Source organism: Amblyomma maculatum, chromosome 11, assembly GCF_055883805.1.
Source record: "Amblyomma maculatum isolate TAMU_Amacu chromosome 11, ASM5588380v1, whole genome shotgun sequence".
In the NCBI taxonomy this organism is placed as follows: Eukaryota; Metazoa; Arthropoda; class Arachnida; order Ixodida; family Ixodidae; genus Amblyomma; species Amblyomma maculatum.
The window spans coordinates 25,471,883-25,616,061 of NC_139354.1; the positions used below are offsets into that span (position 1 = coordinate 25,471,883).

General features: G+C 47.5%; 1 protein-coding gene across 2 annotated transcripts; it reads left to right on the forward strand.

Annotated features, from left to right (window-relative positions):
• The first annotated feature begins 13,551 nt into the window (after window positions 1-13,551).
• Window positions 13,552-103,224, forward strand: LOC146173190 (uncharacterized). 2 transcript variants are annotated; one of them, XM_084584636.1, is made up of 4 exons: window positions 13,552-14,718; window positions 34,654-34,707; window positions 40,424-40,605; window positions 98,902-103,224. In XM_084584636.1, exons 1-4 carry the CDS (start codon window positions 14,403-14,405, stop codon window positions 99,421-99,423), a joined length of 1,074 nt encoding a protein of 357 aa, XP_084440762.1. In that variant the 5' UTR covers window positions 13,552-14,402; the 3' UTR covers window positions 99,424-103,224. The 2 variants fall into 2 exon arrangements, with proteins under 2 accessions (XP_084440762.1, XP_084440763.1); XM_084584637.1 differs by lacking the exon at window positions 34,654-34,707 and having other exon boundaries at window positions 13,555-14,718.
• Window positions 103,225-144,179: the final 40,955 nt, after the last annotated feature.

A 144,179-nucleotide genomic window follows, 5' to 3' on the forward strand; every position in this document is an offset into this window, starting at 1 on the left:
TTGGGTTCGCGCCCGGATACTCTAAGTAGCCGAGCATCTTAAACACTGAGCCAGCATGGCACATATACCACTTCCTCTCCCCACTTCCTGCTAATGCCACTCATTGGCTTTCACCGATTATGATGATAATGATACTGCCAATTCCTTTGCAGTGGGAGATCAACGGTGCGCCCCGCCGGGATGCAGTGGTAAGACGCCCGACTACTGTGCCGGAGTACCCGGGTTCGAACCCGACCTCGGCGGCTGCGTTTCGATGGAGGCGAAACGAAGAGGCGTCCGTGTGCTGTGCGATATCAGCCAACACCACCTAGTCTAGGTGGTGTTGTGTCAGTGCACGTTAAAGGTCCCCAGGTGGTCGAAATTACTCCGTAGCCCTCCACTACGGCTTCTCTTTTCACTTTCACTCTCACCTTCCTCCCTTCCCTTACGGCGCGGTTGCGGTGTCCACAGAAAACAAGTGGGACAGTTACCGCGCCTTTCCCTTCCTATAAATCAATCAATCAGATAAACGGTGCGAGACTAGATCATGCCAAGATAAAAAGAAACGTAAAAACCACAAAAACAATTTCAACGGTCAAACAGGGTGTCCGTTGCGCGTGCGCCGCCAATGCTCGAGCCGTTTGTTTGACTGACGTTGATCGCCGGATTGGCGGAAACCAAGTGCCATCGCCGTTCTCTGAGGTCGTTGACGCTAGCGCCGTCCCTGGATCCGTTCGCGGGTTGCGGACTGTATGCCCTCAGACCGCAAGGTTTGAGTCTGGAGGCTGGAGACCGGCACACTCCAGTACAATGTGTCTGATGGTCTCGTCGCGCACTTCGCAAAGTCGGCACGTTATGTTCGTTCCCTTCGTGAACTTCACCCGGAGGATCGACTCGTGCGGAGCACTCTGCTCCTAGCTTAGCAAAGAAGCCCGCGGCCCATCGAGTTGTAGAGGGGATATTTTTCTATGCCGATTTTGCCGTGACGGTAATACTTCCAGGGTTGGCTTCTCGAAAGCTGTTCGTCGCTAGATGAACTGTCCTGTGAGACGTGCCTGATCCTTGATGTTTTGCTGTCCATTGGGCGAAAGTTCCCAAGTGAGTGGGGCGGCTCTTACGACCTATCCGAGAGGGATTTCGTTCGCTAGGTCCATCTTGGTGCTAACACTACTCAGACGCAAGTACTTGAACACATCGCGCACACATAGTCCCTTCTGCATCTGAAATCCTGAATGAGGGCGTTCATATTGTTACGAGGTGGCATGACAAGCGATGTAACACGGCGACACAACAGAAACAAAACGACGTGGTGACATGACGATGAAATATGCTTTAATAGCAGCACTCCGCCCCGCGCCACCGCCCGCTTCATCTTCGCAGCAATATGATAGCTTCGCTACGACTTCCCGGTCCTCAAAGGATGATCAGCCCAGGCCCCCTTGCACTGCCTCGCTTGGGACAATGCGATGGGTGCCGAGGGCCGATCGACCCCCCTCCCCTTGCCTTGTCTCCAGGGCCAGATACGTCGCCGATGACAGGTAGCTGACGGCATTCCCAAAAATCAATCGAAATACCGCCATTGACTTCCACAAGGCTCGGGTCAACTCAAATTGGCTGAACGCCGATAGAGCCCTTGAGCTCAGGAAGTTGCGCATCTATCGCCTCTGCCAGGCGCCTCTTCTCGAACTCTTTCAAGTAGTTGTGGTCTGTGTAGAGCTCTATTCACAGGTATTCGCAGGATGACCTCAACGTCACTTTCTCGCTCTGCAGCCACCTGGATAATAACCTTAAATTACCGAAAAGCACTAGCAACGAGAGACTACTCGAACTCGGAGTCCATAACACAGTACATGAACTTCGAGAGGCCCACTTACAAGCACAATACCTCAGATTGGCTGCTACAACTACGGGACGACACATACTTTGTGATTTAGGTATCACTATTCCCGCAAACAATGCGTCCCTAAAAACACTCCCTCACTGTAAAAAAACTTCGTCACTTTGACGGCCTCCCTCTACTCAGTTTTGATGGAGCGCTGACGCCAACAGACTAAACTGCGCCGAGGTGTCAAATAGCGAGAGAGAGTGAACAGACCAGGAGTCCTAAAAAACAAACACAATGCGCGCAGCGATATGGCGTGATCGTTCGCCGCCGTTTGGGTTACGTCACACAACCCATGATCCACACTTGGCCTATCGCAATGTTTTGTTCGGCGTAGGGCGAGAACCAGCCTGAAGCTGCGCTGGCTGCGTGCAAAGTCGACGTCTCCTGCGCCGTTTTCGTCGGCTTCTAGTGTTCCTTTGTGTGTGTTGCGCCATTTTATGCGAAGCATATTGCTAGAGGTAAACCACAGCCCTTCGTGACGGTTACACGCCGTGCAAAGAATGTGGAATGCTACGTCACACCACGTGATACGCTCACGTCACGACAGAGGAGAGACGGGGGTCCAGCTCGCGCCGTCGGCTGGGGTTGCACGCCGTGCGGGCCACGTGGTATGGTGACGTCCCACCACGTGATACGCTGACGTCTAGAGCTCCACACATAACTAGTGTGTGGAGCACCGGTCGTTGGTATTGTGTTGTGTTAACGAAACGTCTGGTAAACTCTTGCATGTGTACCTGGCTAAGCCTCTACATAGTATCGCTGGCCTGGGGGACGACATGTTCGTTGTGCGTGTCGGTAACACAGTTAGAACGAGTCATGCTATTACCTAGTTTTATGCGATGGGAAAACATTGTGCATTCCAAGTTTAAACCGTGTAAAATCACGTGTAACCAAGGAAAGAAAGGTTTAGCCAAGTGTAACTATGGAAAGCCGAGTTTAGCAGTCAATATGCTTCGCATCTGACCAGGCTTAACCAAGCTAAGCCTCAGCCATTTTTTGTATTGCACTTTGCAAAAGGACGGCGTGGCTCGGAGTCTACCCCGCACACGAAGGTGCAGTCTCCGACCAAGTCCGCCTGATTGTGTTTTTTATTTACTTGAAGACTTTGTGGAGCTTGTGGTGCTGGATACAAGCGCATGCGCCGAGCTTATGCGAAACATGCATCTGAAGGCAGCCGGCATGCGCTCGTATTGTGCTCCACATGACGACAGAAGGCTGCCCGCTAGCATTCGGTACGGGAAAGTTGTAGGCGCGAGGTATTTGTATAGAGAACGTGCATTTTTCGCGCGTATTTGTGCAAAGTGTGTCTGGTTTGGTTTGTGCGGATTAACGTCACAAAGCGACTTTGGATTTGGGAGATGCCGAACGTTTGGAGTGTTCGGAATAATATTGACTACCCGCTGTTGAATAATGCGGTCACTGGCATTGTGCAGAAGCACTGGCAGAAGCCCCTTGCGCGCTTTGCCCCCATCGAAGTGTGGAGCGTCCGTTGCTGCTGCGCCTGTGACATCGAGTGCGTTGCGCTCCCGATAACTTCTTGGGCGTTATTATTTCCTTTTCGTTGTTGTAAAATAATTCCTTCGTTCTGCTGAGCTGTTTTCGACAAAAGTGGGGTCTAGGCCCAAAGCTCGGAGCGGAGTACTCGCGGATTCGAGCCCGGCTGCGCCGGCTGTGTTGCGATTTGAAGAGGTGATTAGGAAGGAGTTGCTGTGGAGATGGGGTTGCTGATTATATGCATGCTAATGGCGTGGCTCACGGCCAGGGTGTTCACGACGCATTGTGCAAGTAATTTTTGAAGCGCGCATGGACCGTACGTCGACGTGACACAGGCGCATAAGTTAAATGGTACGTTGTTCTCGGTGATTGATGAGCAGCAGTCAGAGAGGGCTCTTGCGTGTTGAAAAGCACGAAACCCAACAGCGAGCTAAAATATTGTGGTGTTGACCGGAGTGATGTCATGCGGCTCATATTTTCAACGTGTGCATTCGCCTACTACAACGCTGGCTGTTTCTTTTTTTTTTTTTTTTTTTTTTTTTCTGTGCTGTTTTCTTTCTATCAAAAGGCACGGATCATTTGTTGAGTGTTTTGTTACTTTTGGTGACTGCAGACATTGAAAGGCTTAACATCCGATGCCTGGCGTGCTGCCGTCTGTTTGAAGATCGTTTTATCTCTCTTTGACGCCTAGCCGCCAGGGCAGGTTATGTGGCGTGCGCGGAACATTTGGTTGGAAGATGGCGTATTGCTGACGCTCATAGTCGAATTGCTCTAGCGGCGGGGCCTAGCGCCCGCCTGAACACCTGCGTCCTTCGGCGCTGCTCTTGGGAGCTATCATATAACTCGTCGTTGCGGGCCACAGTGCGGCCGTGGTGCCCCAGCTTGTCTTTCGTCTACCGCGTGACCACCTGCAGTCCGCAGAGAAAGGTGTTTGATAACAATACTTTCTGTCTCTTTTTTGCTTTTTGTTGGGACGATGTTCGCTGAAAGCCTCAGCCAGCTTTTCTCTGTACTTTAGGAGGTGAACGTACGCGCGGAAAAAACTGCGTGCCAAGCGTTACTCGACTCAAGTCAACATCACAGTAGAGCTGAGCTGCCCGCTGCTGCGCTTTGCCCATCGAGCCGTCTGCGTGGCAGCCCCGCCACCATGGTCGCATGCGCAGAGAAAGGTGTTTGATAACAAGGTTTTGTCTTTCTTCGGCCGCAGGGGCATCTTCTCTTGAGCCAAAACAAAGTCAAATATGGTATGAGTTCGCAGTGCAATTACTTTTAAATAGTTTTGTTTCTAGAATTGGAAGGTATTGTAAACATTTTGTTTTTTATTTAGATGGGCAAAGTTGCAGCTGTAATCCTTATTGTCTGTCAGTAGTCATTTTCCAATCTAGTCTATTTTGTGTACATGTATTATTATATTTTCTTGTTAATAGATAGCCTCATTTTGTGGAAGCAGTGCTCTTGCTAGAAAAACTTGTTCGAAATCAAGAAAGGCGGGTTGCACCATGCTGAGAGTTTTTGCTCATCTTACAACTGGACAGTTTATATTAATATAGAAACAATAGTCCTGTATGCTATTATTCTCGAGATTCATTTCATATTTGTCAGTGTACTTATGCAAAGTATGTTGCTACTCATAACTGTTTTGTGTACCCGTGATGACGTTTTATGTGAAGTAATTTGGTTTTCACATGCAGGCTCAGACATGGGGGACATCCATCGAGTTGTGCTGGCAGTAGATGAAGAAGAGTGCATTAGCATTGCAAACATGGTGAAAGCAATGGCTCTACTACTTGGAGCGTTCTTCGTGTTCAATATCTCCTATCTACCTGGCGCCCTCTTACTATGGTGTTTTCGCAGAGGTAAATGAGTTTCAAGTGATGGAAAAAAATCTTTTCATCAGGTGTTGCAATTTCTGCACTGGTTACATATTTAAGACATAAGTGTTACTATAAGGATAAAGCCTTTAATTGCTAGGAAATAAATAGAATTTCATCTCTAGTTTTTGAGCAATTTAATCATTGCTGAGGCTTTGTATATATTGGGTTCCATAGAACAACTTGCACAACTGATATTTTTTATTTTGATGACTAGGAAAGGTGAATAGACACTCTGCACTTGGATTAACCATGCCATCATGAAACTGTTTGATGGCATTTGCTGAAGGGACTTGTCTGCTGGTTCATTCTTTAGTTGTGCCTGACTATCATGCGTAAAAAAATTACTTAGCAGGTAATTAGCACGGCAAGATGGCAGTCCTAAATAATTTACACTAGTAAATATCATGCATATTAGTAATGCATTTTACATCATGTGCTTAATACATTTCTGACTTGCGTAAAAATTTCTGAAAATGTACTCTCGCACTCAATATGCACTACAATGCACAAGATGCAGTACGAGCTATGTTCTTGGCACACACTGACTATAGCCTTGCTCACAATTTATTCATTCAGTTGAAGAAATGGATAACAGAGTTCATTTATTATTGTTACAAGGTGCATGCTCTCCCTAAATGGTCACTAATTTATTGTTGCATGGATGCCAGAATTGATTCACTCGTGATGCGCTGCAACTCGTATTGAGCATGACAGTACATTCTATTTACTTTGTTGAATAGGAAGCAACCAATTTGTTAATGAGATCTAATAGCCTCCTTTACTGAACTCTAGGTGATGTCCACGTAACTACCTGAACGTTTTGAGTTCGCGTCCTGTGTTTTGGACTGATATTTAAGGCTTACACGGTATAATAATGGGAACAGGTTGTTTCATTGCTGTCGCTCATCGTCATATGTAGAGGCTGCTTCGATTTCTTTAGCTGCATCTTGATGTAAGTTAAGTCTTTTGCCCTAACTGCAACCTACTACTATTGAAGATTACCCTATTTTCCTCTTGAAGCATGTATAGTAGGAAATGATTCTGTATAGTTGAGCATATTAAGAGTGTGAACATATCTGCCATCAGGATGTCCCAAAAATGTTTCTCTTCACCACTTCAGCATACTCAGCCTCAAAGAAGATTATGCAATATAAACATTCAACGCATTCTAGACAACTATATGCCAAAATATATGTCACATTATATATGACATGAAAATGAATTTTGAGTATGTTAAGAATTATTTTCTTTACCTCCACCTTTCTAATTACTCTTGCTTCGTTAGTGTTGCAAAAATGAAATAATTGTTAAACCTAGCTTGCCATTATTTTGCAGTCATATCATGGGCACATCTTCCATATATTGTTATAAACTGAGGCAAATTCCCATATTTGTTTTTCACCTTTCCCTTGACTCTTTAGTAGCCTGTATCTATGCGTAATCAAACAATAAACACTATGCTGCTCAACAAAAATATTGATTTATTTATACCACGCATTACTTTTGATTAGGATAGCACATGTTACCTCAAATATCTCCATCACTGGCCTTGGTAGAACGAGAGGAAGAAGATGGTTTAGACGGTATAATGGAGCACTGAGCAAGGGTAAAGGGGGTAAGCCTCAGTTCGCAGGTAGAACTAGACGAATGTCGAGCAGGAGACTCTTTTTGAGGCATTGTGTACAAACATAAAGGAATATGCGATAAACTTGCTTTGGAACAGTGAACCCGACCCGCATTTTCGTTTAGGAGCGGGAGTTTCGATAACCCCATCTCCAGACGCAAAGTATCTCTCAACGCGGTTTATGGTTCGTGGTTGTTGTTGTTGTTGTGGCTGTAGGAAGAAGGAAAACATAATGCACGGGCCTGCTACTGGCTCTGTAGCTGAGCCACCTCCGCTGCCTCGTGCAGGCAGAAGAGAAAACAGAGAAGAAAGAAAAGGAAGAGAGAGAGAAAGACGCGTGCCGCAACAACAGCCGTCGTCCACCACCAAAGCGGTTGCGGGTGCAATGACGGCCTACAACAGGTAAAAGTTCGGTGGAAGGCTAGCCCCCGCCGCAAGCAGCGGTGACCGACCTGTCCAAGCCCCATCGGGGAAGTACCCGTCAGGAGGAGTTGTCCGGTGGTGCGGCGCGAAGACTTGCACCTGTCTTTATAGATGTGATATCGAAATCACCCGACTGAGGGTGCACGGAATGCACATTGAGGCAATAAACTTCGCAAAAAAAAATGTACAGAATGTACTACATGCGTATGGAATGTGTGTACGTTTCGCCTTTATCGAAAAGGACGCGACCACGGCTACCGCATTTCCATGGAGGCGAGAAGCAAGGCGCCGTACGTCTATACTGTGCGATATCGGGGCATGACAGAGAACCCCAGATGGCCGAAATTTCCCTAGCCACTCCACAACGGTGTCTCCATAGCTTTAGTGTTGCCACATCGCGGTCAGCTGGGTTTTTCAAGGCGTCAGCACAAAATTTACCCTTTTCCCATGAAATAGATTTTCGCGAAAGAATAGTTTTAAGCTTAACACCTGCAATCAAATTCATTGAAAAAATAGCACAATAAGATAAAATATAAATTTCACGCATAATATTGATCAAGGGGGTAGTTCTCTTTGGCGCCTTCTCGAAGCTGTCTGTGCAGGCTTACACCTATTGCCATACAGTTTCCAAATACGGCGTGCCTCGTGAATATGGACACTGATTTCCGCACAAATCTGTCCATAAAGTGAGTCGTCCGTAATAACGAATCGAATTTTTTTTCTGAAAACAAAAACAAAACAAAAAACGCTAAGGATAAGGTCTGCTTTAGAGCATAATGTATGCCAGCGAAGTTGGTATTAGGAGCTACAAGAATATTATGGGTGATTGTTATTGCTTCAAATACGATGCAATTGAAAGTTGAACGTATTGTGATGCAAAGCATATTGTTCTCGATGGCGTTTCATTCATAAATTACTTGACTTCTACTTTTAATCGTTGCTGAATCCAACTTTTTGCAAAGTGAAAGCTGTTGTTAGTTTTGTTTAATTAAATTGCAATACGAAAAATTGTAACATGCCTCGACTGAGCAAACTTCGCAGTGTAAAATATGAAACCACAAGCGAAAAGGGGAAATCAATCAGTCATTGGCGCTACGTTCATATGATGCCTGTCAATAAAATCTAGAAGAGAAATTCTCTTCGAAGCAGTGTAACAATTTGATATTTCTGACTGTAGATATTAACTCGACAAAAATGCATATACTCTAATGGTATCTGTGCATTTTCTCCTTGTCCATTGTCTGGACAGCTAGTTTTCATATTAACGAGGCGTAAATGCATGGGAAAAGTTTGGCCCCCAGAAAAACTGTTCATTTTGAGTCGTCGATTAACGAGGCACCTATATACAGGGTGTCCAAGCTAACTTTTGCAAAAGGTTAAAAATAAAACATTTTGGTGTAGGCCCGAGAAACCACTTGTATACAGATGCCAGTCATCTGGCGGTGCACCACAGGCATTTTTTATTTTGCAATTAACCAATTGATAAGTAAGATAATTTTTCTAATTTAATAACTATTGCATTTAGACAAAAATGTGATTTAAAAAGTTGGAGAGCACCTTCTGAAACATCCACTTCATTTATTTTTGATAAAGAAAGCCTCGCGTGTATCTTTCTTCCATTTTATAAAGAAAGCCCGCGAAATACAAAAACAAATATCACGTGATTGACGCATTTGCGCGCAACGATTGGGGTGCTATCAACCGTGGTTTGAGTGAACGAAATCATATATTTTGCCATGGCTTCATGGTGGCCGTTGCAGCGACAGGCCGATATGTCTGGTTTCTTTGTCCGCTTCAGGCAGGTCGGGTCACGTGACAGTGCATCGTTAACAAATCAGCCTAACACTAGAACTGGGTTGTCTAGTCAAGGCCACAGCTGATATTGTTCACTTAAACCATGGTTCAGGGCAACACAATCATGGCGCGCGAATGCGCCAGTCACGGGATATATATTTTTCTTTTTTGTATTTCGCGCGTTTTCTCTAGAGCTTGGAAAAAAGGATACACGTAATGCCTTGTTTATCGAAAACAAATGGAATGGAGGTTTCAGAAGGTGCTCTCCAACTTTGCGAATCACGTTTATTTTCTAAAGGCAATAGCTGGTAAATTAGAAAAATTACCTTCATTATACTAATTCGTTAATTGCAAAAAAAAAAAAGCAAAAAACAAAATCATGTGGTGTGTCAGATAGCTGGCAGCTGTATAACAAGTGGTTTCCTTATTCCACCTAGCGACTTCACATTTTTTCTACAACTTTATAACCCCCTTCTCCTCTCTGCACCCTTGTTCCGAGGCCAGATCGTGTCCACGGCACAAGGATAAAACTAACTCTGTCTCCTCCCTGGCCTTGGCTGCAGAGCCGCACAAAGTTGTTCTGAATGTATCTGAATGCGTTCTGGGAATCAGTGTGCATGTGGAAAGATGTCACACGCTTGACTGTGAGAAAATAAAGCTGCCCACTTCCGGCCTTCCTGAAAGTGAATACGGGAATCCGGAATGCCACATTCTGACGCTTGTTCGACGGGTCGACATTATGCTCCCCACAAAAGGTCATCTTGGCGTTCTCACTGTGTCTGTGCACATTTGCTCAAAGAAACACATGTACAAAAGCAGTTTCCTGCTACAGCAGAAATTTCCCACCATTTTCAATCAGTTGAAAATAAATTTCCCCGTTCCATTGGTAGCTTGCATTTACCACGAAATGGCAAATTTCACACGAATCGGCGACACTGCATAGCTTGAGTTCGCTTTGGGAAGTTCAATGCCTCAAATCAAACCCTCTTTCACGGCGCAGTTCAGCTGTCCACTGAGAGTGAGAAAGATACTGCGCATTTTTTAAATATATGTGCAGATTGTGTCCGCAGTGGCTGTGTAGCACATTCCGAGTATAATAGGTATAAAGTTGGTATATGGTTGGATAGCTTATGACGGGTATAAACAGCTCAGGAGTAACGTTCTGGCTGAAATAAATATCAATATTTAGGTTTTTGTGAATAACCAAAATTTATGGTGGATCAACACATGCGTGCCCAAGCTAACTTTAGCAAAGCGTTAAAAACTAAAAACTTTCAGGTGGGACAGAGAAACCACTTGTATACAGCTTGCAGCCATCTGGCGCATCGCAGGAAATTTTTTGTTTTGCTATTAACTAATCAGCAATTAAAATAATTTTTCTAATTTACTGACTATTGTATTTAGACAATAAATTAATTTGTAGAGTTGAAAATCACCTTCTGAAATCCCCGTTCCATTTATTTCCGCTAAAGAAAACCTCACGTGTATCGTTTTTCCAAGCTCTAAAGAAATCCCACGAAATAAATAAAAAAAAAAAAAAAACACACACACATTACTAACACCATTGTGATGCTCTCAACTTATAGGTTTCAGTGAAAGAAATCATGCTCCGGCCTTGGTTCCACGACCCCGTTGCAGCGGCAGGCCGATATGTCTGCAGTTGTTTCTTCGTTCGCGCTTCAAATGCAACAGAAAGAGTTCCCGCGTTAAAAATGTAGAGCTGAAAATTCCATGGCACGCGAAAGTTAATGCCAAGACACCGAAATTCGGCTTTCAGTGGTTAGAATGGTAGAAAGGGCGTTTGAGGCTTGCTAACCAGAGACCTATAGACCTTTGCAATACGAGGGCCTCCTAGGCGTCACCATATTGCTCGCTGGGCTGTTGTGTGCGCCTGACGTCAACACGGCAGAGGCGGCAGCGGAACCGGTTTGCAATAGTCCAGAGAGGAGGCGTTTCGACAATCCTTCGCCCGATGCAAAAAAAAAAAAAAAAAAAATCTTTTAACTATCCTCCATCACGTATTTTGGGGCACGCATACTTGTGCCAGAAATATAAAGGCGAAGGGCTTGCAGACTGTACAGCTCGTCGACGACTGTACTTGTCAACCTGGGTGAGCAGTCCTGGAAATGGTGGTGGTTTCTTAGAATAATAATCAAAAAATGAAATAGGAGCGTTGCTGGCCACGTGGTAACTGCTCAGCCGAGCTGCGGCCACCGGGAAAGAAAAGGGATAGGGAGAGGATAGCAAGCCAAGTATACAAAGGGAAGCCATAGCAAGAAAAGAATAAAGGGGGGGGGGGGGGGGGGCTCTTTATATTATTTACTGAACACAAAAGTGAACCATGCATCCTCGCGTGGCTGGCATGCAAGTGTTCGAGCATTGCCCTCAAGCAACTGCGCGCGAGCGGCCACTGCGCCCTCCAACAGGTCCCTGAAGCCACACGCTCGCCTCTGCTCATTTTTGGTGGGCCCCCTTCTATGTTGGCTATGTGCCCCCTTGTCTGCCTTCCCCCTTCTGCTGTCCCTACAAGTGGTGGAGCATGTGTCAGTCAGAGGCAGTGTTTCCAGATATAATGCACCTGAAAGGCACATTTTTCTTGACTTTTCTTTATTCCCAAAACTTTCCTGGAACGGGGGAGTGTGCTGCGCGCAACGCAGGAAATCTAATATGGCTGTCCTCGAAATGATCAGGCAGGCACACGTGTTAACACTTATGCTGCGCTGGGCTACGCTTCCTGAAACGTTCCTGCACTGTCACGTGGCCGCTAATAAAAAAAGAAAAGAAAGAAAAATGTCCTCCAGTGGCTAACAGCTGACGTCAGCCTATATGTGTATCCCTTCTCGCAGCACAAAATAAACACAAGACGTCATGGCCATGTCACATGAGTTCCAATGCGAACTTGCGCCTTTTTAAAAGAAAGCGAAAAAAAAAAATATTCACGAAAAAATCGCAGTAACAAGACAACCGCGCAGCGCTTGCATTGTCGTTTCTGTTATTCGTCCTCGTTTTATCGCCGTGTTTTACGTTCTCAAGCTGAGTAACCAATGTACATTTTGTTAAGCGACTGTAAACGTAGCCTGCGCACTTCAATCCTGCATTCGGCCGCATAGTTTGAATGCTGCGGATGAAAATAAAAAAAAAATTGATTGATTTCATGGTATCTGCCCATATGGTGCTCTGAAAGTAGTGACAGTGTTGTAGCTTGAAGCGGATGACCCTGTACACATGTCGTTAGTTCGAATCATCGTCGCGAGTTAACCTGCCGCTTGACTAACAGTTGTAGGCTGTATGCAACGATAAATTGTGTGGCACCACCCGGAACGCTGTGTGACAAATGGTTGCATCGCAGTGTTTATACCGATGTCGGGAAAACTGCCGGATCATGGATGTCGCCAGGGGCAAATAAATTTATACGAACGAAATGTGTACGGTTGTTATGACGTAGCGGTGGCCTCAGTAGTGGATAGTGCTGGATGCATAACTGTGTTGCGTCGTCAATGCTGGGCTAAATGATTCATAATGGGACAAGTTATGCTTATTCATAATAGGCAGCCAAATGACAATATAAAAGGAACTCAAAAAGGGGAGTGATATGGATTACATGGCTTGCACTGAGGGCTCTAGACGCCGCGCGAACTGCAGTTCGTAATATGGACCGCACCACAGTGGACGATAAGGATTTTTCTATGTTGCTGAGAGTTTGCTCGCGAAATTTAAAAACTGGATTCCTCTCCCTGTGTCTGGCTATCCCTTTCTTCTCGGTGCACAATTCAGGTGATTCTTTAGCAGATACCGGGGTTGGCAAAACATCTTTTTACTTCCGTTTTTGCTTTATTTAGTCAATAAAGAACCACATACTACTTTGTTGCCTTCAGGTATCTCTGGGGGTAGGGGTTGTTCGATAGATCTAGCGTGCGTATCGTGTGAACACTACCACGCTGCACAGGATGCATCCAAAGGCGCAACTGCCCTCCCCTCCTCCATATAGAAACAGTGGCAACTGAAGAACGATATGGCTAGCCAAACGGAGGAAAAAATCATATAGACCGCGGCATCATGAAAATTTGTCGGTACAATTGTCTGAACGGTCTCGTGTAATAGGTGTCTGCTGGTTCATTCCCGAGTTGCATCTGACCGTCATTGCATCCAAGACCCAGCGAGCGGCTGCGTGACTGCGGCGCAATACTGCAAACGAACAACCTCGCTTCCCACCTAAAAAAATAGAGCCTTATTCCACTTATTCCCACCGTGCTTCTGGCGACATCGTCTATGCCGAGAGCTCCGAGCTGTAGTGTTGTGGGGGTCGAGAAGGGGTGGGGGGAGAGAAAAAAGGCGGGAAGGCCGCGCGCTAGGGCATCTCTAGTTCTCTCCCAGCGCCGGAGTGGAGGCGGCGCCTGGCGTCCACCTGAGCGACCGGTGGCGTCGCCCGGCGTCAGCTCTGTGCCGCGGACGAGCCACTCGAATCGCGCTGCAGAACCCGCTGAGCGCCGGCCCTTTGCGCAGAGGGCGAGGGTGAGACGCCAGAGAAGGCGAGGGTGAAAGCAGGCTTGCTCTGCAGCCTTCAGAGCAAACGCATTCGCTTCGCAGTCGCGTCGCGAGAGCGGCCCGTGTACACGCGTGTTGCCGCCGGCTGTGCCGCTTGTTCGAGTGAGTGGCTGCGTGGTGTATATTTTTTTTTTGTTTTCCCCTCATTGTTTCTCGTGACCGACGGTGTGACAGCGGCGGTGACGAGAGCGCCATTCATCTTGAAAACGTTCGGAACCGTCATGGCTGCTGCCGATGTGATAGTCGCCCGTACGTTCTTCTGCACGTCGTCGTCACCGGTGACGCGGTGACTAGACGCACGACTTCGTGCCAGAGAAGGACGTCCAGGTGTGCGGGCCCCGGCGGTCGCGGCTCCGGTGTTGTTTGGAACACCCAGGACTCAACCGCTTGGCGAACATCGTCTTGTTCGATTGTGTGAGTGCGTTTCGTCACGACCTTGAGTGTAGGTGCAGGCGGATCGGAGTTCGGGTCTGTTTGGCCCACGCAACCTCACCGACGTTGATCGAGGCATCTCCACGTCGTGGCCCTCGGAGGGCGGGACTGTACCAGATGTCCTAAGTAGAGAAGCATCGAAAGAACCGCTGCGTCATCGTCGCCCGGACAGTCCTGGGCTGACGACTTCAGAGAGACACAGACCCACCGCCTCGTCATCAAGTCGGCGCCTCAGAGGCCGACGTTCGTGGCCACGACGCCATCAGCTCAGGATTACCTTGACCGCGGCGATCGCGGCAGCTGCTTCACCACGCTGAACTTCACGGACTTCTCGGCCACCTACCCGACATCCATGTCGGGGGTGGTGGCCGACCCGCTGGACCCGGACAAGTCGGCCTTCATGGAGCTCCAGGGCCAAGCTGCGCCAGCCCCGCACCAGCCGTACCCGCTGCGTGCGCAGGGATACCAGCCTCCCGGCGCCCAGGGACACGACGGCCCGCCGGGTTTCCAGGCGCAGGGCCCGCCCAGGGCTCCGCTGGGTGCCTACCCGTTCGCGCCCATCAACAACGGACCGCTGCACAACTCCTACGGCGCGCACCCGACCCACCCGTACCTCGGCGCGTACCCCGGCGGACCATGTGGACCGTGTCCATCGCCACCTAGGGATGGTAAGTGACCGTTTGTTCTCAGACTGCTTTCGCGGTGTTTGTGTCGACGAGAGGCTGGTTCTCCCATGTTTAAATGAAGTACTTACTGGGCGATATAGTCTGAATCTCTTGTTTGTGTTAAGATGACGTTTCTGGACTGTTGCTTACGGCTACATCTATTTAATAGCACTGTATAGAGGCTCTGCAAGTTCGTTCGTATATAATTTCCAGTTGCATAGCGGGGAGAATTTCGGACAAATGCCGCGAGCACCGGTTCCCTTGGCCCTGCCGGTTATCATGGTGCCGTATATAAGCCTGAAGTTGGCCCATCTGCTTCGGCTCTGGAAGCGCCAGTCATCGCGTATGTCAACGGTGCGCAAGAGTGACGTTCGACCAGCAGTGTATTACAGCGTCTTTACATTCTGCATTTCACGATAACGTGGGACTGTGCAGCTTTTGGGCAAAGTGTTAGGTGTAGAGAGCACCAGCACCGTTCGCGATCACGGTATCACTAATAGCCAGTGCCGCATCGCCGATTTCGATGATCGTCCTAAACCAACAGTTTATCTCAGGAAAGCTTTTGTACGTTTCAAGCATCCTTTTTTTTCTACGTTTGTTTTTCTCCTTGCCTGTACTTCTGATCCTCCAAAACTATTAGGCATGCATGGTTCGAACTGCATATATTTAGGGCGCGTGCCGTCGTTTCGTCTAGTCGCATCCCATGAAACGCGAATAGGGCAACTCAAAATTCCAACATTTGCCTATTAGCTTCTGGGCAGAAAAATAGCTCATTTGATCAACCTTTACTGCACAGCCTTCGCGCCTTCCAATGAAAGCTAACCTTCGCTGCTGTTCAGCTTCCCCGTGGCTAAGGCCTGAAATTGATGTTCGTCTTCCACTTAATTGTCATGTTCGCGTTTCATTTCTTTTTGATAGTGCTTATTGTATACTATTTCTAAACATCGACGCGTTGATTTCGTGGTTAAAAACTGTCTCCATAAAAGTTGGCTTCACTACCGCTGTTAGACATGCACAAGTGGTAATAGACATCCGATGGACATATTTGATATACCGTTAATATCGACACCGGTTCTCAATCTTCATTCGAGCTCGCATTAAAGATACCCAGATTCCTCAAATCAGGGTTTGCACGACAAAAACTCGCCCCTATAGGCTTCCTTCCATGCGTCTCACTGGCACTGTGTTTCTTTCGAAAAGGCAAGGAAAGCTTGCAGAAAGGAACGAAAATCGCCGCAATGAAAGCGGCGCGCTAACCTCAACTTCACGCATGCCATGCAAATAGCGCGCTATAGCGTTTGTGCACGGTCGCAGGCGAGTCTTGAGCCATGAATGGCGCTGACCTCCCGACAAGATGATTATATCCACAGAGGGCCCCAATTACGCCTAAATGGCTTGTTTGCTTAGGGGAGGAGGGGGAGGCAAAGAAGGCGCTAGATAATGAGATCATTGATCGAAACGCTTGTTGACTGCAGCCGCAACGAGGCGTGCGTCATTGTGGCTTTCACCGACAGCCGTATACTTATTACGATTCACTTCGTTTTGTTTTTATTACTATTCACTTATCGCATAAGTTACACGCGTGAAGTGGATGCTTATCCTGTCCCAATTTGCTTTTGCGGGCATCAGCCAGGATTATACCCTTTTCTCTGCCTTCATGTGTCTGCATATGCTTAGAAGTCGGCAAGTCCGGTAAAGCATCCATATCTCCGCCGGTCTGTGAAACAATATACACTTTTCTTTCTTTTTTTTTAGCCACAAGCACGCATATGCTTGTGACTTTCATTGGTCGACTTTGAACCAAACCCGCGAAGCCATCGCACCTTCCACCCCTTGGCTTTTGTTATTTACCTTTTCGTCCAGCTGTGATGGTCCCCTTCGGATACGGGCTTCTTGCGTTTGCCCTTCATCATAAAGCGGTCGCGATTGACTCAACAGCCTGCCGCACTATAACTGAGCCGTCGCGGTCCGCTTTGAAAATGACTATTCGATTTCTGCATTTCTTTTTTTTTCTGTTTTTTTTTTTTTTTTTTTTTTTTTTTTTTAGAACAGGCTCAAGGCTGGGAACACATTCATTTCGATCGGTTAAAGTGGTCGAAACAAATAAGAATTCGGTTTATGGCCCAATTTCTTCATATTGCGGTGAACAACAGCTGTAACGGGTGCTCCTATATACATACTGTTGCTGGCGACACGCATCTCGGTTTCTATCGTGCACGCAAGCAGACCGAGGGAAAGGAGGGATATATGCCGTCTGTCGAGCAGCAGCTGCGGTCCCGGCGAATGAACATCAGAGCATTTTGTATACTTAGGTCCAAAACACGAACTGTTGTAACACCTACGCTGCACACGGCAGGAAATGGGTGACGTTCAGTGACGCCAGAAAAGCGTGTCGGAAGCACCTTCGGGCTTTCCGACCCCGATTTGCACGAAACGTGGCCGAAAAATTTCAAGCGTTGCCTGATATTTTCTACATTTCTAGTGTGTGAAACATTCGGATATGTAGCGATAAGGCGCGCAGCGAATAAAAACCGGTGTAAATTACTTGAGTGTAAATAGTGGAACTTATTCCTTCTGTTAGCAGTTATATAGCATGCTTTCATTACATGAATTTACGATTCGGGAATGCTATATGTCACAGATAACAATCCATGCATCCGAAAGCGCTGTGCCAACTCTCGAAAGTGTACTGCGCGATAAAGAAAAGCGAAACTGAGGTGAAGTAGTACCGAACTTCTGATAGCTTTCCGTGATATGCCTGCCTCAGTCATGCGGCTCTTTTTCCCCGCTCAAGAATTTTCACTTGGTCATCGTCCGTCCATTCATTACTAACATTCCCTGCTTTTCAGCGCATCGTTTACAAACCCTTGATAGCTTTTATTTTTTTCTCTATCATCGTCAGCCGCCGTAATATATTGTCGTCACCGCGCAGGTTTCGGTCGGAGATTGACAGGTCTTCATGTATTACACGAGTCAAAATAACTATCTGCAACATGGCGCAATTTAATGACAGTCGAGTTCTATATGGCCGCATGATGTCGCGAGCGCTTCAATTTGTTCATGCTGTAAAGTTCATCATTTCAGACTCGTTACAGAATCACGCAAGTTTGATTCTATGGGATGCGAACGTCTTTTCGTGAACGCTGAAGTATTTCTTCGTGACGGCAGTTTACACAGAAACGCAGTTCCTTGCAGAAAGCCGATTTTGTTTGCCGACGAGCGTCGGTGTTGGTGTGATAAAGTTGACCGACCACAGCAATGCCTTGAATCGGCGAATTTTTATCGCATTCACATGCACTGGTCGAGGCGCGCTTTCTCGCTCCACTGCAGGTCCATATAGGCCTTGAACAGTGCCGTTGGCGAAGCTGCCTGTAACAAGTTATAATGAAGCCGCTCCTTGCCGCCCGTAAACAATCAGCGGTATCATGTTTCTTTGGCACGAGGCAACGGACACTCTCGTATACATAGGCGCAGCTATAGCGCGCGGTCACATGCCGTTCCCGAGAAACTGTTGAGAAACGGCCATGGTGGGCATCCTCCGGCGGATGTGGACATACCTCTCTGCTTGCTGCTGGCTCCGGCGTAGTTTTCATATTGTTCTCTAACTTTTCTCTTCGGCCTTTATTTTTCCTTTTGCCTAAACGGACTCCCTCTCACATTCTCGATCTCATCGACACATAGCTCGGGAACGCCACAGAGCGCCTCACCACCGCCGCTGTAGGAGGTGTAGCGGTGGCGGCCCCGTGGCGAACGCGTTCGTCATTTGCGGCGGCGTCGCCGTCCATAGCAGCAAGCAGCGTCTGTCGGCAAAAGGCGCGACAACGGCTTCTGAGAAACGGCTCCATTAGGGGCGGCACGGGCAGGGCTCGTTAGGGAGTGCTCGGTTTACCTGACGCCGCGGCGGTCGGTCGGTAGGCCTGAGGAGCGGGAGTGTCGGAGCCAGCGCGGGCCGCCACCAGTCCACCTTGAGCCATCAGCGCCGGCCGCTTTGCGTCGTGCCATCGTACATCTATCACGCGCGCGTCCCTGTCGGCCCGCATGTGTGCCTGTGTGTGTTTGTACCTGTGTGTGTGTGTGTGTGTGCGCGCGCATATCGTGTACTCTTCAGCGGCGCAGGTACACACCCGGGTGTTTGTGAGCTGTAACGACTAGATTTTTGACCTGATGCCGTGCTGAGTGTGAAAGGTTCGGTTGTCCATGAGGGCACATAGGAAGGGGTGTGAAGTTTGTAATAGCGCAGAACTATTAAAAGGGAGATAACTGTGCTTATACCAACATTGCGAATCAATTTCAGTGGCTAGTGCATTACACAAGTTGTGTAGGAAACGCACTAACAAATCGTGCCAATTAGGGGATGAAATGAAAGGAATGATTAAAAGAACATTAGTCAGAAACCCATTCGTGTAGTCGCGTGTTGGTGATCATGTGTGTCGATGCCAATACAAATTCGTGGAATACAGGAGCTATAAAAATAATTTCAACGTCTTCCCTGCCTGCATGTGTAACCTGATCTGCAATGAAAGCTGTTGTACGGCAGACCACTTAATTGCTGAACTATATACAGGGCACGCCGCTCAGTCCCTATATAGTGTCTTGTTTAATACTGCCAAAAAACATCATTTTCGCGCTTTCTGTGATTCCAAAGCTGGTTCTTATTTGTGCGCGATCGTCTCATTGTTTCGCGATGGCCTCTCATGTGAAACCCTCATTATATAGTAATACATGGCATAGGAATGGCCACTGTCTCATCAGGCCGTGATCGGCGTGCGTGCAGACCTTGCGTGCAAAACTCCGCAAGGGGCAGCGGCTGCAGGAGTCAACCTTCCAAAGTCACCGGCGTACTCTCGCATATAGCCGTCGTCCTTCCCGCGACTTGGTAGGCACGGTCCACCTTGGGACAGCGGCGCAATGAATGCTTCCCGTCCGGCCCCCTCCATGCCATAGAGCACACGGGCTCTTCGACGATGGATTGCGCCTCGTGGCGTCGTGCGCCATCGATCACGTGCAGCGTGCACGGAAACGAGTGTTAGTGCGTGTTCCACTTCGTGCGACGTGCTTGAGGCCAATCAGGTCGGTCTGGTTTTTGCTGCTCGTTCCATGTAGGCCGAAGCTTCAATGGATGGTTGCAGTGTGCACCTCGGGAGGTTTTGCTCTTTGATGCTGCTCCTGCAGCTGGCAATTCAGTTGACTCTCCTCGGTGGATCGTTGCGTGTACACTTCTCCTTGCCTTAACAGGGAACACTTCGTTACAGCGCGCAATTAAGCTTGAGCCTATAGTAACTAAATTCTAGTAAAACGTCGTCCACCGCGTGTGTGTGTCCACGACTCTACATCATACATAACGTTAAATGCTAACAGCATAGTCTCAAGAAATGATGCACTGTTGAATGAAGGTGTTGTCGTGTATGCACGAGACTTCGGCGATGCGAACCGGAGCCGCAACTTATAAGCTCAGGCACGAGCACAGCTTCTCTGCATGCGCCGTGGACGTCAAGATGGCGGCATATGTAACAGCGGTGAATGATCCGTATATCCTATAATTAAAAGTAATATGTTCAAATTTCTGTTTACAGCTCGGGGCTGATAGATTTGAGGTCCGACGAGAGGGACATCTAAGGCAGGTGGTGATTGCAGTGAGGCCAGATGAGGAGTTAAAATCAAACTGTTTAATAATACTTAAAAAGAGATTCGGTTGATCTGCAGAGGGTCGCCTAGCTGGATGTGGTGCGCCTTCTTGCGCGTCTGTGCTTCGTCTCGTCTCCGAATGCTTTCTCCCCGAGACGTCGAGTCCTCGCATATTCTTCTCCGAAGTTCGAGGGGAGACATAACTCAGGCGGGGTGCGCGGGCCGCGAAGTCTCTGCGCGGTCGTAATGGAGGTGTGAATAGATAACAGACTGACAGAGCGAACGTGCTCTTCGCGGTATCCGCGCGGTCGTAACGGAGGTGTGGATAGATGAACAGACCGACCGAGCGAACGTGCTCTTCGCTGGGTTCCGCGTGGCGTAAGCATGCCCCCTCGGGTCGCCGCGGAGAGTTGGGTCGTCTCGTGCGTGGTCTCAAGTGATGAACTCTGTGCTGACACAGGTAACCACATACTGAGTAATTTTAAAGCCACCAGTGTATTTAGAATACATGACTTTCCTCTGAAATTGTCATACAGCGACGCGAACAAAGAATGAAGCGTTTAGAACGAGGAAGCGTCAAACCGTCCCGTTTCTTTCGACTCACCGAGGTGCGCATGTGCTATGCGGCGAGTTTATCATAGACTGCACGTGAGACGGGTGCCGAGAACTAACTGCATGCTCCTTAAGTTGGCATACTGGCACGTTAAGCATCCTCAACGCCACGCGTGGCACTCAAGAATAACGGCACTTCGCGCCCGACGCGTATACCGCACACACTGCGTGTCAAGTCACGTCGACTGATAACGTTCTCGGAAAGCAACTATGCTGCCGTCACTGAAAGGCCGCTTGTATGCAGAAAATTCACGGCAGCCCCATGGTTCCTTCATGGTGTCCGGTGCTGTCACACCGTAATTGGTGGCGCACATTTGAACGTCGCCGGTGTGCAATTAACGCGCTCGCCTGCCGTTCCTATTCGTCAAGGAGGCACGCACGTGCTCTGGTGCTTAGAGAAAGAGTGCCTTGTGGATCTAGTCGGCGGTGAAGAAGCGGGCGCTGTTGGGAAAGGGGTATAGGTAAAGGGTTGATGGGCAGAGGGCCCAAGTGGGGAAGGTATGCCGACAAGTCGTTTACGGCGTGCGCGTGAATGTGATGCCGTCTTGGCGCTCAGCGGGGGTTTTGACAGGACCTGCTTGTGGGCCCAGCGGGGAGCTGGTTCGCCCAAGGTGTATACTTCGCTGTTGAGGGTCTACAGCTCCTTAATTGGACATCAGTCACGTCTTGTTTATTGTTACCTACACCGAACCGTGTCGAGAAATTGTTGAGAGGGAAGGTGTGGTGGAGGGGGGCATACATTGTGTACAAGCCTTTCTCAGTACATAATGGCCGTACACAAGGGGGGCTTAAACTGGATAATTCAGACATTTAGAATAGCTTATGAACGCTTGCGTGCTCTAAATGCAAACATTTCGCGGAACGTTAGGCTAGTTATTCGGATTCGGATTAGAAGTGCAGGCTTAGACCATGTGGAAAACGAGAACGTCGCATACGCTGCAGCCCCTCCATCACACTCTGTCTTGAAGTGTTTCAATACTGTCAAGCCCAGCATTGTATTTGTAAAAAAATTGAGAAGGAGCCGTTTGTCCGCTCTCCGGAGATCCTTGCACTGTTGCAGAAAGCGACGGTGACCTTCCTAATATTGTGTAGGGATGTCTTTCAATGTAATTAAATATTGGGTGGGCTAGGAGTATAGATACCAGATCAAGTTTGAGTACCCGGGGAGAGAGCGCGCGGACCCCATTGATTGGCCTGGAGTCGTAGCCAAGGCGTATAGCGCAAATATGCGTTAAGGCTCGATTTTTAATTAAGTTTAGAGCATGCGCACTCAGCAGCACGCTATTTTTCTGCGTACGCTGCACCTGCCTGCGTAATCTGAAACTGCGTACATAATATCCATACAGCGCCCGCTAAGCGCGATAGCGCCTGTCCTGAGGGGGAAAAAAAGAAGCCTGGCCAATCGTTATACTAAAAATAAGCAAAATGAAACCTACATGGCCAGTTGGCTTTAATGAAAAGACTTGATGCGTCTCGCAGTGGCTTGATCCCTAACGTTTTCCATGCATAACAGCTGTTATCTCTCTATGGGCGATAACCTTTCTGTAGTTGAGCAGTACATGTGCGGAAGTGCCTAATCATCATTAAGAAGACGTAAGAAAAATATTTCAGTTGTTTATCTTATGTGTTAGTCATGTAGTCTGAAGACAGACTAGATTTTGAGCTGTACTTGTTGGAGTATACCTTTACCACCAGAATAGACGAAACGGCACACCGGGAGGAGGAAGCTTTCCAGGTGTTGCTACCTTCGCGCCCAAGTGGGGAAAAGCGGAGGAAAATGAAAAGCCGAAAACTAACCTAACTCGCTCGCTGTTGCACTTTACAGCCAAGCCATGGGCAAAACCATCATCTCGTCCTCTGAGCGTCCTTGCCCGTGCAGCTGAGAAACCCGGGTGGAGATCAGGGCATGGAGGAAGTTATGTATTAGAGCCAGCTTAAATCGTCGACTCTGCGGGGATTTGAGAACAATGAGCGTTTGTTATTGTCGTGAGAGCTTCTCAGGCGCCTGTCGCTGGGTGGGGAAAAAAAAAAATAGAAAAAACAAAAAGCGACGTTACGTGCTTCGCATACGCGGATATGGAGAACGTGAATTTCCGCGCTGTTGATGTGAAAGGCGGTATGAGCTGAGATGAAGATGCATATCGCCGGACGCGACTGCCGCCCGAGCTCACACGCAAGAGCGGGCAGAATATAACCCTCTGAAGTGCATGTGCGAGCCTTGCGCGTTCTTTAATATGCATATATATATCATAACCCGTGAAATATTTATTTTTTTCTTTGCCGCGTTCAGACTTCATTGTTTTTCGTGTTGACTTGGCCGTGACTTAGAAACTTTTCCTTTTCTTTCTCTTTCGAGAAGCCCATGAGGAAACGAATATGCTACATGAAAAAAAAAAAAGAAAAAAAAAAGAAGAAAAAGAAAATGCACGAGTTTACAGCACCTTCAAAAGTCGCTAATTTTGGAGGCTTCGCTTTAGCGTCAAAGATGCGACTTGTGCTAAGGATTGTAGGATCGGGCGCATGCAGTAAGGGCATGTTAACTTCGCACGCGGTAACCTTTACACTCCTTATACAACAACGTGAACACTTGCGTAATCGGACCGTAGTATAAGGTATGCTTAAGGCCGTAAGAAATAAATGTATGTGGTTCGCGTAATGCACGGATCAAGGGTATGTATGTTGAGGAGAGCATGTTGCCGGGGTAGTTGGTGATCCATTAAGTAAAAATTTAGCGCAAAAATAGAGCACAATGGACATAGAAGAACACACAGCGATAGCGCTCGTCAAACGTCTTATGTTTTATGCTCTGTCCACTGTGTTCTTTCTTTGCACTATATTTTTGTACCTAATGGTGTATGCATGTATTTATGTATAACCTTCAGTCAGCAGTCCAAGATTGCCGAACATAATTTATGTTGTGTGCAAATAAAAATTCTTCTTGAAGCATATAACCCTAACTATAAATTATGTTGCAAATAAAATGTGCAAACATTCGGCAGTTGAAGATGGACCTTTTTCAAGTAACGCTACTGCGCATGCGCGGAGCTTCCTCGGCAGCCATTTTCGACGGCATGCCACGCGAAGAAGGGGGAGGAGCTCGCGGCACCTGCGTTTACATGAAACAACGTCCCTCGCTTCACCGACGCCACGAGCTGCTGCAAAATAATAGTGTGCAGTGCTGGCATCTTCTGTAGGCCTTTGGAATGCACGCGTTGCATTTTCTTGCCTCCCCTAGCTGGTTTCAAGCGAAAAAACAAGAGCCCTGTTTGCATGGACCCGACAGTCCAGTTGAAGGATAAGTCAACTAGTCAACTGAACCAGCATTTGTGGTTCCATGTAAACGGCGGTCAGGTTCTCCAGCGTCCTATTCTGAGGTGGGAAGTGTGTGTGAGGGGGGGGGGGGGCGGGGTATGCGTGTCTTGCGCTCAACTGGTTCTTGGACACGAATTTCTGCGCAATTTCTGGGTAACCGGTCCTGTCAAACATACAGCCTTTGTCAAAAGTTAGGACCCCAGAGGGTTTGTTTTTAAACCATATATTAGGACTTCTTTAACAATTGTGGAAGTCCTTGCTATTGTAGAGGGTAGGAGGAAAAATCTTGCCTTCAGCAAGTTTGGAAGTCTATATTGCATTACCAGCCACATTATATGGCTCAGACGTTGATCCCCTGGGCTCAACCTTTTGACAAAGGGTGTACTTTGCCTGGCTTCCGAGAAGGGGGCATATCACTGAAAAAAGCGTTTTACGTGGAAAACAAAACTCCGTTTTTGCCGGGAAAGGCTCAAGCAAACCACGTTTCTATAAATAAGCCAAGTGGGGAAGGCGCCTGTACCTGCCCTTGATAGATTGTCTCTTTCTATTTGTATGTTGTTATTGTCAAAAATGTATGGAGTTTAACATCGCAAAGAGATGTCCGCCCTATGAGGAACGCTTTTGCGGGAAGTCCATGGTATCTGGGGGTTCGTTTACGCCACCTTAACGTCTCAAAGCGAATCGGGCTTCCACGCACCTGTGGAGAATTTCCACCACCTAGGTTCTTCAGCCTAAATGGCATACCACAGTACACAGGAGGCTTGCTTTTCGCCTCCATCGAAACGGGTCCGCCGTGGCCGGTATTTCTAGGTATTTCACCGGGCATCTCCGGGATCAACTGTAGAGTGCCATTAACACTGAGACACCTTGGTGTCTAATCAGGGAACAATTAACAATAAAGTCGCTTACGTCTCACATCAATATCAATAAGCTTTCTGCTATACTATCTGTGACATTTATCTGCACTTGGAGTCAATCTTGTGTAAATCCGCGATTTCTTTTTGTTGGTCTTCCTAACATGATCTTAGGTATTAGACATTTATCTTCTGGTTTAATAGTTTCATACTTTGTCGCGTGCTGTTCAGGACTCTTGCGCCACTATTTCTTCTCCTGTTGTGGGAAAAGCTCTGTCTGCGCACACACCAACGGCGCTTAGTGCATTTGTCATATAGCCGGATAGGGCGTGTTCTTCAATATTATCTCAAAATTAAGTTCTAGCGGATGATTTTGCGCAGGCGCAGTAACAGTCTTGCTTCTCAATGGACATCTCAACCGCGCCTGGAAATAATGGATGCAGATGCACAGGAGAGAATGATGAATGAGAAGAGGATCCATAGTGGATGACCCGGGAATATTTCTTACCAACCCTTTTACGTTTAACTTTCCAAATCGCACGGCGCATGAGCGACTTTTTGTTCATCGAATCAATTGATATGCGGCCGCTTTCGCCAGGTTCGATCGACCCAGCACAGTAAGTATTTAGGTAAAGTCACCGACGCCCATTTGTGGCGCAGAACATAGCTTCTGAAGTGCAAGCCCGGAGGAGGCGAAGATAAGGCGATCAGATTGCGATAAGCCTTGAGCTTCGATACGTGCACCGCAATGTGGCGGCATTGTGCGGGTGCGTTCTCCTGAGCTCTCTATCCACTCAGCCGCCGTGGTGGGTGAACAATGCGGGAAATGAATTAAAGAAGGGTTTAAGAGGGCAGACATTGACAAATCTTACATTCGCGGCCGATGCGTTTGGGAACTCACGCGTGTGGCTTGTAGAAAAAAATGGCATTCAGCACTTGTTGACTTGTACTAGCTGAATATGCCGAGAGTAATGACAGAGTGCAGAAGAACGTATACTAAGGGGGGGGGGGGGGGGGGGGGGTGTTGAAACGAGATCATTGGTGTACACGACCGCCGTTTGCAAACAATGGGTTTCTTTACGAGGCGTTTGATTTACTTCTTTGCACGTTGCATGGCCCTTCGCAACCTCGCCTTTGTGAAGGCGGGCGTATGGAGGAGGGAGAAGGCCACAGGGGAGAGGAGGTGCACCTCGATTGTTGCGGGCGATTAATTGCGGCTCGATTGGTCGCTCTGTAATTACTAGATTACGGGGCGTTCTTTATTATTAGCGATAGCACCATGGTTACGCTGCCTAGGGCGTCCGCGCCTGCTTTATATATGTTTATAAATACACGTAGTCGTCCCTGCATGGATACAGCCGGCTCGTCAGCTTCGCGCGGTAGAAGCGCTGTATTTGTGATGAAAGCCTTAGCTATATAAACAAAGGTGGTACTTGTATAATTATACCCTTGACCAATTGAATTGCAAAATCATTTTTAAGAGTGTGACATTGTAGATACAGGGAGAAATTGTGGCTAAATGTTTCTTGTTACATGTTGTCGTGGGCAGCACGCCAGTTAGTAAGGCAATCTAATAATAAATTTTACTCTTCAGTATATTTGTTCTGTTTTTAGGCGAAAGCCTTTATAAGGCTCAGGGTGAATATCTCGCGTTTGCGAAATTTGTCATCGAGATTATGCGAGATTCCGGGAGATGTATCAGCGATACGGCGCCATAGCTTCTGACATATACGCGAACACTTTGGTGGAAACGGTCTTATACACTTATACAATGACACGCGTCAGCCTTTCCATTAGTGTATCATGGGTCTCGCAGTCTGACACATCAGCAAGAATTAACGAACCTATATGGGGATTTGAAGGCAGCCTCACGTCAACTGGCGTTGAGCGTATACATATGTATGAATCATTCACCATATAAAAATATGACTATTAATTTGTGAAGCGAGAAATAGCAGGGTGTCGGGGAAGAAATCAGGTGAAACTGCTTGAAAATGAAACCACGCGTATACCGTTCCCTCATTCCATCATCACACTAAAATATATATCCTAATCGACTTCATATGTTATAACATGCATGAACGACATAATTTCATGTTTTTGTTTTACTGCCTCTCTATATACGTGCAAGTAACTCAGTTGATACTCTGTCCATATATTTTTCCCCCTTTTTATCGATACTTTTTACTTAGCGTTGCTCTTGACACGCTGCTTCCCATTGTTTAAAGATTTGCTATACTCATTTAACGATACCTTTCGATAGTTGTGTACTATGAGACCTTTTTCGGTGCAAACATTGCTGAAGCCACCTTTGCTGCGTACATTAAATATTAAACGCGAATTAAATGAAGCGGACACGTAAAAGAGAACGCTCTTTACCCGTTTAATATGGGGGCGTCGGCAGGCGTCGTTAGGTTTGTAACGCACGCCATCTAGCAAATCGGGGACGCGCGCCGCATCATCAAACGTGTGCAGCAGGGTTAATGGCGTGTTTATCGCGGATTGCAAATAAAGAAAGCGCACAAAGAAGCGCGGAACTTATTTTCTGCCGAAGAGCCACAGATTCGAAAGCGCTCGCTCTGTTCTTGTATTGCAGTTTTATCCGGACACTTAAAGCGCGACACATGCATTATCGCCCTTTTTTTTTCATGTTTCCGCGCCCTTGAACACGAATCCTAGCGCTTAGTCTCTCGTGTGTCGGCCATCTTGTTTCTCTCTTTCTTTGCTATCTTTCTTTGAACGGCTATATACTGGCTCGCCTCGGCTCGTTGCGTATTCCGGTCGAGTCGCGGTGCTCTCGCCACGGCCGATTGAGCCGTCGTCCGCGCGGGGATATCTCGCCTTCGACAGGCGCGTGTTCTCACCACACGTTATCGCTTCGGATTGAGATAAGGCGACGGCTGTGCCATGGTGGCTCCCGTTGACGCCGGAGGTGTGTCGCGTGCCTTCCGCGCATGCGCCGTTCGAGATGCGTGCTAGCGCTTTTCCACTGACTTGCTGACTGTACCTATTTAGCAAGTGCTTAAAATACTGCGTCGTGACCTATGCGAAAAGGGGAAAACACCGAAAGTATAAGCGTCTAGCGTTCGGCTCACTATATTCATTTACGCTCGCTAGTCTCATCGAAAAGAACGAGACAGTTGCGACGACATGAATATGAATGTAGGTTTCTTACTCTGTGTGCGTGTTTGCTATGCGGGGGTTAGTGTCGTGAAGCCGCACGCGGGATAGGAAGCCAGCCGTATATATAGTTGAAGGCTCTATATATAAGTGTGGATCACCTGTGATTCTTTAACGTGCGTTGAAGACGTTGCACAACAACAGGTGGTAGGGCGTGTTTGCATTTTGTCTCCATAGCAAAATGGCCGCCGCTATAGCACCGAATTCGTACACCTGGTCACGAGCTCCCAATCAGTGAGACGGATTGGAGATATGCTTTGAATCTTTGAGTCCCGACCGTGCTCCATTCAGTTCAGTCTGCCTTTCTTTCAAGCAGACTTCCGCGTATGTCTGCACTGTGAGAATCAGATATCTGAATACTCTGCTAATAAGTACTAACCGAATTTTAATTGACGGCTTTCTCCGTAGGCAGCGTACGACCCAGCTTTCTCTGTATAAGGTCCGCGAAGCCGTGCAGTCAGGCGAGAAGCTTACCAAAAGCCAAGTCGCCGCGTGCTTGCGGTCTGGCTAGTCGCAGCCGTATGCGCCGGTTTCTGAGTAACGGTGTGCATTGTGCTCCGCATGTCCCAAAGCGAGACTCCACACGTCCGCCATTTCCGTGCAAATCTCGCACTTTCGCGTTCGCCGCCACGAGACGATTAGCGACGCTTGGTAAGCGCCCGCTGCATCATAACCGTGCCCAGAACGTCCGCCGGGGCCATCCTCCTCTTTCCGTCCTCCTCTGTCTGTCTGTTCACATAATACTCCGCCTCACTTTCTACTTCGTGCTCGGGTCGTCCGACCGTCCAAGAGGCGACCCTGACTTTGTGGAAAACGGCGTTGTATAACGCAGAGCTCGCTTCCTTTGTGTCTCTTTCCCTCTTTCGTCTTTTTATGGCGGTGCCTCTTCCGAAGCCAGTGGGTCTCTGTGTCTCCGTGCTCCTATTCTGCCTGGTTTCCCAGTCGTGATGGCCGGCTGCATTCCTGCACTGGAGGATGGGCAAGGTTGGGGTGGGGGAGGCGTTCACGGTCCGAGTGGCCCGCTTTTCCCCGCTGCCGCTGTTGCATGAAGTTGTTGCTTCGGGCTTTCTCTCACCCTCGTTCTGCTCAGGTCTGGCGTCACTGTCGCCATGACAACATGGCAGTGTAAAGGGGGAGGGAAAGGGGGTTCCCCAGTGTCTCTCTGTGCGTGCATCCCCTGTCTGCAATATGCGTTCGCCGAAGCGATGCCATTGTTCTTTGACGGCGCAAAGCCTTACGTCAGAAGGTTCGCGACACCACGTGTTGAGAGAAGACAGACTATAGCTCGCATGTTGCCTGATAACGTGCTCGCCGGTGCATACGGAAGACGCGCCACATTCTCATTTGCATATATGCTTGCGGTAATTTCCCAACAGGCCATGCACGTGAATTCTTACGAATTGCTCCGAAGCTGCCACGAAACGTGCAACCTCGCAATCCTCGCGGACGCGACTCGAACTTTCGGAAACATGCTCTCGCTTCGTTATCAATCCTCTTGGTACTATCAGTGGAGAACAATTCACACGTGAGCCCGTAATTGAACGCCAACTTTCCTCTATTCGAAAGTTCCTTCTTTTCTCGATAACGCAGCCACCGGTATAGGAAAGCACGCGTACATGCATGTTGGATCAATATAAATGCGTTTGAACTGCCCTCATGAATGAAGAGCAGCGCAGGTGTAGTTTCTGTATCTGTGCTTCTTGTTCACTCCTATCGTCGATCCATCTGCGGATGTAGAAAGCCCCCTCCGCAGACCAGGCCTGTTTGTTCTGAAGCCTTGCCCGGCGAAGGACTCGAAGCCAAGGACTCACACTCTGCTAGTCGTATACGAGGCTATGGCAGTGGCTATGGCAGTGGCTATGGCTGTGCGTGTATACGATCTCACCGTCTTCCACGACGCACCCCACACAAGGTGCCTTCAGATATACGATCGCAAACACGCGCGCACAGAGAAAGAGCTTGCCTGCAAGGTGGGCTTGGCAGTGCCTTGCGGAGACCCGCGCCTGGATCCTCCTGTTTACCATTAGCGGCCGCGGGGAGGGCAGGGTCGGTCGGCGGTGCTGGCTTTCGCGCCGCGTGATGCTGCTGACCCGGCGGCGGATCCACGCACCCACGATATTGCCCGCGTCGTCTCCGAGGGGCGAGAGGGATGAGGGTTTGCGGGGCAGACGTCGGAAACCATTAGGATCGTCCCAATACCTGCAGGCGTCTCCCGTTTGGCGATTGTTTATTTCTTTGGTTTCATTCTTAGATCCTCCCCGTTGCGTCTCATGCCATGATCCTTCTCATCCTTGTGTGTGTGTAGCGAGCGCCTGGTCAGCTTGACTGTGTCCAAGGCTACGGCGCCGTCCGGGTATGCTCAGTGGAAACGGTTCTACGAAAACAGGCTTCATCGTGAGTTCCGAGAGGACATGCCTGTTGCACTGAAGATAGGATGTCCCTTCAGGCTTTTGTCTGCGGTTGCACGGTTGTTGCCAGACTGGCGGCTGTTTTGGGTTCACATGGTGTGCCGGGCATGTGCCTAGCGTTCATATCTTTTCTTTTACTTGCGCCTGTCTGATGCCTAGCTCTTTAACGTGGCTATGATTTGGAGGCGAAAGAGGAGATTTGGCTTTCGGCTTCACTCTAATTTGCTAGAGCGCGCTTATATATTCTGTGGTATTTGATGGTTTTGCACATGTACATATGGTCGTAACATAGCCACGTTGTGTAACCACAGTTCGTCTGACACGTTAAAACATAGGGGAAGGCGCCGAGAAAGATCTGGTGTCAAATATGAACAAAGAACAGCGCTGTTGAACGCTTTGTCAGCGTTACTATACTTTATAGTGACATTGACCAAGATGATTTCAAATTTCGCGTCGAAAGTATGCAAAATCTCATTTCAAAATTTGTACCCCTTCTTTCTCTCTCTGATTTTTCAACGCATGATAATATAATAATTTACTGCAGAGATCTGGAGAAGTGCAGGCCTACGGCTTTGCTTCATTGGGGTATACAGCAGTGTAAATTTGTTGCGTTGGCTATAGTGGCGCATGAGCAACTGATGCTATTATGCACTTGAGAACCGGCCATACTGACCTGCCTTGTGCTCCTGTCCTTCACCAGCCTCATCGCGACGTGTAGGTAAAATACGCTCCACTCTCGGACAGAATCTTTCAGGGTGGAATGCTCCGGATGCAAGTCTTAAGGCTCATTGAAGTAAAGACCTTCGGGAGTTGTATAGCGAATCAAAAGTGAAAGAAAATTGTCCGAGATTCCACGGTGAATAGAATGAAGGAAAACTGCACCGGAGACAATAAAAGAATCAAGAGTGATACGCGCTCCTCCCACATTACATCTGACAGCACCGCGCTACACTTCTCCGAGCATAGTTTGCTTCTTGTTTGTTGTGCGTCACCGAAGGTGAAGAAGCCTCGAACGAAGGCACAGGAAAGGAGGCGCGTGGAAACATCTAAAAAAGAACTAACGAAGTACAAAACAAAGACAAGGCAGGTGCCTCAGGAAAGAAACCGAAAGCTGGTTCTCTGTGGGGAACAATGGTCACGAGCTTTTTGTTTTTCTTAGTACACCTGGCAAGAGGAAGCTCCGAGAAGGGAGGGAGGACGTTTGGAGGGGTCACCGGAGGGGTGAGGTTGAGGTGGGTGGGGGTTTTCTGGGCGCCACAACGTGACGAGCGCGCGTTGTTTCTGTTCGGCATCACTGCTCGGAGTGTGCCTGCCGCAACCACCTCGTCGTCATCGGAAGAGGCAGCACGGGAGGTGCGGCGGCGGTGGCGGCATGGAAGAACGTCTGGGCGGCTTGCCCTTCTGGCAGCGTTGCACCTTTGGGAGATCCGAGCAGCGCCAGCGCGGAAAGCTCCCCCTTTTTCTCTCTCTCTGGTGAAGGTCTTCTCCTTCTCTCATATACTTCTCAGACCGTTCCGGTGCCGAGGCGTGGTTGAGGCGTCGACGCGTGATGATGTGCCCAGGCCGTCTCATGGTGGAATCCCTTTGGAATCTCGTCTTAGTTTCGTCTTGAACCTTGCGCGGATTCTTTGGTTGGTTTTTTTATACACCGTGTTACTCGCTCTGTGTTTTAGCTAGCGTATCCCCTGGCTGCCTGCTAGGTCGCATTGCTTGCTGGTTTGGTGGGGGCTTTAGATTGTCGATGGGCGCCTGTGTTACCAGTTCAACAAAGGAAGAACCCCAATGGCATAGCAGTGGGAGAGGTTGTGAATTTGTTTCCAGAAAAATTCACGGGTGCTTGTTTAGTTCTGACGGTCGCCGCTTGTTTTGCCTGGAAGGTGTAGCTAAGAAGGCAGACCTTGGCATATTTAAAATCATGTTGACATGGACGTTAACCCATCACCTTCGAACTTCTTTCCATTGCCAGGTTGTCGTGTGGCAGCGCTACCCAATACCGTATCATCGTTACACAATGCTTCCTGTTATGTCATTATTTTAGTATCACCGTTAGACAATGCTTTTTGCTATATCATTATCTTAGTATACTTCTACCGAATTTACTCTACAGGCTCTCGGTAACTGTAACAACCGTGCACTTTATGGCGATGAATGTCGATTCTTTCGGCTTCCATTGTTTTGTCTAAGTTTCCGGGGCTGCGCAGATGCACGCATTTATGGCACTTACATCGTGGAATAGTAGCATTTGGGCACGGCATTTGCTCAACGATCAATCACAAGAGCCCGCCGCGGTGCCTCAGTTGTGGCGCTCTACTGTTGATCCCGATGACGCAGGTCCGATCCTGATCCTGGCTGCCGCGCTTCGGTGGGGGCGAAACGCATGCGTGGCGCCTGTGAACTGTACGATGTCAATGTACTTAAAGAACCCCAGGTCGTCGAAATTTCCGGAGCCCTCCACTATACGACATTCCTTACAGGCATTTACACTGTCGGACGGTGGAACCGTGTAAGTCAAACTTTGCAACGCCTTGAAAGCGCTCGCAAAAACGTTTTCAAGACGTTGCAAGGTGCGGCAGATGTGGCGCTCTCCGCTAACGCGCGCGAGGCTCTCGACTTCGCGGCCTTCTCAGCAAACTTGCTTTCGGCGGCGACGGCGATGTTGCGTCCGCGCAGCCGGACAGGGCGAGCGAAGGGTGAGTGTGGGTCTTTCCGTCAGCTCCGTCAAGCCAAGTGAAGGGCGCGTCGCGCCCCACTCGCCCCGGGGCATACAAAAGAGAGGGTGAGCGAGAGACAGTCCTCGGAGGAGCCACGCAACATCGAGTACACGCAACAACCTAGACGGAACGCTACGCTGAGCCCCATGGCTGCACCCACGCGAATCACTCGCTGCTCCAGACACCGCGGCTCACGCGACACTCTTGGAAAGAGTCGAAGTCGCCTCTCGTGCAGGGAGTGGGTAAGGCATGACAGCGCTGAAGGAGATGGAGCGGGGGAGGGTACAGTGGGCGACTTGACGCCAGGTGTCTAGCCGCGCTTGTTTTACGGTCTTTGTTACAAATGCCGCCCGGTTTCTTCGTGCGGATATGTGCACTTTCCCGAACGTGCGTGCGAACAAGGTATGCGTGTTCAGATTGTATTAATGTATGCAGGATGTCTCTTGCAAACATACGGATCACACTGTCGAAGTGACTGTCCGGCGGCGGCGACGCTTTTGGCTCGCGATCCTCCGGGGTCTCCCTTCCCTATACACATACACACTCATCAATCTACACCTGGGCGGTGTGCAAAGAGGGCTCGTTACGTGATTGAGTGGCGGAGACGATATACCTGGGCGCGCTTCTCCCACTTCGTCGGCCTTCGCCAGTCTTGCGCTGTAGACTACGCGTGTTCTTTTTTCTTCATTTAATTTCTCTAAATGTTTTGCCGAGCGAGCGCTTAACGACAAGGGCGGACGTCCTCGAACGATTATGTAAGTGTCGCGAGAGTGAAACACTCATAAACAGGCGGGAAGCGGTAGAGACCTTTGTTTGTGCGCGAAGTGTGGGCGCCGACGAACTTGCAGACTGGCGAGACTGGCGACACGATTGTCTGGCGAGCCGGACATCGGTACTATTGGGTTGTGTCAACGACACCCTCGTCTTGTGTTTTGTCTGAGCGATAGCTCTACAGAAAGTTACTGTCTGTATGTGCTGCGCTGTCGAATACGCTGCTGCGAACATTTTGTTGCGAGCTTGTTCTGAGAAACCTTCTCTTGAGGGCGTGTTCTTTTCCAGCGACATTGACTGATGTATCCGTATGCTGTGGTTGTGCCTCGGCATTTTGCATTGTAAGCAGTCATTTTGTTATGTGATCGATATGGCATCTTGCGGCCGAATAATTTTTTTTTCTAAGTGATGTAAATTTGCACTGTATAGCCATTTTACGCAGTGTAGCCATTTTTCGTTCCGCAGAGTCTGATGTCAAGTGGTGGTCGGCTACGCAGTGGCATCTAAGGCTCCAGAAAGGTACATAAATACCCGTGCTCTACTTACAAAAACTAAACGATTAAGCTGGAGGGCTAACTCGGCGGTGCTTTTCCTTCCGTATTTGGGCGTAGCCGCTTACTGAGCCTCGTTTTAATAAGCAAAAGAAATACGACAGTTCCCGCATTCACCCTCTCGTGTTGCAGTTAAAATTGAACGCGACTGTATACTGCCTACCAAACTGGCTTTCACGCTGAGCTGTTTTCTTTTGGCTGCGTTTTTGATCGCTGTGTAGCTCTCTACTAAAAGGGTATAGGGTAGTTCAAGGATACAAGGCATAACTCTGTCAACACCGATCAGGTCAGAGACAGGCGAAGGAGTGAACAACGCAAAAAAGAAAAATTCTCCGTCACCAGAAGCCGTTCTCCCCTTTCATCAGGACATTAGTCAGCTGATACACTCGATATTGATCCATACGTGCATTACACTAGCATCTAGCAGTCACCTTCAAGCCCAGTCTCGCGGTATGCCGCTCACGGCGTCTTCGACGCCTCACGTGGCTTAGGCGCCCACGGCAACGTCGGGCAAGCATGCATCCTCGAGCGGGCGCGCCGTCGCGGAACTTCGTGCCGGTGAAGAAAGGCTGGGCAGCCCGTCCGTCCATCCGTCGGATATAGCGACAAGGACGGTCCGGCGCGTAGTACGCCCGCGGGGAACCGCCGCTCCGAGCGACGGGAGAGGGCCTTCAAGGTGGCGGGCCTCTCTTGGCTGGCAACGTACGCTAGCTCGCCTGCCTTGCCTTGCTCCAAGCTTGCGCGGTGTGCCTGGTCGGCTTCTCCTGTTTCGAAGCTTCTCTTTTTGCTTCTGTGTTAACTTTCATTGTCCTTCTGTTGCGTTTGCGGCGCACACGGCTTGCCTTGTCGCTTCTTTTTTGACGCGGACGTCACCATTGTCTTAGGCACTGCGCGAAGCTTGTCTGCTGGCGCGATACGCGGGTCTTGACGTCGCTGTGAGGAGGAATAGTGTTGTCGAGGAAAACGCACGTGTCTTGAACTCGATGAAAAAGAAGAGAAATACTATGAGTGTGAAGCAGTGTCGGTCAAACGAATGCTACAAAAATATTAACAGAGAATGAACTTTTAAAACACATATGAAAAGTCTCTGGAGGAACCCCTGTCAAGAGAGTTGAGACGTGTGACAGCGCATTGCATGCCGGTTGCGAAAGTAGCGAATGGAGTGAATGACTCTTCGACGGCCGACGAGCATGATGTAGTTAGAGGCGCGTGTTGCATACGGGGCAAATGAAAGAAAGAACGTAGAAGTGCAGTAGCCTTTATTATATTTGAAGTCATGTCGATGGCTCGAATGACATATAATGAGGATCGTTACATGGCGTATACATCGTATGTACACTTGAGTAGATTTCTGTCTAAATACTCGAATATAGGTCTGCAATAATAAACGCACAGAGGCTACTTCGGTTGCAGCGAAGCGGTGAGTGCTTGTCAAAGAAGGCCTATGACCAATGGCATCAGGCTCTATGACAGTGTTTAATTCGTGGTTGAGCTTGAGTTGGAGGGGAGACGAGCGATAAACTGGGATGTCATTGAAATCGGCCAACGTCGTTTGTTGTTAGGACCTTTTAAAAAAAGCGTTTGGTGCTTAATTTCCTGCTGGTCCACCAACGTTCCGATGCCTAGCATTTGTTTGAGAAAACAGCTCGCATTTGGGCCGCTCCGATTCTCCCAGAATAGCATCAGTGCAACAGGAAAGCTTGTTCGTACCTGTCTGTTACCTGTCTGAGATTTCAGAGCTAATTTAATTTTAATTCGCTATCGGCTCAGGTACGGCTCGCCTTCGCTTGACTTATTCGAATCTCTGACTTTATACCTCAGATGAACCTTGTCTTCCATAGATGGGCGCAAGAGAGCATCTGCTTTTCCCAAAGCTTTCCATCAGTTTACTCTCCTCTGTTATCTATAGAGGCAGCTCATATTATGTAATCTCTTTGTAGTCGTCATTATTATAGTGGTTCTCGTTATCAGGAAACTATCATCGGTCGTACATATAGTGAGTGTATATGTATAGGACCAGGATTTATACTGCCGATGATACTCAGTGAAACAGAGCAAAAGAACAGCGATACATTATAACGACCTACTCGTAGTTAATAGTTGTTCACGTAAGAATTGGTAGCTGACACATCACTTGCAAATGAGTTTCTTTTTCACGCCCCTGTCTCCATGGTACGTCTCCGCGCCGCGGCGTGCGTGTGGGATTGCCCGCGACGGCTTCTGTCCGGCTCTTTGCTGCTGCTGTCGGTCCAGCGGCGGCCGAGAAGGGAAGGAGTCCTTGAACGTATTTCCTGTTTCCACGTAGGTCTCCCTGGGTGCGCGCGGCTCATAGCTGCTGCACATGCGCTCGTGCTGGGGCCTCCACTGACGAATACGGGCATACGTAGCATTTCTGTTATCTTTATTTAATTTCCTTTTATTTCCTGTATTTATTCAACTCTTCGTTCATTATTTTATTTTCTTGTTTCGTCACCGCTCTATCGTTAAATTTCTCATGTTCTGCTTGTTTCATTACGGGCATTTTTGTGTGCCTTTATATATCTACCTTCTTTCGACCTCTTTCTTTGATCGCAGCTACCATATATTTTATTAATTCTTCACTTGTTCTCTTCATTGCTGCTTCTTTCATTCTCTTGTATATATATATATATCTCGTCATGGCTTTTTCAATACTTAATTCATTCATTTTTTCTGAATCTTTGTTCTCTTTTCTACTTCCTCCTATCTATTGTGCCCTGTCTTGGTACTTTCTCTTTTTCCGCTGCCATTTTTATTCTCACTGTGGGCATTTCTCCACTTGGCTCGCTCATGGCGTTATGACTGCGTCTGTTTTGCGTCACTTCTTTTCGCCTCCTTCGTTAGTTTCCGGCATGGCCTCTCGTCCGGCGGGGTCTGGCCGGCTGCGTGTTCGTGTGCGCGGTCATGCGTGTCGCGGCTTGCGAGCCGAGAGGCGCCGCGAAGAAGCCCGCCGGCAAGGAAGAAAAGACGTGGCCTGAGAAAACAGGGCCAGTTGCATGTGCAAACGATTGCGAAATCCGAAGGAAATTTGAACCCACATTAGGCGTCTGTTTGCCCGCGCAGGCGTCCTCCTATTAGATATAGATATACGCACATGATTCGCTTAATTGGACATTGTTATTTATTTCGATGAATATTAATTACGTCATGAATAAATAAATTAGTTTTCAGGGAAGGCCTCGAAACTGCCTGCCTTCATTCAGCGGTAAAAGCGATTTGTGGGAATCAGGCAGGTTACATATGGAGCAAAAAAGTAGTAACGAAGCTTTGATGAGCACTGCTCACCATTGTCGATGGCTAGAAATTCGCACGCAGTCAGAGTATTTCTAGATCATATATGGAGACAGTTTTGTGTGCGTATGAAGGGGGGGGGGGGGGGGGCAAGGAATGCCATGAACTTATCGCGAGGTTTGGCTGCTATGAGGCGGCGATAATTGCGTTCACGGAAGCGATAATTATGTTTACAGATGCGCCCCATGAAATGTCTGTCAAATAAGTTTTAGTTGTGACCCCGTTCCATGAATGATTTGTGTTTATTTATATACGCCACCGTCGTATATGTAAGGCTTAATGCGACTGTCGCCTTCATATAGTGAGACATTTTCTTTACGCATAATCTTGATGCCGCCCTCCAGGACACCAGCCTATACCTGTGTATGTTTCGAAATGAAGCGTTGAGCCTTTAGGCTGCAATGCGTTTGAATGATTGTCCAGCAAAGATGTAAGCAGCCCTCGCATATTACGAATTTCCTAACACTACGAAGTATACAAGCTTTGATCCTTGGACCCTACTACATATGCTTCCACATTCGCTATTTACGACTTCCACGCACCTTCATTCCGATTCGTCATCTTTGCTTTTCTGTCCTCTTTCCCTATTGTGGTCTTTTCAGCCGGTAATTTGGCGATTTCACTTCTCCCGAACACTAAGCCCTGTATTATACAGCAGTACCGCCTAATACGAGCCATTTAAAGACAAGGTAGTTATTTATACCAATCTGACCCGTAAGTGCGTTTGGGTAAATGTACGTGCCCATTTTCTGCACCGCAAAGATATATTCTATTCGTGATGAAAGTTTAATGAGCAGGCACACAGTCCCGCACGTCATATTTGTTAATACTGACCAATCTTTAAGCCATTATCATAGAACAGTAAACTGTTCCTCGGGCTTGTACTTGAGCACAGCCTTGAGCCTGGCACCCATATAGTGCAATTTTTAGGCTTCCTAGCCGTAAGCGTTGGGGGCTCCCTTATTGTGACGAAACGTATAGTTCGTCCCAGTTATCACTGGGCCTGCCCACCTCGTGCTGGGACGTCTACGTGCATACACTCTCGGTCCTTGCACCTGTCTCCGCGTTGCCGTCTGTCTCCGTTTACCTGCACCTGACTGAAAATTAGTGTGCAGAGCTCAGAAGGCTAACCAACAGTACCGTAATTCACGGTACACAGTAGGCACCCGGTGCAAACTCTGCAAAACTGAATTTCCACTGAAATTTCTCTTCGTTATAATACCACATGGCCTTTATTCTTGGCCGCGATCCGATAATCGCATTGGGCATTTTATGCTGTATTTGCCGACATTCAAAACAGTGCGAAATGCTGTACAGTTTCCTTCTATAGAGTTATCCCGCAAAGCCCCAAATTTTTCCTTTAACCCGCGTGCTGCATACCGGAATTTGAAGTGATAACTTTCCTGACGCATTATTTATTGATACTCGATGGACGTTAGCTGATTATGTAAAATAAGCGTCACTTGTACGCTTACCGATAAATGTAATACAGACCTTTGCGTTTTCACTATGCAACACGAGAGGGGAGCTGAAGCGTGGAACTGTGGTCTCTATTATTTTGCCCGCTACTGTGTTTTGTTCTGGGATCACTTTGGTAGTTTATTTGTCTCGGTGGTTTTACCAAGTTGCGATCTCCTGTAGAGAATGTCGACGCGTATACAGGTGTGCATATTCCTTCGGTGAGCACGGAGCTTTAGAGGGTTGTGGGTGCTTTGTGTTTTTTGGGCCAGCTTCGGTATCTGCAACGCTTTGCATCATCTAATCAAATGTAAATCAAGCATAGTTCATTCTTTTTTCCCACATACTTACCACTTCTTTGGGACTAGTTGTACCGAATGGGTGCTTACAAGCACACAAATTGTTATTTAAATTTGTTATAGGTTTATTATAAGTGTGTATAGTTATATATCTCGGCGCCAAGCTATTCTCAATGAAGCGATAAAAGGGGTCAATAAATAGATATACACGTAGTCCTGAAATATCTGTGCTGAGGCTATATTCGAAACTCAGTCCCATTAATCATTGTGTTGCATGCTTTCTTCACGGAAATTTGGTAGATCCCAGCAGGTTCAGTGTGCTCAGACGTCATTTCGAGAGTGCCATGATTTGACACCGACCCAGGTCGATGTGTCCGTCTCTCCGTGTTACGTCGAATGATAATGCTCCCGAGACGATGTAATACGGAACACCCGACCTGTTATATTTTCTACAGGAGCTATTTCACTTAAACTTAAGCAGCTAGATTTGTACTCAGCAACTATAGGGTCGCAATTAGTGTTTTTATACAGTTAGAGTAACTATAGTCCAACTACGTAGTGGGCGTATATATGCACACATAACTTAGGCCTTGTGCGTGTACTGCCTGTTTGTCGCAGACAAGTCCCAGCTGGAGGACACCCTGCGGGTGAACGGCAAGGGCAAGAAGATGCGAAAGCCCCGCACCATCTACTCTAGCCTCCAGCTGCAGCAGCTCAACAGGAGGTTCCAGCGGACGCAGTACCTCGCACTGCCAGAGCGCGCCGAGCTCGCCGCCTCTCTCGGACTCACCCAGACGCAGGTCAGCCGTCTGCTCTCATTCTACTCTCCTTTTACTCCCAACTTACTCCACCGTGTGCAGGTCAGCCGTACACTGCTTTTTATTCCCCTTTTGCACCCAATTTACTTCATTTGCCTCCCTATTTACAGCCGGTCCGACACACTCGCGTGATACGTTTGTTATGAGAACGTCCTTGACCAAACGCTAAACGCTACTTGCGTTCACCTGACGTAACACTGCACATTCAGCTGCGATCTGACTGCGCTAGTTTGTGATTGTAGGTCACAAAGCAAGCGACATGGATAGTGACAATATGTTGAAGGCTGTTCCAGTTTCTAATATAAGGAGAGGCGTTCACGAGGTGACAATTGCTAACAAGTATTTCCGTTTAGGTTATTCATAAAATCGGTTTCCAGTAACTATATTAGGACGGGAGGGTCGACAAGTGCCTGTTGTACGGCGGTGAAAAAACACTCCTTCGGTCACACGGATGAACAAAGCCAAAGCACGTGAAGCCGATTTCTATGCTCACGCACCGAAGATGCATCGACCAAAACTGAAAATCAAAACATTGAAGTATATTTTCCTCCGTGTGTGTCATCATTTAGTCCCAATAGTTGTGAATGGTACGGTTCCGCTCGTGAAAAGAGAAACCGCGGCCCTATGCACTTCATAAGTTCAGTGGGAACGGAAGCCGCGAAAATCCATCCGATGCGCTCGGCGTCCGGGTTGGCTCTTTGAAATATACATCCATGCAGACGACGGAGAAAGAGAAACGGCTCAGAAGTCAGGAGAAGGGTTTCGACTGGACATAAACCAGTGCACATGGCTGCTGGAGAGAAGGATACCCCTTTGAACTCGCACCGTCCACGTACAAGTACCAGCGCCCCACAAAATGTGGGTTTAGCGGAGGGACCCCCTCCTGGGCGCGCGCCCGCGGGTCGTCATCGTCTGCAACGGTCACGGAACAGACGACGATGATGATGGTAGTAGTGATGACGATGACGGTGATGATACTTCGCGACCCCACGCACGCGCACTCTCTCCTCGCATTAGCCGAAAAACGAGTGAAAAAAGGAGAAATAGAAGCACGCCGGGTAGGTGTGCGGGGACTGTAGGGGAGAAGGGGGAGGGGCAGAGCTCTTCTTCAGGAACAGGCTGCCGCACTTCGCGTTGAAAGCGAAATGGCTTCGTTGCGCCCGCTTTGTCTCGGATCGCGCCGCGGTCTTTTTCGGCGCGTTTTGCGATTGTTATGGGAAGCGCATAGAAAAACCCCCTTGTGTCGGCCTTGCAGCAAGAACGCCGGGCAAAAAGGTATACTGTTTGGCGGGCTGTTGCCAGAAGAGCTGGTAGGAGGGGTTGGACAGGTATATAGTAGGAGCTAGCCGTGGCGGCGGCATCTTCGGTGAGTATTTTTTTTTTCCAAGACTGAGTAATGACTCTTGTTTCTGGGTAGAGCGCAGCCTTTAGTCGTCCGACTTCTTTCTTCGGCGGCACGTCCGTCGACAGCGCCCTGCCTCCTCACCGATGACGCCTACGGCGGGGTGCGTACAACCGGAGCGGAAAGGACTTCCTAATGTAGGACCGCCGCGTGTGGTGCCGCTCCTGTTGCTTACGACTGGCTCCGTTCTTGAATGCTTTGCTTTTCGCAAGCCGGTGGAGTGGTAGTGTTCTTCTTGTTTTCTATAGTTTTTATTTGTTGTACCTTCTGCGTTGCGCGAACGATGCGCGGAACTGTGGCACTCCTTAAAGCCGCGATGTTTGATGACGATAACACGGCTATTGCGAACAGAAGCGATAAAACAGATTTCCTCCTTGTGTGTGTGTGTGTGTGTGTGTGTGTGTGTGTGTGTGTGTGTGTGTGTGTGTGTGTGTGTGTGTGTGTGTGTGTGTGTGTGTGTGTGTGTGTGTGTGTGTGTGTGTGTGTGTGTGTGTGTGTGTGTGTGTCACTTTTTTAAATATAAGCGCGGGAAAGGGTGAGGGGTGCATAAGGAGTATGAGATTCCCTTCTTTTGTGTGTGTCCATTTTTTAAGTATATTCGTAGGGAAGGGGGAAAGGGGTGCATAAGGGGTATAGGTTTTTGGGGGTGTACATATAGAAGGTATATATATAATAGCTGGTATAAGTATAAGAATGAGAGAGCGTATATGCTAAGGGGGTATAGGCAGGGATCCGGTACTATTATTGTCTTTTGTCCAGGACCCTCAGTTTTTTTTTTTTTATGTAAAGACAAAACTGACAAGTTTTAGTATATACAAGCTCAAAATCAAATGCACGGAAGCCTGTCTGTAGGACTGATTGTTTGATGGTTGAGGTACCTTGTTGGATGCATCCACCGTTCCGAGCAAAGAGTGGCTATATCATAGCGTTATCTTGATCGCAGCAAAGTGATCATGGCAGGCCCACGTTTTTGCACCTTAACGATGCGGGTGTCTGCTTCTTTAGAAGCAATTTTGTCGTCTTCTGGTTCTTCTTTCTTCCCATTCTTTGCGTTTGTCACGCCATCTGTGCGGCGGAACTATAGCCGTAAAAGCGTCGCTTCTTGGAGTCGCTTGACACGACAAGGGGTAGCTTACTCAGTTCAGGCTGTATACCCTTCAGACTCTTTAGGTTATGCCATTCGTTCCCGTCTCCCGAAACCCATGATATCAATTTAAATTGGTGCATATTTGCTCTCTGCAGCTTTTATTCCCGCCTGTCGTTGCGCATGGTCCGGCAAAGGGCGCCATGTATACATTCGGACACAGAGTTTTTCTTCCTATTGATGATAATTTTACGGTGCACACGCTGTGAAGCGGGAGCTTCATTGCGTTGGCTGAGTAGCTGGGGCGATAGACTGCTGAACCCAAGGATGCGGGATCGAATCTGTGCTGCGGCGGCCGCCGCCTTTAGATGGAGGCCAAAGGCAAGGCGCCCGTGTGCTGTGCGATACCAGCGCATTTTAAAGATCCCTAAGTATTTGAAATTTTAGGATCCCTTCACTACGGCATCTCTCGTATCCTGAATCCCTAAACAATCGAAACCTTGACGCAGGAGTCCAACGGCATTATCCGGATCAAACGTCTTCGCCACAAGAACTGTTGACATCCAAAATCTTCAGTTCAATTAATCTTCAGTTGTCATGGAAACGTCTAAATAGATGACTATGCTTCCTACAGGTAGTGTTCGCGCAGACATTTTTCAGTAACAGGAATTCAAACACGGTCGCAAGACATCGGTTCGCGGCGGAAGACAGCGATCCGTGCGCATGCTCTGTACCTCTCAGGCCTCGATCCTTGGTTCGAACAACTAGCCACCGGCGTATATGTATCTCGTACCGACATCTCGGAACCCGATGCCTTCTTCGGTCACACAGCGTCGGTGCTCTTTTCGACTCCGCGCAGCCCCGTCACGTGAAAACGGCAAACCCCTCTTCATCTAGGCTTCCTTTCTCGCCCATCGGCAGACTGCGCTTCGATCGGTGCGACGGCTCCCTTGACGTCCACGCTCGCAGTTCTTGCGTATCCGCCTCCAGACTTGTCCGCGCGCACACAAGCCCGCACAGCGGCGGCGCGTCAAGAGTGACGAATAAAGAAATGAACAAGTGAGCGGAACGATAAGAAAGAAACAAAAGGATCGAGCGAGAGTACCATGCGGGGCTCGGCTGATCCTGGAGCGCTTCCAAACACGCCCCTGACGTCGCCGGCCGAGACAGGAGAATTCACGGACGCGTGCGCGCGCTCCGCCGCCGCCTCCTCGGCATGGCGGCGGCGGATCACGCTTCGGCTGTGGCGGCGGCCCGCGCCAGCCAAACCGCCCAGGGCCAGCGGAATGCTCGCGAAGGCTGCGCCAGGCAGGCCGGCCTGATGTGTGTTGTACCCACGGGCATCCGCATGCTTATATATACGCGGCCAGTTCAGCTATAGGGTTGCCAGATGATCGCACGCAGAACTGGCACGGCTGTGAGGGCCACGAGGGCATGTGCTGTCGAAGTTCGGGGCGCCTTTGGCGCACTTGACTTCCGTTCGACGAGCTTGCATAGCACGGAGTAAGGGTCCGTCGTTCCCACAGCCCTCATGTATAGAACATCGGGGATCTGGTGGCTTGGCGTATGAACATCGGGGATCTGGTGGCTTGGCGTCTTGAGCGGTGGCACAGTACACGATGGACTATAGCCTGCGTCTACAACGGCTTGCATCTGGGAGAGGCCGAAGCCATAAAGTGCATGAATATGGTGGAATACAGAACTCCAACTATAATCGTGTACTGAAACTGGCCCCCACGGTTATCAATCGTATAAACAGAAGTCGTACCGCGCGATGCCGGCGTTCTAAAGATTGAATACACACGAAAAAATTAATGAAGAGCCAGACTTGTGACGAATTTGCAATTGAGGATCTTTCCTCTCGGCTTCCTCGCTTTTCTATCGAGTGATAGGCCGACGCGCTGGGGCGTTTCTTTTTGTGCCGGGTTGACCAGCCCTTCAGCGCAGCCAATAACAATCAGTACCATCGTTCTGTTGAACGCCTGTACTCATTAACTACACCGAAACGTGCAGGACAATACCCAGATGCGCCCAATCCAAAGCATTTTGGCTGAACACTTGCAAACGTGCAATAACTTCATCTTGCATTTTACATTAAAACCATAATTTGTAGGGACTTTCACTGTACTCTCTTTGAAGCTCAAGGAAGGATACACAATGGCCCTCTGTATCCATTCTCGAAAAGAGCCCGGTGTCGACCGAGCGCTCAGAGAGGGGAAAGGATGGTGGCTGGTGGGAGGCGTCGCCGCCTTGTCCTGGACCGGAAGGGCCTCTCCGATGGTCCGATGGCCGGCGTTTCCGCCTGGCACTCTCGCCGATGACGACGTCGAACATCCGTCGCCCCAGGCACTCGCGTGAGTCCTGCTGCGGCGGGAGTCCTGCAGACGTGGCCTACATAAGAGCCACTGCCTCCTCCTGAGGCAAAACGCTTATATTCCGGCCTGCCTCCTTCGCCCCCAACCGACAGTCTCCCAAAGTTGGAGCGACGTCAAGGGCTCGCGTTCGCTGATGGACGGGTCGGTCGTATTGGGGACGCCTTTCTTACGAACTGGCGGCAAATCATGGCGGGGTTGTCGGGGAATTGAGAGGATCGCCGGCGGAGTCAAGAAGAAAAGGGAACGCGAGACAACGGTCTGGTCAGATTGCAAGCGAAAAACCCTTTGACTGCACGCCACTCCGCCCATCCAATCTCTCGCCTCCTTTCCATCACAGCCGCGTGAAATCTCAGCATTTACTTCTGGAGCGTTAGATTCGCGTGGCACACCGGGAGACATCATGCAATTATTTTATTTATATCAAGGTACCTTAGGACATCACTGAAACTATTATATAGCTGGGAGGAGGGGTGGGGGGGGGGGGGAGGCGGGAGGGTAGGATGGGGTGGTTAGGGTTATAGTTAAGGACAAAAGGTTACGGGGTACGCCAGTTCGTAGAAAAACATTTATTTCTGTGCGGTCGGGCAAATATGAAGAATGAAATGAGCTGAATCATGAGGGGACATGCACGCCCCATTCAGGCAAAAAATATCATGCGGTAGACTAGTGAGGCAACGAAGAAATAAACGTTTTTCCAGAAATTCGCGTCCCACAAAATTTTGTCCCTGACTGTACGGTGACATATTGTAAACAAGAACATTAACAGGTACACTTGAAAGGTTTGTTATAACATCATAGCAAAATTTAAATATCCAACAATAGGAATAAAAACAAAACGAGAGATAAAAACATTACACAATATTATAATAGAAATACTATAGGCAGGCATAAATTCTGGAGGCTTATATCTACTCGAATAACAGAGAGAGCAGAGGTTGACTGCGAAGAATGAAAAAGGCACGACCTCGTGGCACTTTTTGCCACGGTTGTGAATTTGCTAGTTAAGAACAACTATGCATGTGCCAAGGAGAGCGCAACGCATAAAGCCGATCGAACAAGGGTGCTTGAAGGCGCCACCTTGTTCAATCTATTGATATATTCCTCGAGAGACTAAACAAAAACACATCAGCGGATTACATCCAATGTAGGGATAAGTACAGTTAGTATGAGTGGATAAGTTTGTGTATAGTAAAGGCGTTGCTGTGTATATTGATGCCCTGCGTGTTGCGTGTCTCGACGTCCAACCGGCGTAACGAAAACACGCTCAAAACTATATAAGGCGCTGAGAACAGAGGCGGCCTCGTGTTGTCGTCGGCGAATGTGTTCATCAGATTAGCGCGAGCCGCTTGTACACATGTCCACACACAGAGGCCTCCTCCTCATACGAGATTATAGCAGGCGCCTTATACATGCACCACTCGGCTAAGAGGTTCGGCAGCCGCGAACTCGCCCACTTCATCAGCGCGTGAGCCATTAATCTCGCCCGGCCCGCTTTGCCTTCCATGTATCGTCATCGTCGGTTTCATCGCCGGCGTGTCTTGATCTTGTTTGGCCTCGGGCGTCTTCCTGTGGTTGCGAATACCTCGAAACTCGCCGGAGGATTTTGTTCCGTCCCACTTCGAAGGATATGTAATGCCATTAAAAAATAACACTGCCGGTTGGCTGTGACGCACGCAAGAAAATAGCGAACGTCTGGAAAGGGAAAAAGATTCAGGTAGACACGTCAAGTGTTGGGTCAAAAGGTGCATATAGGCACTAAATTCAGCTGCTGCACTATATAAACTATGCTTTATTGTGTGGAAGCGGTACCTACCGCTGTTCTACGGTCACATGGAAGACAGCACACGCACACACACACGCACACACACAACACTCACTTGCGCACGTACACTCGCCTACATACACACAACACGCACACGCGCACACATATGTGGGTAGGCATACTGTATATGTGACTGTATGCACATACAGGCTTATGAGGTCATTCAGTTTTCTGCTATGAGAGACAAATCCCGAAAACGTCCTTAAAACGTCCCTAGTAATGATACCGATATGATACCGCGTTTGGAGTGATTGCGACTGTGCTGCCCATTATGATGCATGGGTATACAGGCGCCGGTAAAGTGACTGCCAAAAGAGGCGACAGCCATTAAATGGATACCTCTATCGTAAACGCTCACTTTGTGCACAGGGGTATGCATGTGCCTTTCCATGAGTTGTGAAGGAGCCCCAAAGGAACTTTCTTTCTCAAGCTCAATCTTCTCACAATAGCATCCGTCACCAACTATTATTTTTTCGACTATATACAGTTCCTAACTATATGCCGCGTCAACGTAATTCGGACTACCAAGAAGTTACTCGACCACCCATTTCTCCCTGAAGCGGCGGAATTCCCTGTCAGCAAAGCAGATTGTTGTCATCATTCCACGAATTGGTGTGGTCGCGTTTTCTTTGAAATGAACTGTCGAAGTGAATGATATTACGCAATTGCAAACTAATTTGAAAAGAAAAATAGACATAATGTGCGTATGTGGTGGGACAGAGTTCGGTCCTTTTGAAGAGGGGAAAATATCTGCTCATGTTTTTTGCATACCTGATGTATAGGCGGTTAATTCACAGCCCCGACAACGCGCACTTCAGAAAACTCGCACTTAGCCACTTTAAATTTTCCTACGGAGCTTATCGCCGAAAGAAAATAAGAACAAAGAAAAAAAGATGTCGACATATTGCCTCTCAAACACCTTGCACTTTGCAGGAGGTCCGAGATCTAGGTGAAAGTTTGCTTCGGCTTAGCGAGCACACAATAAAAAAAAAAAAAAAAACAAAAAAAACAAGCGTACTGACACATGCGCGCGCACACAAGCACACCCTCTAAGCTCACTCACAAAGCACACACTCTAGCGTTCACGTAAAGCTCACAAGCACACTAAAGGAAGCACACATACACACCACCAGGCGACGTACAAGCCCGTTCGCCCGTTCTCTCAACAGAACGCAGTCAAGTAAAGACACACACACACACACACTTGCACAAATACCCAGACACGCAACACAATCAACGTTCCGCTACTACAGCGATCATGGCACGATCGCACCTCCCCTCCAACAGGCGCTACAGGTAAAAACAAAGTAGCGATAATTAAAGAAATTCGATATAGCAGACTCGCCGGCTCGCGCATGGGCATGTATCGAGCCCCGTCTCCTTCGGCGTCGTCCACTTCGATCTCCGCCGAGCCGTCGGCGTAGGCTCGTGCGGCGTGCTTGCACAGATCGCGGGTGCGCATACAGGTGTAGGATGCAGAAGAGGAAGGAAGTGGGGGAACCGAGAGGGCACGGTCCGGAGGCCGGTCCCAGTGGTCGGTAGGGGCTCGTGCGGCCGCGGTTAATGAATGAATGCCCCTCGGTGCCGCCTTGTTGGCGCGCGAAGAAGAATCGGGCCCGCCACCACCGTCCGCGAAACGTAATCTGATCTGCCCGCAGCATCCTCTCGCCAGGAAGGAGGTTCGACTCCCATTTTTCATCGGCACGGGCTTGGGAAGCTCTGCAACCCTCCCTTCTCTTTCTCCGTATACACCTCTTTCTTGTTCGACTGATTTTTTCTCTCGTTCCCTCGGCTCCATAGTCTAGTCCTTTCCTCGTCTGTTCTTGGTCTTTTTCTCGTTTTATTTCTTACCTGGTCTTGGATAGGCTTGGCTGCCACCTTATTCTTTTCTTCCTCCCTTTTTTTTTTTCTTTATTTCGTCGTACTTTCCTCGTGTCTGTGCCCGCCGAACGTATTTTGTTGCGTCTCATATACGTTCGCCTATCTTGCATGCCACCGTTCTTTTTTTTTTTTTTCATCATTTTGTTTAACGTTATTTATTTTTCTCCCATCTGTTTTTCTTAATCTCTGGCTTCGTCTTGTCTTGGCTTAGCTTACCTCCTCGGACGGGAAGGTCTCTAGAGAGGCCGGCCCTTGCCGCGCGGTTGTTGCTGCTGCTGCTGCTGTTTCTGTTTTGCACCCCGCTCGTCGCTTCGACCACGAATTCTCGCATGCCGGCTCGTTAGCTGTTCTCTTTGCGGCTGCTGAAGCGAACACGCACACCCCTCTTCCCTCTTCCTCTCTCTCTGACTGGCACCAGTGCACGCACTGCTGCTGTCCTCTCAAACTCGCAGATTTTTATCGGCGCGCAGTGCGGTTTTGGCCTGGAATGGGTAACAAATTGAGCCCAGGACTAAGCACTTAGAGAATCCCACAAATGGCGATGAAGTATAAAAAAACAAAATGCAACTGTCTGAAAGCAGAGAAGTGATTGCATCCATAGCGAATGGAGGCGTTAAGAAGGAAGGTGACAATCCTTTCCAACCAGCGTAGCGTCAGGAACTATGGTCGAATACAGGTCAAGAAAAAACCGGCAAACATCCCACAAAGGACCACCCTCCAGCCAGTGGCATCGCTCCAAATATGTGACGTCGTGGCATGCACGGGAAAAGAAAAAAAAAATAAGAAAAATTTTCTTCCGCGCTCATGGTCTCGCGGACTTTTTGCGGGAATTCGTTGTTTTACCTGTTGTATACTCTGATGAGCAAACGACTATCGATGAAATTGAATACAGGTGTGTATTTTTGCTAGAACTCACAAAGCATTCAGGAACTATTTGCCAGCGTGGACTCACTCGAAGAAACCACGTTCCAAGCGATACTCGTACGTGCAAAGCGGTCGGCCGTGACGTCATGGTATACCTCTATAGGTTGGAGGGGGTCCTTTGTTAGCTGGATGCCGCTTTTTTCTTGACTTGTATCTGACTATAGTACATATATAGCCATTTAGAAATAGACACCTCACCTGAACATATATAAATAGGGAAGAAAAATATTAGCTGTGGTTTAATTCCGATTAAACGAATAATGACTCGTGAAAATGTGTTTTTTAACTTTTGCTTGGCAATTTAACGTTGAGAGACTGGCAAAGATCGAGTTTGGATGTATGCATCCAGGTTCCAACCCGCTTAGCAGTTTGGTCGTGTCACCTTTATTGCACGGCATATAATTACAGGGACGTATGTCGTCTGTTCGAATCCCTTTCGCAAAATAGCCTCCAACTTGACTGCCAGATATAGCTAATAAACGTGAAGCCAAATGGTGTAACACTGCACTAAATGCTGCGCGAAGAACGGTTTCGTCATAACTTAAATACGACATAGGGGAAATGGGGCACCACATGCAGTACGAGCAAAGGCCGTCGTCTCACTCGCCGCTTCGATGACTCAACAGCTAGCACCACAGTCGCTGCGAAGCAAAAACAATTATTTTCCCTCGGCTCGTTCGATATATGAGTGTTTTCGCAATAAAAGCTTCCAAAATTTGCAATGCAGGCCAACCACTTAATATATGCATTACGCCGTTGTGACCATGACTTCGCTAAGAAGAAAAAGTACGCTTGGCATTATTGAACTGCTGCTTTAGAGAAAAGTTCTGCCACAGTTACTAATAATTAGTAATAATATAGTCGTATATCTATTCTGTAAAAGCCGAAGTTCAATAATGCCGAGCGTACTTTTCATTTTTTGTTTCTCTAGAGCATTTAAATCATTCGTCGGGAAACGGAAATCTGCATTCTGAATCCACACATAACGTTACTCGATTGCCCGCTATATGGTTATCCAGTTAGCAACAACTGGCTGGAATTTCATCGGCTGTTCATTCAAAACCAGACCCCAAGTTCTATTGGTAAATTCTATTTCATGTTTATTCTTATGTTGCGGAGCGCACAGCCAGGAGACAGGTGTCAATTGTGTATTGTACAGTATACCCCAGACAGCTCTATCGCAACTCCGATGAAGATCTCGAGGGCATGGCTTAATCCGGGTGCTTTTTTTCTTGATTGCCGTGCAGCACTTCGCCGTGCAGTACACGCATAATACATGTTCCGTCGGCGCGTGAAAATTGGCCCTAATCGCTGCAATCGCCGTTGCGTACCTAATCAAATAATCTGCCACAACGCCTCCCTCTCCCTCAGTAAATAGGCGCGCACTGCAACGCCCGTGTAACTTGCGTAGGCTTATGGCGATGTAACAACCGCAACGCCTGTACAACACCGCATCGCCACGTAATACTACAATCATGTCTTTCAACGGGTAGCGGTTCTGGCCCATTGGGCTTGTTACACGCTCTAACGAGGCAACGGTCTCATATCGCCACTTACCACCCTCCTTTCTTTCTCTCTTTCAGTTACCCCTTACCACTTATCTTATTCTCTTCGTTCTTACGCGCCTGCTGACTTTCCTATAGCGCTGATGTATAAGTGTGTGCAGTCTTTGCAAATGGCGCCGCATTGTATCTTCCTCCCAGACTGAGCCCCAAGTCGTGCTTGCCAATCGACGAAATTGCTTCACGTGTTAGGTGTTCGTTTTTTGGTTTCGTTACTTTGTTTCGACCCAACGTTCTCGCTTCACACCGCGCCGCGCTTATACATATGATGGTGCGTTATTAAGAGGCGCGCGCCGACGGCAGCCCAATTACGGGCCAATCATGGGCCAATCATGGCCCACGGAATCGCTTTGCACACCAGGAATCTCGCGGGAGCCGTGTGCACATCTGTGAGCTTGTACACGGAGTCTTGTGAAGTGCGCGCCTTCTCGACACCGCATAATCGCCGCCAGTTAACCCGCGAAGTGTTACTTTTCGACCCCTGCTTGGCTCCGCGTGATGGCGCCGTGACGTAGTAGTATGAATGTGCACGCATGGCCTCGCACTGAAAGCGAAAGTAATGGCATTTGTTCGCTATTTATTTTTTCGACTTGTAGCGTCTACTCGTTCGCAGGGTTGTTGGAAGGCGACTCTATTCCGTGTATCTATCTGTGATATGCTCTTGCCACATGGGTCAGTGGTCAAAGTTCCCAGTGCCTGCCCCCCTCTCCCCGGTTTCTTAATAAATATGCCCGGTGCCGCGCAAGGCAAAGAGATTGAAGGAAGCAAAATTTGTATGCGGTGTCGATCACGGTCCCAATACTCCCTGATTTGAATATAATTCCAGCGTATGCGGTGGGAAAATCCACTCCTTTCTTTGTTCATGCGAGCTTTCACAAACATAAGTGGTCCATCTCCTAGTGCGTAGGTTTCCCCCAATCTTCTTTCCACTCTATCGTGATTTATACGAGAGCAGCTGCAAACGCTTGCTAGAAGCCTCGTATGTGTTTTAAATTTGTTGGGCCCGTTGTAAGTGGTGCGCAAGGAATAATGTAAGCGCAACTGAAAAGAATGTACGAAACTAGATGGTCTACATGCATGGCCCACAGGCATTGCTTCGTCGTGTTTTCTAGAGTCCTCCTGAAGCTTAGGCCAGGGTATTTATTCTGACAAAGCCCAGATCCTGGGCGAAATGTTTTAGTTTGAAGTCGTTTGTCAACTTTGTGTCCGCTCTATTACTTTTATGATACCGGATCCATCCGAGCTTCACCCTCTGCTCATATGTATATATAACATATATAAGGAAATGAGGGCTCGCTGTCATATATATCTCGAAGTAACAGCATAAATATGCGAAACATATATTCATAGAGCAGTGCCCACAATGCAATAAAAAACTTGTTTTGCTCGAGCTGTCACAGCCCCATGTCGCTTTCATGCACAATATCTCTCGCCTGCATGATCAGCATTCGGCCTCGAAAGTCCTTGAAGCTGCTTAGTGCAACGTCTGTAGGTGTATATTATGCGCACGCGGATAGGAGGCTCTCCGCACATACATACACTCACGTACGCTGCCGTTTCCTCCGCCTTGCTGTCTGGGATCGTATCACTGACTGCCCCGCAGCGCGATCCAGATTCACACGCTTGTATACAGAGCAAGGCCCGCGGCTATCTGCCGTTTCTTGGTGCGAACGAAGAACGCGGCTTCAGTTGCCTTTAATTGCTCGTTGTCTGATTACGCAACTGATAAGGGGCCCGCCACTATCTGGGAACTGTCACTGGAAGAGTGGGAAGCGGATATGTATAGCGCACGCGCCTTTACGCAGCATGCCCTGTCTGTATGTAGCCTCTGCCTATATGCTGTCCCCGGCGTTCACAACAGCTCGGCGGACGCTTGTTCGATATAAGTCTTTTTGGCAAGGGAAACAGGTACACGCTTATTTCGATCGCGCGGATGCTCTCCCTTTTATCTATATTGGGTTGCTGCTTCTATTATTTATCTCTCACGTCAAAGCAGAGTTTGGCCTTTAGCGTTGTAATAATTAACTGCGGTATAATGAGGACGCCTGTTTCTCAAGTCTATTAGTGTTCCCAGGATAGCTTTACCAGGACAGCTGGTAACAAGGTAGCTACTTTGGTTTCCCACGGGCCTTTCTCGAGTGGTTACTGGCGCCTTTATTTACGTATTTTATTTACCTCGTAAATCATTTCGTTTGACAATTTTTCACCCCTTAACATTTTTTTGTCAAAATGAGGGTTTGAGAGAATGGGAGAGATTTAGTGCGGCACGTTTGAAAAATGTCGCCTCTCCCGATTCTCCCCGCATTAATTTTTGTATAGGTGACGTATATAGGTGACGTATATAGGTGACTGCTTATTGGAGGGTCAAATTCTAAAGGTAAAGCTCAGCTACTTTGGCCATCTGATGAGAAGAGAGGAGTCGCTGGAGAAAGATTTGATGTTGGGAAAGGTTGAGGGTCACCGGAGAAGGGGTAGGCAGCGAACGCGATGGTTAGATGGCATCCTCGAGGCGCTGCAGATGAAGTTATGTGATGTTAGAAAGATAGTCAGAGACCGAAAAGCGTGGCATGATATGGTCCATAGGGTCACGAAGAGTCGGACACGACTGAACGACTGAACTGAAGTGACGTATACACCTCTGTCGACCTGGCAGCTGCATGCTGCCCTGTTCTTGCTGCCTCGACAAAGTGTTGCCTTGAAGGACCGTTTGCCTCGGAAATCTGACTTGTAAGCCCTTGAATGCACTTCTGTGTTAAAAAAAAAAGAAGCCTTACACGTAATAAAAAATGTATACTGTTTCCTAGACATCTTTCACGGTACGTTTCGTCTCCCGCCATAGAAAAGCAGGCGGAATAAGGCATGCATCGTCCAAAGAAAGCAAGATGTCCGTCGGCTTTGGGGTTACGAGATCGCGCAGGGCCGCACATGAGAGATACACTTACGGTGGTTCTTACGAGACACACTTGTTTCTTAGAGATACACTTGCGGTGGGAGCATGGGTGGGGGTGGCAATTTGTTGCTCGTCCGGCGGCCCGGGCGTTAACGGGTCGTATAAGAGCTGCCGGCGCAGATCACACCGGTCGCTTGTTGTAGCGCGAAAGTTGCGCGTATATCGGTGCGGGACGGAAGGAGGGGAGAGCTCATTAATTGGATGATTGTTGCCTGCCTCATGGCGGTGGCGCTCGGGTTGCTCTCTGGCGCGGTGATTTATGCCGAAAACGTGCGCGGCCGGTCTTTTTCCATTATTTCCTTCTTTCCTCGTCGTGCGCGAGGCATCTCTTCTCTCTCTCTCCATGTCTGCCGGCGATGGTGCGTGCGCGTGCAATTCGAGATTCATACACGTATACCGTCCGAAGGGAATCTCTCATCATTATGCGAATTCCTATATAACGGCGTTTCGCGAAACACATTGCTGTGAAGATGGCGATATGTATGACTCATCTGAGTGGCGCAAGCAAATAGCCTTCAGCTCCGTCCTATGAAGTTCGCGTGATTTCATTATAACCACCGCCAAGTAAACTTTCGTAACCATAACGCCAGTAATGCATGTATTACTTGGTATCTTGACAGCTGGCTGGCACTTAGTTGGCAAAGCTGTCAAAGTAGTTATAAGGTATACTATTATGTATATTTATTTGAATGTTCAATTACTAACCATATCAGTGAAGTTGGACTTTAGTCAATATAGAAAAGATAGTAAATGAAAGGAAAGCAACGGCTCATAAAATTCACCAATACGGAACGTGGTGGGAGATGATAGGGAGGCAGGAAAACATTAAAACAAACTATAATCAATAACACGCAGAAAAGCCGCTGAAAAACCAACTGTCTTAGCATTGCGTAGAATTACGAAGTTGGAATCCCGCCATGCACACGCTGAATTCATTCATTCATTCATTCATTCATTCATTCATTCATTCATTCATTCATTCATTCATTCATTCACAGTAAATCGTGACAGCTGCAATCAGAGCCACATAAGGGGATATACGGCTCTGGATACAATAACCTTCCCCAGGAGATTGTTAAAATAAAACAAAAATCTGATATATTGATAAATAACATTAGCTCGATCCATCTTTCTTCACCACACCATTATTTACGTTAGCCACGCTGTTATACATGTGTCACTTCATCCATAGGCTCGTTTACGCGCCATGGAGATAGATATGGGAACCAAGTGAAGTGCGCATGCGCCACAACCGGTGCATTGCACATAGGCGCTTCCTTGACGAGCTTGCAGGCGTGTCCGTGGTTATGCAAGGATTCCGGCTTCAGCAATTCAACTTGGATGCCTTTGTATGCTGCCAATCCATGTGAATTCTTACACAGTGTTCACACCACCATCACTGTACCTTCCCTGTCCTCTTGAATAGATCTCGTATAAGAAAATCTCGCGGGGTATGACGAAGAAAAGGATAGCCCTCTGTTCTTGTTTTCTTGTTCAGCTAGCTGAATATATACATACGCACTCTTTTGACGTGTTTTATAGAACGGAAGGGAGGAAGCGACGCTGAATGGGGAAGAGGGGGGGTTCGGCTGACACAGTTTGCTTTCGGAGTCAGCCATCCGAAATTTCGTTTTCGCTTCACGGATGAGGGACCTGGGCCTTCAGAAACGGACTTCTCGTTGCGCTCGCAGCCTTCTCCTACTCGGTGCATGGGAGCCGAGCCACGCGTATACTCTTTTACGCACGTGGCCTCCATGCCAGCCATCTCCACTGCAGAGCCGACCGAAGCCAGTTTCCTCGTTGCCTGTCTGGCTGAACGTCGGAAATGAAAGAATAGCTTAAGTATTGGTGTAGGGAAGAGTCTGCAGTGTTAATATGAATTCAATCGTAAGCGTGAACACTCTTGTAAATACTGTAGCAAAGGTTCGCCTAAACAGTGAAAGACAGGGTATAATATGGGTGCGAATATAGCTGTAAATATGGGTACGGAATATATATTAAAAAACATATTGATACAAATATTGATGATTCATAAAACTTTCTTATAAAGTTTTCATCTAAATATTGTGAAGTAAAGTCCGCCATGACATTTGGTTCCACGTAAGCGTTACAATCTGTTTTGGCCTAAATATTAATTGTCATAGATCAGAAATTAACTGTGTGTACTTCGCGGACTGGCGCAAGGGATCGATGCATTGGCATTGAAATATCTTGAATATCGCTGCGGAATTCCATGTGAGCATTGGTATAGAAATCCAGTGTAAATATAGGTCGCAAGTTTGGTATCACGTTTTTGTAGAAATGCTAGTAGTAATGGGGCGGAAGTAAATTACTGGCGTTCCGTTCCGTGCAGTGCATGATGCTCTTCTCTTAATATATTGGACAGCATTGTAGGCGCTTCACTATACCCACTTCGAGAGCGGTGCTTCCAGTCGCAGTTCGCAGGGTTGCCAAAGCCGAGCGAAATATTGAAAATTATTTTTGGTACGCTTATGAACGCTTCTTATATGCCGCATGACTCTTAATATCTCGGTCAGCATTGTAGGCGCTTAACTATACCTACTTCGAGAGCGGTGCTTCCAGTCGCAGTTCGGACAGGGTTGTCAAAAGCCCAGCGAAATATTGAAAATTATTTTTGGTACGTTTATGAACGCTTCTTATATGCCGCATGATATATGCATGATCACTGCATAGCGGGGAGGACCTCCAGCAATGCAGCTGTTATCGTAGACTCCCTGTCATCGGCTTATCACCGAAATCTGGTTGAGTTCTGTCAGGTTTTTTTAGACTCGATTGATCTCGACTAACCTTGCAACCTCGGGTGCCTGCGACTGAGATCCCGGTTGTCAACCCCTTAAAGGGCAACTCCGGAGGTTTTTTGACATTCTAATATTCTAGTAAAAATTTTACTATGGGTTCTCCTCTCCGTCCTGACGCATTCTATAAAATTTGGGCGCCGTACGATAATCTGGTCACGCGCAACACGGCTTTAAAATATGCTGTTGTCATGGCTTAAGTTGAGAGTATTTCTGCGGGCAACAGTGGGTCTCTGACCTCACAAACAGTATACCGACGTTACTGTCCACTTCCCGAGTGATTATGAAATTGTGAGCCTTATATTGAAGTACCTAAGACATTTTATGCAGTGCGTCATGATTTCCATACTTTATTTTCACCATCCAACGCACGTATGAGTGTTTTTCTAATACTAAGTGTGACGTCACCATTTCGTCACCTGGGACGTCGTTTCTGGCCGCGAAGCAGTTTCGGTTTCGATTTGCTGTTCTTCTTTTTTTAAAATACTTCTAATCGGAATTTCGAAAAACTGCTTTTTGCGTTGGAGTCAGGACCTGTCGAGGAATGTAATTCAACTAAAAACACGAAATGATGAAAAAAACTCATTAACCCCTTGCCCTGCTACGCAAGAAGACATTACTTTACTGCGAATGGTGTTTAAAGTACGAAAAAAGCTGCAGATATATGCGATTACCCCCTCCTCCTCCTATCTCTTTATCTCTCTTCACTACTTCTTTCAACTTCTGCATCTCGTGTTCTGAGCGCTTGTCCCCTTCGGCCGACCTGTCCCGTCGGTCCGTCCGTCCGTGCGCATAGGAACGAGTGCCGCGCAGCGGGGACATACATGCAACGCATGCCTGACTGCCTTGGTACACAACAGGCAGACAGGAGACCGTGATGTGGCCCCATAGCCGCTGCCATACCCGGCGGCAGGAGGTGTCCTTGGGCGCCCCGAGGTACCCCTCCTTCTCATTCTCCCTGGCGTGTGCGTAGCGGCTTCCGAACGTATGCATATGCACCATACGAGCGAAAGCGAAGACAAGACAAACGCCAAGAAGGCCGGCCGGAGGAGCGGGGACTGAGGATGGAGAGGGCGTTACGTAAGAGAGGAGGAGGAGAGGGGAAGAGGTGAAGGCGATGCCCCGCGGCGGTGCTAATGGCGGACCCCACTTAGTTCGCCTCATTAGGCCTCCATTACGAGACTGCAGTGCGCCGCGTTTGGTCGTTCGTCTGCATGCGTGATGCTATGCGTGTATACTATATACTACAGGTGTACACACTGCGTATAGGTGTGTTCGCGGTTGACTACGGTGGACTCGCTACGGAACAGCGTATCCTGTCCAGATGAGCTGCAAGTTCCGTTGGAGGGGGGGGCGCTATCGGTTATATTGGTGAGCAGAAAAGAATGCAGAAAAGATTAGAGGCTCTGTAACTACAAAGCTCTGCATACTTGCAAAGCAAATAAACGCCTTTACGCTCCACACCCTGTTCATTTAAATATCGGGATTCATTTTATGAATCTGCAAAAGGCCTGACAATTATGATCTGGTAGACGGCAGAACGCAAAGATTTTTTTCAACACAAGCCAGTTTATTTACAACAAGTCGCCTCTTCATCTCAATGCCTTTTTTCCGGGAGACCGTTTTGATGAGGTGTCAGGCGCATATATCGTCGAAAACACGTTTTTGACAAAGCTGTGATTGCCGAGATTTTTGTCTGACAGCCACTTCCTGCAAGGTCATCGGCCACATAATGAAGGCATGTGCCCTGTTTCTGATCTGTGGCCGCCATCTTGCTTCATGTGGGGTTTGGCCCGCGTTCCGTTATATATGTCGTCGACACATATTGGCGTCCAAAGACAAGAAGAGAGTTCGGCGACAGCTTGCGAATCGGGGTTCGCGCCGTTCTGTATACGAGAGGACATGTCCGGCTGGAAGCCTTGCCAGGCTTATCATGCTATTTCCATCCGGCCCCGCGGGGCAGCTTGCAGGGAGTCCGGATGGCTCTTCGTGTCTATCGGAGTATAGTTGTATAGAGGACCGGCATCATAGTAAACACGAGTTCAGCGGTGGGTGCAACCGGGTGGGCTGCGTCCGTTGTTCCGGAAACGACACGCCGATCGCTGATCGATTGTGTTTACGGCGAGCGCTGAATGAACCTGTCTATTCCGGCGCCTATATGAGGGATGTCTGGCGCTGCGATTTGTTGCTCTTAGCTGCTATAGTTTGGGTCAGCGCACCGCGCAGGACGCAGGAAACAGAGCTTGAGAGAGGCGCTGCAGACGCGTCTTCTTTGTCTGTGATGGCGTGAAAAGGAATGAACAAAAGCGCCTCATTTTCTGTGCGAAAGCTTTTTTTTTTGTTTTTCTTCTTCCTCGCTGATTGTGCCACGGCCGATTACGTCTATGTGCCATATTTGAACCGTATATTAAAAGACCGTTGTTAGCACCAGACTTCGTCTGTTTTGGTCTTGTCTTCTATCCCGGTGGATTCATAGGAAGAATACGCCTGGTCCACCATATCTGTTAAATATTTGGAATTGTCTTCACTGTCCCGAAAATGAGCAGCTTTTCATGGCTAGCCCCGGTCGCCTCATTGCAATATACGTAGCTTTGACATTCCCAAGCTATCGCTAAAGGCAGATATACTCTTTAGTGGCCGTTATTCTGCGTATGAATCCACTTTTGATGCTAATTTTCATGCAGGTGTAAACTTTCAACTCTCTCTTTCTCTCTCTCTCTCTCTCTCTCTCTCTCTCTCTCTGTTTTTAATTTTACGGGCTTCTATAATATCCGCTGCGCACTATACATGATGAGAGGAGCGGGGCCTCGTCCTTGATTTAGCGCTGTGTTGACCGAACGCGACACCCGTGGCGAAGGCGGCGGCGTGGATGCTTGTAATGAGACCTGCTAATGATCGCTGGCCCTTCGACTGGGCAGATGGTCTCATCGGCGGCACCCATTCCGAAGCTCCAAGTTCCTCATCGTTGCGACACCGTTTCACAGAGTAAACCAGCTGCCTCCAGCGCGATAGCTGCAAACACGGGGAAGGGGCGAGCTGGAATGGCGCGATTTCTTATGGGTTCGCGAGGAAGAGGGAGCGAGCACTTCTTCACTGTCTAGCCTTGTCTCACTTGCCTATTTTCTCTTCCTCCTTCCGTTCTTTCCTGTATTTCGTTGCGCCCACCCCGTCTTGTGAATGGGAGCGGTCCATTCCTCCCAGCAATTAATAACGAGCCTGTCGCTTCTAGCGACGAGCGGTTCGCGTACGCCTCGATGGAGTTTTGTACGCGAGCTGTCCTGTTTTTCCCGAGTCGTATCTATACTTTGTCGCCGGCTGGGAAACACACCGAGCACGATGTGCTCCCGGTAAAATCTCGACGATAGGATTTTCTGGACACTGTGGGAAGTACGTATAATCCGAAATTCGTATAATCAGGAACAGACCCATAATACAAACAAGTGAACGACGCATCTTTGGTGCCGCTCATCGCATTCATTTTAATATGGCAAAGTTGCACGTTTGAACGTTCTTTTCTTAATTCCTTTCTTTATTTAGAGCCATCTGGCTCTGTTTTAGTATGAATTCGTATTTTGGGGCCGCTCACGATGTCGGTGTTGCGTGTAATCGAAATTTTGTCACAGATTCAAGATTACATGTTAAAAGCGGCCGTACGAACTTGAGAACGCCTCAACTTGAGGGTCATGCTATGGGGCATTGTTTGCTGTCTCGTCGACTCCATGCTCGGAGAGGCGTAAAAACGAAGCCACAAGAGGTCACGAACGGTGTCCATTGTAAACAGTTCGCTAAAACCGGCGTTTATCAACAAGCTTAACAGGATATAAAAGAGAAGAGCAAAACAATGCGACGAAGCCGCACGTACTGCTGTCGAGATGCTGAAATTCTTTAGACATTCCATGCCGCCACTTCTTTCTCTTGTTTCTAAACTAGTTGAGCATTTCCATTGTAATGTCGAAATAGTTAAAAATACATCGGTCGTGACTCTGCTCGCTCTCATCCCAGTCTGGTGATGGACTAACTAGGCCTACATCACAACCTGTTCCTCGTTTCAGTCCCAATTCCCGCCTTCCACCGAACTGACCGAGTGCCCAGGGACTCTCCCAGATGTCATAGCGCGTGAATACCGACTGAAAAAGAGTCTCCGACATCTCTCCTTTCATCCGACACGCATGCATGTGGACACCGCGTCCGCGGTTCCGCCCTCCGCGTAGGGTTTTATGCGCCACAGCAGGGCGCATCTATCGACTGACTCTCGGGCCGCGCGCCGCGAATGGCGGGGCTGCGTTGGAAGCCGTGGACACAGCGTCGATGGCACGCACGCGCATGCGCACTGGCGCTGAGCGCGTGAACGCCGAATAAAGAAAGGCGTTTCTCTCTGCGTATATCTGCGCGTGCCCCCCCTTCCTTACTGCATGGCCAGCAGCAAGCAGTAGTGGTAGCGGAGACATTCGATCTCCATCTCCAGAGCGACACCCTGCAGTACAGTGGCTCCTCCCCCAAGCGCCCCAGAAGCCACTCAGTCGTCGGCGGCTTCGAGAGCAATCGATATCGCAGCCGTCGGACGAGGAAGGGAGACGGGGGGAGGGGGGAGGCCAGGCTAGTTTCCTATCTTCGACGACTACGACGTGGGAGGCAGCGGCACGCGGTGAGATTCCCCGCTGAGCCCGCTGGCGGCTTCCCGCCGGCTTCGCTGATGGCTTCCCGCTGAGCCTGTGGAGAGACCGCTCCATCAGGGACGCGCGAACTGCACGCGTTGCCGATGGCAGAGTGCCACCGGTGTTGCCGTCGCGAAGGTGATCACTGTGGTCGTAACTTATCACGCTACATGCTCTAAGCCAAATAAAAATTCGGCAAGGACACTTAAGACTGCCTAACTGTATGAATGCGAAACCATTATATCCAGCGGACGAAATGTTTTCGAGTCTGTTTTCCGGCATGTATACACAAGTTATATTTGCTGGTATTGTGTTCGGTGTATGTCACGTGTCATAAGCCGCATTCGCCGAGATCTTTGTGTGAAAGTACGCAATTAAAGCTGCCTAAGTATCTGATTCGAATCTCTTCCGTGAACTACCTTCCAACTTCACATAGCACATATGCAACGAGAAAGCGCATGACACCACCCGGAATGCCGTGTGACAAAATCTAGCGTCACAATTTTGCAGACATGGCAGTAATTGAATTACAGTAATGAAATTACTGTAATTTAAATACTTTTTTCGGTAATTTGTAATGTAATGAGTTACGTTTTCGGCTTGGTAATTTAGTAATGTAGTGAATTACTTTTGGGTAGTAATTTCGCTGCAAAGTAATTAATTCCTCTCGAAATTACTTTTACTAAAGTGTGCCATCACTTCTTCAATAGACAACAAAGTAGAGTGAGCGAAAGCAGGAACGACGTGCTGCAATCCGAAGCCAGCGTAACGGATTGGCAAAAGGAGACAGAATTGAGCAGAACTATAGTCAACTAGAATACTCTGGAGAACAAGTTGTTTTGTTTAATAACTTTACTTAGCTTTTCCATTTATGAAAACTAGAAAGTAATTTCAAAGTAATTGAATTACTCGGTCGTAGTAATTGTAATGTAATTTCATTACTTTTGGCGAGCAGTAATGAGTAATGTAATTTAATTACTTTTCTGCGATTTTCAGCAAAGTAATTAGTAATGTAATTTAATTCCTTTTCAAAAGTAATTTTGCCATGTATGCAATTTTGTAGCGAAACTAGGAAAAACTGGAAGTCTGGTGCCATTCTGAGCTGTGGGGGTAGGGGTGGCTTTGTATGGTTGCGATGACTGCCAGTTTTCTGCGCTGGGTCGAGGTGGGATCCGGATGAAGGACTCGGGACCACTAACGTATACGACCGGCAGGCTTCTGACGTGCATTGTCCTATAGCAAAAGCTGGTCTTCGTCGAAGTGAGTTGCATTCACTGGCGCAGTCGCCAGGATCCTATTAATTTACCATGTAATCAGATCTAAGTCTGACAATATTACTATAGTGGAAGCAACTGTCTGGCGCTAAACGTAATTCGTGCAATCGCCAGCTATTACGTTGTGCCAGTCACGAAAGTGACCATTTTCTAGAGTTTACCCGCACCAATTTTAACACTATATTTCTCGCAGCATTCCACAATCGCAACTGGGATTGCGGAATGTTGCGGAATGGTTGCAACTGCTGCTACTCCACGCATGCTGCACCTAATTACCCCGTTTAAAACGAAAGCGCTGGTGGCTATTATAACCCCGCTGCTCGCAATTCAAAGCCCAGAATCACCGCACCTCGCACAAAGCGCTATTACATACACACGTACACACACATACACACGTACACACACATATACACGTGCACACACACATGCACAAGTGCACACACACGTTATATATATAATATGCGTGCGCGCGTGCTGCGCCCACCGTCGCGGCAGAGTCCTTCCCTTCTTCCTTCTTTCCACTTTCATCGCCTCCGCGCGCTCCTCCGTTCGGCATTGCGCTGCAGTCGCGTGTGAAGGCCTCATCGAGAGAACACCCTCAAAACCCAGACGCTCATGCTTGCCTCCAGGGACCGCGGCGACCGCAATCGATGCAGACATAGGAAGAAAAGAAAAATGTCCTCCGGTCCGCCAGCGTGCGGTGCGAAATCCCGCAGGCGTAGCAGCGTCCCAAACGAGAAATTAGCATAATGAACAGAACTGCGATGGCAGTTTCCTGAGTAAGGGGAGGAAGGGATGGCGATTTAGATGACGTAACGCGTGGTGTCTGCGTATATACTGCCGCGAAACCTTTGTTTTTGGGCCTAAAGCGGAAAAAGGAAGGAAGGTCAGATGTGAAAAAAGCGCGCGGGAGCAAAAGTTGGGCGTTGTGTTCTGCATGCTTCGGGGGGACCGCGTGTAAAAACTGGCCATGCGTGAAAACGGTCGCCTGCATGCAACAAATGAACTGCGGGGCTGATCCCTTCTAGGCCATTATAATGTATAATTCTGGTTTGCTTTCTGTTTGTTTGTTTGTTTGTTTTTTTTTTTTCACTTATGTAGCACACAGGGGGTACATGTAGCGTACATGGGTTATTTGGTTCTTTTTTTCCGTAGTTATGTTTTCTTGATGATTTTGATTTGGCGTGGTTTTGGGACTCACGTTGTACATCCTTACACATTTCTTTAGCAAAGTTGTGCTTGACAAGTTAAAGGCGCTTTTTGAGGTCGTTCTTTCTTTTCTTTCCTTTTTTTTTTTTTATAAGCACGTTTTCACCTTCCCGCTTTCCTCGCCTCCCGTCTTTCGGGATTACTTTTGCTTTCATTATATATACTCTCGTTCAGCGAGGCGCAAGGCTGTTCTCACAACACCCTCAATAATGGTATATAGAAGTAAAAAACATTATATACATTCGAATTAGCGAAGGGTGTTCAAGTGCGCTGAATTCCCGCCGCGCACATATATATATTCGCACATCGCCGGGATCCATTAGTCGTGGTATTTCCATAATGGCCTGAAACATTTCTAGTCGAAAAATATATGTATATATAATAAATGGTCCAGTGTAACGCACGAGGTATGTTTGTTGCGAACAGAAGTTCATCTATTTGCTTAGCGCCTCGTAATGTTCTTAAGGCACGCATGTGACACTTATAGGCATGCGCGCCGGATTTAGGACCACCGTGGATTTAGGACCAATAGCATGGAAAACATTCACATTTTTTTTTTGTCTCACTTCACATATAACGAGCCTGATAGTTTCATCAATCAAAGAACTTCAAGGTGTCAAGGATTAAGTGCAAAAAGAAAGACAGCACTTTGTATCGGATTTCTAGGATGCATTGCTGAAAGCGGATGTTTCAGTATTATCGAGTTTATCTGCCGTTTTTTAGGTGTTTTTCTGAGAACTTCATATATACCGGAGAGAAGCACGGGATGCCTCGTTTAACATGGTATGCCTTACGTATTTGCCTATATGAACATCATTGCTATATATAATATAATATAATATAATATAATATAATATAATATAATATAATATAATATAATATAATATAATATAATGTAATGTAATGTAATGTAATGTAATGTAATGTAATATAATATAGTTTGCTGCAAGTCCTGTGTCACATGAAGACCAATTTTAATTTTTGCGAGCTTTTGCTATTGCTGCGTGCTGTGTTTTGTGGCTTCCAATTTTCAAAAAGTTTTACTATTACCATCTTTAAGCCTGAAAAACCCAAATAAACACATTTCCCGCTTCTACACACATGGACATATCTGAGCCTCCTTATTGAACATCGAAGCGGACAACGCTTGGCGAGCACTCGATGGAGAGTCCGCGACGGAAGCGGAAGTAACCAGGAACGGAAGCGGTCGGCCGGAGAGCAAGAAGAGAGGGAAAAAAAAAAGAAAAGCAAGGAGTGGATAGTTCCGGAAGCGAAAGTGGTGTATTGCCTTTCGCCGGCGCCCCGTCACCACGTGGCGCGGGCGGCGGTATAGCGGAACCCAACTGTGTGTGTCTCCGTTCTGCTTCAGAAAATTCACAGCGGGCCGACTACATGCACAGCAGGCATCGGAACAAGAGGAAGGAGTTGGAAGAACGAACGAAGAAAAAGAAGGGTAATGGCAAAAAAAAAAAAAAAAAAGAGAAGCAAGTTCTTCGTTACGCGTGCGAACCTGCGCGAAGCTCTTTGTTTGGCCTGCATTCCGCATTCCGTGTTGCTGCCTGTTGCGTTGTACAGACGCGGATAGGCTGCAGTGTCGGCTGCGCATTCTTTTTTCCTTTTTCCTGAACTGCCTTTTTCTGGAGTTACGTGAAGCCAAGACTTGCGTAACTCGGCCATTTCCTTTCCTTGTTGCCTTAGGTGCAAGATGCTTCCTATAAGTATTACCGTTCAGCAGGCCTTTCGTTTCATTGTGCACATGATGTGCGGTGTACCGAGTAATTATTGATTTACCCATTATAATCATAGCACAACCAATAACTATACATTGGTATTAGTTGTCTTACAAGACGACAAAGACGGTATAAGTGAAAGGGAAATTAAGGAATCCCGATGAGACGAAGAAATTCGCTTGTAGCTATAGGACAACCACGGGAAGAGAAAAGAGTGCTTAGAGAACAATGGTCAGGGCAACTATCGCTCCTCAAGCTTAATTTTATTGACCACTAGTATGCATGCTATATGGCGACAGGTAAATAAGGTGGTACGAGCTGTTACTAACTCCATTGTATAGAGCTGGATGCCGAGGACTTCGCGTTCTTACTGCGCATCTTTTTATTGCACAACTTCGGGCTAGCTGTCCGCCCGGTAGAGGAGCTCAGCTGATAATTAATCTGCTACACCTTCTATATAGGTCAAAAATTGCAGATGTTTGCCTCTGTCTTCTTGTATATTTTGTTATGTTTGCTGCATTTCGCGACTTTTGTTCACGTTGTGTGCAAGCCGGTGCAAATGTTGCCTCTGCGGTGACGCTTCCAGGACGCCCACAAGCATCAGTAGAATGGTCGCGGGACTTTCCACAACGTGCGAATTGCCGTTAAGTGTTTTATGGCCTGACGTATTAGTCAGTCAGCAAAGCTTTAGGAACAGTGTCCTGTGGTCCACTTTCTGAGGATGAGGATTGTGGTCCGAAGAGAAACACAAGTAGAGAATGCGTGCTCCTTGTCCGCAATATATAGACACCTAAACAAATAGATGGCTGCATGCTGATTGCTTGTACTCATTCCTGCAGTGTGCTACGCAAGAAGAAAGTATTTCACGCTATCATAAACCGATTACATCGCTACTTCGCCGCCCTTAGATTCTCGTCCACATTGTCTTTCCACTTCTTCAATATAGGTCGTCCCCAGGGGCTCTCAATTCCCAGCAGCTTCAAGCTTCGTCACCTTCGATCCAATGTAGTCGTCGCCCCTTCTCAAAGTCATTATATGGTGGCAAACCAAACCATCGCACCCTGCTTAATTGAATTTGCTTCCCTTGAATTATTTTCATTCATTATTTGTGACTTTGACCATCCTTCATACATGCTCATTCATTATACTATATATATATATATATATATATATATATATATATATATATATATATATATATATTCTAATAATATGCCCTCGTAATTCTATACTGGCATTCTGGCATGCGCTTCAAAGGTATGCTGTACTGACCTTTACTGTTGTATATTCCCTCTCGTGCTCTTCATCCCCTTCGTGATCGACTCATTATCGCCGACCACTGCCTGCACGCGCGCAGAACTCGAGCGAGCGTTTGTGGCCGATGTGCGTCCACGACTTGGCTATGGCTGCGATTCCGAAAGGAACGTCCTTGGTAGGCCTGGCTCCGCGGGCGCGCACGCAGGTATAAGCATCGCCCCGGGGCATTCTCCGAGATGGCCTTTGGAGGCCGCCGCGCGGCTTCGGCGTGCGCTCCGTGCGCAGGTCGGAATCCCACCTCATTTTTAATGTGGAAATCTATCCCGCGCATGATTTGCACACTGGATTTCCGAGGTACAACGTTTTGGTCCGCATTACAGTTAAAGCCCACTTCGATATACATTGAACTGCATGAACCTATGTTTTAATGAGCGCATGTTTGGCCACTTATCACACTGATCTCGTTGTTGTTATGAGAAGTAAGTTATCTCTTTATCGTAAGTCATCTCTTTACTCTGAATTAACTAGCTAAGGGACAGAGACGATAGAGAGAGAAATAGCAAAGGAGGCATAAAAGAACATAACTCCGGCGCGGCTTCTGTCCCATCAGCTTCCTTAATAGTGAACGCACCGAACAGAAACAATGGTGCGGTAATTTGCAAGTGCAGTTGCAACGAACGTATTGCTTCGGGAGTCGCGCACCATGCGGGGAAATCTGACTTCTGACACACCTTTTGGGCTTGTATATATCACAGTCATGAGGTCGAGAAGTTGTAGGCCTGTGTGTTTTTGTTTTTGTTTTTTTCGGAGAGGTCCGCACTCCATGCGTTCAACGGGGACCAGAGGCATGCAGGTTACTCATCTAAAGTCGCCGACAAAGCAAAGCCGGCGCCCTATTTCTTTCTTTTCACCTGTCCTCCCACTGACCCATGAGTGTTTGCTCTGGGAAAACACTTCGGCAGCCGCGGTACGTCGCTTAGCGGCACGCTCCGTTTGCTTTTCGGAAGTGTGTGCTTTTGTGTGCGTGCGTATGTGGGTGAGACAGATTCGGTACAGTGCGCCCATCAGTCCATAAGCGTTGTTCAGGGACACACAACGTATGTGCGCATGCTCGCACTCTGAGACTGTCGTAATGTGCGAATGTGCCCTGCGGCGACACATGTCCAGAAGTATGCCACGGCTGTGTGATGCCCCTTCCCTTCTCCCTTCATAGCGACGCGCACCAGTCAAAAACCTCACTGTGCATGGCATGTACGCACCTTGTCTGAAAAGTGTTTCACGAATCACGTGTGTTCGTGACAGCTTGTGGACACGTGCACATTGCTTGCTCTGTACGCCCGTGTTCGTTTTGTGCGTGCAGACATTTGGGGAAGCGCTAAAGAGTTCCTCGCCTATGGATGTAGCGGTGATAAGTCCAACAGGAGGCAACGCAGTAGCGGCTCTTTTGTTGCCGTGTCCGGCGGAGCGTTACTGTTTGCCTTGTTCCAACCATCATCTTTTTGTACTGTTTGATGGCTCGGACGTGACTGGGCGGTGCGCCGTTGGAACCGCCGGCAGCAGGGAGGAACGATATGTGCCGCGGCCACTCAAGAGCTCATCAGAAAGAGGCGCGCGCAGATCCGTCTTTCCACCAGCGCGTCTCGTAAATTTGTCATAGCAGCGTCTGCAACTTTTAATCGTCGTGCTCACTTGATCGATGTTGGGTCATATGCCGCGACGCGATGAAGGCGGGAAAGAGAAACAATTTGTTATTTCTATTTTTTTTTTTTTTGTTTCTGTGGAGGTAAAAGGTGTGTACCCTTCGCGCCATTCATAAACAAAATTTCGTTATAGAAGTGGACACCCAAAGCCCATAGCTCCGCTATTGCTTCGTAAACCCCGTTTATTTCTCTTTTCTAATTTCTTTCTTTGTTTTGCATGGTTGTGCGGGGCTTATTTCTCTTTCCTTCTTTCTTTCTTTCTTTGTTTTGCATGGTTCTGCGGGGCGAGCATATTCAAAAACAAAGAAATGTGCGGGAACTACTTACTTTAGGGTGGAAGCCTTAATTGCAATAGGACGAAAGAGGTGCAAAGCTGGGGACAGCTAATATGGCACAAAAACAATACGGCAGAGAAAGCTGAGCTTGTTGGTTAATTGTTCAACAGGATAATTGTACTGATATAGGACATCGCAGAGAGCGTCCTGGGCTTCTCCCCTCTCTTTGTCGTCATTTAGGGCTGAAGTTATCCTGTTCAAAAGCTATAGTATGAATCTAAATACGAGACACGTACCGATAGGACAATGCAATATCGCTGTAAGGTCAGCACCTTGTAAAGTCCTCAACTTTCGCTCATTCTCTTCCTGCGCTTTACAATAGCACGTGTCCAGAAGGTGTCGGAAGCAGGACGGCACCGAGCTATATTCATCCGAGGGCTCCTTGAGTTCATCTTACGCAGACATGGCAGTAATTGAATTGCAGTAATGAAATTACTGTAATTTAATTACTTTTTTCGGTAATTTGTAATGTAATGAATTACTTTTTCGGTTTGGTAATTTAATGAATTACTTTTTGGTAGTAATTTCGCAGCAAAGTAATTAATTCCTCTCGAAATTACTTTTTCTAAAGTGCGCCATCACTCCTTCAATAGACAACAAAGTAGAGTGCGCGAAAGCAGGAACGACGTGCTGCAATCCGAAGCCAGCGTAACGGATTGGCAAAAGGAGACAGAACTGAGCAGAACTATAGTCAACTAGAATACTCTGGAGAACAAGTTGTTGTTTTGTTTAATAGCTTTGCTTAGTTTTTGCATTTATGGGAACTAGAAAGTAATTTCAATGTAATTGAATTATTCAGTTGGAGTAATTGTAATGTAATTTCATTACTTTTGGCGAGAAGTAATGAGTAATGTAATTTAACTTTTCTGCGATTTTCAGCGAAGTAATTAGTAATGTTATTTAATTCATTTTCAAAAGTAATTTTGCCATGTATGATCTTACGGCACAGGTTTTGTTATCGACTCTGCAAGCGCGGAAGTTGAAAGGAATGGGTATGTCACATTCTCTACACGTATGAAACATACCCTCTGTGCCACCGCAGTCTTCAGCATATAGTTCCGTTCCGCTCGCCTACATCAACACGAACTAACTGATGCACGCACACTCACCCGGAGTGGCGGCTATGCCGGCGTCTTCGCAATTAACGGCGCCGCCGGGTAGGCGAGACGGCAGCGCCCCCCTGCTTCGGCGAAGCATTGCTTCCGCCATGGGAATTCAGGAAGTCGCCGCCACCGCCGCCTGTGTTGTCGTTGCGAAAACGGGCAGCCCTTCTTCTTCGCTCTGCGGCAGTGCCGGCGAAAGGAACGCTTGATTGAACTCGGCCTCGACTCGCTTTTTTTCTCGACGGTTCCGATCCACGGCGCAAGGAAGGCTTTCGCTATCGGCACAGTACATCCACCACTGCCACGGATCGAGAGGGAGCGAAACGACGCGAGTCGGGAAGTGCAAACAGAACTGGAAACTCTTCAGTCATGCCGGTTCTTAGATTTCTGGATTGGAAAACATTTATTTCGTCAAAATGCAGATGCAGACGGTCCGTTCTAGATGGCCTCCAGTCCATGGCTGGCGGCGACCTTAGGGGCCCACTTGGTGGCCAAGGCTTGAATGCCCGGCTCCGAGCTGACTGAAACGGCCTCCCATCGCTCAAGAGAAGGAATTTGTACTAGAACCTGCCCATGTACTGAAGTCAGGCAGTCTGATTGGCTCAAAACGCGAGGGTTAGCCGATTGTCGCGAAACCTGTTGGCAGGCTAGGGAACTCCGCTAACGTTATTGTACCAGCTCTGGATTTTTTATTTTTTTTTACCTAGGTGGAGCCAGGGAGCAAAATCAATGAAACAGCCGTAGTGACAAAAATGGGGAGACGCGATAACTTTAGAAGTAACACAAAAAACTTGAAACGAATAATATATACATCAACTTTTTTCTTTTTGATGTTGCGGAATCGTCGCCGTCGCAGATGCTCGGCCATGGACGATCAGCGATAGTTCTTTTCTCTTCCATTTGCAGGTCCATAAACCTGCTTATCTTCGTGAAGTGGGTGTGCGGAGCGTAACCGAGTATATTGAAACTCAATTTCCCGACTGTTTAAGATCACGGCTTTGCAGATAACTTCCATGTGACGTCATTGAAGACATAACTGCGTAGCGCACATACTTTCCACTGCGTAAGGGGGAGAAGGTGGCGACAGGGGGTCATATATAGCTAGCTGCCTTTGGCCACGTCTCCTTGTCGTGCACTGGTATTGAGGTGGACGGCGCTCAATAAGTTTGTTTCCACGCCTGAACTGTAGCGCGCGTCAGTGACGGGCAACCAAGGAAGAACGACATACGTTATGCGGCTCATATCGAAGATTCTGGTCAATCCATGGGCTAAATAGCGATAGCTCCTTTAATCATTGCTATTGGTCTATATATATAGTCGTCCTTCCGGTTTTAGAACTGCATTTCGTGCAGCGAAGATCTTCGACTTTCTGATTTCATGCATTCTTTTTACGCGTCGTTACTTGCGTGATACTTTCTTGCTTCATCGGTCGCCCTCTTCAGTTTCTGGAATACCCCATGATCCTCCCCTCTGCTCTTCTGCGCGTGTACGTACGCGGCGTTTCTTCTTGTCGAACGCTTTTCCTGATCTCGAGTGCCGGCCATTGTTTCGACGTCTTCCGGAGGGTGGGAGGAGCGGAGAGCTGAACTTCATTACAGCTCGGCCGCATGCCGCTTTAGCCGCCGTTCGTACCGCCGTCGGCGCGGTGCGCAAATACCGCATGCACTCGCCTATAATGCGCCAGAGTGCCTTCGACGACTTTGAATCGCGCGCGATCCACTGACACGTGTCTATTTTATTTGCTTTGCAGCTGTATGCGCCCTTCTCAAGCCGCTGGGCGGCATTTTATCGCTATTTTCATTATTACTTGACGTTCGCAGACATTCAAGAATATATCCGTGTCCAAACTCCAAATCTTATGACGATAGCTTGTGTTCGTTCAGAAGTACAGCCAATCCCACTGAGGCCCGTCTCTTAGCTTTCCTTTGTATCTGCATATACGTGCCACGTGAACGATATCAAGGAGATGGAGTGACTGGAATAGACGATTCCTGCGCATTATACCTCTTCGTTCCGTCATCGTTTCGTGACAGCAGCCTGAAGCCCGCTGTAGTAGTAAAAGTACCTCACTCGAACTTTTTGTTAGTGCCCTCGTTCTTGTCGGCCGTTCTTTTCAGAAATGTATTTGTTTTTCTTTATAAGATTTTTTTTTTTTTCATTCCCTCCCACGCTCATATTTACTTGTCTTCTTTGGTTCTTCGCCACATGAGCTCTGCTTTCGGAGCTTATGTAGTATGTACCAAGCTTTTCATATTTGTAAATTCGTCTTTTTTTTTCTCGTTTCCTTGGCCAAACGTATACCTGTATTCTGGTGCGTCTTGCGTCCATCGCCTCTTATTGCATTCGCTTTTACATTTCATTACGGATCATTCAATTCGTGCCATCGCCTGTTTCTGCTTTTTACTGGCTCGTTTTTTGCCGTTTCGATCGTTCGCTGACAACATGTTCTCCTCATCTTCCCTACAGCTCATTAATGGACGGACTCAGCTTCCGTTCGTTTTCTCGTCGTTCGTTCAAGGGTATGCTATAGAGAGTCTGCATTTCCGCTTACGAATAGCCCACGTACACGACAGACCACCCCAGCTGCTCTGTCACATTCGTGATTATTTGGCGCAAGCGCGCAGACGACAGCCGAGGGACCAAGACAGTGGCAAGCGCCTAGCAGTTACGGAAACTTCTCCCAGCGCCTCACCGCCGTGTTGTGCAGCCTTCTTTGGCCGGCAAGTAAAAACAACGCCTCCTACCGTCGTTGGCGGCAGCGTCCGCGGCAGGGAAGAAATAAAATCGAACAAATGAAAAGGAAGTAAAAATGAAAACATGCCCCGAGGCTCTTGGCCGGGCAGCACGTGACGTCACGGGAGTAATTAAAACGGCCACCGCGCTCGTTCGCCGTCTCGCGCTCGCCGCTACCGTAAAAATAGAAAGAAAAAGGGATGAAAGAAAACCGAAAAAGGTTCGGGCGCTCCCAGCCGCCGGTTGTTTGCGCTCAAGCGGCGGGAGCGTGCGCATTCGTTCGGAACTTTAATAAACACAAAAAAGACTGGATATGATGGAAAAAAGATGCGCTGCTGATGACGAGGGTGCCTGCCATGTTAGCGCGTCATACGCCCTTCAACTTCACGGCGGCTGCTTTCGCTTCGGCTTGGCTTGGCTTGGTCAGCGCGAAATTAAGAGGAAGAAAAGAAACAGACGAGCGACTCTTTGGCTTACCTCGCAGACGATTCGCTGCATGCGTGCCAGTTGCCGGCGGCGCACGAGCTTCGCTTGGCTTGTCCCGGCTTCGATTCAGGCTTATTCGTCTTCACCTCGTTTCCGCATGGGACCGCTTCCGGGTTGGGAGGCTGTATATCTGTGAACGAAATCTCAGTTTGTTTGATTTATATAAGCGCTTAATCAGCTTTTTTTTTTATTCCTCTGATGTATGTCGCGGGAAAATGGCCTTGTTAGACAAGAACGAAGACGAGCAAGCCGCACTATGCAGTGGCTGCATGGAAAGATTCTACTCGAAGGTAGTCAGACACGTTGTGTGATTAAGGCGTTGTTTTTATCTCAGACGTGTTCGACAGATGGTGGCACTCATGTCATCATGTCGTGGTTGCCATTGCAATGTGGAAGCAGGTGGCGCTGTTCTTTTCTCCTTCTTATGGTGTTGGGCTGATCGAGGTAGGGATTTGGTAGTTTGTGAGTGAGTGAGTGCGCGCGCTATCTTGCACTGTTAAATACATGGTTTTATCGCTGCAATTAAAGCTCGGTGAAGACGCGAAGTTGCATATTTGGTGAATAAACATAATACATGTTCAGGTCAACCACACTCAGAAATCGAATCAGCGTCCGTCGACGTCGCCTGACAAGACTACGGCTTACAACAGTACGCTTTGAGAACTGGATAAGGCTGACTAGATAAATAGTGTTGGTGGCGTTGCGCCACGGCGGGACAGACTCCGTCACAGTAGGTAATTGACTTGGCTAGGACCTTTCTGACCCACCTGGTAAAAAAGGGAAGCCTCAGTACCCATCCAATCCAATCCAGTCCACAGCGTGAGATGCAAAACTGACAATTTAGCGAGTTGGTACAACATCTTACAAAATAAATAGCGCACACGACACGGGAAAAGTAAGAAAACACACCTCAAGCTCTTGTTCACAACTAAATTTTTATTCAGGAAACAGGCAATTACACGAAATAATCAAAAGCAAGAACGAAAAAAAAAAAAAAGAAAGGAAGAAATCACGCAGGCGCATCAAGATACAGAAACTTTTTTGGGGGGAGAATCACCATTGGATTCGCAACACAGTTTAGGTCATTTCTTCCTTTCTTTTTCTCGTTCTTTGTTTTGCTTGTTTTCTATAAATTGCCTGTTTCCAGAATAAAAATTTACCTGCGAGTAAACGCTTGCGGTTTGTTTGCTTGCTTGTCCCGTGTCGTGTGCGCTATTTATTTTTCAAGAACATGTGAGGTGCCGTGAGCAGCATATGCGTATTAAGTTACACCTCAAAGATACCGTGAAATTAGGTATTCAAGTGCGATAATGTTGCCATGCTGAATTGCCTACAGCTATATAGACAACCTGCGCCTGCGTCACTGGCGAGTCTACAAGCAGGCGCTTACAACCCTGTCGGGCAGCGCTGCATGGTGGGATCACGAGACGGCGCTGTATGTTTTGCTGGTTACATGCTTCCTTGCTCCAATTATCACCTTGGAGACCTGTATCTTCGTTCAGCGCTTGTGATGTGTATCTAAAGAGTAATCGAGGGAACGAGGAAAGCATAACAGTTTAATAGCCTCACCTGGCATTGATCTTGCTCGTTCCATGTTTACAAGCTTTCATATTCTCATTCGAAACATCGATTAGCGCTAAATGGTGATTAACAAATGTCTCGTAACACTGACAAAACAGCGATTGCTGTTCCACTCGTTTACGAAGAGATAAGAAAATCGTACGTGCTCGATCTGTGGATGGAATTGTGTTCCCGTGTATACTAATCAACGCCCCGCAATGTGTTTGCGCCTTTGCCAGGCTCGATTTTAGCTCTGTCTTTAAGCATGCACGTCACCTGTTTCAGCGGTGTATTTTGTTGCGCAACGTTGATTCATTGCCGTGGCCGTATCTTTCTTTCTCTCAGTGGTTCAACATGCATCTGTGAACGAAGCCAACTTTCGCTTGCCCCATTCCCTGCGAGTGCTGGAAGTGTTTTTCATTATCATCTTATTAGCAGAGTGAACAGATATCGTGCTCTCGAAATGAATTAAACTCGGCAAAGAAGGCTAAGTTGTACCTGCTGTACCAGCTTTAAAAGGCTACGTGAGTCCCCTCTATACTTGCAACGACCCCATGCGGTTCATCGATTGTAAGAGGTATCTTGACTTCTCAATTTCAAGAATTTTCGCGCTACGCTATACACAGACACACAAGAAAGCAGGAACCACGTACACAGGACAAGCGCGCTTGTCCTGTGTACGTGGTTCCTGTTTTCTTGTGTGCCTGTGTATACTGTATAGCGTAGCGCGAAAATTCTTGAAATGGTAAACCAACTAGCCCCCATTGCTGTTTTGCGTGTCTTGACTGCTTCCTAAGAAAACAAAATTCTGCATAAACTGTATAAAGAAAAGATTTTCCAGTCCTGCATTGCCTCTGACTCACAAATATGGAAGCAGTCGCTTTGTGCTCGTGGCTCAATGCGATGGGCCATGGTTATTTAGGTATACTTCCAAACACGTGCCTATACGTATATGCGTGTCAGAATACAAGCACTGAATATTGGTGCGTGAGATTCGTTGCTCAGATACGATCGATTACACCTATGCTGGGACGGCAAGCCTCTGTCTGCATCTCCCTTGCTTCTGCGAAACCCTGTGCTGCGAATATCACAACCCTGGAATGCACAGCTTCCGAAAGCACAACTCCGGGGTGAGCCAGCCTTGCTGCGCAACTCTGGTTGGCATAACCCTGGCTTACAAACCTGTGTTGAGTTTGTCCATAAATCATTTGTAAGCGAAGTTAACACGATAATTTAACGAAAACTGCTTTCGTGGACACTGGGCTAACCAGTGGTTCACAACAGAGGATGTTTATTGATACGCAGCTCGAATATGCTTAATACACGGGGGAGGCGTGCAAACTGTGCTTTTGACATCTTTCACGCCTTACTAATATGCATTCAGTGCCACAGCGGAGAGTCAGTCTGCATTGATAAACTTGAGAGAGCTAGCACAGAGGTCATCTCCATCCAATGTTTTGTGAGTCGTTGAATCTTTCGCGCTTCCTGGCACTTTTATTTTATCTTATTTTATTTTTGTTATCTATCTCCAATGGATAGCATCTCACGGCCAGGGGGGTCGTGCGTGTAGTCTATAACTATACGGCAAGGAGCCCTGCTCTGCCCACTATAGTTGTACCAGAGAACTTCACACTGGGAAGTGGACGCTGCCTACACTATCCGATGCTGCTTGCCCTAGGCAGTAGGAAAGAGCGTTAGTCCCGAGGAGAGAGAGGATGCCCGGTTTGCTGTTCCCAAGGTTGTCGCCGTACACGGGCGCTGACCCAGAAAAAAGTAAAGGGGCGCCGAGAAAGCGGCAACGGCGGTTTGTTCGCACGTTGGCCACGCACGGCACCCGCTCGCTTTCCACGCCGTGAGCCAAGGCAGTGGCTGCCGCGGAATATCTGCATGGCTTACCCCCGTGCCCCGGTGGTCCTGCAAAAGCGCTCCTGGGAGAACTGTTGCTCTGTGCGTGGACATTCCTCGCGGACACTTGATAACGGCATGCGTGTGAGGGCCGCTTAGAGGGTGGAGGAGAAACACGATTAGCTTATCTCTCCCAGGCCGGGGGGGTGGGGTGAAGGCTGCGCATATATGTGTGACATTCCGGAGAGATTTGAAGGTGACCGCCTGGCAGCACTCGCGTGGACAGAATAAAACACTTTCGCCGTAGTTCATTTACGCTCACGTGCAAGATGTTTGCTATAAACCCATAAGCACCGTGCCTAATTTTTCATTTCATACGCTGCGAAATCTATCTTTAGGAAAATTTACAAGGACGTGATTAGTCTTTTTGTGGTTGACATATTTTCGATATCACCTTCACAGAGGTTTATATTTAGTGGCACAGCTTTTTTGGACATCCGGGCGCTGTGCAGATGTTTAAACGCAAGCCACTTGTTCCTTGAGCATCTTCCAGAGAGTCCTAATCCACGAACCATCGAGGTTTAGTGTGATATATATTTGCAATTGGCCTACTCGTTGTCTGGCACCTGATGTAAATAGGGGCTCAAGCTGGTAAGGCGTACGCCTTTATTGGTACACGAGCTGCTGGAATGTTCGCTGGAAATGTCATCAGATGTCCGTACGAACTGACAGTTAAGAAGAAAAAATGTCTCCACCGGAAATCGAACCACTATCTCTGCGAACCCCAACCGAGCGCGAAAACCGGTACTGCACTCCTGGCTTGGGAGAAACCGAACGCGGCTCTACGATGCACTGAGCGAAAACGATAATGATAATAGTAGCGACGATAATGACCCCGTAGTTAGTGGTAATAATAATGGTGTTGGTAGCGATGATAAAGACTGTGCATTTAGTTGATAATGATGATACTAGCTCTATGATGAGCATGATGATGATGATGATGATGATAGTAAGGATGAAAATGACGATGTAGCACGGGGAAAACAGTCCTGGTGGCGTTCACCATTTCCTCTCTCCAGCAGACTTAGCCGCAATCCTCTCTCTATATTTTTTTCGGTCAATACAAACAGGATATTCAGATAACTTGTATCAACTCATAGAGGGCTAAACACTCTTTACAAAGGTTTAATCGGCGGAGTGTTTGAAGCATGGCTCCCGGCCTGGCCAGCACATTTTAAATGCACGCATTTTGTTACTTATCTTGGTTAAATTGGCTTAGCTATATATATGATCATCTTTACGCACCATTTTCCATAAAGATATTTCAAAGCAGAGAACAGCGACTCGTGTAGTCCGCCCACTGCTTTCACACACCACTGTCATGTTGGAACCACACAGCCATGTTGGGCAGCGCGGCGGTGGTGGACGCGAACTAAGCGACGGCAAAAAAAAAAAAAAAAAAGAAAAAAAAAAGCCAGAAAGCGGGGTAGCGCTCCGCTCCGACGCCTCTGGTTCCCCACTCTCCTCCCTCCCCCGGCATCGCACTCTCTGGCGCCCGGATCGATTTCCACCGCGCTATCAATCGGGTCCTGTAATTAGAGATCCCTATCGCCTCCCGTTCATCTCCTCTCTTTGTCAGGCACCCCTCACCCTCTTCCCTTCGCGTCACGATTGCGGAGAGAGCGTCGCGTTGCTCTCTGCAGCGGCGCGACTGTGTGAAGACGACGTCCGCGACGTCGGAAAATCTCTTCATCCTCGTCTTCGACAGCAGCGGTGGCTGGAAAGCGCTCAATTTCGATATCCAGCCCCGGGGGGGGGGGGGGGGGGGGGCAGAGGCGGTGGGGGAGGAGGAGCATGAGAAGAGGGGGAGGGGAAACGCGATACTTTTCCCGCCGGTGCGCGCTTCATTAATCGCCCGAAAGTGATGGCAATCTGTCGTCGCAGGGAAGCTGACACCCCTCCGGGCAGGTGTCGATGCTGTCGCCGCATCTGTCCAGCACCGCTGCTGCTCTGAAGCGATCCCTTAGGGTTGCACTGGTTGGCGCAAATGATGAAACCGCTTGTCTACTACGTGTACTACTAACAATAATAATATAGCAGATTGTCGACTATTAGAGCGTGAATGGAACTGAATGTCTATTTCCAAATATTGGAAGTTTTGTGTTACTTAAAGAATACCGATGAGTCTGCTATGGTAAACAGAAAGTTCGAATAAAGTTAGTATGCAGGTAGTATACAGGCAGCCAGCTCCATATCTTATTTTCGTTCCCCTCGTGTTTCGTATACGCCTGTTCGCTGTTTTAAAGCCATTTCAATTGGCGTTTGACGTTTGTTGGGACCACGTAGACCGAAATAGTCGCGTCTACGGGGCGACGGAGGTTGTGTATATGAGACCGCTAGCGCTTTCCGTCCTTACGTTTACTTATCCTCACTACTGGAGAACAAAGTGCACAGAGTTTTGAAGTAGTACTATCCCCGCAGCTACACATTCCTGGCCATTAAAAATTCCGTCGAGCTTTGCCAACGCATCCAAGGCCATTTGTAACTTCTCGCGCGGGCACCGGGATCAGAAGAGCGTAGTTGGAAGCACAAAATAAAAGCGATGTGTACACAAACAAAGGTGTACAGGCTGACAACGCGCGCACCACATCGGCTGGGCGGAAATCCAAACAAAGGATTCAAGCGCAAACTGGCCAGGCCGGTTGTTGTGAAAGTGGAGAGGCGGCTCCTCTCGCGTGCGCGCACGCTGAAGAGCGCCGCTCCGCTACGCACGCGCTCACGCACACGCACGCACGCACGCACACGGGCAAATATGCGAGCTCGCGTGTTTTGGCCGCGTTCGCCGAGAAACCAAGTCGGCAAACCGACGGCTTTGTGTGCGGCGGTGTCCGAGTTGAGCTCTGCGCGCGTATATGTAGTTTTAGTGTGTAGACAACGCGTCAGTCAGCCATGCTTCACGGCTGACCGCTCTGCATACGGCGCCTGCAGTGTCACGTGACGTGTGCGTTTCGGGACGCCCACTTTGTCGTCGGGATCGTCGTGACGTGTGTCATATCTGCAACGCGAGTCGCTGACTCCTGACGTTGTCGCCACCTGGCCACCCAAGGCAGGTGTGTACAGACACGTTTGCGAAAGGTTTTATATATATTTAAATATTTTTTTCTACTTCGTGCGCGTGCGTACATACACATATACGGCGTAAATGTAACTAAGGTTTGAAAAAAAAAAAATTACAAGGGACTTCAGCGACTAAAGTAGTGAAAGGCGAAAGTCTGAGTCCCGCATTATGCTACGCAACTGACACTAATTAAAACTAACTAATTAAGTAATTATTCATTATTATTCATTAAGTAGGTAGTCAGTTATTTAATCATTAATTATGCAATTGATGGATGAATTAGTAAATAATTAGCTCTTGATCAGTTGATTCAATAATTAGTAATTGGTCATTGCTGGTCTGGAGTGTTTTATTCTTCATTCACGCTCAATCATTTTAAGCTTGCTCTTAAGAACAACGTGTCAGTCAGGAAGCAGTACACCGCGGCGAAAATAGCTTACTGATGCGCTTGCATCAACCTCCTCGGGCTTTTAAAGGAAGCCTGCAAAATACGTTAAGTAACACACGACAGCAACTAAGACTGTTTCCCTGTTCCCCGACTGGAGCTTTACATGACAATATTACATGATGAAGTTAGTTTGAAAGGTCATACATTAATTACTAGTCAAATTTCTAAAATCGATGAAACGTTTTAATTACATTATTGTAATTACTGTTCCCAAAAAGTGATGAGGATGACGTTACCCCAAGAACGTAATGCAATTGATTTCAATTCATTTTCACTTTTCTTGGGCATAAAATCGCGTCAATGTCACAGGACTAGGCGGAAAAATAAAGCAGTAATTGTTTGTTGCGTGGAACTGAGTTCGAAATGAGACTGGATCTTCCTAGAAAGATTGCTTTAGTCAGAAACACCGTTGAGTGTATAGCGAAATTTCTTGCAAACGTAACGAAATGTATATCGATACAAAATGAAGCATCCGAGGGGAAAAATGGCGTACAGTGTGCGCACTGCATCGTAGTAAGCTTCATGGTAAGCGGGCCTGTTTTGCCTTTTTTGTTCGTGCGCCGAGGTGACAGCCTACGTAGCTCGTCCTTCACTCGTGCAACTTCGCTAAATTACTCATTAAACGAACTCGGCAAAACTCGTGTCGGGTCCTCTTTCTAGAAGGAAAGTGTAAAACTGTCGATAATCAGAGCAGGAGACTTGTTAAGTTCCCCTTTGAAACTCGTTCCTTCCCTCGAGTAATCAACTCGGTGCGCATTCCGTCGAGTTCATGGTTCAGGCTCGCGGCGTGTTGTTTTTGCTCTCGAGAATCCCGATGCTGCAAACGAGGGGCAAAAATTTTGCCGAGACATTGAGGAGGTATTAATTTTCATAGACGCTCTTTTCCAACTGATTACTTCTGCTTGAAAAATTACTGTTGTAATCTAATTTATTAGATATTTACTACCACAGAAGAATGATTTTCTTTTCTGGCTTGTGCACTAGGGAAGAGGTATGTGCCGTAGCTGCTGTGAAATCATAGATTTTGTAATATCGCGTTTTTGTTTCGACGCAGATAAATAATGCAACATAAGAATTATTTGGTTTCAGCCACCTATTTTTCGTACCATATAATAAATTTTAATTGGCACTGCATTGCTGAAGCAGGCATTAAAAGAGTTGGTTCATATTAGTCTCTACTGATATTTACCTTTGATGGGGATATAGTGGTTAGGGCGCTTGACTGCACGTGCCCAAGGATGCGGCACGCGCAGTCAAGCGCTCTAACTATTGTGTCAAGGTTTAATCTATATATTTCGATTTTTTAACGGTAAGACGTGATTTTATTCTGGGCTCTTGGTTAAAATATTGTCATTGTGCATTTAGTTGCCATTCCTGAGTTAATATGTAATGAGGCTGGCAGTACATGACAAATCAAATACTTAAAATGCCAGCATAAAATATGGGCACTATAGGCGAGTGCCTGTAGTTCTGTGTTTACGCAAGCACAGCACGCTATCAACACATATTTAAAACAAGTTCCTAAGCAATGTAGATCTAGACTATGTACTCTCTGGTCAAATAATTGTTGCGGAATGCACTGTTTTACACACAAAAAATAGCATTAAATTGTGGGTAATTAACTAATTAAGCGGAAAAAGATCTGGCTTCAGGTACGTGAAACACCCTGTATAAAAGAGCGCATATATATATATATATATATATATATATATATATATATATATATATATATATATATATATATATATATATATATATATATATATATATATATATATGGAATTTTATCATACTTTAGGTGGGAAATAAATGGGCTGTGAACCCGATTGGCCTACATTGACTGTTATTTTATTCACGGGTTCGACAGAATGCTGTCTGGCATGGGGGAAGCATAGTGGTCGAAGAACACATACACTCACCAAATAATTAAATATTGCTCTAAAACAACGCTTCGGGATTGTAAAGGGACCTGGGCTCCCGAAACGTCATGTTTTAAGGCATTTTTCATTATTCGATGGGTGTATGTTTTCTTCAGCCAGTATTTTGGTGTAGTAACCATTCTTCCAAGGCTCAATAAATAAATTTTCTTTTCTTTTGGGGTCCATTCGCGTGTATTGTGGATAATACACACATGAGCACATACGGATATATACACAGGTTCCATCAGGCAACTTTCCTTGATTTGGCTTTAAATAATTCGACTCAAAAAAGAAATTCCTGCGTTGAGCTCACCTATACTGCTGCGTAGAGACTTAGCGTATAAACATAGCCTTCGGCGCTGTTCTACGTCGCCTCGCTCGCGAGAGGCAAATTTCCTTGAAAAGCTCGCCGTCTACGTCGCGCAAGCATTGTTTAGTCGCAAGCCACGTGCTCAAGGCGCTCGTTTTTTTCAGAGGAGCGAGATGTAGAAGAGACGCACGTCTTTATGACGCGCTGACAAGGATATAACCTGGAAAGACCATCGTGTCTGGGGTGGCCTCTAATCCCTTCATTGTAAGCTCCCCACCCGGAAGCGAGCTCTGACAGCTCGTCGCTTCTGTGGACACACGCGCACACACACCCGAGCCAGGTAGGGAAGATCCTTCTGCGGACACCAAGGCGAGCGTGCGGCATTCCGTTGTCCAGCTGTGCTCGTAGCAGCCACAGCCCGCGCTTGATCCGTGGACGTGCCCTCGGAGATGGCAAAGCTCGCAGACCAGGGGTCAGGGATGGCGTAGACGCAGAAGCAAAAAGAGACAAAACGCTGTGGCATGCAAGCTGACATGCCAGAGAGACCAAAGTATACACGGGGGACCTTCCTGGTCAGTTCCTAGGCTTGGAGACGCGCTGGCGCCGGCAGAGCGGGCTGGTCTACAACGGTAACGGAGCGTGTGTCACACAGGGAGTGGGAGGGGTGTTTACACAAACTTTGCTTACAGCGGTGACCCCTTCTGGACGCTGCGGGCGTCTTGCTCGTCTTCTAAGGCCCTATCCGTTGTTTCCTCGACACCTGTGTCCTCACCCTTCGAAAAACATCCACGTTCAGAGCGAAGCGAAATGGGCTTTATCGGTCTTTTTCCAAGCATTGGGGGATGAAAAGAGGGTTGTGAGGGGAATGGAGGGGCGTGGGAGGGGGTGAGCAACGGGGGAAGCTTTTAACAGGGCGCTTGCGAGATCGCTTCGTGATACCGTAAGCAATGGGATGCGGCGACAGAGACGGACAGTCCCGTGAACAAGACCTCAATGTGGCCCTTGCTTTTGCCCCGGGGTGCATGGTGGGAAAGCATTTGCTTTCACTGCAGGCTGTTTGGCGACGTACTCGAGTTGACAGGTACCCGCTGAGGGCGCATGGAGTTTTTTCTTTGCCCAGTGCTCAAAAGGGAACAGTTGGGGAGGAAGCAGCACGACATTCGAGACCGTTAGTGCGCCAGAATATTCCGTTTATCTTTTTCCCTCCTCAAGCTGGGGTTCAGCGACGGAGAGGAAAGAGGAGAGGAAGGCACAGGAGACTACTTAAGAGTCCGAAGTGTTTTTTTGTACGCGTGTGTTGTTACGAGATGGAGTGTGGGTCGGCTGCTGTGGTATGCTTACAAGGTGTAAATCCGAAAGGGCTGTGTGCCCCAGCTACGCCATCTCTGGCTTTCCTTTTCTCTCTGGCTTTCCTTTTCTCCACTTCGTATCACTGTGTCGCAAACACATACGGATAAAGCCCACAACAGGCTGTGGGCTTTATCCGGCATTGTGGCATTGTGAGGCCAATGTTGGCGGAACGCCACTCATGCTCAGCGACCAGTCTTAGCGTATATCTAGACTACTAGTATATCCAACGAGAATGTTCCAGCTGCTTTTGGAGAGCTTGCTAGGGGGAAAGTGTGTGTAGTAAAAGGGTAGGGTCGAGGACCCTCAAAAAACGGACAGTGGTCTTGCTGGCGGCCGGAATGGCTTGAGAGCAAGGAAGATTGAAGGTTATGAAACTTGTGCGGCATATTACTTCCATATTTTCATGGTTTCATCTCACTCGTTAACGTGTATACGTAGTTCTGATATATCACATATTGTTACTAAATCACGGTCCGCATTGATTATTAGCAGATTCAACTGCCGCACTTGATACTGAAGAATTCGTCCGTTTTTTCGCAATGGCTTTAGACAGGCATTGCTTTTTTGTTTCTTTTCCTTTTGTTCATATCGGAGCTGCTTCAACTCCTTTCCTTGTAGTCCGCTCTCCGCGCGCTGACTGACTCATGGTTTTGAGGCTGCTGCAGCGGCGCTGGAGGCAGCATTCCTCGATCGGGTCAGCTGCCACTTTCGCCTCTCAGTAAGAGGAAAAGGAAGAAATAAAGGATTAAATAAAGGCGAATAAAAACAGAAAGGGCTGAGCGTTCCAACTCGGCGCAGGCGCCGAAGCGAGGCCAGCAGGAACTATTTTCTTTCCGGATGCCCTGACAGCGAGTGGCGCCCAGACGAGGGCCATTGTTCGAGCCAGCCTGTCTGTTGGCCGATGTTCCTGCTGGCTCGCGATATCGGGCCAACGTCGTCACTGCCGGGTGCATGCCAGCAGTATCTTAAGGTTCGGTAAGAAAAGGAGGCCATAGGCCTTCTCTGCACACACCACCCTTGCTATCTCTCCCTACCCTCTCGCGAGATTTCTAGAGAGAGAAAAGCCCCGTGACGTGAGCCGCCATGGTTGACTGACGTGTTCCCCCTGGCTGCCACCAGGACGTCATCCGCGCCTCACGGCCTGTGACGTAATGGGAGGAGACACCCCTTCCTCCTTTCCTCCTTCGACTTCGTCTCTCTTCAAGCTTCGAGATGCATGTGAGCGGTCTCCACGCTTTGTTGGTGACAAACAGATTCTGTGATCTGAATTTGAGATCGTGTAGCGACGCGCGACCTGTATATTTCAGTGTTATAGTCTAGAGCTAAAGGCGCGAAACACACACACGCACACACACATACACGCACGCACACTAGAAAGTTAACGAGGGCTGAGCACTCTGTCCTATATCTTTATAGTGTCTGCATGTGTCTTTCGCTCCCAACAACACGTTATTTTCAGCTGCATTTTAGAGTGATTTATCAGGCATTCGATTTTGGTTTCACTTCTTTGTTATTGCAAAGCCCCGCCCTCGAGTCCAGAGGTGCATATCACATTGCCTAAGTAGTTGTCAGACATGGCGTCACAAGTTCGTTCTCGAAAGGCAAAATTAAAAAAAAAAATCGCGAAACGAACTAAAAATACGACCGCAGGAGTTTTCGCCAATAATTATGCGCAGAGCGCGGATTATGGAGCGTACAGGTAAAATTATAAAGCCCAGTTGCCATCTGTCGTCACAAAGTACGCAAGAAGAATGAGCGAAATCACGGCTCCCCTGTCTTGCAGAATGCCCCGAGGAAGAATAAGCGAACTTCATCGGATAAATACCGACACGCATAACGAGAACGTTGAGGAGGTCCCTACGACGCTCTTCGTTTAAAATCGCTTAACAAAGTAAAAAAAAAAAAATCCACTCAATTCACATGGGAATTTTAGTGATGAAAATCCTTAAATTCTGAGAACCATTAAATTCTATTATGCATCAGCATTAAGCGCAATTTCACAATTCGAGGTTGAAGACTTGGTTGCGTCTGCAGCTGTCCTGCATATGGTGGAACAGATCTAAGTCCCTGGCGGCTTTGTCTACTTGTATATTGTTACCGGGAAACGCGAGACCAAAGTGATGTGCACACTGACAAAGACGACGATCAAGGAACGGAGGCACGACGAAGCGTTGAAAAAGAGAACGACGCTGAGAGAGCGGATTCTGCACGGCTACCGAAGTCTTGCGTCCAGTTCAGCCCATCGCAGTGCCGTCACATTAAGTACATCCCCGTAACATCTTGGTGGAGGTCGCGGGTTCGACACAATCTGACGCTGGATCTCCGCAGTGGTCGTCACATCGTCGTCACTGAGTGGATCAGCCTGCGATCCAGATTTTCAAGAACTCGTTCCTCATCGCGTTAAATGCCGAGCCACTGCTGTGCACTTCGTGAGGGCAGCCATATAGGGTAAATGCTCTTCCTGTGTGCGAAGAAGTCAGTGCGCCGATCTCCATCGCGCACGAAGACGAGTCCTGAGCCCGGAGAGGTTGGTTGCCTACCCTGTTCGCCGTCGAGGCCCGGGCTTGATGGATGTCCATTGAGCCACCCAGCTTTTCGTACGCCGCCGCTGCTTCTGCTGGTCGTTCGGCGACTCTTCTCCGCGTTCTTGTGGACACGGTGATCCATTTAGTCGTCCCTGTTTCTGGTTCCTCGCCCCCTCCATCTCTTACTCGCATTCGTGCGATGAAGACCCTCCAAGGACCAAGAAGTGGTTATAGAAGCGGGCCAGACCAGCACTGGGCTTTTATTTTTTGTTTTTCGTACGGTTGGCTTCGTCTTCCTCAATCGTCGTTCAGGGGTGCCAGACGGGCGTGCGGTTTTAATTGCATGTTTTATACTTTTAGTTCGGCCCGTCTCGCTCGCGCCTGGCCGAGAAAACAAGAACCTTTGCTTCCGCACTCTTCTTCCTTCACGGCACGGAGAAGCAGACGCTTTCATGTGCGCCGCGGCCCAGAATTACAGCTGTGTACAGCGCTACAGGCAACGTACCGAGGTTGTAACCGCACGCGTTGCCCGAAACCAAAAGGGGTGATGCAGGCCTACGTTCTGAACGGGGTGTTGCTTGACCTTCTCCGCTCCTATCGAGGGGGAATTCAGTGCTTTGTCTGTATGGTCCGTGTCTGCCTGTCTTTTTGTTTGTTTCTTCCTTTCTTTCTTTCTTTTCGTTTCTTTTCTTTTCTCTTTGTTTCTTTGTTTATTTCTTTTTCTTTCCTTCTTCCTCTTTCTTTCTTGCCTGCATCCTTCGCTCTTTTTTCCTTCCTTCTTCATTCCTTCCTTCCTTCTTTCTTTCCCCCCTCCTTTCTTTTATTTCTTCCTTGCTTGCTTACTTCTTCCTTTATTTCTTTCCTTCCTCTTTTTCTTTCCTGCCTGCAACCTTCGTTATTTTTTCCTTTCTTCTTCATTCCTTCCTTTCTTCTTTCTTTGCCTCCTCCTAATTGCTTAATTTTTTCTTTCTTTCTTTCTTTCTTTCTTTCTTTCTTTCTTTCTTTCTTTCTTTCTTTCTTTCTTTCTTTCTTTCTTTCTTTCTTTCTTTCTTTCTTTCTTTCTTTCTTTCTTTCTTTCTTTCTTTCTTTCTTTCTTTCTTTCTTTCTTTCTTTCTTGCGTTCCTTACTGTTGCTGTTTCTCGAATACCCCTGCCTTAGGGAACCGTTGTACAGCGTGGACAGCAAAGAACCAGTCCACTTATTCCGGGCTTCCCAACGAGGACAGGAAGGAGGCGAGAGAACTGATGGTTAGGCGCTGTAATAAATAAACCATTCCTGTCTGCGCCGTGTGGTTCAGAGAGCGACGCTCACAATCGAAATTGAAACTGTTCGCACGATGAATGACCGTATAAATTATTCGTCTACCTCTTGCACGCGTGAGGTTTCATGCAAAGTGATTACCGGGTCGACAAATTGTAATTAAGAAAGCGAAAACAAAACTAGAGAAATGTTGACCTGCAGAGCTTCGCGTCAGCAGTGCTTTAACATCACGTCGTTGAGGCCATGTGGGCTGTCTAGGCACACCAGGGCCACAGCGGCCCGTTTGCCTTTCTGCCGCCTCGGGGCGCCTCATCTGCATAGCGCGCTCCCTCCGCGGTCAACGTTACCCTGAGAAAGCGGCTCAGCGGAGCGCTTGCGGTATCGCCTTGGCATTGTTCGCTGTGTGCATACGCGATACACGCCGGACCCAGTTCGCCCTTGCGTGTGGATACTGCGTTTCTGTGTTCTATGCGCAGCCTGGGTGGTTCCTTATTGATTGTTAAATTTTAGTGGAGTGTCCAAGGCGTGCACCTTCAGAAAAGGACACCGACAGTAGAATATAATGTCACTAATGTAACAGCGTGCTCTACGAACACAGTAGTTGTAATGCCTTTATCTTTGCACTTTCTTTAGCCTGCAACCGTGTCATTATATATACCGCGAAGTTTTGACAAGCGCTTCCTCTTGCTTTTTTCCTTATTTGTCTTACATTTTCGTGTGTATTTCGCATTTTTTCTTTTTGTTTTAATATTGTCGCGTGTCTGTTACTAAATGACATTTAGCGTTATCCACGATGTTATGCAAAAAAAAAGAAAAAAGAAACGAATGAAGTTAATACTAGTACTGCACGTTTGGCATAAGATTAAAGCTTATAACCTTGTACATACATTCAAAACCCTAGTAGTTCGGAAAACGTCTTTGCAAGCTCTTGTGACATCTCCGCTATTTGTTTGTTTTTGGTTTTGCAATATCTATTACAGTAATGTTTAGCACTTGCTTTCGGAGTCAGCATTAGGGTTGCTTGTCCCTGCACTGGGGTAAGAAGTCGGACGAAAAAAGACCTTTCTTAGAATAACACGAATACACGCATGTGTAGGTGGAGTTCTGAGATCTCATCCGCTCTTCTGTACATACTCGCTTCTCAGCTCTATTCCCGAAACACCAGAGCCGCAATATCACCATCATATAAATATGTCTCGACTCACGAATGACAATATAGTTTACAAGCCAGCTGATACCCTAACGTCCCTGCGGCCATCTAATCGTTGGAATCATAACGCAATCATAGTCCCGCCGACAAAACTATAACAACAGCTTCAGCCTTTCTTTTTTCTTTACTCAGATTTGATTGGAATAGTTTGAGTGCAACCTATTAGCCGCTATCTTGATCCATCTGCTTGAGGTATGGGATGAAGGACCTCTTTTTTTCTTTTGTAGTGTTTCACTTATATATAGCTCAAGCCAAGCTATACCAATCCGGTGTGAAGCTTAGGCCCACTGGAAAACCGACGAGTATTTGTCACTGGTATCGACTCCCTCCCTCCCTCCCTCCCTCCCTCCCTCCCTCCCTCCCTCCCTCCCTCCCTCCCTCCCTCCCTCCCTCCCTCCCTCCCTCCCTTTCTGTATACAAGGTAGATGCTCAAACCTCAAGAGGCCACGCTATAGGTGCTTTCCCAAGTTGCCTTTTGTTGCCAATGGGTACACACGTCATTACTCGCCGCAAGGCCATAGTTCTCAAGCCACTTTATAAGCAGCGAACTGATGAAAACGACCCGAGGCCAAGAGTGGCGCTTTGTTGAAGGCACGTCGTCGAAAGGACTTTTTTTTTTTTTTTTTGCATAGAGTGAAGAACTGCCGTCCTTTGTGTGACCGCGTGATTTATGACCCATGCACCGCGCATGCGAGAGCGTGAAACCGCTACCGTGTTTCTCCAAAGTCCGGCCACGGACGACACCGCAGTATATGCGCATGCGGGAGTGCGCATGGGACTGGTACGACTCGAATGCCAAAACGAATGAACGGCTCGAATTACCATAAGTGATGAACTGTGCGGCCGAAAGGTTATATACCTGCATGCATTCACGAACACTCGAACGGAGCTAATAGGAGCGACGCTTCCGTATAGAGAGAGAAGAGTCCCGTTCGCATGAGGACTGTTCCGCCATAGCAATGAGCTCTCTGTCTCATTGAATTCAGTAATTAGTGGATGAACCGCGGAGAGGTCCGAATGCAGAGCCACGCGCGAGTTGCAATTCCCCCACCGCCTTCCTTTCTTTGCCCCGCTGCTCTGTCGGGGCACGCGTGGAGAATAGTGCGTGCGCGGGCCGGCGTGGCTTGACTTGGCTAGGCTCGTCCCTTTCGATCCGCCCGCCCCGCAGTCACGGATCAGTCGTCACTTGCGGTCGTTCGGACTTTCGGCGCCGTTCTGTCTACTATGTGTGGGGTGGCGTTGTTTCTTATTTTTTCGTTTGTTTTGTTTCACCCTCCTGCTTTATTGAGGTTCGGAGAGTGCCGAGAGACGCCCTGTACGTTCGCATAGGATTTGCCGTGCATTGTCCTTTCGTTCTCCCAACTTAGTGCAACCCTTGCTTAGTATGCGAGCTTCCGACGGTCTCAGGCTTGACGTGTACGTACGCGTGCACAACCCCTCGATAAATGTCAATGGGCCTTCCAAATCTCTTTCCCGCGGCCCACAAAATCTCAAGCGCCGGAAAAATGCCTAGTGCTTATTTAGACTGCCTGTAATGTTGTGGAAAGGATTTCAACATATATCTTGTGGGGAGTATGAAAGAGCAATGAAGAAGGGTAGAGGGGGCGCCTCAGTTCGAAAGCCGAGCCAGGGTTTCGACAAGTGGACTTACCTTCGCTTGGCAGCACGATCGTCTGGGAAGCACATCTAATGACATGATCGCGCTGCCCAGATTAGCCCAGATGAAGACAAGTTCACTTGTAGAAACTTGTCTCTGCTTGCGAATCTCCCTCTACCTTGTTCAGTGCTCTTTCATACTGTGTAGTCGTCTTCTTTCTCTCGTTCTACTCTGAATCCTCTTATAGGGAGATTGCTCAAGCAGATTATATCCCGTTAATCATTTGGTCGGTGGAAATTGCTTCCTTTGTACCTCCCCTTTTGTTACGTGAAAATCGGTGTCGCGGAGGCGTGGAAACTCAACTGAATATGAAATTAAATATCAGAATCGAATGCACAAACATCTTCGGAGTCAAATATGAGCTTTTGCGGGATTTGAAGACGCGCCCGATCTACACTGCACAAGCCGGAAGAGCCCAATGCTGTTTTCACTCGCATACCTGCGTTCTATTGACGCTTCCCTGAAGCAATTCGCCCAACTGTCCTTCGCGTACCACCGACTTATCATCCGCTTGCTTTATTCCGCAAGCCTTCCTCGCCTTGTCGCTGTAAACCGCATTACTTCTTGCATGTGCATGCATTTATTTATTTCTGGGCTCTCCTCTGTTTCTAAACACGCTTATCGTTTCAATGTTCCTTTCTCGTTCCTTGTTTTCTTTATTTTTACTCTTCATCTTACCCGACTCTGCGCCTCTACTGGTCTGTGAGCCCGTTCCTTCGTCCTCGGCCTCCGCTCGCAGCGTGGCAAGCCGAGAGTCGGGACGGAGGTAGGGCGACGGTGGTCCGATGTCCTACATATCCGGCGCGGCGGACACGTCGGCCGAGGCGCTGTAGCCGGCCCCGACGCGAGAGAGCGACAAATTGCCTCCAGCGCTGTCGACGCATTGTTCCGATTAGACCTTCCACCGGGGACCGCCCGCTGCCGCCACCGACCGCCGACGTCGCGCGGCGTTGCGGCGGCGTCGACGCCGTCGTCTTGGCCGATGTGGCCCGCTTTGTCGCTTCTAGTACCTGTCGGTCGTATAGGACGCAGGCCTCGAAGGCCTTGGTTTGGCGGGAAACGTATATACTGGTTCACGTTATTGTACCTCACCGCGGTAGAAACACGTGGCAGCAGTGCGCGGAAATTTCCTGCGTCCTCTGTTATATCTCGGGCAGTGGAAGAACATAAGCGTGGAAATAAGCGAAGAAGCGTCCTTCATATCCTTCATTATTTCTCGAACAGTAGCCGAAAAGGCATCATTTATTCGGTTTGGTGTACGGGGTATAGCCCTATGGATAGATAGATAGATAGATAGATATATAGATGGATTGAAAGGAAAAGGCAGAGAGGTTGCAGTGCCTATAGGGCTATGAGGGACGACATATATTGTAAGCGGCACGGATTAACTTGGCTGCGTCACGATTTTTAACGTGAACTATCGCTGCACATCAAACGAGCGATTGTTGCATTTAGCTTTCATCATTACGCAACCGGGATGCGATCCCACTACCTTAGGTTGAGCTGCAAAACGCAAAGCCGATGCGGCGTGCGGAATGATGAAACGAACCTGGGAAATGGTACAGTTGAGTTGGATTGCCCTATAGTATCCTGAGACTAGACTGATGACATGCGACAAGTTGGCAGAGGGACACGAGGTGATCACTGCCTCGTCAGACTATGACATCGGACGTCCTTCTAGTCTTTGACGCTCTTCCGGCTCTGGAGCCCCACCACCATCTGCCTCTCACGCTATTCCCTCTAAAGAGAAAACTTCAGCCACACAAAAGTGGCAGCCGCGAGGTGAGCACGCGAACTCGCGCTTATTCTTTCTCCAAGCCCGAGACAAAGCCAGAGCCGTCGTGAGACGACGGCCAAGGCTCCCGGCTGCTAATGCTGTTCGCGGGAGCTTGAGAAGCGAAGAGGCTGTTCGCGGCGAGTACCGCCGCCACTATTCTGTACGCCCACCGCCGATTCCAGGCAGGCAGGTGAAAAGAAAGCGGGCAGGCTTGAAGGAGAAAGAGGGTGGCGGGGAGGGGAGGGGTAGTGGGTGGTTGGTTTCGCAGGACTTCTCCTGGAAGAGGAAGAAGGCGGCGGTGGCGGCTCTGTGTGTCTTGCGGCACACGACGCACGCGCACCGCTCCAGACCCGGCGGCGGCGGCGTCGTCTTCGGTGGACGCGGGAGGCAGGTTGTGCAGACAGGCTTCTTGTTCTTTTGCGGCCCGCAAGCGTGCTCTTCCATCTCAACTTCCCTCCCTCCTACGGTGAACAAAATAAAACAACAAAAAAGAAAAAGAAAACGGACCACTCCCCTACCGGCTTCCTTCTCCTACCTGTACTGAAGACTCGTGAAAGAGAATGAAAAAAAGAAAAAAAAATGAACTCATAGCGAGCAGTGCCTGGCGCCGGAGGTCTGCCCATTGGTACTTGTGTTTTCGGAGATCCCCTGGCTTTTTCTTTGTCTTTCGACCAAAAAAGGCGGGTATGATGGAGAGCGGCCGTAGCCCGTTGGATTTGTATCTTTGGATTTTCGTTAATCTTTTCTTTATCTCCCTTTTAGTTATCGTGCTACCTCGCACGCCCATTCGCGCACTATAGCACTTGCCTTCGCTTAACGTCGGCCCTTACGTCATCGTGGCGAACAGCGAGGCGTCAGGGTCCGAGCGATGGGCTGAGTTCGTCGTACTCGAGTGCAAGCGCTTTGCATAAAGATTAAAGTAGGTTGAAACCGGACAGGTCTGGTTACTTGGCGCGTGTTCAGAGCCGTCTTTTAATAAATTGAGTGCTAAGAAAAGTGCGATAAATTTGTGCCGTGGCCGTTTAACATTAGGAAGCTTTAGAAATATTTTTTTCCATACTTCTGCAGTGACTGCACTCATCGGTCCTGGTGGAGAAATTTTGCTGACAGAACTATCGCTGGGAAAGTCAAACAAATGTCAGGAAACGCTGGGCCTCTAGTATAATATGCTTCGCGGACAGAAGGGTTCGCGATATTGCGACCTTGGACAGCTGCAAGAACCCAGGCCTCTGTTCTTCAGTGGAATGCGGCATGGAAATAGTGCTCTACCAGAAATCTCTAAATACACTTTCTATACAGTTAGGCCGAATTGCTCGTATAAGATCAAATGCTGCTGTTTTGTTCACTTGTCTGTGATTTGGTGGACTGTATCTGCTCCTGGCTGCTCCTGAATGTTCCTGAACACTTCTTTTTTCCGCAGACCGCGTGTCAAAGCAGAAGTATCATAATTACCGCCATCCTCGGCAAAAAGTCCAGTGCTGAATGAAAACCTTCCTCACAGTACTTGCTTTTCGACCTCTCCAAAACTCGGTGGCACTCAACTTCTTGTGCTTCTTTTTCGGTCGACTCTCGTTATGAAAAACCAGGTATTCGTAACATAGCGCCTAAGAGGGAAGGCATGAGTGTACAAAAATAACGAAACTTTGTTCAGTCTGCAATATAAGAGTAAAAATAACCGCTATCAGACCAGCGCTCTCGTCTAGCCCTCGCCGTTCTGAGTAGTATATACACCGTGTTGAAAACTAATCGTGGTATTGTGGAGCCCAGTGGCCCTGTTTTCACACGCACGTACACAAACACGCACGTTCTGTCACTGTCTGCACAGGTGGCGGGCGTGTAGCTTGGCAACTCCGCTAGCTGTCGACGCGAAGGACTCGCACTGCTCGCACGGCAAGGAGGGCGGCTTCTTACGACGCCAGGACTGGTCGTAGCTGGTTGTGCTGTGGGTGCTCCATCAGTCGCCCTCTGGGGGGTCGGGCATGATCACCCGCCACCTCACTCGCTCGCTCACTCACTCGTATACCGCGATTCGGGTCGAAACGGATTCACGCGCGCCGCCTTCTGTGTGCAGAGCTTGTTTCGCCCTTCTCATTCACCGGTCTTGGCAGAGCGATATCAGCGAGCGAGACGTGAGCGATGCGCGCTGAAAACAAACCGACGCGCTCTCTTTGTGGTCGAGTTCGTTTCCTAGTTTCGGGCGAAGCTAGTGATATGACGTCCGACGGTGTGAAAGGAAACGGTTGCAAGCTGACCTCCAGCGGCGAACTGCCACGTCGAGCTAAGCTGCTACTGTGTGTGGTCTTCGGAAGGCTTTTTGAAGTCTTTGAAACGAAGTGATCTCTTCTGAAAGAAAGCAAAGACAACTGTAGCTTTTACCCTGGGTTGTTTCACATCTATTTCTGTTGCAGTTATTCGGCGTTGAACTCTTAAAGCCATTGCTCACTTCTAATTCATTGTGGTGATCATCGGCAACGTTACACGCTGTGGCGATGTGTTTTACCCATTAATTTTTGCATTGTCCAGCGACTTTAAAACTAGGAGTGGTTAATTTATTCTTATTTTCAATTTCGTGATGCACTTTGGGTGCCCCCCTTACAAGGCGCGTATGCGAGCATGCCGCGGTGAAATGACAAGCAGCATGTGCCACGAGAACTATAATGCTCCGTCTTCGTTCTCGGTAGACGGAGCTGGATGCGGTTAATCTCCGGTTTCGTTGTCTGGAAGACATTCATCCCAAACACCAAAATTGGCAACTTTTCGCTTTGGTAAAATATTCAGGAGAATTTTCTAAAGTGGAATTGACCTCTAATAAGAAAGTACTTAATCGTTCATTAGCATGCACCTAAGCGTAGCAATATGGCTGCAAGGTAGAGCTGTACAGCTTAGAAAATTCGTAGCGGAAAGGAAAATTCGTCTGGTTCGGGGTTCGAACCTGCGACTGTCGCCTATCGCGGCGGCTAGCATATAGTGGGGCGAGTGCGAACTTTTCAACACCTGGACGCTGAAATAGTGTTTTCAGCCGTATGGCGGTGCTGGGTGGATGCCAATGAGTAATTACTCGTCAGCTTTTCGCTTCATGTTTTATATCGCCATTGGGTGTTCGGGCTTTGCGCGCCGAATCGTTTTGATTCTGACTTCTGACTTGCTGCGACGAAATAAATGACTCTTTTAAGTGCGGGGTGGCAGGTCGCAACGCAGATGTCATCACTGGATACACACTGACCTGCTGGTTTCCCTACTGCCACAGAGCAAAATCACACCAGCTGTGCTAGGGCTAACAGTGTACAGGGTCATCCACTTCTAGCTGTAACACGGTCACTGCTTACAAACCAGCATTGCGCCCGACGCAGGCACATATCGATGCAAAGCGATGCAAGCACAGAAGGACCAGGGCTTGTTGCTTCACATGGCCTCCCACTAAGCTCTATTGCATTGCCGTGTCGGATGCAATGACGCTTTGAAAGCAGGGACCGTGTTATAGCTAGAAGTGGAGGAAGCTGTACACTCAATATTGCTAATTTCAGCTCCCTTCAGTGAAATCTCTGCACCATACAGAGTCAAAAGTGCACGTGACTGGAAACTCATAGATATGGATGCGACCTGCTCACGATTATAAACATGCAGGTGCGACAAAAGACAAGCAGTGTCCCGTTTCACACGTTGCTTCTAGGGCTCTACAGGACGAGTCTCGTCTGTAACTTCATGCTATAGGGGGACTTCGTGCCACCAAACCTTTCATCAGATGCGGAGTTCTGCGCGGCTTGTAGTGTTTCTCTGCTGTCACCGCCAAAGCCCTGCTGTCTCTCCAGGCCTTTCCAGGGGAGTTCTCCACTCTTCGGCGTGGCCTCTGCACATCTTCTTTGCCTTCCCTCTCGACATCACTCCAGATACGTCGGTGAATGAACCCGGTCCGGTCGGGCCAAGTGCAGGGTCCGACATCGGACGTGGACTGTAAGAGGACGGCGAGGCGTTACTCACCACGGGCTGTGGTGGGAAGGGTGGCATCTTCAGTGAGCCGAGAAAAGTACGCGTACAGAGGAGTGCGAGTTGAAGGAAATAAGAGCGCATATAACACCAAGGGGGGGGGGGGGGGGGGGGGGGAGGGAATGTAGTCGCGAGGAGGGAGGTGGAGATAGCTCGGTCTAGGCCTACAGACAGTTCCTGCGCCGAGTGCGCAAGGCGGGAAAAGACAGCGCGAAGGTTTTCAGCCGAAGATGACGGGCATTTCCCGAAAGGGCAGCGGGCCGGTGCCTTCGACCGAAGCAAGACGTGCCACGCCGCCAGGTCTCCGCCCCCCGAAAGACAGTTCAACTCCCCGCGGCCGAGTCGTACGTCCTGGCGAGGAACTTCAACCTAAGAAGCAAAAAAATTCGCCCCTCACGGCGCTCTTCGAAGGCGGTTCTTTGTGCTGCCTCGATGGCAGGCGGCCATCTTCTAGCAGAGCGGCTACGGCGTTGGATGCGCACGCTGCTGCGGCTGAGATAGCGGCGCTGTCTTCTGCAGCGCATACCACCACCGCAGCCGCCTTCCGAAAAAGGCTATGGCGGCACGCGTATGTGTACATTGCGCGAATCCGTGCAGAAAGGCCTGTCTTTGGCGCGCCGCTTGCCGGCCCTTCTAACAATAGTGTTTCCGGGGGCCCTCGGGCGCACAGCTGGAGCGGGGGTGGGGTACAAGAGCACCCCCCCCCCCCTCTTCACCGCCTCATGTGTCAGAGTTTTCTGGACCGTCCTGCGTGGTCCTCAAGGCGCTGCAAAACAATGACGTCGTGCGCTTCATACATGTGACGTGTGTGTGTTTGTGCTAGTCTCAACGGTCAGCGCCGCATAGTGCACGCGGTCTCCTCTCCTGCTGCCGAACCACTCGAAGGCGGCAACTTCACAGATCGGAAGGAGAGCGCTGCTTGACTTGTTTGCTGTTATTGCAGTTTTTTTTTTTCAGCGCATTTACTGTGCGTAGTTTGTGCGGTTCAATGGACACAGGGCTTTTCCTTTGTTGCCAGTTCACCCGCGGAACTCTAGTGACAGCTCGCGGGGTCCCTTGTCTTGGGACTTTTGATGGTAGCCTCTCCACTGTGTGCCGCTGTTCAAGAGGAATAAATAGGGTGTGTCTCTCCGTGACAGTCTTTTTCTTTTGTTTATTTCATTAGAAACGATATAGAAATAGTAATAGGGGCTTTCATTTTATACTCGGTGCGGTTGTGGTCGATCATAATCTTGTACTCCCGTTTCTGGCTGAGGCCGAATCCAGCCACTGCGCAGCGTACCAGAAGGACTGTAGAATCGATGAAATGTTTTGAGGCATGAAATCGAGTATACCAAGAAAGCAGTGCCTCTTTTGCCTTTAAAAGCAAAACAACAGATGTAGTTCTCCACATGGGCTGCTTACGTGGCATGCAGGCGACCCCTTGCGATAAAAACAATAAAAAGCGTTGGGGGGGGGGGGGGGGGAGCCTATCCATGGCTCCACTTTTCAACTTTCGGCAAGTTCTATAATACCGAAGACGCTTGCCCAACACTTATCGTCCTTTCTTTTTCAGTTTCAAGCCGAAATTGAATCGTTTGAGCGAATTGAATTGAGCATTCGTTCTGAATGTCTGGCTTCATTGTGCTGCGTGGCTAGTGCTTTCTTGAATTAAATTTTTCTTTATGACCGCTGCCGTGATTTGGGGCCTCGGGTGGCGGTATAGTTTTTCATCGTCATGTTCATCACCATGGACAGAACGAAGGGGACGAAATAATAGCCATATATCGTTGCAGACCTGGAGACAGGACTACTGAATGAAGGCATCAGGTAGCAAGCAGACATGCTGAAGTTATCATACAACCTGTGTGTTCAAAGAAACTACAACTTTTCGAATTGTGAAACATGGCTGATGCAGGAGCGATGCGAGGAAGAAAGTTCAGAGTCTATGATTTCGCTGTTAGCTCTCTATAGTTGACCTTTTTCTTACCTTAACCTTGGACTCAATAGTACTTGTTTTCTCTTCTCTTTGGTTCAGGTCAAGATCTGGTTCCAGAACCGGCGCTCCAAGTACAAGAAGATGCTCAAGGCCCAGCAGCAAGGAGGTGGTGGCGGAGGTGGAGGCGGAGGAGGGGGTGGTGGTGGTGGCGGCGGAGGGACGCCCAATACTCCAGGTAGCGTGGGAACCCCTCAGCCACAAAACCAAGGACCGCATACACCAAACCCGGCACCCGGAACCCCGGGCCCGCCGTCTCTTGGACCGCCCAACTCGGCCGGAACACCGCAGTCGCCTAGCGAACCGTCCCCGAGCCCACAGAGCCCTCCCACGAGTCACCCACACCACCATCATCAGCAGCAGCACCAGCAGCTGCCGCCACACCACCCGCACCATCCGCATCACTTGCCGCACGGCGCCAGCCTCACGCCTCCCGCCATGTCGCCTCCGCTCAGCACGTGGGACATGACGCCCGCGGCCAAGGTCGCCATGTCTGGCTACATGCAACCATACGCGTGGTACCACCAGACGGACCCTTCCATGAACCAACAGATTCTCACCTAGCGTGGTGTGGACGCTGTTCTATGACACTGTTGCGTGTGTGCGTGTGTGTGTGTTTCTGCGCGTGCGCGACCAGTGGCGTGGAATGGTGCCCAGCTGGAGTATCAGGATCGGAGCGGGTGAGGACATGGCGGGAAATGCTTAGCCTTCTGCTGATTGCCGCAGGCCACTTGTGACGTTCGAGTTGGTCCCCTTGCCGACTTCTCTGCGTGCATGGTGCGGGGCTTTACCTAAACGTTTTCTCTGGTGCACCGCTATGCGGGATGGTAGCCTCTGGCGCTCAATGTTTCACTGAACCCAGAGCTACAAGAAATGTCGACATGCGCTGCTATAGCAAAGACTAAAATTCAAGGCGCCTGTCAACGGACACTTGTTTTTTCTTTTTTGCTGGGGCAAATGCAAACGAATTTTTCTTTCTTCTTTTTAAATACGTCAGCCCTCAAAGACTGAACGCGTCTGGTGGTTTAGCTTTACATTCGTCTTCGCTTGGTTCTACTTGCTAAAGTAAGTGCAAGCTAGTTTTTATTTTTTTTTATGCGTGAGCTCTCAAATATTGAGCTCTTTTAGTTTTTAGCTATGCATTCGTCTTCGCTTGATTTTAGTTGCTAAAGTAATCGCAACCTGATTTTCTTTTCTTTCTTGTGAGCCCTCAAAGACAGAGTGCTCCTAGGGGTTTAACTCTCCATTCGTCTTCATTCTAGTTGCTTAAGTGACTGCAACCTAATTTTTCTTGTGATCTAGTTTTACATTCGTCTTCTCTCTATACTGTACTTTCTTAATATTCATGTAACACCCTTTTATTCTTCACTTTTATATCCACGTACCCACTTCCCCCAGTGCAGGGTATAGAAAACCGGATTTTTCACCCGGTTAACGTTCCTGCCTTTCCTCCTCCTACTTCTCTCTCTCTCTCTCTCTCTCTCTCTCTCTCTCTCTCTCTCTCTCTCTCTCTCCTTTCGTCTTCTCTTGATTTTTGGTGCTAAAGTGATTGCGAACTATTTTTTTTTTTTTAACACGTGAGCCCTCAAAGACTGACAGCTTCCTGTGGTTTAGCTTTGCATTCGACTTCGTAGTCCCAAATTATTCTGGCTCGGCTCGCTCTGTAGCAGGCTTTCCGAAAAAATAATCCTCGGCGTCTAAACTGTTCACCAGAACTCCTGCATAAGTAGCAGCGCATCACATCGCTTAGTTACAGATGAGCATTCGGTGAGCTCACACTTGCTTTTACGTCGCTTTGGCGCAACTCTAATAACCGCATGGTGCGCTTCCACCTTGCTGGGATCAGAGTACCAAAGGCAGGGTGCGACGGCAGCCCGCGCCACCCGCATCCTGTAGATGCTGCTGGCCCCGTCACACGTGACTGTGAGAGTGCGTAGTGCTTTTTTTGCGTGTTTTTTTTTTTGTGTGTGCGCTTGTGAGGTGTGCGGACACTCGCCTGCTTCTGACGCGGTTCACGAGATATCGCCCACGAACTGTCTCTCAGAGATGTTGAAGAATGTTTTGTGTGGTTTGCCCTGTTCGGTTTCTTACACGCATGCATCTCCACTGGTTTGAACCAACCAAGTGGTTTGCGTGCTGTGGGTGCAGCGCAAAGCGCAGAGGGAGAGAGCTCTGGAAGAAGGGTGTCGTCAGTACAAAGTTTCCTCTCGTACAAGAAACATTCACGTTTGCTCTTCTAATCATTTTCATGGTCATATGATAAAGGTAAATCACTGTCATGTTCATTTCGCTTGCTCTGTCTGCTGTAACAACGGTCCCATAGTGCTCACTGTAAATAAAATAGCACCTTTAAAGGTGCATTTGTGTGTCTGTAACTGTCACCCCCCAGAAAGGGTGCATAGAGATTCTGATGCACCCTTGTGAAGGGCGTACTACTGCTTGCTGCACCAATTAAAAGCGCTTCACTATACCTCAATGCCGTCTTTCTGGATGGTGTGAGTTGGAGACACGGAAAAGGTGCGAGTTTGTTTAAAGTTATGTAATGCCTTCTGTGGCATTATCATGCAACCCTATGTTGTCAATGTGTCTGCGGCTCTTGTTTGCTGAAGTACAAATAAAGGAGCGTAACCAGCAACCACTACGTACACCCGAGACCCAGAGGGTGTTCCGTATCACCAATTGCTTTCAAAATGCTCAGGTTATAGCAGAATTCTCAAACTGATATTATTATGAGAGCCGCATTGGGGGGAGGAGGAAAAGGTCCCTCGTGGACCCAAAGCCAGAAAATAATAAAAAAAAGAAGGAATTCAGAAGAATATCCAAACATAAACAGCAGTAAATTGAATAAAAGTTAAAACATCTTGTTCTCAGACTACACTTCCTCATTTTTCTTTGAAGATGAAAGCGGTGGGCACTCGGCATTCTCTAAACACCGGAAGGGCACCAGTTCAGAATAGTACTGAAATGGTACAAGGGTTAATAAATAACACAGTCACTTATCCTGAAGAGAAGGGAGGGCTTATCGTCCAGCGCTTAGTTCTTAAGTCAGCTGACGTCTAGTCCGAAGTTCGCAAATTAGGGGCCAGTGTCTCTTGTCATTTCCACAGATAAATTGCTCCGTCGGGGGATGAAGCTGCTCATTTAATTGTTGTTCGCAAACTAGTCTGGTAGTAAAGCCGATTCGTGAAACTGGCATGTACTTCCATAAAGCTGGAACTCTTGCAGCCGGCTGTCGACAGACCCCAGGGATATAAATTTGGCCTTCCAGAGCACAGTTCAAATATCTTTCATTTTGCTTCAAACTTTGTGAGCTGCAAAATATTTGAGCAGAAAATGCAATTTCACGAGAGCAGGACATCCTTAGCATTCAATGTGTACTTACATGGGTTGTTTGCGCTGATGTCAGTGCTATATAATCTGCTCTAAAATGCAATGAGGCGCGTTATAGTGCCCTCGAACCCTCCACTTACCGCTTGCGAGTGTTGCAGTGAAGTGTGCTCACATTGGGTCTCTGTCTCTCTTTTTGAGAGCTCCCGAATAGAGGGGAGGTGATACGACAGTGACCAGGCCCGCTAGATGGCGACACGATGTTAGGCGGCTTAGTAACTCTAAGCCTGCTCAGCGTGACTTTCGGAGCGACATGCCAAGTGTGGCAGACTCCGCCGCGGTGGGGCAGTGGGGCGCTCGACCGCAGTGCCCAAGGATGCGGGATCGAATCTCGGCGCGGCGGACGCTTTTCGATGGAGGCGAAAAGCCAGGCGCCCGTGTGCTGTGCAATGCCACTGCAGGCTGAACCCCAGGGGGTCAAAATTTGCGGAGCCCTCCACTACAGCGTCTCTCATACCGTGAGTCTTTTTGAGATGTTAAACACGAAAACGAAACCAAATCAAGTGTCGTAGAGAGGTTTATCATTTTTTTCTTTATCGTTCCCCTTTTCTTACCGGTCGTCGCGACACCTCAGTGGACCCATTCTGCGTTGAAACGCCTGGCGCTCAAGGTTCCTTGTTTATCAGAACGAAATACATCTGTTTGCTCCTCTTTGGTATTAATTTTATTACCTTTTGCCCTAGAGGCCAAAGAACTTGAGATGAGCTGCCAAAGAAAAAGATTGATACAGAGCGCCAGCGATTGTCTGGCCCACACCTCACTGGTGACGCTGCTATCTACTATATATAACCTTCAAAAACGATCCCTCGAGAGGTGTCCTGATTTTGATTCGGAATATCGTTACTCGAGCGATTACTAGAACTCCTACTAGCCGACTGATGTGACGATCCTCCCTTGTTCCATAGCTCTCGTTCCCATCTGTCGATGCTGTGACAAACTGCACCCCATGGACTTTATAAGACTGTCGGTGATGTTTTTTTTTTTGTTTTTTTTTTTTTTTTTTTAGGAGCTCAAATGTGTACAGACTGCAATATGTATCAGTGTGCGCCGCCTATCTCCTGGAGCGTGCTCTGCAAATGTCCATGGCGGCAGTTTGACGAAGTGTTGCTTATCATCAGTGCTCTGAAAGAGCTTCCCGTGACGTCACAGAGGCCATGTTGGTGCAGCTTAGTTTATTTTCTCTGCTTCAATTTTCCAAAACTTGCTAAAATTCATCGCATTGCTCACCAACATGGCTGCTGTGATGGCATCAGGGGAAGCTGTATTAAAAGCACACAAATAATATGTGCAAACGAGCGTAAAGATGCTTTATTGTGGACACACAGTCACCGACTGGCCCTGCAGGGATAGTAAAAAAATAAAAAATAAAACTGAAGTATTTAATGGTGTGGCAATGTTTGGGAGGAACGACAGATTAGCCTTGTGGCAGCCTCGTGGCTGCCCCAGTTTGGTTTTTCGTTGGTGTTCTTAATTATTTCTCGCCGCACGAGTGTCGTGGTCGCGTATGCTTTGTACATAGAATATATAGAGTTTCGTGTGGAGATCACCTTCTATCGCTGTACACATGATGATGCAGCTGCGTGCGCGTTTGAAACTCGCGGTAGTCAGCCGTACAGAGCGTCTGCCGGTCGCTGACGCTTGGGTACCGGCAACACAGCCTCGTCTCCCTGTACCAAACTTATCGTCGGGACATGCCGAGAATGCATCGCGCAGATAATTCCAGTCAAAGTTATTCAATAGTTGCACATTATGTGCGGAAGCTTATATATCAATTAAAATAGGCATGGTACTGGTTGGAACAAGGCACTGGTCAGTCTTGGTGCTACTCGGTCTTTGATAAATACTGTAGAACCACTGTTTCGTTGTTCGTGTATGTTCCGCCTGGTTTTCAGGCAGACGTGACTTCATTGTTGTCTATTGGAGGTCCCAGCTTCCAAAATGCGACAGGTGTTTCTAATAGTTTGAACAGTTTTTCTGCAATGAGCAGAGATAATTAAATTGCTTCTTCTTCAGGAACGTTATTGGCATCCGCTTGACGGGCACATATTAAAGTTCAGACCGAGCACACTGTTCCTGAATTTTTCTGTAGCAGTCTAGGAGCTGTCCTGTCAATGGCGCGCAACTCTAGACACCCTGTTTTTGTTTAGTCCAAGGAGCGAGGCTGTTTGCCGGCTGAAAGCGACGCCACGTGTACGGCACGCTCGTCTAGGGACGCTCCCTTCTCAATTCTTCATGGCACCGTGGGTGTTTGTTCAAGCCGGGTACGTTTGTCCGCGTGTGCCTGATGGTGTGTATGTGTGTGTGAGTGTTAGCGAGCTCGGACGTTTGGAGCGAGCACGTATGTGAACTGATACCTGCGATACGTCGGCTCCGGTTTGGCGCCCCCTGTCGCGATTTGTGGCTGCCAGCCAGTGTATATTATTTTGGGATGAAGAAAAAAAAAATGTGTCGAAGAGAGTGATATAAAAGAATAAGAAATAAATGTCGCTCAGTTGTACATAAACCTTCAGCATTGGTGCAAGTAGTCCATTGTTTATCTCTGCACTATCAACAAGATGCCTGGAAGTGACGAATATCTGCCTGAGCCAGACTGGCGGTGGTCACAGATATGCCGTTTTCTGCAAGGCATCCTCCCTGGACGTGAGTACGTTAGCTCGTACATGCATGCATCCTGTCTGCCTCCAAAATGGTGAGTGCCAGGAGCATCAAAGGAAGCACAATTAAAGACATACTGTGATCAAGCTCCATCTAGAATTTAATGGGACACACTTGAACAAGCAGGATCATGTTCTATGTCCGCTCTCACGAGTCGACGGGAATGCCACGGCTTCTTTTCCACCCGCGGCTAGTTTTCTGACATATAGGCGAGTTATATGACTTGTCATGAAGCGTTCGAAAATGAGCTATCAGCGTCTCGATACAATACATTAAACATGTCTGGGAACAGGGGGCGAATATGGGATTGCTGTATGCTTAACCTGCAGTGCTCTTACATTTCTCTGGAAAGTAGTTTATATCTTGCATTTCAATATTAAAAACAAAACAAAAAAAAAAAGAAAAGCGGCTAAGTCGCGAAATGCCGAGTCGGCTTCCTTTTTACGGCTTTCAAATTTTAAACTTCGGATGTTACACAAAATTTTACACAAACGTATACACCTTCACACCTTCCGTCCAACTACTGAAAAGAAAAAGCTGTTCATTTCTTGAAAGAACCGCTGAGGCAAAAATATCGCTGTGCTAAGATAACACGAAATAACATCAGTTAATCTGACACTTTTGTTTGTTCTCCTATAACATCACAAGTGGACATAACCATAGTGAGTTTTCTTTAATGCTAATTAATTCATCTGTGATGTTCTGGCAATTAGTTTTACTAAGACTGCATGTAGTTCATCTCACCCGCCCTTTAATCATATTGTTTTTCTGTGCATAATGTACGATAAAAAGTCTCCTAACAGAGTGGGTCAGTCCATGTTTCCATGTTCCATGGACATTCCACCGTTTCTTTTAACTAACCATTTTCAATAAACATTTGGACCAGGCCAAGACATGATGACAATAGCTTAAACACATTACTGAAGCCGTGCTCGTTGGTTGAACAAGCGCATACATATATAAAAAAAAGAAAGTTACGAAGTCACGGCTTTGCAACGTCGTTTATGGGCGGCATGCGAACTTACTGCTAAATTAAACGCTTCCTTTTTTGAAGCGCAAGCTCCATTACGCCAGCCAGCTCGAGCCTTCAGCGTCAGTGCCGGTGGGTGCCTGAAAGAGCGCCACATCGGGCTTCTGCTTTCAGGTGGGAGGGTCATGCCCATCACCATGCCAGAACCCTTTGCATTCTGGTTACCCCGACAACACACAGGCAAGTCCATACGGCTTGGTTAAAGCGGGACTTTATATATGGGCTCGCATCTTATGATCTCGCGTCATACCCTTAAAGGATGAGCTTAATTGTGTCCCCAATAATGCACCCTACATTGATAGGACCTGATAGGGAAATAATGTAACAGGCAAAAGAAGCTTCCGCTTCCATCCATCTTTAGCTGGCGCTAAACCGCTGCTAATCTGTTTTGAAAGCGAGGCCCCCATCTACCGGACACCTAAAGTTTTTCTTACGAGAAAATACAAGCGTTTGAAGTTCACACAACGAGTGGTTCGAGGAGGGAACACTTGAAAACCGAAACATTGACTGTTAAAAAGAGTACTTTCATTCTACGCCAGTCAACAGATTCCATAGTACTGCCAACTGGAATACGAAAGTGAACCGGCAATTGGGAATGGAGTTATAGAACCAAAGAATATCGCTAATCAGTTGCTAAAACGGTACAAAAGACCTCGCGGCTGCTATTCTGAAATCCGCAATGCCGCAATGTGGTTTATAGATGACGCTGATGTGCAAGTTTTGAAACCGCTCAGTTACTCAGTTACATCTGCTGGAACGCATTTGCCGGCATCGCAGTTTTAGTTTTAGCGCTACCGTCTTCTGTGAGGACGGCGATGCAGTACGCCTGCGATAGATGGCAGCACCCATCGACTCACCATTTTATATAGACCAGCAGTTGTAAGGCGCACGTATACCTACAGCGTGGACATGAAAGCATGCTGTAAAGAGGAAGAGTGAAATCAAAAACAAAAAAATTCTGGAGTGTAAAGAAAGCACATCGAAAACATCGTGCAGGAAGTTTCTGGGAAGCCGTTCCGCTTCGCAGCGTACGGCGGCGCCCCGATCGCCTACACTACGGCAGGCGGTAAGAAACAATGGGAAACGATGCCATTAATGAAGAAAAGAAACCGGTCCACAAAACGCAGCGAAACCGAGTGCGTATAAAAGGAGAGGGAGTAGAGACGCGCGACAGGTGCGTCCAGTCGGCTGCTCAGGCACCGAGACCGCGGCGGAGCAGTTGCCGGAAGCCCGACCCAGTGGGCTTCACCTTGATTCTGCTCCTACGCTACTCTGCCAACCTTGTTTTGTTTTTATATAACGCTGTAGCATGCTCACTTCGATCCTTTGTTCTGACTCCTCCCCACCACTCACGTCGTAGAAAAGACGCGTGACCGGTGAATGTTCGGCACGCGATGCTGTGCGAAACATTCAACAAAAATAAGCAGGTCAACCTGGAAGTCGCTCGTCGTGGGTGTATCCGATCCAGGAGACAAAAGCTACAGCCGTTTACACGCCGTGAAACAAAAATTCAAGAAAACGTTCTCTGCCGTTGTCCGATAACCTGCGAACATGGTAATCTGAATGATAACGTGAAATTGAAATATTTGATCGATAGTGGCCAAGTACTTGCTCGACCGCTTCCCGCTACCTATCGTGATGCGCGCAGCTTGTTTTGAGGACAATGAAGAAAAGAAAAAGACAGAAAGCGAGAATGAAAAAATGGAAGGATGAAAAGGATAATAATCTAGCGTGCGTCTAGGTTTAGTTCTATGTCACTGGCATTATATTGCATCGATCCGTAAGCCGTTCCATGCATAAACACAGGTGCGTCCTCCACGTTTTATATATGCCGCATCGAGATCCCCATCATACTACCACCATCTTCAGCATGCGCCATATTGGCAGATAAGGCCGAGGGCTGTGTTACTGCCGAGTGGTGGTAATGCTTAGAGGCTTCTAGCATAGCGAAGACGTACCATGCGTAGACCTATATAAAGGCTTACGGGACACCGGGTGCGGAAGAACAGTGGCCGCACCCTGCCAGAACGATGCCAAGCACGTGCGCAGGAGTCATAGGGTAAGCCGGTACAAGGTCTACAGGGGTACATTGCTAATGGGTCTGTTACCTTACTGAGGGCGGTAACATGGGAGGCGGACAGGCCACAGGGCTAAACTCTTTCGTCGTTTTGACTGACACATGTGACCCTCCTTATCTATCTTACAATCGGATTGGTCCTATGAGCATTCATATATAGGGCCTTTGGGGACACGACTCCCTTACCGCCCTATAAAAACAGAAGCCCTAGAAAAGCGCTCCCCAAATCTAGGCTCCTCGTTGCCAGTACAATATACGTGAGTGGAGGACGATGCCTGCAGGCATCGTCCTCGTCGTCGTCGAAACGTGCAGCATGCTGTTCGTTTCATTTTTAGCTATATGTATGCAGGCAACTTCCCAAATACTCAGCACAAACCATATTAGCGAAAAGGGAAGTAATTGCGGCGCAACTGTATCTGTTCATGCCGTTGTACGCACATATGGACGTCGGCATGCTGATTTTGTCTTGGGAGGGGCAAGCCCGTTGCATCGCAGCGGGAGGGGGGTCTTTACACCCCCCCCCCCCCCCCTGCTGATGCCAATGGTACGTGGTGAAGGTATTTAAGCACGAGAATACCATGCGAGCCAGTCCGACCTAACAGAGGAGGCGTTTGAATATATAGTTCTTCAAGAGAATATATGCTTGTAACAGCCATTAGACAAAGCGAAAACAGTGCGTTTCATAATAATTTCTGGTCATTTGAGCGTTGATGCCTTCCAAACGTAAATGCATAAAGTGAGCCGTAGGGAGCCAGCCGTGCGACCGATACATATTCGATGTAGGCTTCAGCATGTTAAGAAGAAAGAACTTGCCGGTGAGAAATGAGCTGTAAAGAAATCGTGTTTGTGTAAGATGTAAACGTCATGTCAAAACTGTGCGGACCACAGCACATGTAGCGATGGCGATGGTGAGGAAACACGGACGTGCGGCCTACTGGGTCGGAAATCTGGAGACCTGCGTATTTTTGGAAAACGTTGTACTTAACAAAAAGGCGGAACACAGGCCCTATTCATGGGTAAAGGTAACTTCCCCGAACGAATGAGTTGGGAAGTACATGAATGATAACTTGCTGTGCACCGTTTTTTGAGCTGGCAGCGAAAAAAATTACATTATCAGTCACACTTAGCGCGAACATGGCTCCGCGTGGCTGCGCATGTGCGAAACATCATTGTTCCCAAGCCAATAGTAAATTCACGCAAATTGGCTGAAGGAACGAAGCACCACTTGGAGGTCCTGTAGGGCGCCATTCTATACTTATTCGTGACCGAACTATGTGCAATGGCACTAAGCACGTGCTTGCCACGCACGACCGTGTTCACTCTAAGTGTGATTGAGCCTGTATTCTTGGCGTCCAAGTTTGGCCGTTTCAGCCCTAAAACAACCGATCCTCCTATGACTGATTTTGTGCGCTCTCCACATATGGTGACGCTCATAACACGAGTCGCTTGTGTAAGTGAACCACACATACCGCGCCAAATAAAAAACTAAATAAGCAACGTAAGAACGCTGCGAAAACAAGGCAGGTACGTACAAGAATCGCTTTCGAAATGCCTCCTCCTTTCATCATTCCTCTCTGCCCCCTGGCTATCAACGTTGGCGGCCATTTTTGGCTAAGAAAAGTGCCTTCTCTATCGCTCGGGGCTGCGCTGGCGTCGGAGACGAACGTCATTTCTTCTCCCTTCTTTATCTCCCATATCTATCTCTGCTTTTCTACTTCTTCACGTTTTGCTCACTCCTCCTCTGCCCTTGCCTCCGTCTTTGTCCTTCGGGGGCGGCCCTCGGCCGGCGATGATTTATTAGCGCCAGCATCGAAGCAAAGAACCGAGCATCGCCGCGCGGCACGTCCCCGCGGTGCGGCACCGCGTTGCGGCGGCGGCATTGAGCGAGCACGCGATTTCAGAATTAGGGACAGGTCCCCCCTCTCTTCAACTCTTCCCCCTCACCTTCTCCCCTCCCTGCCACTTCCCTGGAGTGCCGCAGCGGCTCTTCTTCAGCTGTCGTCGGCGTCGTCGTTTCTGCACCCTCTTGCGTGCTGCACGAGAGCTGCCATCGCCTCGCTCTAAGCCCTGATTCTTGCCGGGCGTGTACGTAAGAGCGTGTATCTGCGATAGCGTACGTATGCGCTTGAATGTTACAGGGGGCTACTACGGATATGTGTGCAGCGAGCGCAGATGCGTCTGCGCGTACACGAGCTGCGCAGAGACTTTGCCAAAATTAGAATGGCGAATTGGCGCTTGATGAGCATTGGAGTAAGACGGCCCCCAAAACGGCGGAAGGCGAAAGAAGTTGACTGGATACAAAGCGTCGCCTATGTCACCATGCCGTCTGTTCTTTCTTTTTGTAATTTGTGACTGTTTACTCCCCCATACCTCGGAACACGTCTGGTTGCACGAGGAGTGCGGGCTTCTTCTTATATGGCCTTCCCAATGGAGTTCTTTCCTGTGCTAAAAGGCTGCATGTCGAAGGGGACCCACAGCACCCAACTCCACTCCCACTACTACCGTTCGCAAGAAAGGGGAACTTGGGCTGACTTCCCGCCACACTCGCGTCATCTCTAACTGGCTGGTCCTGATAATTCACCCCTTAGTGTTTAATTAAAAGGCCGCATAATCGGTGTCTAACATATCAGGGATATGCTACCATCAGATAATTTTCACAGCAGGGACACAGTGGCTCAGATAAAGGAACACTGACTTTATCTCTCTGTTAAGGCTAACGAAGGCTCATTTCTGTCGTCGGAAAACGAGCTTCCACAAGCTTCGAGCCGAAGAGTGTGTTTTATTTAGCCTCATGACCGGCCGGACAGACGGGCGCTGAACGCTGTACCAAATCCACCAGTTTATGCCAAACTAGTGAAGTGTTTTAGGTGGAAAGCAAAAGCGCGATTTCCGGCGAAGCGCCTTTGATGCTGATAGCCAGATTGTATGTCGCTTTTATGAACCCGTCGTGTGAGCTCCGTGGTTTGGACACCAAGCTACTACATGAGCCCAGAAACGCAGGTTGGATCTCTATACGAAGAAAGTGCTCCTACGGTCCTGTTTGAGTACACATGCTCAAAACTGGGACGTCTATTTCACTCACGTGAGCGCCCAGGTGAGCTTCCTCAGTCGCACTCACTGCCCCTGCATTCGTTCGAGTAACTGTGTCGGAATGGCCACTATAGTGCTTAAGATTAATAATCGTTTTAGGATACCACCATAAAGAACGAAAAGTCGACAGCTGTGCTTCAGATATCAGATAGCAGATACCAGGGGCTGGCAAACACCGTTTCCTTCCTTTTGAATATATAGTAATAAAACTAACTACATACTACTGCCCTCCAGGATCAAAAACTTCCTGGCCATCGAAAGGGCATAAAATTTCTTTATACAATACACCTGAGGGTCCGCTTCCACATTGCACTGCAAAAAAGTCATGTTAGGCTTTTGTACCCGTCCCGGGGAGAATGGGCCCCACCGACTGCCTCTCCCACTCTTGCCATTATGAAATCGTAGGGAATTTCATTTAGAGGACATTTTATGGCTCTTCTGAGAAGGCCCTACAGGAAAGAGAATGTGACGGGCTTCTGTCCCCATCCCGTGGAGAATGGACCCCACCGACCATCTCTCCAACTCCCGCCGTAACAAAAAAGGAACCTACAATCGTAGTGAATTCTATATTCGAAGATATTTTCTGGCTCTTCTGCCCTGCAGGAAATAGAATATGCCGGGCTTTTGTCCCCGCCCCGTGGATAATGGGCCCCACCGACCATCTCTCCAACTCCCGCCATCACAAACCATGCAGCTTGCATTCGTAGTGAATTCTATATTCTCGGACATGTTTTGGCTCTTCTGAGAAACCCCTGCAGGAAAGAGAATGTGACGGGCTTTTGTCCCCGTCTCGCGGAGAATGAGACCCACCAACTGTCTCTCCAACTCCCACCATTGTGAAATAGTAGTGAATTCCCTTTCGAGGACATTTTGTGGCGCTTCTGAGAAGGTCCTACATTCAAGAAAATGTGGGGGGCTTTTGTTCCCGTCCAATGAAGAATGGGCCCCACGACCAATTCTCCAACTCCCGCCATCGCAAAAAAAGGAACCTGCATTTGTAGTCGATTCTATATTCGGGGACATTTTGTGGCTCTTCTGAGAATTCCCTGCCGGAAAGAGAATGTGACGGGCTTTTGTCACCGTTCTGTGGAGAATGGGCCCCACTGACTGTCTCTCCAACTCCCGCCATGCTGAAAGCAAAGTGAATTCTATTTCGAGGACATTTTATGGCGGTTTTGAGAAGGCCCTGCAGGAAAGAGAATGTGACTGGATTTTATGCCCGTCCCGGGGAGAAGAGGCCCCACTGGCTGTCGCAAACCATGTGAAATCATAGTGAATTCCATATTCGAGGACATTTTGTGGCTTTACTGAGAAGGTCCTGGAAGGCAGACAATGTGATTGGCTTTTGTCCCCGTGCCATGAAGCATGTGCCCCACCGACTGCCTCTCCCACTCCCGCCATATTGAAATCGTAGTGAATTCCATTTCGGGGGCATTTTATGGCTTGTGAGAAGGCCCTGCACGAAATAAAATGTGAGGGGCTTTTGTCCCTGTCCCGTCGAGAATGGTCCTCACCGACTGCCTCTCTCACTTCCGCAATGGTTAAATTGTAGTGAATTTTATTTCGGGGGCATTTTATAGCCCTTCTGAGAAGACCCTGCACGAAACAGAATGTGAGGGGCTTTTGTAACCTTCCCGGGGAGAACGATTTCCACCGACTGTCGCAAACCACGTGAAATCATAGTGAAATATATATTCGAGGACATTCTGTGGCTCTATTGAGAAGGTCCTGCAGGAGAGACAATGTGACAGGCTTTTGTTCCCGTCCCTTAGAGAATGGGCCCCACCAACTGTCTCTCTAACTCCTGCCGTCCTGAAATCATAGTGAATTCCATTTACAGGACAATTTGTGGCTCTTCTGAGAAGGCCCTGCAGGAAAGAGCATTATACCTTCGAGGTGTATAAGAACGGCCCTCGCCACGCCGATGCAGACTGTCTATCACGTGTTTCCCTAGCCACCGAGTGCGACGCCGACAACTTCGACGATTACATTTCGGTTTTGATTGCAGAGTTTCCGGACCTGCAAGTGTTTAAATCGGAACGGCAAATAGATCCAGGCCTCACGCCTCCTCGAACGCCCCCCAAGCCAATCGAGGTACTGTTTGTTTAAGTGTACGTGATGGTATCCTGTGGAAGAAATGCTGGAAGCCATTTTAAACAATTGTGGAGTGAATGAGATGCCTTTTTTATTGCTCTGTTGGGCATTGCTCTAGTGTGTTTGCTTGTTATATCTGTGTTATTATACAATGATCCTCCTGCTTGGGCTGAAGTGCTGGCCTTCAAGAAACTGATGCGAACACACATGATATTTGCCAAGTAGGGCTCCCTTAGTGGCCTGGTTAGAGCAATATGATTTGAGTGACGACCTAAACAGTGAAGATTCTGTCTACTCCCCTTTAGCCCCATCCATGGACATGAGCCTTCCCATTCAATAAAGGACATTCAGTCAATCAATCCCCGCGTTTACTACTTGCAGTTTCTGAAAGCCTCTGTTCTTCGTCTATATATATAATATATATATAGACGAAGGCTCTTTCCTTTCTACACATGCCAGTTCCTCGCCCTCTCTTCCTGACCAGTTCCTTTCCCGAGTGGCCAAATCTCGCCGGCTTGCTCGCGTCAACACGGAAGCCAGCCAGGAAGACCGCAAATGCCGCTATGATGCAACCCATCGCCAAGTTTCGTTCCGTCCCGGCGACGAGGTGTTACTTTGGACCCCATTACGCACTCCTGGTCTTTCTGACAAGTTACAGCACCGTTACATTGGTCCTTACACAGTTCTTGCAAAAACCTCCCCGGTCAACTATCGCGTCTCTCCTCTTCACCCTCCTCCGGACAGTCGTTACCGTGGCACTGAAGTTGTCCACGTTTCACGTATGAAACCTTTTATTCGGCGCAATCCTGCGGACTAACTGCGGCCAGGCTGGCCGCTTCAACTGCGCGGGCGAAATAGTGTGAGCACTGTGTGGCGCTTCTTCTTCCACACGGCTGAACGTGCTGCAGCCACCGTAGTGCTGCTTCATCTTCATCCTGCTCCCTCTTGTAGATACCCATCGTCATCGCGGAGTGTGTTTGGCTGCAGTGTGCGACCAAGGCTTCAGGTCTGCAATAAAGCCTGATTCCCCAAGTCCGACCTTCGCGTTACCTTACAATATATATATATAGATTGCAGTCAGAAGGAAATCTTGCACACTTTCAATTGTAGCAAAAACGATGACCAAACGTTTGAAACAATGTATTGACGTTTCTGCTGTGGAACAGCCTTCGTCAGAATGTCGGACGAAATATAAGTTCAGTGTACAATATTTATAGATAGGTGCACGATAAGACAAATCAAGTAATATAATGCACAGAAGGTTCACACGCAACAGGCACGTAGCTGCAAGGCGATATGTGGGTCACTGTAGAGGCTGATAGCATTACGTTGGTATATTTAGAATCTTGCCCATTTAATAAACGCGGCGGCGGCAGATAAACATGCTAACCTATAAACACACATGTGCGGGATATTCAGTAAGCATAGTACAAACGGAAAAATAACAACATAGAATCGCTGGGCGCTAAAGTTAAATAAGCGAGAAAATGCACTGGCAGGGAAACACGCAGGACAATGAACACCATAAAAAGTAGCATGCATATCTATCACTACATCCTAGATGAGAACTCATGGTGTTATGTACCAACGAAGCATACGTATATTAAACCTATGCACCTAAGCAAAGGCAACAAAAACCAGATGCTCATGAGATATAGGTATCTAAAGGCAATGAACGAGAAACGAGATAAGGCAGCATGGTACATATTTGGACGTTCAAATGGTAGGGATCGAGCTTAATGTTCATGTTCTTTCATTTAAACCTGAAGACACTACTTTGTATTTGGAGATCAGAAATGACTCTCTAATTTCGCGTTCATGATTAGTTCTAAAAGCGGATTCAAGAACGGTGGCCGAAATCCGGTCAAATGTTTTCTTTATGAATTTTTGCTACCAAAAAGAATCTAGCGGCGACCGGGCTGAGGGGGACAATCGAGTGAAAACATTTTCCGTGATCTTGTTATCCTTACAAAGGTATTTTGTAAAGTATTATTTCGAATATCGTTGAAGTGATCTGTGGGGTCACACTCTACAAGTTGATAAAAGAATCGTCTGTCAGCTGCCTTTGTGCCTCAACCACGTAATCACTTTTATTCATTACCACCCCGATTCCACCTTGACATCCGGCTTAATGATGATTTCTTTTCGGGCGCAGCTCTTCCATTGCTTTTGTCTCGCGGACTGATAGGTTGCGATGAAAAGGAACCTGCTTTTTTTGTACAACTCTAAGACATCTTTTTGTACGGCACTGATGTACAACTCTAGACAGTTGTTCCGCCGTATTGCAGGAACCCAGTGTTTACAAGACGGCAGCGAATTGCACGAGGTGTTTGAAATAGGTTGATCATGAAAAAATTCTCGAAGGTGCAGGTTACGGGCGAAATTGTTCAAATCCTTCAGCAACTGGAACTCGCCGTACTGCCCGGTGCAGGGAAAATGCTAAGGCCACGGGATAGTACTTTACTTTCTTCGAGGCTTAGTTCATGATATGAAATATTTATTATGTTTGAAAAATTAGGACGACTACGTTCTTTGTTAATCGCAAGTGCATCCGGGACCGAAGAGGGGCACTCTTTAGATTTTGAATCAACAAGGGATTCATAACCATTAGGCTCTTTGTTCGGAAAAGAACTATCTACACTGTCTCGTAGTAGCTTTCTTGTTTTGGCCGCGTGAAGATCATCTCGCTCTTTGGTTTTAATCATCATCAGCAGCATCATCATCAGCCTGACTATACCCACAGCAGGGCGAAGGCCTCTCTCATATTTCTCCACTTAACATGGTTCTGTGCTAGCTGCATCCACTTGACCCCTGCGAACTTCTTAAACTCATCCGCCCACCTAACTTTCTGCCGCCCCATGCTACGCTTTCCTTCCCTTGGAATCCAGTTTGTTACCCTAAGCGACCATCGGTTATCCTCTATTCGCACTACATGTCCTGCCCATGCCCATTTCTTCTTAATTTCCACTAGAATGTCGGTAGCTTGAGTTATTTCTCTGACCCACTCTGCACGCTTCCTAGTCTTAATGTTACCCCTACCATTTTTCGTTCCATAGCCCTCTGGGTTGTCCTCAACTTAAGTAAACTCTCTTGGTTAGCCTCCACGTTTCAGCCCCATAGGTGAGCAAAGGTAAGATGCAACTGTTATATACTTTCCGCTTTAGCGATACCGGTAAGCTGCTAGTCATAATCTGTGAGTGCTTGCCAAATACGCTCCATCCCAATCTTATTCTTCTTGTTATTTCCTTTTCATGGTCCAGATCTGCGGTTACTACCTGTCCTAAGTAGACATATTCGCCTACTACTTCCAGTACTTCGCTACCTAATGTAAACTGCTGTTCCTTCCCGAGGCTGTTGAACATTACCTTAGTCTTCTGCATATTGATTTTCAAGCCTACTTTTGCTGTCTAGGTCACCAATCATTATTTGCAGTTCATCCCCCGAGTTGCTTAGCAAGGCAATGTCATCAGCAAATCGTAGATTACTGAGGTATTCTCCATCTACCCTTATCTCTAGCTGCTCCCATTCCAAGTCTCTGAATACTTCCTCTAAGCAAGCTGTGAATAGTGCTGGGGAGATTGTGTCTCCTTGCCTAACACCTTTCTTTATGGAAATTTTGTTACTTTCTTTATGCAGAACTATATATGTTGCTGTGCAGCCACTATATATATCTTGCAGCACTTTCACGTACGGCTCGTCTACCGCCCTGATTTCGCAATGCCTGCATCACCGCCGAGGTTTCAACTGAGTCAAATGCTTTTTCGTAATCAATGAATGCTATGTATAAGGGCTGGTTATATTCCGAACATTTTTCTATCCCCTGATTAATGGTATGAATATGATCGATAGCAGAGTATCCGTTTCCGAAAAGCTGCTTGATCCTTTGCTTGATTGTAGTCTAAGGTTGTCCTGATTCTATTAGCGATTACCTTAGTAAATACCTTATACGTAACAGACAGTAAGCTGATTGGTCTGTAATTTTTAAGGTCCTTAGGGTCCTCTTCCTTATGAATGAGGATAATGTTTGCATTCTTCCATGGTTCCGGTACCGTCGATGACACCAGGCACTGCGTATACAGGAGGGCCAGTTTTTCTAGCACGATATCCCCCCCGTCCTTCAGCAAATCTGTAGTTAGCTGATCCTCTCCAGTTGATTTCCCCCTTTTCATAGTTTCTAATGCTTTCTTTACCTCGTCCTTCGTCACTGGTGGAACGTCTGACTGTTTTTCTCTACCGCTGACTTCTTTGGCTACTGTAGAGATCTGTATAGAACTGTATATATTGTTCTAGAGCAGATGCTTCAACAAAACCTAGTTTATAATGTGAGTTCAGTTGTTTTTCAGTGTTAAGCAGTTTTCACGGAAGGTGTATAGTGCTCTAAGACAACACGGGTGAGTTCTAGCGAAGCGCTCTCTAATATCGTATTCCACCCTTTTAATGGTGTTGGACATTTCAGGTGTCGCTGGTTTACGGTGTAATCCGAAAGCCTTTCGGTGGGTTCGAAGCTGTCAAGTGTAGGTACCCAAGGTGGTAACATGCAATTCGTGGCGAATCAAGTTCTCGGATAATTTTCTAAGCTTGAGAAATCTAACAGAGTGGTAGGTAGGAACATTATTACCGGGAATTGACGTGGCTAGTCACTGCTGCTGTTTAGACCTGGTGGCCTTGGCGTTGGTACTGCGGTGCTTGTAATTGTGAGTTGGAGAAGCATCAACGGGAGCTGCTATGCGACCTTCATTTTGAGAGCGAGGATGATTCTGGGAAGCAGTCGAGGAACTGCTAACCTGGCATTGAGGTGTGTCCTGCGTATTCACAGGGCGGGCCGGCAGGCAGCTGGTGCATCCGTTGGCAATGGTGTGTGCTAGATGTCGGGCTCTTTGAACCTTGGTTGCTTTGCGTTGAACTAGCTGCTTTGATTTGGACGGCGGGTCGAAGTGATTGCTGATTCGTTGACGGTCGAATATTTGCCAGAACATTCTTGCAGGCTAGTTTTGTCCTGTCTTGTTTTCAGTGTTTCTATTGTCCCTGTTTTTCAGCGCTAAGCTTCCAGCAAAGGTCGAATACTGGTGCCTTTAGTTGACCGATCGAAGCCTTTACAGTGAGAGGCAGCTGCGGGAGTGCTAGTTGCGGAAGCTGGCGGCGGATCTACTAAGGATAGATGGCTCGCTGACGGACCATTGATTTGCACCCGGTTGGTCACCAGCTGTGCATCAGTGTTGCAAACCTGAGTAGAGTGTAGGGACACATGGATAGTTGCGCAGTCATTCCAGGAATGTGAAGGCCTGTTGCGGGAAAACTTGAAACAAATCTCCCTAAAATGGCGAGCCAGTAATGAGAAGCCCTCAAAATTGCGGTGCAGACCGTCAGCTGCGAGAAAACGGGCAGTTGGTAGCCATTCAAATCCGTGTTGAAGGAAGGAGACCAGCTTCGAACGCCGGCAGAAGTGCTGCAGAATATGATTGAAGTGGCTATAGTTTCTTGGTCGCACCGGTGCACATGTAGATGCTTCATTTCGGTCCCCACGACGATGGTTTGACGTCCTTGGCAAGATGAAGCTAGCATAAATGCGGGTGATCTCTAGGCGTTATTTCGAGATGTAATCCAATAACTCACTGTATCTTCCGTAGGCTCTTATTCCGGAGCTTGTTGCGATGTCGTTGGTACCGACATAATCAATGTCGTTGTAGTCAGCGGCATGCAATCCAGAAGTGCACGTACATCGTCGATGACAGCTTCGCAAGGCGAAACAAAGGCTGGAGTACCGAGGAAGAGTGGGTCAAAGTAATGAAAAAGGTGTTTCGCTTGGGAATCACCAATGATGGTTGTCAAGGCTTCGGTCTTTGGGAACTTCCAAAAGATACGCTTCACAGTGGTCTTTCCGTGGTCCATTACTTGAAAATAATACAGCCAAAACGAAATCTTGAGCACGGTGAATTGCAGGAAAAACAGACCAACGTTATTTATTCACGTTTTAGCTGTGAAAAAGCCTTGGTCAGAATTTAGGAATATAAGTTCAGTGTATAGTAGTTATATATGTATATATATATATATATATATATATATATATATATATATATATATATGAAGGAAAGAAGCCAACAGTCGGCGAGGCCAAGGAAAGCGTTGGGGATGGTACTTTATGTCTTTTTTTTTAATGTTTACTCGGATAATCACAGAAATTAGTAATGTATTCTGTTTAGGGGAAAGATAATTAGAACACAAAGTAGAAGAAAAAACAACGTGCCGATGGTGGGATCCGAACCCACGACCTCCGAATAACGCGTCCGGTGCTCTTCCAACTGAGCTACATCGGCCGCTGTCCCCCCTGCTACTTTCTTGGGTATTTATGTTGTCTGTATACGAACCTTGAGAGTATTCACCAGCGCCACCCTCAGCCATAGCGGCGGACGTGGGACGTCCTTTGTTATCCGCCAGCGTCCCGTAGAACGTGATCAAGAGCGAGGGCGAAAGCTGTGCTAGAACCCTCTTACGCTACCTATGGCTTCAAGACTGCCAGAACCGAGACCCCCGTAAGCTACAAGCAGATCAATCATGGGGAAATGAGGGTGCTCGTTATAATACATGAAGGAAAGAAGCCAACAGTCGGCGAGGCCAAGGAAAGCGTTGGGGATGGTACTTTATGTCTTTTTTTTTAATGTTTACTTGGATAATCACAGAAATTAGTAATGTATTCTGTTTAGGGGAAAGATAATTAGAACACAAAGTAGAAGAAAAAACAACGTGCCGATGGTGGGATCCGAACCCACGACCTCCGAATAACGCGTCCGGTGCTCTTCCAACTGAGCTACATCGGCCCCTTTCCCCCCTGCTACTTTCTTGGGTATTTATGTTGTCTGTATACGAACCTTGAGAGTGTTCACCAGCGCCACCCTCATCCATAGCGGCGGACGTGGGACGTCCTTTGTTACCGCCAGCGTACCGTAGAACGTGATCAAGAGCGAGGGCGAAAGCTGTGCTAGAACCCTCTTACGCTACCTATGGCTTCAAGACTGCCAGAACCGAGACCCCCGTAAGCTACAAGCAGATCAATCATGGGTAAATGAGGGTGCTCGTTATAATACATGAAGGAAAGAAGCCAACAGTCGGCGAGGCCAAGGAAAGCGTTGGGGATGGTACTTTATGTCTTTTTTTTTAATGTTTACTTGGATGATCACAGAAATTAGTAATGTATTCTGTTTAGGGGAAAGATAATTAGAACACAAAGTAGAAGAAAAAACAACGTGTCGATGGTGGGATCCGAACCCACGACCTCCGAATAACGCGTCCGGTGCTCTTCCGGATCCCGCGTCCGGATCCCACCATCGGCAGGTTGTTTTTTCTTCTACTTTGTGTTCTAATTATCTTTCCCCTAAACAGAATACATTACTAATTTCTGTGATTATCCAAGTAAACATTAAAAAAAAAGACATTAAGTACCATCCCCAACGCTTTCCTTGGCCTCGCCGACTGTTGGCTTCTTTCCTTCATGTATTATAACGAGCACCCTCATTTCCCCATGATTGATCTGCTTGTAGCTTACGGGGGTCTCGGTTCTGGCAGTCTTGAAGCCATAGGTAACGTAAGAGGGTTCTAGCACAGCTTTCGCCCTCGCTCTTGATCACGTTCTACGGGACGCTGGCGGTAACAAAGGACGTCCCACGTCCGCCGCTATGGCTGAGGGTGGCGCTGGTGAACACTCTCAAGGTTCGTATACAGACAACATAAATACCCAAGAAAGTAGCAGGGGGGACAGCGGCCGATGTAGCTCAGTTGGAAGAGCACCGGACGCGTTATTCGGAGGTCGTGGGTTCGGATCCCACCATCGGCACGTTGTTTTTTCTTCTACTTTGTGTTCTAATTATCTTTCCCCTAAACAGAATACATTACTAATTTCTGTGATTATCCAAGTAAACATTAAAAAAAAAAAGACATAAAGTACCATCCCCAACGCTTTCCTTGGCCTCGCCGACTGTTGGCTTCTTTCCTTCATGTATTATAACGAGCACCCTCATTTCCCCATGATTGATCTGCTTGTAGCTTACGGTGGTCTCGGTTCTGGCAGTCTTGAAGCCATAGGTAGCGTAAGAGGGTTCTAGCACAGCTTTCGCCCTCGCTCTTGATCACGTTCTACGGGACGCTGGCGGTAACAAAGGACGTCCCACGTCCGCCGCTATGGCTGAGGGTGGCGCTGGTGAACACTCTCAAGGTTCGTATACAGACAACATAAATACCCAAGAAAGTAGCAGGGGGGACAGCGGCCGATGTAGCTCAGTTGGAAGAGCACCGGACGCGTTATTCGGAGGTCGTGGGTTCGGATCCCACCATCGGCTAGTTGTTTTTTCTTCTACTTTGTGTTCTAAATATCTTTCCCCTAAACAGAATACATTACTAATTTCTGTGATTATCCAAGTAAACATTAAAAAAAAAAGACATAAAATACCATCCCCAACGCTTTCCTTGGCCTCGCCGACTGTTGGCTTCTTTCCTTCATGTATTATAACGAGCACCCTCATTTCCCCATGATTGATCTGCTTGTAGCTTACGGGGGTCTCGGTTCTGGCAGTCTTGAAGCCATAGGTAGCGTAAGAGGGTTCTAGCACAGCTTTCGCCCTCGCTCTTGATCACGTTCAACGGGACGCTGGCGGTAACAAAGGACGTCCCACGTCCGCCGCTATGGCTGAGGGTGGCGCTGGTGAACACTCTCAAGGTTCGTATACAGACAACATAAATACCCAAGAAAGTAGCAGGGGGGACAGCGGCCGATGTAGCTCAGTTGGAAGAGCACCGGACGCGTTATTCGGAGGTCGTGGGTTCGGATCCCACCATCGGCACGTTGTTTTTTCTTCTACTTTGTGTTCTAATTATCTTTCCCCTAAACAGAATACATTACTAATTTCTGTGATTATCCAAGTAAACATTAAAAAAAAAAAAAAAGACATAAAGTACCATCCCCAACGCTTTCCTTGGCCTCGCCGACTGTTGGCTTCTTTCCTTCATGTATTATAACGAGCACCCTCATTTCCCCATGATTGATCTTTATATATATATATAGATATATATATAAATGTGTGTGTGCGTGTGTGTGTGTTGTGTGCGTGTGTGCGTGTGTGCGTGTGCGTGTGCGCGCGCGCGTGTGTGCGTGCGTGCGTGCGTGTGTGTGTGTGTGTGTGTGCGTGCGTGTGTGTGTGTGTGTGTGTGTGTGTGTGTGTGTGTGTGTGTGTGTGTGTGTGTGTGTGTGTGTGTGTGTGTGTGTGTGTGTGTGTGTGTGTGTGTGTGTGTGTGTGTGTGTGTGTGTGTGTGTGTGTGTGTGTGTGTGTGTGTGTGTGTGTGTGTGTGTGTGTGTGTGTGTGTGTGTGTGTGTGTGTGTGTGTGTGTGTGTGTGTGTGTGTGTGTGTGTGTGTGTGTGTGTGTGTGTGTGTGTGTGTGTGTGTGTGTGTGTGTGTGTGTGTGTGTGTGTGTGTGTGTGTGTGTGTGTGTGTGTGTGTGTGTGTGTGTGTGTGTGTGTGTGTGTGTGTGTGTGTGTGTGTGTGTGTGTGATAGCGATTTCTGGCGTCATTTCGGTACTGTATTCGTTAAAATAGTATTTGCACTTAGATATTACGTAGATGCAATGATACGAAAGGGACTTTTTCCTATTCCAGTTTACCGTGCCAGATTGAGATCAGCGATAAGTTATCTCACGTTTCGGGAGAAATTTGAATGCTTAAAGTTGAGCCACTTACAGCGGAAGAAATATTGACTAGAAGTTAAGGTTTTGAATACTGAAGAAAACGTGAACATTTGTACGCGCTGTGGCGCACGACCGTATTTTAAGAAAAGGAAAAAAGGAAACCGAGCAGCGATAACAACTCATAAAATAACGAAGAGAGCCCCTGGAGTGGGAGCGGGGTGTGGTGGCTGCTTGTTCCCGTCGTGGCAGCCCGCGGCGGCGTCGTGTTAACGAGCTCCGTGACCGATGGCCGAACGATATGGACCCCGCGCGCACCGCACTCGGCTACGCCCAATTGAACACGTAACGCTGCGCGTCGGGGGTCCACTCAATACTCTTCCCGCGTTATCCTCTTCGCATAAAGCACGCGCCCCACAACGGCGGTAACCCGAACTAACCGGCGTTTGCAACGAAAGTGGGATGGGGTAACTCTCAGTCATTTTCGGAATGCATTACGAGGGGAAAGGGAGGTGACGTGAAAGTGGGTAGACTGAAATAAGGTGGTCCCGGTGTTCTTTGTCTGCATCCGAGTAGGCGCCACTCCGCGAGGAGCTGGAGTTGAACAGTGTAAACGCAGCGGGTGATGCGATTTAGATATAGTGGTTTGCCCCAATGAGTCGTAACAGACGCGTTTGGTGTTGCTAACCATCGCTACTGTGCGGCAGCTCGCTGGGCTCCCCAGGCATCTACGGCCGTGTAATGAGGTAACCCTACACCACGTTGGGCGGGCTTGCTTTCGTTTTTCTAACTCCCTCTTCTCGCTCCATTTCCACCCGCATCATCCCTCTCGTTCCTGCGTCTAAGTGAAATGGGAGATGGCCATCACCCCAGCTGCCTCTCCCAAACAATAACGTGAAGGCACCCCTGTAGACATCAGCGTCCTCTATTTTTCTCGCCACAATCCATTTGGCCTGGAACGCGTGTACTTTGTTTCGCCCTTTTCTAGACTTTTTTAAATCTATTTCTTTTCTCTTCCATTGTTTGCGCCGTCTTAGTGGTTTCATGTTGTGGCTTTTGGAGTTCTCAACTTCTTTCCTTCACAAATCGGACGTCGCTATTCCAATACATTTTCTTTAGGACAGCTCGAGGCTCAGGCAAAAAATGACTCGCGGATTCCTGCACTTCTCGCAGCCTCTGCGACTTTTTTTTTTTTAAGGTAAACCAATTATAGTACGCCAACGAACTTTGATACATTGATGCGTTCAACGGAACGCTGGTTGTGCGTGTTATACAAGGAACTCGCGCGATGTACCGTATGCAGCTGCAGCGCTCAGACTTTCGCATTTCCCCGCTGCAAATTCTACAGTGCGCTCCGACCTTTTTATTAGTGTTTATTTCCTACTTTTCTTTGCTTCCACCTTACAGGGTTTAAACTATGTTGCGCGAAATTCCCAATTTTAACGTTGCCAGCCGAATACTTTCTCGTTCTATTTGCCCCAATGAATCGCATAGTGTATGCTCAGAATCAGCCGAAATAAATCAGATAAATTCTCAAGTTTGCGGAGACACCTTTCTAATCATGATACATAGCTCGAATAACGCGCATCAAAGTTTCAATACACCAATGCTTCAAAGATTGGTCCGCTTCGCAACGAGCTGCCGAGCGAACGGCCTGCGCGGTATGAAGCGGTCATTGGTGCGACACTGTCCATGCATTAGAGTGGCGGCATGCATTGAGTGTGTTCATACATAGGCTCCAAGACTGGCCTCAACGCGCTCAGGTAGGAATAGCAATTGTTCTTATTATACCGCATCTCGGAGGTCATGGTTCAACCAGCTTTTGACCCCTTCATCTACTTAAGCGTGGTGAAAGTAATTTTCCTATGGGTAAAACGTGGCTGTCGTATAAGTTACAACTTATAACGCGAGGTGTAACCAGGGTAAGAAAATAGCTACTGAAAATAGAAAATAGCACTGAACAAGGGCTGATGGGGAACCTCAGTTCGCAAGACAACGTTTCGACGAGGTTCTCTTCGTCTGGGCAGCTCGATGACCACTGGCAGGATTTATATACGCTTTTTATTCCGAAGAAGAAAAACTTGGGGTAAGGGGAGCGAGACGCGCAGGGCAAGGAATGTAAGAATTCTGCACCCTCTCATATATAACGCAACGACAGTGCCACTAGCATTTCGTCACTTGGTACTACAAAATTAGTTTGGTACATATTTATGCGCAAGTAGTGAACAAGCGTGTAGGCACTTGATTATATTTGATTCGGTTTTTAGAAATATTGTTCATTTTCGACTTGAGTTTGTAGAAGTATAACACTGTTAAAAACCGGTATCTAAAAGGACACGACTGTAGAAAAACAAACAGACAGACAAACAAACAAACAAACAAACAAACAAACAAACAAACAAACAAACTTATAAGAGACCCTCACCTTGCGAAAAAAAAAAAGAAAGAAAGATAAGAAGCTTAGAACTTGCTTGTAGTTATGCATGCGCAAAAACTGTTACCGTTCTTGCATGGATCGAAATTTACATTTCGAAAACTTACATTTGCAGGACGAATAAGTTTTGGAGTGTTGTTTGCGGTGGCTGGAAGCGAACCGCAATTTCACATTTTAACAAGCAAAATAGAATAAATAGACGCAGGTTTCTTAATTAATTGACGCACTATAAGCATATTTGCAATGACTGGAGCATCGGAGCTGTCAAAACGCCTCCCCTGTGGCCTGTCGGAAGCCATTTCTGCTGGTGCTTTCATGGTGAAGACGCGAAGCCCACAAAACAGTCCAGTGAGGAAAATGCCTCGCTCAGATGAAGGACCCCCCTCCCTAAGCAAGCAAGTAAAAAAAAAAAAAAAAAAAGAAATTTTATATAAAGAAAGAAAATTGAAAATTGTATTTTTTTTTTTTTTCAGGGCCTAGAGATGTATCAATGCACTACGCTAATAAAGCTGCTGGCACCCCTTCCCGTACAAATGGCCTCAAAGAGACACAAAATCGAAGCTCCCATGACTCTCCATGATTGGAAAGGTCTATAACGATTCTTAACAATGGATGTTTCAGAAACATGCGAGAGAAACTCCAAGCGAGTGACGGCATTTCGAGAGCGCTGTAGTGTGACAGATACGGACGAGCGCTCGCTAGCCGGATTCATCCCTTTTGTAGAGAGTAAATGGGGATAAAGTTGTCTATATGACAACTTTATCTAGAATCCTAATGTCATGTGAAAGCCGGTTTGCATAAACTTTCTATGCTGTGGGGTTGGTATTGGCTGTACGCACATGAGCAGCCAAGACAAATGGCGGATGTTTAACCACGGTCTCCGCGTTCATCTTCGATGTAATGTCATGCTTGATCGCAGAGGCCATGGTTGTGACCGTATACATGTGGCGCCATCCAGAAGCACTACGCGAGGGCAGGCCATGGACAAGAGTCATAGGCGCTGTCACTATATCTGTTGGCTATCAAACTTGAAAGACACGCCGGGGAAACTCTGGGTTGGAGCCTGTATGGATTGCATTACTCGATTGAGGCCTCGTGGTGTGACCTCACGAATCAGCTTAGCCAATCACTTAGTGACGACACAAGCGTTAGACGATTTTGGCAGACGCTGACCCTCCGGATTAGAGCCTTCAAACTGTAAAAACAAATGCAGTATCCTCTAATTCGCGCCAGCATGCCAATAAATATAAATCGACAGCGGTTCGATTCGAAAGCAATCGACGTCTGAATGGCTCGACTCGATAACATTCCGCGCGTGGCTTGACGACACTACGATTATGCCACCGTGTATCCGCATAAAAGCGTTAAACTTTCCGCCTACGTATACACACGTACAAACTGTGGCTAATACAACTATTGCCTCAACTGGCAATAGCGCAGGAGGGCCCACAGCAACGACAGCTGATTGTCTTGAATTCCGCCGACTGCTACTGCTGCCTATTTAACCAAAATGACGTAAACTACACGCGCACGGCACAGCAGCTACACAAAGGAAGCAAGAACCCTCAATGTACTCATCCATCCATCACTAGTCGAATTAAGAAACGCCGCAGAATGGAAAATAAATCGGCCTTCGAATGGGCTCACCTGCTTCGTCGATATTTTACCCTTTGTGTGTATACCTGTATCTATCCTTCTTTCGTTTCGAACAGAAAAGGCAGTCTGTGGATGATGAAAGTTGCACGCAACGATTCTTCTGGGTCCGGCCCCTTTCGTGCCTTGTGAAACGCAAGTGTGGGAGGCGTTTTGTCGGTACGATGTATCAGGCATCCAAGTAGCGTCAGCCCGTTGCGACGGAAAACGATTTTCTGCGCGTTCGTGTCGCTTTCTCTTTTTCTTACCACGCTCTGCCTGAGTGTGTCCGTGCGCTTGGCAGCGCGTGACCACCGTAGTGTATACAGCAATCGTCGAGCGTTGTCTCACGAACGGCCGGAAGCACCTCTCTCGTGATTCGTGAAGCGGCGGCTATGGCTGGTTGCTGATTTGTCAGCATTTTAGCGCGAGTTGTAACCCCAGTTATACCTGACTCGTGAAAGAAATATGTATATCAAATTCTGGTGCTAAAATATTTTTTTTTTATATCTATAGTAGTATCTCTCGTAGCCATATCGCTCGTTGTTTTGAAAGGAACTTTGTAAAAATTTAGAATGATCACATGGTATAATTGCTGTTCCTCATAGCCCATGGGTCACTTGGAGACGTTAAACACACAAGGAGGAACAGGAACACATTGAAGGGCTTTCCCAGCTAATCCCTTAGTTATTTTTACAGAGGTTTCCACATCTCACTTACTCAGTGCACTCGTTTTATTCGCTGAGATGTCCGTCACTGAAGACAAGCGTTTATGAGATCATCTTAGCGGAAACCATACCTGGTAAACAACACGACAATATCGCCATACATTCTGGCATTTAAATAGCCTAGTCAGCTGTGATGGTCATTGGCATCGCCTTCTAGATTGGAAGAAAATAAAAGCCTACACTAATGATTCGAGCGAATTACAGTAAGATGTTCAATATAGCGGGTATATATATGTTCTTCTATATTTCGAGATTCCATAAATAGCGAGTTCATTTACCTGCCTTGGAGTATAAACTAAAGACGGAATTATGATGCTGCTGACTATAGAGTTGTCCCACCTCAATGTTTTGAGATATTTTTAGATAAGGACAAAAATGGAAACAGATGAAGACGAGAAGAAATGAAGCGCTATAAATGCTTAAGAGGAGGACGTTGGTCGTATAGGGGACACAGCAATTACGTCGGTGTAGGTTATTAGTGCTTCTCACGCGCGTCTAACCAGACGATGGCATGTGAGCAGCCTTCCTTTCGCACTGTGAAAACTAAGACAGACACGCACAAGCAAAGGGAAAGCTCTAAAGAAATAAAACGACAGTCTATACAGTGTACCTCCGGGGAAGCGGAGCGAGAAGCGGAAAGGAGTATAAAGCACTCCAGGTGGGCCCGAGAAGAGACGGCGTGCAGTTCAACGATGTCCCTTTGCCGCGTAATGACTGTCTTTTGGGACGCATTTCATGGGCCACCGTTGTAATGCGCTGCCTCAGAGGCTGGGCTCTCTGCAGTCCCTCTGTACATGCGGTCGCTGGCGTAATTCTGCGCTGCAGGCTGTACGCACACACAGACGCGCGCACGCATATACGTATACTCGGGGCTTTTATCGACGGCTACTTGTGTCGCTTTTCTTCGTGCGCCCCATGTTTTGTTATGCGTGCGTGTCAAACACGTAAACAAAAACGCTAGCGAAGAATTGTACTAAACTGCATATTCACCCACTGTCGATTCGTAATTATGATATGAGGAGTTTGTCTTCTGCGATGTGAGCCAACAGTACTTGAAGAAAAATAAACTAAAAAATATGTTACCCGCATAAACAGTGTACAGCCCTTTTAGTTGTTATATGATACGCCTTACAGGCACGTAAGAGCCAATCTATGCCACCATGGACTTAATCATACTAAATATATCAGCTTCAAAACTTTGGATCATAGCTCTTTTTAATGTAAAGCTACTGATGTGCTTCATTTTTTTCTCCGAGAAGCACACAGTGCGGAATTATTTTAAGGCCAATTTATGAAAATAATGCCTGAAAATGAATTTTGGGGGTATTGAACCGAAAAGTATTTTGATCTTGTAATGAGTGAGCTTGGACACTGGTATGCCTCACCAACACCAGTAAGTAAATGTGAACAGCGTGCTCCTGTCCGACAGCTGATGACGTGACAGCCTTCCTTTCTTATGTTTCCACTTTTCCAGCGGACAAGTGAACTAGCTGAACTTTATAAGGTCTAGAATTTATTGCACATCATTGTAGAATCCTACGCCTATGCTTAGTGTCGAAATGGTAGAAGACAGTACAGAAAAAGGACATGATGACATCTAATCGAATCTTTCATTGTTATCGCCTACTAATACGCTAGTAATAATAAACTTCTGAGGCCAGTACCAAACTGTCTAAATAAATATGTTAGAATTCAATGTCATTTTAGAGCACACGCGCATTCTTGCTTTCCCAGAGGCAAAAGTGGATAAACCTTTAGTTATTATTCGTTTCCTGGGTTCATATTTCCCGATTATTTCCCCGTTATATATGGCTAAAGAAAATGGGTAAAAAAATGTTTGAAACATCAGAAGCTAGGAGTCTAGAGCCGCGATTAATTTCACATGAAAAGACTTGACATCTTTTCGATGCGTAAATATTCAGGCTCACTTTGATTTTAAAGATATTTGTGCTCGGGCTTCCAGGCGTTACAGCACAATACGACTCAGTTACGGTTTCAAGATTTGGCTCTCTTTGAAAAATAAACCTCTTCTTATACTGTGGTATGGTGTGGCATATATGGTATGTTGCGGTATGGTAAAATATGGTGTCAAGTCGTTGATTTGCTATGATGTGGTAAGGTATAATTTGGTGCGGTGTCGTATGACATAGGGTATGGTTTATGGTACGGAATGGAGCGATGGGCATGGTATAATATGGTATGTGGATGTGGTATGATACGGTGTGCTATACCTTGGTGTAATATGGTATGCTGCTGAATGGTATGGTACATATAGTATTATAAATGATGTGACATCGTATGGTGAGATATGGATTAGATTTTAATGCCCCAAAGTGACACAGGTATGATACGGGGGTGTGCTGTGCTGTGCTGTGCTGGGCTATGGTTGGGTAGGCTATGGTTGGGTATGATATGGTATGGTATGGCATGGCATGGCATGGCATGGCATGGCATGGTATGGTATGGTATGGTATGGTATGGTATGGTATGGTATGGTATGGTATGGTATGGTATGGTATGGTATGGTATGGTATGGTATGGCATGGCCTGGCCTGGCATGGTATGGTATGGCATGACATGGCATGGTATGGTATGATATGTAATGGCATGGTATGGTATGGTATGGCATGGCATGGTTGGTATGGTATGGCATGGCATGGCATGGTTGGTATGGTATGGTATGGTATGGCATGACATGGCATGGTATGGTATGATATGTATTGGCATGGTATGGTATGGCATGGCATGGCATGGCATGGTATGGTATGGTATGGCATGGCATGGCGTGGTACGGTATGATATGATATGGTATGGTATGGTATGGTATGATATGGTATGCTATGCTATAGTATTGTATGGTATGGCATGGCATGGCATAGTATGGTATGGTATGGTATGGTATGGTATGGTATGGCATGACATGGCATGGCATGACATGGCATGGTATGGTATGGTATGGTATGACATGGCATGGTATGGTATGATATGTAATGGCATGATATGGTATGGTATGGCATGGCATGGGATGGTATAATATGTAATGGCATGGTATAGTGTGACATAGTATTTTGTGGTATGGTATGATGTGGCATAGTGTGTGTTAACTAAAAGGAGTAACTGCCCATCAACATCCGTCAAAACGCAGCTATCAGTGTAATTGTTCCTTTGTTTCGAACTTGTTCCGACTTGGGAAGTCCTTTAACAAGCGGAAAAATTTTTTTTTAATCAGCAGGGAGAACATTACTTTTTTTTTTCTTATTAAGTATGTTTTATTCAACTTATAGACCTTTGCAACGAGGGCCCCCTGGGCGTCTCCATAATGCTCTCTTGACTGTTGTGTGCGTCTCACGTCAGTATGGTGAAAGCGGCAGCGGAACCGGTTTGCAACAGCCCCGAGAGGAGGCGTTTGAACCTCATCCTCTCCCGATGCAAAGGTCTATACAAGTATTTAAAACACAAATATTGGTTCAAAAATTTCTTAAAATTGCTAGTTATGCCAATAAGAATAATTAACAACTTGAAAGCTGAATTGAGGAAAGCTTTGGCACTTATGTATCTGAATGTGCAATGAACTGTGGAATAAACAGAATAAATGTAATGCAATGATTATTCAGAAGTATTTTTCTGAACAAATTGAAAAACCACATTTTCCTTTCTCAAAAATACGCCGCAAATTAAATGATTCTCGATGCATTTAATCGATCCTAGTTCATTGAAAACACCTGTATATGAGGAATCAGTAGCCAAAATCACATTTCGAAATGTTTCTTCAGAAAAACATTATCACAGTTTGCGTAATAAGATATGGAGGAAAATCTAGTTCTGAGAAAAATTTAATTAAAGATTTCAAAACATTAAATATTTGAAAAACAGCATATACTGCTATAAAATGCACCAGGGCTCTTTTGAGATGCAGTAGAGGGTTTTTTGTTCGTGTAGCTGATCTTTCTTTCTTCCTAGCCCGTTTTACCGCGTCAGTTGATTGTCCTAGAGCCTTCTGCATTCGCTGGTGGTCTCTGGCAATGCAAGCTCTTGTCGTGTAGTGCCCTGGTTCAATACTAGCCCTGCTCGGTATACACAGTGCGCTTACACAGCCATTATAGGCCCCGTGCAAAGCGACGGCCACGCCACCGGTGGCGGAGTTGAAAGTAAATCCGGGAAGCGGAGCCGGTCGCGTCGTCTGCTAGCCGTGTGTTTCTACGCGGTCCTTGCGTCATCAATTTGTTTTCCCGCGGAGTTTACATCGTTGCGTAACGAGCATCCGCTACCAATGCACTATGACACAAACTACGAGGCATATTCAGCAGTAGTTTTTCCTTGGGTAAATGTTAGAAAGCTATAAAAAAAATGCGCTGTAAATTGTATTTACTCATCCCAGCTCGGCAAGCAATACGACCTAGATCGTACTGTTCGAGTTCACTTCGCGTTAACAAACCGCTTGTCAATCCTGTCTTATATTTCGATATGAAAGCACTTCAAACAATATCGGTGCATCATCATGAATTTTCTGACGTTCGCTACCATTCGCATTTGGACCAGGAAAAAAAAATGCGTTGGTTACTGCGTAAACTTGTAATAGTTCCTACTTAGTACAGTGCTAGATATTTTTGTGGCACTTAATTTTTGAAGCCATTAGCAGGTACTGATTGCAAAGCAAAGACGAATATGAGCGTCATACTAGATTTAATGAATTAAACATGGTGCTCCAAGCACAGGATACATGCATTTAATGGCCTATAAGTGGGGCTTGTTTAAGCCACATCTATAAATATGTTGTCATCTTACATATGCGCATAAGCTTTAGAAAGCGACGGTTGTAAGCGCTCGCGTTATCGCGTTTCACCCACTTCGGACTGCATACGCTATGAAATCGTGTCATATCGCCACGATTCAATCCATCGTTATGGCTATATTTAAAGCATCCGTGGAGGGCGCTTTAAACAATGAGGAATTTATTTAGGCATCGCCCATTAAGATCAGAATGCGATTGCGTTGTGGGACCCCGTCCGAATAGCGAATTCAGTATCAGTTCAGTTCAGTCGTTCAGTCGTGTCCGACTCTTAGTGACCCTATGGACCATGTCACGCCACGCTTTCCGGTCTCTCACTATCTTCCTAACATCACATAACTTCATCTGCAGTGCCTCGAGGATGCCATCTAACCATCGCGTTCGCTGCCTACCCCTACTCCGGCGACCCTCAACCTTTCCCAACATCAAATCTTTCTCCAGCGACTCCTCTCTTCTCATGAGATGACCAAAGTAGCTGAGCTTTAACTTTAGAATTTGACCCTCCAATGAGCAGTCAGGGTTTATGGTCGACAATATCGACTGATTTGATCTTCTGGCAGTCCAAGGAACTCTCAAGAGTCTTCGCCAACACCACAATTCAAACGCGTCAATTCTTCGGCGGTCAGCCTTTTTCACAGTCCAACTTTCGCATCCATACATCACAACTGGAAAGACCATAGAACAAGTTATACGGATCTTGGTTGGCAAACTAATGTCTCTGCTCTTTACTAGGCGGTCAAGGCTAACCATGGCTCTCTTTCCCAGAAGCAGGCGTCTCCTAATTTCATGGCTGCAGTCTCCTTCCGAGGTAATCTTGGAACCCAAGAAGAGGAAATCTGTCACAGCTTCCACTTCTTGTTCATTGATGATCCAGGACTTGATAGGGCAAGACGCCATGATCTTTGTCTTTTTAATGGTCAGTTTAAGCCCAAACTTCTCACTCTCTTCTTGTACGCGCATCAGAAGTCTCTTGAGTTCCACTTCACTTTCTGCCATTAAAGTGGTATCATCCGCATATCTAAGGTTGTTGATACGTTTTCCAGCAGTCTTCACTCCAGCTGAAGACTCGTCCAGGCCGGCCTTCCTCATGATGCACTCTGCATATAGGTTAAATAGGCAGGGCGACAGTATGCAGCCTTGCCTCACTCCTTTCTCAATCGGAAACCAATCAGTAAGACCATGCCCAGTTCTGACTGTGGCCTCTTGTCCTTCATACAGGTTCCCGAGAAGATAGATGAGGTGAATTCAGTATATTCTGCATTTATTCGTATTGAACCACACCACCACTAGCCTTCGCGTTCTGTGATCGTGTGTCTGTCTCGCCACACGAAAGCCCCGAGTTCGAATTCCGCCCCTCACCTCTCAAAGTTGACTCAGCTTTATTTTCCGCTCAATTATCTTCCTTTAGTTACTGATTCTCCCTTGAGAAATTTAGCGTTAATCTGAACCCTTCGAACTGCTCCTGAATTTCCCATCGAGATTTTGCCTTCACGACAAACGACGACGACGCGGAATTTTCCGCGACATTGGACCTTCAGCGACATCGCATTAAAGACTTGCGAATTCGACCGATGAAGCGATACGTCTAAAGAGAGTAATGCTGTCACGATTTAACGACGGGCCGGAGCATAGAATGTGTCATATATTGTATCGAGGCACGCCACCATGAGCACATATTAAAAGAGCTTGCAAAGCAAAGGGAAGGTCAATGAAAAAGAAATAAAACGGCGATTATTTTATAGAAGTAATTGATCGGTCGATGAAATACACCCACAGTAGAGCAAGGCTCAAAACTGCACCTGGTCATTTGGCGCTTGTTTGAAGGAGGCACTTGACACGTGTGCGCAGTAGTTTCTGCCAGATGGCTACAACATCATCTTTTTCGCTTCCACACAAAGGACAACATTAGTTTTATGCTTCGGGCCACCGTAGAAAAAAATGGCAAGAGCTGAAAGAGAAATAGCCACCGCGAACATTCGTAACTCGTATCCCGGAAAGACTTTTGAAAACGACCGCTAGGTGGCTTTCAGTGGCGCCCCTATAGGTGATGCCGGGGGCGTATTGAAGTGCGCTACAACATCATATAAGGCAAACAGAATTTTAGGAAAGCTTGCAATTTTAGCAAAGCCCACTGCCATATCAGCCCATTGAAACAGTCATTTACATTTTCTGTTTTGCCATGTAAACAATTTGGTAGGGGCTCGTCTGACCACAGATCACTCTACACAGCTTTCCTCCCATTAAGCACATAATTTAGAAGCCTTCCTTTGTGCACATGCTTCCCTTGACCAAGGGCACTCTTTAATCCGTTTGTACCTGCCCCAGCTGTTCGGTCGAGGAAGGCAGACCGTGCCTTGGATACTCGTTAAATGAAAGAGGCTGGCCAGGGTGGCTTGCTTCATTGACGAAAGGTTTCCTGCATTCGATCTTATGGTAATACCATAGTAGTTTTGCAGGTGGTCAATAAGGGCATCGGGTAAATTTCCCTCACCATAATTTCCACACACAGCTTTCTTGAGTCTCCTGACGGCAGTCAACACGCTTCGGGACATGTCCGATGCATTCAAGCTTCTTGACGCTGTTATCTCCGTACATATCCTTTACAGTGGCGTAGCTCTTGGCATCACCATCACCGTTGTCCAGGTATTGCTTCTTGTATCTTGTGACTTCTCAAATATCCTGTACAGGCCAGCCGTCTTCATACTGCCTGCACTATCATGGCTTGCATGGCAGGAAGTTTGACTTGCCTTCCTCTTCTGTAATGAAACACGTTTTGCGCTTGACTTGCTTTTTGTTTTGCTGCATGTACTCGAAAGAGCCTCGACATGAATAACTTTTCCTGTGCCAATAGAAATCACTGAGATACCCCCGTCCAAACAAGAATGTCTACGCTTCTGCTACCTTCCATCGCCAGCTGAAACACTGCACTCATCGCCCCCCACCCCACGACGAACTTCTGCGGCAGCATTAACCATCGACTCCGAGTTTGCTGTTCTAGCCACTGCTGAGTGCCGAGACGATATCCTGTCGTAATCGGAATGTCGTGAAGGGGGAGGCATGTTCGCCACCTTCCAGAATGTTGACGTACCTGCATGGACTTTCCCTAGCTGGTGCATAGCGCACACCAGTCGAACATCGTTACCACTTGCACACAACCCCTTCTTCGATGTGTCTAATGAATGCTCGAAGCCACACTCCCCAGTCGACACACATCACTGCACAGATGGAGTGTACTCCTTGGTGAGCGCGTTCTTCGAGCGTCAGTGCTATGTTCATGTAATCAGGGCATGTCAGCAAGGAAAACACAGAAGAAAGGATGTCAATGTGAACAATCCTGTTTCCTTTGAGTGTAGAATTCGGTATCAGGGCTTCTTAGATTTTTTGCGATGTTTCCAAGCGTCTTCGTACTCACCGAAACACCTGCGTCTGCTGGCTGAGAAGACGGATGCTGTGTATTGTGTCGATTCTCAGCAAACTTGCGTTTCCACCTTTTCTGAGCTCGGAACTTGCCCATACTAGACAAAATAATGTCTGATTGCTCTGAATGCTGTATCTTAAAGCACCTTTTAAAATTGCAAAGCGCTGCTTTGCCACTTAAACAGTGTCTAAACAAAGCACAGACGAAAGTAAACAGCACACATTCTTCGAGCTTTAGTCATCCCCCTTGTGACCGCTTAAGAAGATTTTAAAATAATAATAAATTCATAACTAAGCCTAATAATACCGTTTAACATTGCGGAGATCAAAAACTAAAAGATATACTGAATAATAATTATACGAGACATTAGTAGTTTCGGAAACGGATGCAATTTAACTTCGGTTTCAGAATACCAGGTAAACGTTCAAAAACTGGCGTTAACTCCCAAACTAATCATAATAGGACCATATTTTTTGGCAACGTGTGCCTGAATGTTTTCAAATACATAAAACCTAAAAAAAAAAACAGCAAAAAATAAACTTTTTGCAAAAAACTCACGTTTTAGTGTGGCCTCCCACCAAACACACTAGACTATAATATCAGTTGCAGTGTTGACATGATACGCTCTGGTTGGCTCTAATTTCGGCAAAACAGAATAAACTGCCGAGAATCCTATGATGTAGTAGCAGTAGCTTGGATTTACAGCCCTTTCACAGCACTGAACTTGGAGACCCTTGTGGACGAAGCAACTATAGCTGCCAGTGCAAGCAGCAGCAGCAGTGTGAGAAAAAGAGACTTCGTTGTCATATATGCATGCTGACTTAGAAGTATACCTACCAACTTGCGTACTTAGGCTAGTTGGTCATCATCTTCTGCAAATTAGGTACCATGTGTTCAGACGTTATCCCTTTTAATTGTCAAGATTACTCAGATATAAATATGGTAAGGCGGGGTAACTTGCGGTTTCGAATGTAAGTAACGTATCTGTGGATCAACTGATGGCGATAATTAACATCTGGCCCTGTTGAGCTCTACTACACAGTTGACTTAATAGTAAGACCCGTGAGAAGCGGAAGAGGTGGATACGTGAGACAGTGCAATCTATACAGTGCGTACAGCGCAGGGCTACACAATAGCATGCTCGCATACAGATCGTTTTATTCGAATATGGACAGGATGCGGGATGGGCGGAAGGACATCGACCGCACCAGCAAAGGAACTCGGCGAAATGCCGACCACTTGGCAAGGATATGCCGGTGGTCTGCGGCCTGCAGTTTGGAGCGGGGCGGGCGATTACGACACCTACCCGCAGCATGAACACCGCGCTCGAGATGTCACGGGCCCAGACTGGCCACGCCGAGAATTATACGCGAACACTATTCAGTGGCAAGCGGACATGCATGCATGCAGAAGCGAATGGGTGCGCGTTAGGGAGAGGGGTCCTGTCCATTACGGGCCCCGCTGTCACGGAGCCGAGAGCGTGATGCGTGCCGCACGCACCGAGAGCCGAAGCCGAGCGAGAGAGACAAATCAGCAGCCCCGACTCCGCTGCCACGAGCGAGCGCCGGAACGTCGAGAAGACCGTCATTAGAGCGACGCTTATATGTTAATTGGACTGGCCCCGGCTGTCCGCGCGGCATCACCGGAGAGCACAGCGGGAGTGGGGGTAGACTTCCAACGACGATTGGCGGGGATCAAGTCGGAGAGCGACTGATTGTGTGATTGCTGGGGGATAATTTGGGTCCCCCTCCCTACGCCCTCCCGGTATTTTTTGAAAATTGTGCTCCGGCGCGTCATCGTCCCACGGGACGGTCCTCTACTTCCACTCGCGCGCAGAGAGTGGAAACGGACGCTGCGCGCTCGAAGCTCGGCAGTTTTCTTTTCCCCGTCGTCAGCTGCGGCCTGCCTGTCTGCCGGAGCAGGGCCTTCTTCTGGTCTGCCGCTCCGAGTCGGTTTTTCACTGGATACACCAAGCCGGAGAGTTTGAGGCTCGCTCGAGCGTGTTCCTGGACTCCCAGACGAGGCGGCCTCCATGGTACAGAACCCTGCGGATGTGGATGCTACCGTCCGTCTCCTCTTCCCTCCTCATGCGGAAGGGCTTAAGCTCCTGGGTTGAAAGTCCATCCTCTCATGTGTGAGTTCTGTGAAAATGCCGGGCAGTGCAAAAACTGCTAGTGCCTCGAGGATTGTGATAGAGTGTTATTACTTTCCTTGAGGAATTTCGAAAGTGACGTGTGTTTCTTCTTGCCACGCATCATAATGTTGAAGCCGTCTTAAAAGTTCCGTTATGATGGCGTCAAGGGATTACAGAAGCGCCTCACACAGAGCTGTATTGTGCTACAGTGCGTGTGTTCTGCAGTGTATGCGTGTCCGAAGGCAACCATATTTTCGCCTAATATCCAAGAGAGTTGCTTAGCGCTGTGGTCGAACTGGACTGTTGATAAAAATGCGTCCTACGAGCCACAGTGTATCAACCTGGTTAAAGCTCGCCAGCGCCCTCTACGAGTGTTTATGCGTACCATATACCCTACAACACAGGTTGTCAGTGGCTTGGCCGTCTCACCTGGGTACACTAGGAGCGCTGACTTTCGCGAAATTACGCATGCTGTCAAAGGTTCAGCCGAAATTTTCGACACCTATTCGTGTGCAAGCATGGTTTATCTGAATGGTGTAGTCATCGGGTTTGCGATCATTCGGAGTACCATTACAGGTTTCGTAGCTTGGTGGGTACGCACCTATCAAGGCTAGCCAGACGCCCAAAAATAATCACTTATTGGTTACGTCTGCTTAGCAGAACGCTGCGCAAGCAAACCAGCAATCGACACCGGCACCTCAAGCATTCAGAGTTCGCGCCCACATCCAGAATCAATACCAAGACAAGAACGACTTTGACATAGACTGCTGAAAAGCCTTGTTCTTCAATCATTCTTTATTTTCTTCAAATTTTGGATATTAGCACGGCTTTTAGCTGATATTCAATCAATCGGAGCAATGTTCTACACGGATGACCATCTGCGATGACGCTTCCCTCATGCCAAAGAGTTTCAACGTCTTATATAGCTTAAACAGTTCAGTTTCTGAGCCTGTCTTGAAAGGGCACTTTTTACCAGTTTCAAATTTTCACTCTGCCCCGTAACGACAGTCATGAAACCATTACTAGTGCCAACTAGGCCTCTATAACTAAGAAAGCCAGGCAAGATCCGTGCATGGTACCCGCGTGCCAGATAACCTCCTGAGGCTAGCACACCACAGATCCTGCGGTAGCCACATCAAGCTCTGCAAGTACGTGCACAGGGCAAAGACATATACGTGGTCTTGAATCTCAAGCGGGAAACGTCGTCCTGTCATGCCGTCTGGTAATCAATTAGGACAAGAAGCAATTGGTGAAGATACATATCATCATCCTTTAGTGCTGCCTTTTGGCTGCTCCTTTAGCATTCGTATCAGCACGACGTGGCCCACACGTGGTCCAAGCGCCGGATCTTCCGACCCTGACACATCGCCGGGGAGCGACAAGTCGGGATCATCGACCCCGCGCTGTTGGGAGAGCGACGAGGATGCTCCACTCCGGAGGCCGCCTGCTGCGTCCTCGCTTGTGTCTCCTGAATGGAGGGTCGTTAGTGTTCTTGCCGTTATTCGCCATTGACAAGCAACTTGTGTCGAAGAGAGCAAATGAAAGCCCCCTTCGGCCACAGCTTCTCTGTGAGCAGGTAAGTTCAAGACCAATGGCGGAAGTGACGCCTTCCTCTGCATCATTGCTATCTAGCAGATAGAACTATTGAAGCCCACTCTTACACATTACAGAAATCAGTGCAGATGAAATCACGCATCATAAATTCAATAGGCAGACAACAGTTTTTGAGCCCGTACCTACACGTCACTGAAGCTGGTGGTGATGAAAACAAGCATCATAAATTAGAGGCCTGTAAATATTTATTGTGACTCCACCCTCTCATCAAGGCTGCGCTGCTTAGTTGTACGCTGACAAAGTTGTACTCCACCTTAATTGAAGAGCTCTGCATATATTTGAGCCATTTCAATTCAGAGCAGATGTCAGGCTTAGTAGGTTTTCATGGTTGGGCTTTTATTGCAAGCATTTGTTAACTAGAAGCGTATGAATAAAAATCCGACACATTATGCCTATGTTGTTCCCGCGGCATGCTCTGAAATGTCTTTTGTTTATGTTTTGCCGTGGGCAGAGCTGTCAATGTGAATGAACTGAACACCGCTTAAAATTAATAAGGTTATGCCCACAGTGTTTGTAAAATGTAGTTTGCACCTAGGTTTCTAGCGCATATTCTGCGTAGTCATTAATACCTATCAGTTATAAATTGGACCATAGCGGTCGTGATAAGTTCCAACCTCATAGCTATACTTCCTTTCACGTGACATGAGATGCTTATTTCGTGCACCACTCGCGTTGTAGATATATAGTTGGTGAAATTTTATTCATGCCTGTATAGTATAGATTGTCCATTATAGGACCGGTCGGTGTGAACTGGAACGATGAACATCGTGAGTCAGTGCTTTTAAATATTAATTTTCCAGCATACGTAGAGAGAAAAAACAATACTAGATTCAATTTTAAAAGCAGCTTGGCATGCATTATTAATATTAAGTCCACTGTTAAGACACTGTTTTGATGGCGCTCTTTAATGATGGGGACCTGCCCAACTTGTCTCGGTATATTATAAAGTCGAATTGGTTCAGAGCAAATGTGAATTGATGACATTCAAACAGAAGCTAAATAAAAAGGTACATGTATATACCATGTGCTATATATTTGGAAAAACCGGCTGCCATTTAGTATGTGAAACATGATCTAAGGGAAAAGGAGCGTAATTGAGGCAATCAATGATCGGATGGTTCCACGCGGATAGGAAATCTGTGCTGGCAATGCTATCGTAGTTGGGGATATATAGGAGTAATTTGAGGTCATTAGGAGAATTCTTTATACTGAAGTGAAACGCAACTTTCTGCTTCTACTGCTGCGATGGTAATGACGAAAAAGTCGCTTTAACTAGTTGCGTAGAGTACCGACAACCGCAGCATCATGCAGAAGAGGCAGGCGCATCTTGTACGCGCATCTTGCATGTTAACCATGCTTGTGAACGGAAAGTGTATACTTTGAGCCACGTGCGATCGGTTCATATTTTCTCTTATGAGAAAGAACGTATTCCGGAAGTGAAAGCATGATGAGGGGGTTTTGTGCCTCCCTCAGTCGATCTAGCCATGTATCATTCAGCTGCCTTGCTTTTTAGATTGCGATTCAGCAGAGCCAGAGCTCTTAGATTATATCATTTTAAGTAGTAGTGGTCATTTTATTATACATTCAAAAGGAAGGAAAAGGTGTTTGCCAGCCCCGGTATCTGATATCTGAAGCACCTGAACTATATTGGGCGGCGGAAATAAAGGGATATAGGAAGCGGTAGACGAAATCGAAGAGGTGAGCGATAGGGAGAAAGGACGGTGTAGGTAAAAATAAAAATAACAATAAATATATGCACTATGGCACGCCATTTTAAGGGCAATGAGAAAAAACTTGTATTCGAAACAAGAATATCCTCTTCGAACACTGACCATCCTGTCGACCACTTCGCGGAGGTGAACTGATAGTGGCGCCACCTGCGAGCGAGGCTGTCAGCTATCGGTGGTGCCCTGGAACTTTTACTCTCCGCTTTGTTCCAGTTTCATTGATTTCTGAATACAGAATATAATAAATGCGCTAGGAGAAAGGGTGTTAGGCAGAAAGACGCTGCCTATGCAGTGCTATTCACCGCTTCTTGCGGGAGGCATCATTTTGGGAACGATTACCAATCCTGTTCTGTGAATACCTCCGAAGAGTTAATGGGCAATACCTTAGTAATCAGCGGTTCGCAGATGGTATTACTTTGTTGAGAAACTCACTGGATTCGCTGAAAAGCATGAGCAATGACTTATAGACACTCAAAACACGACAGTCGGTTTGAAAATGAGTAACTGGTCTACGATCAGGAAAATGACAGCCACATGCTTGTAGCGTTAGGAGAGAGGAAGCATGCACGTGGATTAATGAACAAATGCGGGCGATCATAGCCGAAATCAAGAAAAATAATTGGGCAGGGAATGCAATGCGAAAACAAGATAATCGATTGTCGTAAAAGGCGTATTTGAAGAGAATGCGAAAATAGCAGAGGATCAGGCCGGAAAGTGAAGTTTCCCTCAGGCCGGAAAATGAAGTTTGTGGAGATAAGATGGCGTCCGATGGTACAGGAACGGGTTGATTGGAGAGACATGGGAGAGACATTTTGCCGTGCGATGCGTGTAGTCAGGCTGAAGGTAATGATGACAATATTTGTGTTTTGAGCAGCGCTAAGCAGGTCACCTGAGCAACACGGGTAAGCGTGTCCATCATCACCATACTCACCAGCCGGACTATACCAACTGCAAGACGAAGGTCTCTCCCATATTCCTCCAATTAACCCAGTTCTGTGCTAGCTGCATTCACTTGACCCCTGCCAACTTCTTAATCTAATGCACCCACCTGACTTTCTGTCACCCCCCGCTGCGTTTTCCTTCTATTCGAATCCGATCTGCTACTAAGCGACCATCGGTTATCCTCTATTCGCACTACATGCCCTGCCCATGCCCATGTCTTCTTCCTGATAAAATTATTTCTCTAACCTACCCCGCACGCATCCTATCTCATAACGATACATCTACCATTTTCCGATAGCCTTCTGCGTTGCTTTCAACTTAACTAGAACCCTTTTCGTTAGCCTCCATGTTTGAGCCGTATACGTGAGTACCGGCAAGATGCAACTGCTATATACTTTCCTCTTGAACGATAATCTCCCATGAGGATAGTCTTCCACAGTTGCCCTCATCAGACCGCGAGATGCATGGATCTTCACTGTGGAGTTTCAGAAATGGATAATTTCCCATGAGGATAGCCTTCCATAGTTGCCCTCATCAGACCCCGGGATACAGGGATCTTTACTGGGGTTTCAGAAAAGGATAATCTCCCATGAGGATAGTCTTCCATAGTTGCCCTCATCAGACCCCGGATCTTTACTGTGGGGTTTCAGAAATGGAAATCTCCCATGAGGATATAGCCTTCCATAGTTGCTCTCATAAGACTGCGGGATATATGGGTCTTTACTGTGGAGTTCAGAAATGGTACGTTCAAAGAGCTCTGATGCTCAAAGTGGTCGGATGTCAGAGCTACTGTGACATGTTGAATTGGACGTGCCTAAGTGGCCCTTCTGTGTGAACTAACATAGTATGACGTTAAATGTTATAGCTTGATGCTGGACGGGCCTTACAGTATGATATACTTAGTGGACATATAATGTATACCCGTGATGTATACCTATTACCGCTCCGTGTGCTCCAGAGTAAAAACAAATAAAAACATGGCGTGATAGCCGGTTAATGTAAAATTTATACAATACGAAGCTGGAGAATCTCTCATTAAATTATTCGGAGTAGGGAACATTTTGCTTTCCGCCTTCATTTCATTGAAACGGAAAGGGAAATCTAAACCGGGTGCTCGCAGTACATTTCATGCTTTAAAAAACGTGTGAAAAACTGACACTGCTCGATATGTACCCTTTAAAACCAGCAAAAATACACTGACTATTCTATTATTTACTCTATTCTATTATGTTATTATTCTATTCTGTGGACGAATAGTTGTTTTTAGACGGGCTCTAGCTATCAAGAAGGGCGTGTTGTACTGCGCAGAGAAGCGTCAAGGCCATTAATTTACACACGTAAGTGACGTGTATAAGCTCAAATAATTTCATTTGATTATATTTATAAGGCTTAACGTCCCATAACGACTCCAGCTATACGAGGGACACCGCAGTGGAGGGCTCCGGTAATTTCTACCAACTGGAATTCTTTAACGAGCGCTGCGTGCTTCGCGCAGTAGACGGGTACCAACCAATGAGCACCATCCAATGAGACACCGCAGAAAGGCTCGACTCATTTTCATTGATCGATATTTCTTTTTTCGCCTCATATTGCTCGAAGAGCTTGGACTCGATTCTTTCTTAATGCAAAAATACTTCTCGTATTACATCATAGCGTAAAACTATACCTCGTCACGGCCAAAAATGAATTATCCTGTGGCCTGAGTTGGGCATTGAAACGGGTGCTTTAATAATGTTGCACTTGTGGTCCTGTGGTGCGTAAAGATGGCTGCAAGAAAATTAAAATATTAAATAAGGAAAAGCTTTTTGACTTGTCCCATCTTCCACAACAAGAAAAAGCATCCAAATATCCAAACGTGTGTTGGTGTACAGTATCAGTTCAGCCTGCTCAATTAAATTTGGT

What these genes read in the sequence shown, in the direction of transcription:
- LOC146173190 (XM_084584636.1), top strand. Translation starts at nt 14,403, where the DNA reads ATGTCGGGGGTGGTGGCCGACCCGCTGGACCCGGACAAGTCGGCCTTC. An exon ending in GCATCTAAGGCTCCAGAAAG is followed by an intron (nt 34,708 to 40,423) that starts GTACATAAATAC and finishes TGTTTGTCGCAG; the next exon opens with ACAAGTCCCAGCTGGAGGAC. An exon ending in TCGGACTCACCCAGACGCAG is followed by an intron (nt 40,606 to 98,901) that starts GTCAGCCGTCTG and finishes TCTTTGGTTCAG; the next exon opens with GTCAAGATCTGGTTCCAGAA.